Raw genomic sequence first — 144,179 nt, 5'->3', positions numbered from 1 at the left:
CGGATGTTGCAGGAAAGAAGTTTGGTCAGTTTGATTTAATGGAAGTTTATTAGTGGAAGAACAAACAGGCCTTTTGATTCCTCGTTTCCATGTATGGACACTGTGCCACCAAACAGACTGTGTTCTGGAGATGCATGAACATGTCATTATTTGCATCTGTATCTGTTCAGCCAAGAAAATTATCTGTCTCTGTATCTGTATTCAGATAGAAGACCGGAGGTGGGCGTGGTTTATACTGGCGGTCACGTTAAATTGTCAAAATGCTGTATTTTTTAACCCATTATTGATTGCTAACGCAGTTAACCTTTCCTAAGTCCCGCCCCGTTTTGCTTTGTGCTCCACTAACAGGTGAGCAAACATTGTAAAAGTAATGTTGTTATGTTAGCAAATTACTAGCTAACTGGCTAGATAATGTTAACAAAACACTAGTTCAGTAGCTAGCTAATGATTGATGTAGATTAGCTGGTCAGTTAGCAAGCATTTTTGCTAACATTAGCTAACTTAAGATGTGGATACACAGCACTTTGACAAGTCCCAACATCTTTTAACCGTCTCCAAAATTTAGTTTTCTAGACAAGCTTAAAAAATAGCACGTCTAAGTACAAGCACCAGGAATGGAGAATTTGACTGAGGTCCCAACTGTAATTGGACCAGAGTGAAAAGGGGTGGGACTTAGGAAGGGTCAACTGTTATAACTACAAACCATAAAAATGATTTAATATGTAAAGGATAATGTACAGTGAGAAGGTCGTTATTATGAAATAAATCCCCTTTATTACATGATTACATACAAAAAAATTTGGCACACATTTATGTGACGCAAATAATTAATTTTAAAATTATTATGGCCTTATTTCATAATAGTGACCTGCTCACTGTACATTATCCATCTTATTAGATGGTTATGTACCAAAAAAAAAATATTTGACACAAAATATTCATTTTAAAATGATTTTAGTGATTTAACAATGATTTTACTGTTCCTCCAGAGTCTATGAACAGAACTGTTTCCATAGCAACAGCCTGTTCTTCATAACAACGCACTGTTATGCATAGCAATGGTCTACTATAGAGATATAATGGACCTTAGAATGCTGTAACTGACCAATCAGAATCAAGTATTCAACAATCAATATAACTTATTAATTTATTATGAAATATATTCCCATACCCTCTTACTGTACTTTGCACCTCTTTCTCTCTTTTTATTTGAGCTAAACTAAATTTCATAAACTATGTGAAGCTCACCACCACCTCCCCTTTAACTTGAGGATATTGAAAAATCAGAAACTAAGAAAAGAATCTGTTTTGCATTGGAAATAGAAACTCTCCGATAAAGATATACAAGTATATAAAAAATATCCTTCACTTGAAGGGAACAATCTTGGTGCAATAAATCAGATGGAACCTTTTTTTATCTGTGCCGAGGTAATCATGGAGCTGTCGTCTTCAGAATAATAATGAGCGACCTCTGATTGAAGAAAGATACATTTCCATCGCAATATTTGTGCTTTTCTGAATAACATATTCAAGTTTTGGGTGTGTCCCCACCATGTATGTTCCGTTTTAAAAGCAAAAGATGTGTATCTGCTGAGTGAGACTGAAGGTCTGCATAACAGATCAGTGGTTTGGGTGTGAGCAGCTCTGCACAACAAGAGTTACAGGCCTTTTCACATGCAGTCCAGGTTGTAATCTGTACAGGACATTACTTAATTCAATGGAATGTCATGTAACACTTTTACTACTTATTCACTCGACTGCTATGCTAAGTGTTAAAGAATAAGGGGAAGTGGGTGGGAGCTTAAGTATTTCATGTTCTGTAACTTGTTGCTGTGCTGCAGCCAGATTTCTTCTCTATGCATCATCTTTACAGCCAATCAGGTTTAAGCAGTAAAATAATTAAAACAGCCTTTTCCATAGCAGCTTTTTATCCATCAAATCAACATATGCTCAAGCTTATGGATCAGTGGATGTGACACTGCCGTCTGATTCTGTTTGGTTCAGCCCATTTCCATCTAAATGCCTTTCTGCTTAGTAGCCGGGCCTCTCTGCAGATGGGACAGGAACAAGGCAGGAATTATTCTCCCAACAAGAGGCTCTCTCTTTGTTTGGATCAACGCTCTGCAGAATGTAATCAAAATTTACCGGGAGACAAAAACAAAATGCCAAACACTGATCTGGTTCACTGCCATGCGAGCTAAGGACTTAATCTGTGTCACACAATGCAAGGTCCTGACAAAATGTTTATTCCTCTTCCCTCCTGCAAATTACATTAGTGCGTATGAGCCCAAAATATCTGCCGCAGTCATTGTGAATGTGTAATGTAGTGAAATGCCAGGAAATCAGAGCCCACAGTGTGTGTGTGTGTGTGAGAGAGAGAAGGAAAGAGTCAAAGGAAGAGAAAAACAAGATTTCCAGCTCCAGCTCTTTGTAAGTTCAGACGTAGCCTAATTATAACAGAAGTGCTTTCTAAGTGGAACTTTATGCATCATTAAATTGAATAACAATAATTATATTAGCTGACTTAACTTCTGACAAAGTTAATGTTAGCTTGCTTATGTATTACTCCTTTGTATTGAATATTAAAGGAGGTATTGTAATTTTAAAAAAATCCCAAGAATAACAAATTATACCTCAAATTTTACAATTTTGCACTAATAATGACTATGAATGGCCATTAGATAACATCAGTTAGGTCAGCATAATTAGATATTTTCCAGTCATACTTAATTCATGACTATCACTCTGACACACATACATCATGAGGTGATTCAAAAATTTACAAAAATACTGGCACTTTAATACAGCATTTCTCAACTAAAAGCAATGATAAAACTTGTGATGCAACAACAGTTGATTGCTTTTTATTGAACAGCACTGCAGACAGAGGTGGGACCAAGTCATTGCTTTGTAAGTCACAAGTACATCTCAAGTCGCAACTCAAGTCTCAAGTTCATTCACAAGTCCTAAATTTTGAGTGCTGAGTCTTAAACAAGTCATAATGGACTCTTCACTAAAACAAATGCCATTTTAATAAGAGCCTCGACCATTCTTTGTGGAACTTCAAATGTTCAACCAAGTTTGAAGTTGTTGCGTATCTGTTCGTAATTTTTGACCTGGCAGCTTTTTTTTTTTTTTTGGACTACAGTTCTTCATGGTACTCTTCTCTAATTTGATTGGATGCAGGAATCAAGTATGGACTTACAGATAATTTATTAGTGCTAATTTTAGTTGATTCAGGAGATGAATCGATTTGTGGATTCACACTTCTTAAATAACATACCCTTTCATCTTTATGCTTGGCAGAACGTATTTTCAAGTCAAAATACTCAAGTCCAAGCAAAGTCACAAGTTAGTGGTTTTAAAGTCCAAGTCAAGTATTTTTCCTATCAACAAATTTTCAAACAGTATTAACGAAAATCTGTAATATCTTACACTTTACTCTATTTCACTGGTGTAATCTGGTTCAGTAAATCTCAAGTTTTAAACTTGCCGGCAGCGACTAACAACTTGAGAAGGACTTCAAACACTCAAATTTAGAAATGGATTTATGAATCATGAGTGAAACCTCACCCTTGAGCTGTAACTTGTGGAGATATCAGTCGTCATAATGCTGTCACAGTGTTCCATGTTGCTGCAGATGTAACCAAACATCATTCATGAAGCAACTTTCAAGTTTGTCTTCTGTTTCCACCTGAACTGATTTTGATGTATCAGCACTTTAAATGCAGATTATGCATCGGTGTTCAGTGCTTTGGCGCAGCTCATACCAGTTGTCAGTTAATTTCAGTCATTCCAGACATAGTGACTTAAAAAAATATTCATCCCCATCAGTTGTCTGTCAGGGTGTGTTTGTGCAGTTACTGTACCTCGTACCCCCCTCTGCTTGCATCATGTCTGGAAGTAATTAAATTCGTACCTTCATACATTCTGCCATCTGGGCTCTGCATGTCCTTCTCACTTTTTTACCCTCTGAATTAAGAGACTGGTTTGAATCTTTTTTCCATTCTGTGGACTCATATTTATTCTCCAGACACTGGAGGCTTTGTACGTTCAGTGTTTTTTTTTTTTTTCTTTGCCTCATTCTACATTTCTCAGTGAAAATAAGCCACCAGACAAGGTTTCAATCTCTCACCTGGGAATAACTTACTGTAACAAGATTTGCTGCGTTCATGTACAAATAACGCAGCTGCGAAAACATTTATGTCAAATGATGTTGTTAGGTGGTTCATAGTGAGCCATAGTCTTTTCAATGATTTCTTTCATAATGCTAAATCGGTTCACGGGGCTCATTCAGAGAGAAATGTGATCACACAGCAACAGTTGAAGCTCAGTGTCATTGCAGTTGCCAGGTAATGCCGCAAGGTTTGCCAAACCGGTGAGTCAGGCTGTAATAGGTGTTCCTGCTGTTCACATTTAAGCCGAGTCTCCACAGTATGCTCTGCTCATCACTGTCACTCCACGGGTTTAATGGTCTTTCTCTGGCCTGCAGTGGATCCCATTACTTTGGGCAAGGACATGACTTTTCCATTAAGCCGAACGCGCTAAAAGAGTCCACGGAGGCTGATGGAAGGGTCATGGTGAAGCTGCTTCACCAGAGGTTTAGGATGGTTATTTATCCTCTTTGGCCAGGCTCGAGAGACCACAGGAGACACACAGTTTTTGAAAAGGACCCCTCTGAGCTGTCCACCGGCCACCTGACAGATGGGCCTAACAGCAACAGAGACAGTCTCCCCTGCATCCTGGAAAAAAAAAACTGCGCACGGGGCCTGATAACGAGCAGCAACATTTCCCCTCTCACTCTCACCAGCTTCACACTTCCATGCGATGAATAAAAAAAGGTTTCCTCTTTTTAGCTGTGCCCAACAGGAAGGTGTGAATTGCACACGCAGTGACAAGGGGAGCTGCTGGAATTTACCCACGTGTTAAAGGGATAGTTTGGATTATTTGATGTGGGGTTGAATGAGGTACTTATCCTTAGTCAGTGTATTAGGTACAGTAGATGGTGGTCGGTACGCCCCCACTGAGGAGAAGCAGAGGGAGGCACGACCTCTGAAGCGCAGCAATGAACTGCTGTGCACGGGGTCAGCAGCAAAAAGTATTTTAGCCACTTATAAAAGGTCCACCTAAAAAATCAGTATCAGTTGATCAAGTGTTTGCTATATTTAGAATATTTTCACTGCTTTACTTTTCTGTCAGTCAGCCTTCTCTGATGGGAAACCACCCTTACATAAGCCAAACCAACCAAACTCCATAGGCAAAATCAGTCATTTTACCTTGCCAAATTCGAGCTCTACCACTGCCTCAGTCTGTTCGTTTGTTTGTGTCATTCTGTGACTCGTGATTTAAAAGGTTTGTCACACAATTACACAAATAAACTAACAGATCAATGCGGTGGTAGACCAGCAACAGTGTGTGTTATGCAAGGTAAAATTACTGATTTTATCTATGGAGTTTGGTTGGTTTGAAGACAGCGGTATTTGGCTTATATACACAGGGGATTTCCAGCAGTAAAGGCTGTCCGATGGCAAAATAAAGCGGTTAAAATACTATAAATATAGTATACACTTAAACTGCTATAGATTATTTTTAGGTGGACCTTTTTTAGTGGTGAAAACACTGGTGCCCCTCTCTACTTCTTCAAACTGAGGCCGTGCTGACTGCCATCTACTGTAGCTAATACACTAACTATCGATACAACCGAACTTCAAATAACCCAAACTCTTTAAGCCTATTTAATCAAATTTTACAAGGAGCTTTAAAGGCATGAAAAGTTGTTCATGCAGACATATATTTAGGATGAAGTGTCATGGAACTTACCCACAAGCGGTGGGAGCTTTGTAACTCCTTTTATGACTCTCAGTGATTGGTCTGTTTCACCACAATGACTTATTCAATAGTGGTTTGTGCCAGTAAAAGAGATTCAGAAATCCCCAAGTCAAACCCCAGAAAGTCTTAGGAAAGAATTTCCTCTGTAAAAGCTACAGGCAACTTGATCACGGTTGGACGTAAGGGAAAATTTTGACACATTCACGAGAGTTCACATGCGAAGTAACTCTGTGTGTGAACATCAATTTAAAAAAGAGAGCGAGATTCCCGGGTTTTATGGGACTCCGACAAAGAACAGGAATACTGGCGCTCATTGTGGAAGTGGTGGGCAGCCACAGTGTCAAAGTTTTGGCCAAATTACCCTGGGGTTTGGGGTGTGTATGTGAGGGTATGTGTTTTTGGGTGAATTGAAGTTAGGTGGTCCACCGTCTTTCACTTCTTTGAGGAAATAAAATGGCTCAGCATGAGAACATTGTTCGTCATGGTGGTGTCCAGTCCCAAAATCTAATTTGACAGATTTTAGTCATTAGTCAGTCAGTGAGGGCAACCAGTGATGACCAAATAATGAACAACTTTAAACAAGGCAAATCAAAATGCTTGCAGAAGGCATGAAAAAACAAGAAAAGATATAAAAGAAAGACAAGGCCATAAACAAGTAAAATAAAATAAAATGGAAGATATAGAAATAAGGTAAATGTCAGATTTAAAGTAATATGTGGTGATAAAAACTGGAAGCTGCTTCTCCATGTTTGATTTTGACTCTGAAGACTGGAGAGTTCATCAGATCAGAATTTTTGCTCAGACCACTCAGTGTTTTATAAACCAGCAGGAGAGTTTTAAAGTGAATTCTTTGACAAACAGGAAGCCTGTGAAAAGAGCTGAGAACTGGGGTGATGTGATCCTCTTTCCCAGTTTTAGTGAGATTTAGTGGCAGCATTTTCAATCACCTACATCTTTCTTAGTTTTCTAAATCCTGCAGAGACCCAAGTCCTTTAAGTCTTGATATATTCTCCAGGTGATATTACTCTGATTTTATAATTGTTCAGAATTAAACCAAGATGTCCATGTGGCTTGTGATCTTTAAATGTTAGTGACTGAAGCTGAGGTTCATCTTTGCAACCAAGGATAATCATGTCAGTTTTATCTTTCTTTAACTGGAGAAGATTTTGGCATGTCCACCCACTGATTTGTTTGATGCACTTACTCAGTGCTTGTATGGGACCGCAGTCGCCTGGTGATATCATTATATAAATCTGTGTGTCGTCTGCATAATTATGTTAAGGGATTTTGTCGAAGAGAAGTGGCTCAACAATCCTTCGAATATGATTCAAACCAGTTCAGCGCTGTGCCAAGAAGTCAGACCCAGTTTTCCAGTCTGTCTACTGATATTTTGTGGTCGACCGTGTCAAATGCAGATCAAATAATTCTGAGATTGAAACTTTTCCACTGTCTGCGTTCATGTGGAAATCCTGCCTGGAAAACATCGAGACAATTGTTTTGCGCCAAGAAGGCGTTCAGTTGTTGAAAAAATGCCTTTTTCAAAGATTTTACCTAAAAATGGTACGTTCGATGTCGGCCTGTAATGAGTTCTCTGGATGATCCTTTTCTTAAGAGCGGCTTAATAACTGCAGTTTTTGGGGACCTGTGGAAAATAGCCTGAGAGCAGAGAAATGTTTGCAGAATTTCTGATGCCATCTGGTTAAAAGCACTTTTGGAGAAGCCTGTGAGGAGAATATCAAGGTAGCAGAAGGAGGATTTGAAATGTTGCACAATTTCTGCCAAGGTTTTACAGCTCAAGATCAAAGATCAAATTGCATCATGCTGGTTGAATTAGTTTTAAGTGAACACAAAGACAACACAGAGCCCATACCTGATATGAAAGGACTGACAGTTTGTCTTAATTTTGTCTGTGAAGGAATTTATTTATTTATAAAAGTCCAGGTGGTACTGACACAGGGGGATTTGTAAACCTGTTTAGCAAATAGGACACATCCATTATTGTTTTTTTGTGTTTGTTTGTTTTTTGCAAGAAGGGGGACTGCCTTCATTTCTATGTTCAAAATTATGACTATAAAATTTCTCTTTATAGTCTCATTGCCTCTGGGGATTTGTTTTTCACCCCCTGCATTCAGCTTTTTGGCTCCTTTTAAGTTTTTTTTTACCAGCATGTCATTTCTCCATGGTGCTTGTGCTTTTTTCTTTCTAAACTTTCCCAGAACATTTTGAACGTCCCCTTAAAGTGTGCCAAATAATGTCCCCCTACCCTTTTAAGACACAACGCTTCCCCACTAATGACGAGATATTCCATCAATTGCTGTTTTCAGTGTGAGGTGGCAGGAGACGCTGTGACGCACCATCTGACAAAAATTAGCAACTCTAAGAAAAAGGGAACCATTGGAACTGAGCAGCAGGAGAAGAAGAAGATGGTGTTAACTAGCATGAAACCATGGTGCTCAGCTGCAGAGCCGCAGGTCACAGAGCATAAAGCCCAGCCACAGAACAGGGCCGCTCGCGCTAAAGCCCACGGACCTCCACGGCAGCCGAGGCACAGCCAGGATGCACACGCCGCAGCGCCTGGAAGTAGCAGCCGGGTCAGAGAGCGCTCCTGCCCCCAGGCCTCTCAGACAGTGTTTTGGGCCTGGGGATGGGACACACACACACATACACACACACCTGATGTTCACCACACAGGTGACAGGTGATGTTGGTGATGTCACACACATAATATGAAGTGTTAAAAAAGTAAAATTGTGAAGGTGATATTTTGCTTAAAAATGCTGTTTTTTGTCTTAAATGTTGATTTTTTTGGATGAAACAAACCAACATTCAAGAGCTTATAAAAAAGAATCAGTGAAGCTAAAATAAAACTTTTTTTGTGTCTGAAACTAGAAGTTTATATGTTATATTCCATGTTGACATATTCATAAAACTGAATATTCTGTGGGTGTTGAAAAATCAGTGAATTTTATCAGCTAAAAAACGCTGGCGGGGAAAGAGTTAAAGAACATCATGACTGTCCAGGAATGTTCTGGGAACGTTACAAGGTAAGATCTTTTTACACCAGCAGGGACGTTCTCAGAGTGTTCTGGGAATGTACAGTTTCAAGCTTTGATGGTCTTATAAATGTTGCCAGAATGCCTTGAATGTTCCCCGAAAGTCTGCTGCATAACGTCTCTCTATCAGAACTCCACACTGTGACCGGGAACGTTCTCCGCGACGTCCTTTCTCTGGTGCCGATTTGAATGGTGGTGATTTGAAGTGCAGTTTAGTGGCATCCATTAACACCGCATTCAGCTCCTTCATCCCTGATCGCTTCCTGCTAGAGATATCCCTAAGATGGGAGGTGGGGTGAGACTGATGAGGCAAACTTTGGTGACCTTGCTGGCCTTATCAGTCTTTTAGTCATCTTCCTTATTTGCAAGGTTGATGTCACAGAATGAGCTATGACGGGGGTGGTGGCAGATGACATGGCAGTGAATTTAATGACGGCATTAACCAGCACTTCCTTTTTTATCTCTGAGTCCAAAACGGGGTGAGGCAGGGGGAGAAGGGAGGAGGAAATGGAAACTCATTCGTGAGCTGGTTGTTGACACGCTGACGTTGAGACTGTCTGCTCTGTCTGCCGAGGCTGCTGTGTGTCACGGTGTGTCATCGTAGGCCTGGCCGATGAGTGTCGCAGGCTGAAGCACAAATGGTTCATTAGTGCTTTAACTCCAGATCCGCTCGAGTCCGTGAACCTATTGATCTCTCTGTTGACCGTTGGCAGTGGTCCACTAATAAAAACCGGGCTTCAGCTCAATGAAATCATTTAGCACCTCTGACTGCTCTCTGCAAACATTTTCATCCATATATAGAATTGTTTTATTATATTTCTGATCACATCATCTCTTACAACCAGAGTTAAAGTTGATTTGTACCGTTTTTTTTAACTTTAATTTGCGTTTTCTGTCAGCTGGCACTGTTAATAATACTCCCACGTCCAAACTAATCAGTAGTCATCTCCACTCATGTCTCATTGAGATTTATTAATGGTTCAAACCTGTTTTCCAGTTTTAATGCCAGGGTTGACTGTGGTCTGTGTTCATGTCCACCTTTGGTTGTCCTCCAGATGTCCAGCGGGCCACAGTTGGCTGAGCTGAACCCATAAATTCTGCCCTCTGTGAGAGTACAGTCCTGCACTTATCTCTACGTTTAAGCACCAGGATTATCCCAGCAGGTTAGAAATCCCATTCACAGCACATGACTTCACTCCCTCTGTTTCAAGCGGGTGGAAATAGCTGTCCATTTAAATCTTATTGGTTTGAAATCTGATGAAATTTCTCGACAGAAGACACTGATGGAGTGTCACGGGGTTCAGAAGACTTCCCCGGCGCGAATAGCCTTGTCTCGAGTCAATCTTCTGTAACAATTTATGACAGTCTGTGCACTTCATCGATTCTGATGAGCAGGGACGTGTACGGTCGTGCAGTCAAGGACGCAATTCTGTCCGTGGTGTATTAATTTACTGTCTGTGTCGTGTTAATGTTGCAGGTAGCAGGAGGCAGTTCAAAGCAGATAATCGTAGCTCAGAGTTGTCATAAATTATCCTCGCAATGATTTAGTTTTAATGGGAAACCTCTTCAAATGTATTATAGTTTGAGACAAACTTCACAAAAATGGGATGGGTCCTGACGTCTCAGTGATCAGCAAAATCTAATCAGCTCATCTTTGCATCCAAACAGGTATTTGTACCAAATTTTAAGAAATTCCTTCAAGGCCTTCTTGAGATATCACATTCACAAGAACAGACGAATGGGCAGACAACCTGAAAACACAAAGCCTCCAGCCACGGCTGTCGCTGGCACAGAGGCATTAAAAGTAGAAAAAAACGACAGCTCAGTAAAGATCAAGAGCGAAGAACATCTGCACTGTAAGCAGGAAGTGTGTACGCCTGAAGTTCACTCTGCAGGATGTTCTCTTGTTTTTTTTTATTGCAACATTAACATTTAACAAACCACACATAATCAATTTTTAATAGCTTTTAAGTTTGAGATTACGGGCGAAGAAAATTAGATTTGAAAACAGCAGCGACTGCCTGATGAATAAGAGCATACTGGTTCCACTGGGCTTGTTACCCCAAAAAGCTGGACAGACTAATACGTCCCCAGCAGAGGGGGGGGATATATTGAAATGACGGTGATTATCCCTGTTTGTATCTGTTGGCTGATGGTCTATTATTTCATTCCAGATTCTCTATCTGGTTAATCTGATTTATTAGCTGGCTAATCAGCTTTATATGCCTTAGTGTTTTGGGAGGCGATATTGCTGTCGGCTCATGCTGAGAGGACTCGGCTTCTGTGGTGTTCAGTGTCCTCTCTGAACTCCTGTCAGTGCCAGTCACGGTTCAGTGGTCACAGAGGCTCCTGACTGTTTTGATACAGTTTCGTGATTCACTTCATTCTGCACAAGCCAATTTAAGAAGAGGATGACATTTGTAATCTTTTGTTTTCATGATCATTAAAAGTAAATTGTCAGTCTGTCTAGGTGCTTTGACCATTATGAAGTTGGGACTTGGAAATTAGAACTGGGAACAAGTTACGTGCTAACTGTGTGCATTCAGATGCTCACAGGCTAACATGCTAAACATTGCATAAACATTAACATGTAATCATTCAAACAATAGACCATTGACATAAACCACCGCACACTGAACTGAGTTACTGTGATTTTATTAGGAGCAGACGACGTGTTTCGCCCATGGCGTCTTAAGGTTCGCTCGGCAGAATCACATGAACAATATATATACATGGATCACATGACTAATTATCACATTTTTCTTTTTCAACATTTTTCTTTAACATTCTTCAAAAACATTTTTCAAAAAATAATTTTCAATTCATCCAAAGAGCATAATAATTTACACAAAATTAAATAGATCCAAAATGCCTCCCTTCTTAAAAGTTGCTTGATTAGATTACCCCCTCTTGGATTAGGTTGCACTTTTTCAATGCCAACATATTTAAGGGAAGTAGCTGACCTGTAGTTTTTGCATAATCCATGTTCACATTTCTAATGGCAGCCTTATGCTCAGTAACTCGATACGGATTGTTTGTTCCTAATAAAATCACAGTAACTCAGTTCAGTGTGCGATGTTGATGATTTTACCTGAGATGTTCCTTCATTCATGTTTATTAGTATATTTTACCACGCGCCATAAAGCATCACATAAATACACAGGCAATTAAACAACAGCACCAACATAAACATCAACATCATCAGTATAACATGCTAATTTAAACATTTAGCTGAAAACACAGCTGAGCCAGCAGAGGGCTGGCCGCTGAGCTAAGTCTAACAGATGTACTCAAATGACCACGGTACCCAGGAAAACACAGTTACAACTATGGTTTAATCAAGCAGCAGCATCTGGGACCCAACCCTCATGTAGAGCCACATATTAACATGCCCAACTTTACAGCAGAAATAACCATGTTTACAGCCTGGTACAACAAACAGATGTGGTGGCAAATTTCCCCCTTCATGACAACTGCACAGAGGCTGAATTTTTATGTAGGTCATAATTAGGGACACTTTGAGTGACAAGTAGATGCTGTCACAGGCTAACTGCGAGGTTAGGAGCTGCCTAAGCTCCACTCACGCTCCGCCTCTTTGCCTATTTTTGGATTAGCCGAGAGTTAGACGGAGTCAGGCGCTGCCAAGATGGCGATGGCCAGAGGCACCACACTGATCCTCACAATGGCTCTTCAGAAACTTACGGGTGATTTCACGGAGTCCAAGTCCAAGTTTTATACAGTCCGTGGGTTTACAACTTCTGTTTTATTTCAGTTGCTCCAGTCATTATATTTTTATTGGTTGTCATAATGTATTCACCAAATTAATTGCTGAGATCTCAGAGCCTGGAAACATTCCTAAAAAACAGGCCCAACGGCGAAATGAACACAGTCAGACAATCAGAGAAGCACAGAGCTGACAGTTTTACCGTATTACACCAACTCTTTAAAAAAAAAAAAAACGAAAGCATGTACATCACAGGAAAACAGTGAATACACACAACTTTGGCAAGTTTATCCCAGGAGTCAGTCTATAAACTATGTTATCAAATGTTTACACTGGACAGTTGGGGTAAAAATGTTATCATTTATCTGTTCTTTCTCCTCCAAATAAGTTTGACTGTCTTGGGGGTTTGTTTATAACCTGTAAGACTTTCTGACCACTCATGCTTGGATCGATTTTAGTCCTATAAAGTCTCAGCAATTTCTTTGGTCTGCACAATGTTCTTGTTACTGGGGGACTTCTGAAAAGATAAGAGAAGTTGAAATAAAGTGTAGTTTTCCTTTAGTTCAGGAGAGACTCTGGCCTTAAGTCTAAATACAGCTCAAACTCTATATTTTTCACCCCACCGCTAATAGCAAGTCTGTATTTCAGCCTTCCAGCTGTTCTGTTTTCTGGTGTGTAATGAGAGTTACGGTCTCACAGGGTCTGTTGCATGGTGACAGATTTTTATTCTTGTGTTTTTCTTTTCAAATACAGCGAGAGCAAAGACTCCACTGAAGCTCTTCCTCGGTTCTTCTCCATCAACTGTGACTGTTAATGACACATAACTCCTGAAACTGCTCACTTGGGAAACTAAATACCAGATGGGACTGAAAACATTCTTTAATAACCACAGGCGGGTGATTCACTCTGAGAGAACAATGCGGAGGAACATTAACTCTTTGAACTCGGTACACCACCTTTCACTGTGCCCCTGTGAGCTGTGCAACACTCTGGCCAGGTGATTCACATGACTGGAGCTTCACTCTACACTCTGTACTGTCTGTCCGTTTGCACACACAGACACCTTTACCAGAACTGTTAAATCAGCTGCAGGTGTATTCAGCCGGCTGCACCTTACTGACAGCAGACATGTCCTCAGCCGGATGTCTGGAGAAGACGCTGTAGCTCTGACATCATCGTCTCTTCCCATAAATACCAGATCCTCCATCGCGTCCGCTCCTGTACCTGACCCCTGACAGGTACTTAGCGAGGCAGACCAATGTGGAACCAATCCCCACATTATTCACACAGCGTGCAGAGGAAGTGTCCTTTTCAATTCAAAGTGAACTCATTTGTTATTGCGAAGAGGAGGTAACACCTCGGGCCATGCAAGTTGTTTATCTTGAACTCCCTGTGAATGCTGGTTAGGTTTAATCCCATCTGTGCAGCATATGTTTGAGAGCTCTTGCGCTTCACTCTTTACAATGACCAATTAAGAAAACTTGTTTTTTCACCTGATACAATTTGTAATGGAAAACCTATCTGTGCCTCGAGTAAACCCCTCATCCACTACCGTTACCAGCCACCCACCTTGATGATACCACTGTGGCCTTTCCGTGCTTGGAAATGCAGCGTGCTAAATAAAAACAGACACCAGAGGCTCTTTTTTTAGGCATCCCACACAAGCGTGTTTTTAAGCTTTTGCCCCAACTGGCACGACCGAGGGAGAAATATAGTTTATGCAAACTGCTGAATACCCATAACCCCTCTTGTGCAGATGCCATAGCCTGAAGCACTCTTGATTATTGCTCTTCCAGTCAGATGCAGGCATTCCAGACAGCAGCAATGAGTGTGTTGTAAATAGACAGAACATGCTTCGACAGGCTTCCTACATGCTCTTCTATTTTTGTGACAGTTTCTTTCTTTTGCTTCTCTCTCTATTTTGACTTCTTTCTGGGTTTTTCCTACTCCACCCGTTTTATTAGTACTCTTAAAACCACAGATATTCCCTGTGAACCGAGCCAGTTTGGAGTGAAATGAAATGTCCTTTTATAATCAGGCCAAGGCCCGAGCAGTTAGAGGGGGCTGCACACTAAGTGCTGCTTTCCCATGAGCTCTTCGTGCATGACCTAGGCGTTTTTTTTGTTGGAGTTAGAGTCACAGCCGTCACAGCTCTGCGGTTTGTCTGTCTGTGAGAGTCAGATTAATGCAAACAAAGCTTCAGAAGCAGTAAAAGTCACCAGCATAGACTGGCACATAAGTGACAAATTAGATGTACAGTACTTTCAAATGGATGTTTGGCATGTTAAATAGTTTCTGCATGTCTGTCGGTGCATATAAGTCTTTTAATGTGTTTTTATGTCTTTGCATGTAGCGGAATTTGATTGTGTGCGCTCAGGAGCGTGCGTGAACACAATGCATGCCTGTCTGTGTGCGAGTGTGTTTAGTCTACAGGCAGAGGAAAAGGAGCTTGTGGTTTGACAAAGACGAATAGCCGAGTTTGTTCCCCTCCTGTGAACGTGTATCAGCACATGACATCATCACTTCCACTTTCATGCCAGCGGCTGGCTTGTGGTCAAAGTGCTCTGTGCATGCTCAGCCACTAAAATATATAATAAGTGGGATGGATGCATGATTGGAAAACAGAGGGCCTGAGAAAAAGACAGAGCGAGGTCGGGTGCAGTGGGTGATTAGATAGGCGGTATGCCATTGTGACAGGATAGAGCAAGCCGCTGTGGTATTACCAGAGTGTTAACTACATGTGCAACATCAGCGCAAAAATATGCTGAGCAACAGTAACGGCGTCTTTTGTGGAGAGAGAATCATTATATTGAAAATATAACACCCACTTGGAGGGGACAAAGAAAGCCAAGTATAAACTGTGGATGCAAATGCAGTTGGTTAATATAAGTCAGAGCCCAACTTAATGCCAGTAATGTTTATTACAGTTGTGCTTTATTACTTAGAGATTTTATTATTTTGGTTGATTTTCTTTTCTATAAGAAGAGGCAGAGGGATTTGTTCAGTCCTACAATAACTGAAATTTAAAATATATATTTTAGGAGGCTATTTGGAGGCAGGAGAAACATACGTGGATGTTCCTGGCGACTAATTTCTCTGCTCATTAGATGGAAACTTTAGCTAGCTACAAGGAACGCTCATATTGTGTAGATTTTTTTAAGCCCCTGTGGACAAAAGCAGTAGTGTTTCCACAGTGTAACCACAAAATATAACATGAAAAAATAAGATTATCCCAATAATAATTTCCCCCTGCTTCTTTTTAATGCACCACTCACTGTAACTCTGCCAGGGAAAATGTAAACACAGGATCGTTTCATCTCATTTCATGCAGGATCCGACCCCGTGGCAGACATTAAGAACATCCAAAGTCAGATGGTCTTGTTAACGTATGTAGGTCAAACAGAGGCATCAGTAATGAACTGAGACTGTTTCATAACCACTTAAAAACTCCTCGTTGTAGCTTTAAGTAACTCAAACAATTCACCATCTGATTTGTTTGGCTCCTTCCAGGCATCAATCCATCCATTATCTATAACTGCTTATGCTTTGAAGGGGTCGTACGGGGCTGCAGGGTTTCCCAGCTCACACTGGGTGAGAGGCGGGGTACAACATGGACAGGTCACCAGTTCATCACAGGGCTGACAGCTGAGCTCATAGGACTTGGTGTAAATATCCATTTTACTAATCAGCACCTTCTTCATTTCTTGAGTGACAATGGGGAGTAATCACTTCATTAGGGTCTTCACTTAACTGTCCAACTGTCACTGAAACGTCCAATTGGACTATTTATCAACCTTGTAATGAAAAATACTGTTTTCCCACAATACTGTCTGATTTTAGGGATAAAATAAAAATAGAGTAAGACAAACAACCATTCAGGCTTACGTTCACACCTATGGGCAATTTAGAGTCTCCAGTTAACCTGCGTGTCTGGGGACTGTGGGAGGAAGCCGGAGCACCCTGAGAGAACCTACAAAGACACGGGGAGAACATGCAGACTCCACCCAGAAAGGTCCCAGCAGCAGCCGCTGAAAGGCTGGGAAAGCTACCTACCTACTTGTAGTTTGGTGAGATGAGCCCTGAGTGGGGTTTCTTTTTTCCTCCTGGTGTCAAGCATGTGGCACTGGTGGGTGTGACCCGCTCTGGGGACAATGCCAAGTGGGGACTGAGGTGGTGCACCTGTCTAACAGTACTGCAGGCGCCCTAAGGCGAGCTCAGGGACGACAGAAACCTCCCGTGGAGCATAAGGGCAAAAGCTCGATGCAGCAGACACAGAATGTAAACACAACACTATGATATAATCACATTACGTCAATGTGGCTAACTTGGCATGGAGCAGCAATTGCATTAATTAGAAGTCATGTTTTTGGGCAATATTATGCTCCTAGCTCTGATTTTGGTCTCCACCCACTCTGGATGGAAATATTTGACTCTTTAGCAGCTAAATACAGCACCATATTCAGCAGCTTGCCTCTTTGTCTGCAGTTTGTTGCTGGACAGGTAACACAGAGTTTTTCACTGAAAACAGCTGTCAGCAGTGAGAGTGAACAAAAACCAGTAAAGTAGGCTGTAAAACCAAAACAATGAGCGGAAAGACAACCCATTAACCCATTAAGCAAAGTCTTTACAGGGATCTATTGGCAGTGTTTTCGCTACCTTAGAATGAGCTGTTTATATCTAAAGCTTGTCCTCTTCCATGGCGGCCATGTTGCACCATTGTGTTTGTACAGTAGACCAGAATGCACAAACCAGACACTGCCTCTCGATAAGACCATTCACACTTTGCACAAGTTTCACAACCAACGTTGATTCTCCTGCACAATTAGAAGGGGAGAGTGAGACAAGGTGTTCGCAGCCTGCAAGCTCACCACTAGATGTCACTGAATCCTACACACTGGTCCATTTACATGAAAATATTGACTATAGCCACTTTAAATACTAGAAAAATTGTATTGCTAATATCTAAAACCGCTAATATTGCAATCACTAAAATAGATCTGCAGCCTCTCACTGGTTTACACGCTATTCTGTCGTTATTCCCACAATGCACAGCACCTCATAAATGGCATTTAACGCCAGCATGTTCCCAGCAGAGGTAAGATCAACTTGAGGCCTACAGTGAATTTGTTAGTTGGCACTGAAGTCAAGAGGTGTAATTTGTTACTGTCGTTTGAATCTTATCACAGTTCCTGTAGTCCCAGTTCTCCCTGCTTGGGCTCACTAACATTTCCCGCCATATTCCTTTGATTAGAAGCACATCTGACTCCCATTAAAGCTTCCACATGCAGATCCAGGGGCTGGATGGAAAAGTTTTTTTTTTCTTCTTCCCCTCTCTCCTTTTTTTTTTTTTTTTTTTTTTTCATCCAGCCAGAGGCCAACTGGAGCCTTCAGGAAAGAAAGCAGTGTCTGCCTCACAGTGAGAATTTTAGATTTAGGGAATAAAGTGTCGCAGCGACTGTTTTCTCATTAACACTTTGCAATTTTAGTGACACATTCCAGGCTTTTATCACTCAAAAAAGTCACCAACTTACCATCAAATGAGCAACTAAATGTTGCTTTAATGGTTTAACCAACACGAAATACGGGTATGGTTTTGAAGGATTGTTGGATAAATGCTGTCTGCCTTTGGCCACACAATAAAGTCCTCTGCCAAATGTCATCCAAAGCCTGGGAATTATGCTGAAATGGATGACAGTTCAATTGCACTCAAATTTCACAACTTAATTTTCCAACGGTTAAACGGTGAAGGGAAAAGAAAAGCAAAGAAAATAATGATTTTGACAGTAGTGGACATGTGCTGACCAAACATTCAGGCCGTAAAAAAGCAGCCATGGACAAAAAAAGTGCCGCAGCCAAGTGGGACACTGCCTGGCAAGGACAATAGGAAGTGATATGACTAATCCACGGATTCCAGGGAGGAAATGACACACTGTGGAAAGCCTCAGAGGCCTTGAATCCCACAGAACATCGGGCGATGTGAGTCCACCCCTGAAGGAGAGGAAGTTATTTCACAAACTGGGCACATATTCTGATTCCTGTGTAACTGTCCCTCTGGCCAGCCAGCCCGTCACTCTGACAGCAGTACAGTGTGTTATACAAGAGATGAATTCTGATGGACTGGAGGACATGAAGACAAGACATCATGTTGACTCAGATGACAGAACTCTGCACCTCTCTGCTCTGTGTGTTTACTGTGAGCCAATACAATATGAGTTTCTTTTCCTCTATAATGGCTCTATGGCAATGGCCACTGGCCTCAGACTACAACTACTGGATGGATTGCTATGAGATTTTGTGCAGCTATTTGTGGTTCCCAGACAATTTATCCTACACACTGGCACCACCATGTGGTTCACATTTCTGCTTTTAAGCAAAATATTTCCACAACTATTGGATGAACTGTCATTTGTATTTGGTACAAAGATTCACGTTCACTTCAGCATAAATTGTCATAACTTCAGGGTTAACTCTGCAGACAGCTTTTCATAACTCTTCATCTAGTGCCAACATCAGGTCAAAATATAGCTAGCATGTTAGACTGATGCTGCATCCCAGACAACTCGGAAATTGAAAATTTCCAACCACCTATTACAAAAAGAACAATGGAATGCATCTCAAAGTCGGAGTTAGTACTTGTAGACTTGGAGCAAATCCATCTATCCTGACTTTATAAAGAAGCAGCCGTCTGGTGTCACACAACAATGGCAGCACCCATGGGAGCACACGTTTTAAATGATAAACCATCAACTGAAAGGCAGCTTAAAGTATGCATTAATTAAAATAATGCATATTATCGTGTGTTGCCACTGTTCTTAGGTAGCTGTTTATGGTAAACACTGAAAGTCATCTTCTCTGCACAGTTATTAGAGCAAACGTTGAAAATAAATAAAAGTGTGAAAACACTCAGACTTTTGCAGATTACTGATGTATTTCAGTATTTACTGATGTAGCTACAGGAACACAATTAATGAATAATATACTGTATATTATTATCACTAGTTTTCATTACTTAAAGGCTATCTTGTTCCTGTGGATTCCTGTGGCAGAAGCCTCCAGACACATCAGTTTGTCATGGTCATTCATGTTTTTTTTGTTTGTTTTTGTTTGCACCTGGAACTCGGGGTGGCTTATTACCACTTTTTCATGTCCATTCCCGATATTGATAATGCAGCCATGAGTATCTCCCCATATGTCAATCAGATACTGTTTTTTCCTTCTCTTGAATAACTAAGATGTTAATAATACATTTGTCTGGATGCACTTTGCTTAACCTAGTAATGTAAAAACATTGTGCTCAAACTGTAAAACAAATATTCTACTCCCATAAAGTAAGAAATACGTAGCCCATTTACATGATAGGCCACTGAATGGTACTGGACTATCTGATCCAGTAATTTTGGCCAGTATTGGACCAATATTGATACCGAATATCAGATTGGCCCATGCCTACCTGGAACACCTGGAGATTGGAAGTTGAAAATATCAACTGTGAAATTCAAATCTACAACTTTGACTTGAATGTAGCAGAGTTTGAACATTACTCCTGCTAAACATTATCATGTTAGCATTGTTATTGTGAGTATATTAGCATCACTGTGCACAACATATTTTTTTCCCAGGATGGCAAAGGCATGAAAGCATGAGCTGCCGTACTCTGCATCTAACCCTAACAACCCAAACCAACAACGACAACGATAACTAGCCATTCACAGTGACAGAGAGGTGGGGTCATGACTTTGCCATCCTGGGGAGAAAAAGGTCACTGTGCCTAAGTACAGCCTCATATAGCTGCTGTACTTTTTTTTTTTTTTTTTTTTTTTTACTGTTGTTGTTTTAGCAGCCTGGGAAAAGTTGACACACATGTTCACACATGTATTGCACAGATTGATTCCAGTATAAATCAATATATTTAAAATTAAGACCAACACATGACCAATAAAAGTCATTCCCCACCTGAATTGTATTCCTGGCAATGTGGAGAAGGCTGTGAAATATCATGTAGGAAAATAACATTTACAAAAAAGATACAAGATGGAGAATCCAAATAATTTTACAGCCTGAAGGATTTGGACTGCAGTTGGGGATTTGGACTCCCAACCTCACTATTTCTAACTATATACAGTATGTACACATGTGCCTGCACCGCACAACCCTGCCATGAGTCTGTGTTTGTTCCTCATACAAACAGCTAATAAATCCAAACAGAAGTCTTGAAACATTTTGACGTATCTCTGGATTGATCAAAGCGTGGAACACCATATGGGACGTATTACCATTCACGCCCTGTTTCATATTGGCTACTCACCCCTCCATATTACAGCAGATTCATGGCACTGACAGACCAGTTATTTCGGGTCATGCACCCTTGCCACAACAACCCAAGCTTGTTGTAATTTGAGCCAGTCGCCAGAACTTGTGCGCTTTTTGCCAGAAAAAAATCAGTTGTCTGAATCCTTTCAGTGTCTGCCTCCTTTTCTCAATTATAACACTGTAGTAGGCCATAACCAACCGTGGAATCAGCATGTACAAGTTCCTGATAGTGAAACCTTGTCTTTTATGGATAAAGTACATTCCAGATTTATTAAATGGCCTACTCCCTCAAAGGTCAGGGAAATGCATTTTAAAATAATTTGCTCACTATTTATTAACTCTACAGGAGGAGTTTGTTAAAATACAATGACTGAAAATCACCAAAAATTACCACTAAATTCAAATTGGCCAACTTCCTGTTTTGGTTTAGGCTTGTTTGTACATCCGAACATGATACAGGTGCGATGTGCATGACAGACGCTGCAGGGGACGGCTGTATAGAGGACATGACCAAGCCATTTTGCCACAACCATTGTCAAAACTGATACCAGATGTAAATTTTTGCAACAACTGACGCATGTGGCAAGTTTGGTGAGTTTTCAAGTGCATTTAGCTTGTAAAAAATGTGATCAATTTGGCAGAAAATTAAGGAAATTTATTCCTTCCATTACAATAGGGTCCTTGCACTAAGATTGGTACCGCGATAAAATAGGTAGCAGGAAAAATGATTGAACATTTGACGTTATCTTTGCTTCATTATCAATCCTTTTTGTTGATTGGATTTCATTTCTGTGTGCTGAAAATGAAAACAAGATGTCTGATAACATCTGGACACATAATCAATAGTAACATGTTTCTAATGAATGACTTCGACAAAATAATAATGCCGGACTGGTTGCTTGTTTTCATAAGTCCCCGTTTCCTGCATGTCTGGCTCTTTTCTAGGATTAGCTAAGTGTTCGCGAGGTCCAACTAAAACAAAGATGACGTTGGTAGCTTGAGCACTGCCCTAAACCACCATCCGATCTGTATCTGCTGATCTCAGCCTAGATCCTGTCCAGACAATACCCGGCTTCCCCGTGCTGCACCAATCAAAACACATGCCATTATATGGCAGCCGGGTGAGAGGCCTGGAGACGGAAAACAAGGAGAAAGGAGAGGTGACAGAAAGAGAAAAGCAGGGAGGAGGAGGCATAAAGACAGAAATACCAGGCTAAGCTGTTACTGCTGAAAAGCCAAAGTCATCAAATGAAGAGAGGCATTTGTGTAGTCTGTTTCGACCACCCTCTCTGCCTTTGTTTAGTCTTTTGTTTTGTTCTCATACCCATGACTCTGCTGTCTGCACTGCCTCTACTCTCCAGTGCTCTCAAAGAAAACCCCTTCAGTGGGATGGAGAGCAGTCCCCAGTCTCTTGCACTGTGCAGACCAGTGCTCTGATCAACCGGAGGGACTGGGGCTGCCGGTCGGGGGGCAGTGAACTCGGTCCTCCCCTGGTGCTCTGTGTGACAGAGTCTCTAATCCATTTAGGTTGAGTCCTGGCAGAGAATCTGAGGTCTGACAAAGCCCAGCTCTGTCTGTGTGATCCAGCCCACTGAGTTTTAAGCTTTTACAGATGTGTGGAGAAAGTGGGCATGGAGCAGGCCCAGGATGGGATGGCTGACTAACTGGACGCAGGGTGCTAAATCTGCCTTTCAACAACAGCCTGATGAATCCTTCACGTCTGCTTCCCGTCTCTCTGCGGAGTGAGCTCAAAGCTAACTCGGAACTGGGTGCAGCGACTCTGCAGCTTGTTGTTCTCACACTTTGTTTTTTGTACAGATTAAACAAACAAGATAGGCTAAAATGTTAATTACTGAGCTTCAGAAGTGCTAGTAGGCAGACTGTGTTACCTTTAGGCAGAGCCAGGCTGGGTGTTTCCCCCTGTTTCTAGTGTTTATGCTGGGTTAAGTTAAGTGACTGCTGGCTGTAGCTTCATATTTAGCAGAAAAACATGAGTGTGGTATCAATCTTCCCCTCTAACTCATGAAGAAGCATTCTGAAGTTTTACCCAGTAATAGTAGCAATACCACGGTATAGAAGTACAAGGAGAAGTACAGAAGTATCAGCATCAAGATACACTTAAATTACCCAAACTAAAAGAACTCATGCAGAGCGGCCCATTTCAGAATAGTGTCTATTATATTTTGACAACACCATTTCAAAAAAGTTGACATGTTTTATTTGCAAATAAGTTCAACTTGTGTTCAACTGAATAAAGCACAAAGAAAAATCATTTAATGTTCAAACTGATGAGCATTATAGTTTGTTTTTTTTTTAATGTATTTGATGCCTGCAAGGATAGGGTGCGCAAATAGTCCAACAGTTTCAGAAGAATGTTTCTCACCACAAAGCTGCAGGAATTAATTATTTCATCATTTACAATCCATAATATCATCAAAATATTATCCAGAGAAATCTCAACAAAAGCGGCAAGTCTGACAACCAACATTGAACGTCCGTCACCTTTGACCCCTGAAGTGGAACTGCATTAGCTTTAGGGAACCGCTGTCAGTAAACAAAGTTTGTTGCTGCATCTACAAATGCAAGTTAAGACTCTGCCATGCAGAGAGAAAGACAAATATCAACAACATCCAGAAATGCTGCCTCATCAGAAATGCTCTGGATCCACGTTTTAGATTGTTTTCAGGGATGTCGTGATGCCCTCCAGGCAATTAAACTTCAAAAGCCAGAATCTGTGATGGTATGGTGTTGTGTTTGTGCACATGGCATCATGGGTAACTGTCACATCCGTGAAGGCCCCATTAATGCAGAAAGGCGCACACAAATTTTGGAGCGACATCCCTACTTATTTCAGCGAGACAAAGCCAAGATGCATTCTGCACGCGTTACATCAACATGGCTTCATAGGAAAAGAGTTCAGCTATTAGACTCGTGTGACAGCAATCCTGACCCGTCTCCCACTGAAAACTTGTGGTGCATTATGAAGCGCAAAATACCAAAACGGAGACCATGGACTGTTGAGCTCCTGAAGTCTTATATCAAGCAAGAATGAGAAAGAATTATATTTTCAAAACTTCAACAATTATTGTCCTCAGTTCCCAAACACTTACTGAGTGTTTTAAGAGAAAAGGTGATGTAACACAGTAGTAAACACACCCTTCTCCAAACCCAAAATAAACCCCAACAGCTAAGGCCTGGTGGGTATTTCCAGCCCTGATATGGCCGAATTTGAATGCAAGGATATCTGAGCCTTATGTTTTTTGTTGTGTTCGGGGCAGGCAGCCAAGCGTCTTATCAGCCCTGATGTTGTCTCTCTTGGTTTCTGTCCCGATGCTTTCCAGAAGGAGAGGAGGAGGGTCCAGCGAGGAATGTAACTCCTTTTGACTCACATTTCCCTCAAGATCACTCATGTTGATTGTCACAGTGTTGCCGTCGAGCAAACCGCTGGAAAAAAAAAAATCTGGAAAAAAAAATAACATCTCTCCCACCAGACAAGTCATAACAGGCGTTAATGATACAGAGGACATCAAAGCGGACAGGCAAAGTTGACTTTGATGACGGGCAGTACATCTAGATTATGTCATGGCAGCTGAACACAAAAAGATTTATACAACGTGATGTTGAAACAGATGTCAGCAGCGTGTGTTGCCATGTGAATGCCCTTTTGTATCTTTTTCCAGTCAAGAAAATGAGTTACGGGGCCGTCATGGTGAAATCCACATCCAGCTTCTCATCCAAACGCCCCCACCCAAAAAAATATACTCTTTGAATCAGTTTTCTTTTGCTCTGATCAAAGCCAAAATGCAAACTTAGAAAGACATGGCACATCATGAATCTATTAAAAGGTGAATGAATGAAAACACAGCATCCTCTAGTGTGCTTCTGTACAATCAAGCCGATCAGAGATACATGAGTAGAAAATATTTTAATGAAAGCTGCACCCAGTGAGCCAAGATACACACCCACGACAATGGAGTGTTAGTTATATGTGACAGTGTGCAGAGGTGAGCTGAGGTGAAGGATGAATGTATGACAGGTTAAATCGATTTTGGACAGGATAGACGGAGGGTGTGTGGGTTAAAAGCGGGATGACAGACCGTGGGTGTGTGTGCAGAGAGATGGAGTGCATGAGGATGTGGCGGTTGGCTGAAATAAAATAGGTGTGTGTGTGAGGTGTGATGGCAGCACTTTCCCTGTGCCATTTCCTGGCCGCCTCTTTGCCAGCAAGTGTGAATAGGAAAGGACTGTGCTTCTCCACCTTAGCATCCCCTGCAACACCCTCCTCCTCCTCCTCCTCCTCCTCCTCCTCCTCCTCCTCCTCCTCCTCCTCCAGGTCAGACTTCATTTGGGAAAAACAGTAACCACCAGTCATTCCGCCAAACATTTCCTGAGAAACGGTGAAAGGTTTGAATGATGTGCAGGCTGTATTTTCAGACTTTCAGCCGAGTCCGGCGTGTCTCATAACCCTGATGTTTCATGCAGACCATAAATAGTCGAGGAATGAATGTTGAGGAAGTCACTCGCAGAGGAGTGGGAGTTTATCAGAAGTTCAGGAGCAAATAAAAAATCCCAGCTGGATGCTTAAGAGGAAAAACAAATTCAGCTGTCCTTGCTGTTTTGAAGGAATGGTTTTCAGAAATACACCTTTTTGATTTCTTGCTCATAGTTAGATGAGAAGATCGATGACACTTAATTTTGTCCATTCAGTAACATACAGCCAGCAGCTGGTTAGCTTATCTTAGAATATAGACAAGAAACAGCTAGCTTTGTGGCTAGCTTTGTCAAACATGACAAAATCCACCAACCAACAGCCCTAAAGTTCTCTAAGCAACACTTTATATCTGGTATTTTTAATCCAAAGGTTACAGTAACATAGCCCACTGTAAAACTACAACCGGTCGTTTTAAGTGTATTTTTTTTTTTTTTTTTTTTATCTTTGACAAAGTCTATATGCAAAGCTTAAAGAGATAGTTCAACCAAAACTGAAAGTTAAGTCATTATCTGCTCACTCTCATGCCCATTTTGGATTGGGTTTATTTTTTTAGTCTGCAAAACACTGCTGGAGTTTCACAGGTGTTGCATAATCTCCCAAGCAATGGAAGTGAATGGTGACCAGTTTTCAAATGAAAAAAAACAAAACAAAATAAAATGCTTCCATACTGCTCATCTGGTGTGATCCAAGTCTCTTAAAGTCCCCACATGCCAAGTTAACTAAAAGAATGTTACTTACGCCATGTTTTTAGTCTGAATCTTCACTGTAGATTCTTAGCTTGGAGCCACGTTCACAGGTACACTGTCTGAACCGTGTGTGTGTGTGTGTGTGTGTGTGTGTGTGTGTGTGTGTGTGTGTGTGTGTGTGTGTGTGTGTGTGTGTGTTGTGATGGGGTGCAAACGGCATGTCAGGACTTTAGGAGACTGCAGCAGTTCTCCTGTGAAACTCCAGCAGTGTTTTGTGTACTAACAAAACCAAACCCGACCTTCAACCGGCATGAGGGTGGGTAGATAATGACTGAATTTTCATTTTTGGGTGAACAATCCCTTTAATTAAGCAGCTGCTGGTTGAAGCTTCATACTGAACAGACAGAAATAAGGACGGTATTTATCTTCTCATCTAACTCTTGGCAAGAAAAGTGTATTTCTCAAAATGTCAAACTATACCGAACTTTGAAAAATGAAAGTTTCATGGAGGTTATGTGCAGGACTGTTTCCTGTGTTTCATGTGTTCATCACTTTATTGATGCAGTTCATAAAGGTGGGTCTGTTTTTGAACACTTTATATACTGATGGATTGTTTGAGAATTTTGAGAAAGAAAGCCCAAAAATCTCAGATTTCAATCGTCAAAAAGTAACTGAGTGTTTTTCAGAAGAATACTTTGTACTTTTACTATTTTTCCTGTAACTGAGTAATATTTCAATAATATAACAGTACTTGTACTTGAGTACAAATTTTCAGTACTCTTTCCACCACTGGTAAAAAATATTCCCCTCTAAAATGATGTGGACTGCAAATATAAAGTAGCAGAAAACGGAAATAATCAAAAATTGTACTCAAGTAGATTACCTGAATAAATGTACTTAATTACTTTCCACCGCTGTCAACAAGACAGCAAAAAGGGGTATTTCCTTATGTGTCGAACTATTCCTTTAAAAGATTTTGGACATTCCTGAACTAAATGCATGAAATGTGAGCAATCAAGTTGATACAAGACTGCAAACCCACACCAGAGCAACACAACAATGTTATTATTGTCTGTAGAATCAAAGGAAGGATAGGACCATTTCTCCTGGGATCACGTCCAAACCAGCATTCTGCTTCCTAAATCTGAGTCAGTAACCATCGTGTGTGCTTTCCAATGGCATGTCTAATTACTGGCTGCAGCCAGCGTTAACTGACAGTTTGGGTTCTACCATATTTCCCCTCATAAACCTTTAGTAATGTAAGGCAACACCGCACAACCCATTAAAACAAGTGGAGAAAGACTATGTGACAAACACCTCATTTAGCAGAAACTGCACACCCGAAGGTTGCAGAGGTTGAGGAACACATTCCACGAAGAAAATGGGTTCAGTTCAGGTTATTTGACTGCAAAGGGTAAAATCATATACTCAGATTGCAAGATGTTGTAGCTGAAAATAATAAAGCGTTTTCTTTCTCACCAGCGAGGGACGAACGCCAGAGCAGGATTAACAAAAACATTATTGGATCGTAAGAACAGAGAAAAAACATCTCAAAAAGTTGTCATCAGGTAATTATATAAGTGAATGAAAAAATAATGACCTCAAATAACATCTTTGGCAACACAGTGTCATTTGTAAACTTATTGGTATTGATATAAGAGCCATGTAAGTTATGAGAGTATCCCTGGAGACACACCCAAATATAAACAGCCTGAAATACATGCCTGCCGATCTCGCCAGCGGCAGCCATCTGGGCCTATCCAGTTACAGTGCTGAATAAGAAAATGAGAAAATAAATAGCTGGAGGTACGAAGTTCCTGACTGTTGAAAACCACCTTCTCCTGTTCCAGCCCACAGGTGATCAAGCCAGTGTAAAAGCTCGCTAATAAATTCAGTACCACGGTCCCTGAGGTGTCTGGGATTTGGGGGTCTTGATTGAGGGGATGTTTGACCTTCTGGCTGGAGCTCTCTCTGCCTCTGGAGGGCTGTTTTAAAGCGCTAAAAAGTCGCACCTGCCTGCCTGGGTTTCAGTTTCGTGACCCACTTAAAGGCTATGTGCTGGCATACGTGCCCGAAAGGTTTCTCATCTGGCAGCGGACCCACTCTGCTCGACTCCCGGTCTGCCAAACTCACAAGCTTAGCAACTGGAGTTCTTATTTTTACTCCTCTCTAATTAGGGGCTGGGTGGACCAGGAGGAGAGAAAGAAGGAGGGATGGACAAATGGAAAGATGGACATAGGAAGGAAGAAAAGGAGAGGAAAGTGAAGATGCCAATAAAAGCTGTGAATAAAAGGGAGAAAATGAAAATACATGGGGAGAACTGAGGGGTGTAGAAGGAGAAGGAATGCTTTGTTTAGCTTTTCATTAGGTCATGTTATGATAACCCTCAGCATGAAAATATTTATGAACTCAGCGAAGTGAAGAAAAAGGCCCTTAATGTTGGACGTTTGCCGACATAAGCTCCTGCTAACAATGTTGTGCAAGCTACACCAGAAACATGAAGTCATTGCAGTCCTGACGCTTACACCCACATGTTGTTGCACTCATTTAAAGGAATATCTCAACAGCATCACACACTTCCTCCATGTGACTCTAATCTGTGTCAAACGTCACCTCAGAGGTGGTCCCTCTTTCGACGTTCAGTGGATGGAAAATGGGGGGAATGTGTTGCTTTGCTTCAGGGCGAACAAGGTCAAGTACTCAGAGGTCAAACTCATCCATCCTCTGGCAAATGGAAAGATGTCAGGCATGTACTGCTGCTGCACGGCCTGGAGTGCGGTGTCAGTGTTAGGATTTGAACATGGGGGAAATTTTCTGGCACTCCACTCTGATCATCCTATTCCTACTACTACTGTCCACACGCTGCTAGTTTCTACATTAAAGAAACGGTTTATTGCTTATGCCTTTCCTGAAAAAAGAGGCAGCTGGGGAGGGACTTTTCGTGGACATTAACTGGCATTTAAGGAAGGAAGGAGAGTGGTTACTTTAGCTGACTCTTTCTGGACTGAGAGCTCCCAGTGAACACAGCTGGTCCAGGACCAAAACAGCCCCCCCCCCCAAGACCAATGGAAAGCATTTTAAGCACAGGTTGCAGTACCAAGGTGGTTTTCTTGTCAGGTTTGGCTTGCAGCGCTTCAGGGCTGAGTCACAGCTGACCAGGCTAATGGCAGTTAACTAACTTACTTCAGCGACAAGTAAAGCTTTTTTTTTTTTTTCCATCTCTGCATCAGGAGACCATGTAAACAAGCTCTGAGCATGTTTGTCCCAGTGACCGTCCATGTTCACTGGGAGGCTGAGTTTCGGTGCTTCTGTGCGGTGTAGTCAGCTCTCAGACAGCACGATGAGTCATCACCAGTTTCAAACCATCTTCTAGGGAAAGACGAATTCTGAAATACCACTAAAAATTCTAAAGAATGTCTTTTTTTATTAATCATGGTTGGGTCAGATACTGGAGTACAGGTGATCTGTTCTGCCCTACAAACTTTCCAGAGTGCAGGCCTGAAAAAAATGACTTTAAAGTTTTCTTGTTGAGCCAAAGTAGTTTCAGGCATATAATTGGATACGTGGTACTTTTATAGCTTTATGTCAGTTCATTCTTTCAACATATTAATCCTGACCTCAGATTTGACCTTTGACCCTTATTTGGAAGTTCCTGTATTTTGCCTTTGCAGAGTTCACCAAAAAATATTGAGTCATACCAATGCAAAAGGCAGTAACTTCCATTTTATCTGATCAGTTTAGCTTTAAAAAGCAATATAATGATAAATACATATATATAATCAAATTCTTAATGTGATAATGATGTCAACTGATGTCGCACCTTTTACGTTTTGTTATTTTTTGCATCATTGTTATATTATGGTATGCTTATGACGTTCCAAGTAATTTTTAAAATCAGCATCAAAACTTTTCTGATAAAATATGACACTGATTGATTAATTTTAATGCAATACATTTTCACATCTGAGGTCAGAGTCATTGTAGTGGTGAGTCTGAGATTTATGACTCTGTGTTTTCTCTCTTATTTGAATATTTTTCTACATTGATATAGTGTTATATATAGTAGTATAATGCACATAACTAATTTTTGACAAAATATTAAGTTACTGCCTTTCTCCTTTGTAGGGCAGTATAATGCAATACACAGAAGATAAATAAACTAAAACACTGAGTTTGACTTCATGACTTCATCACGTTCACTTGGCAGATTCATCAGCCTGGCTCACATCAGTTTTCCCTCCCTGATATACAAAAATTCATGTGGCATATTTTGAAAAAGCATGACTTTGACCTACGTTGCATTTCCTCCCATTTAGTGAGATACTTGGACAAACTTTTGGCCTTTTTGGCAGGTACATCCAGCTCACATTCATCCATCCTTGCAGTCTTACTCTTCTTCTCCTTTTGGATGGTGCAATCTGATGACTTATACAAATATGAGAGATTTACAGTCAAATATTTGAAGAGGAGGACAGCAGGAGGGAAAAATATGGAGAATCCCTGGAAAAACAGGAGGATATGTCTGTAGCTGTGGGTAAGCTGCTGTATACAGTTAGCACAGACTTTCCATTTCGTATTAGCCCTGCTAATGCTGATATTTTTTTGTAGCATCTTGTTTGACACAAATGATAGTTCACAGCTGCAGACACACATGGAAAAAAGATGCATGTAAATTCAAACGTGCAGCTGATGAAGTGGGATCCTGTGAGGAGTCCCTGTTGCTGAGTCTCCACCATTATCAGAGGATGTTACACAGGAAAGGAGTGACAGATGCTTCAGATTGGTCCCAGACTCAAACTATTCCCCTGCTTTGAAGACATATTTTCTTCCCTGAGGATCCCTCTCTCCCTCCCTGTCCTCCATCTTCATTATTCATCTTCAATTTCTTTGACCTTCCTCCACCACTGCCACCAGGACGAGCACAGTCAGACATATTGAATGAAATACAGATTTTTATTAAGTTGTTGCTGTCGGTGGTAGTTTTGAAAACTGGATTTTGTTTTCCCAATTAAGTGATTAATTGCAAGATGTATTATATAAGCAGTGGTTTTCAAACTGGGGTCCGTGGACCAACAGGGGTCCTTGAGTAGGTTGTAGGAGGTCCCCAGCAAAGGACACTTTAACTTTTTCAAAACATTTTTTGGAAGTTGGAACAACATGTAAAGAAATAGGCTTGTGTTGTGATTCATTGCAGTTTATAGGGATCTATAAATGACTATGAAGACTTTTTTTTTTTATCTTCAAACCTAAAAAATACTTGCAGAAAAGATCATATCTAGAGCCAGTGTTTGGTTTGTCCATTTTGAGCTACTGTAGAAACATGGCAGTGCAACATGGCAGCTGGCATAGAACAGCTCATTCTAAGGTAACAAAGACACAATGAACCTCATATAAGAGCATTTTCCTGTTCTTAACTTAAATTTCTTTTATTTTTTTCAAATGAAGGACTCGTACGAACATGCTATGTCAGATCCAAGAGACACTCGTAACTTTAGATACATGTGTAAATTATCAACCTGTGCATATTTGACTGCACATGCATGAGAATTTGCATAATTAATGCCCCAATAATATCATATGTGGCTGCGCTTCCTACTTTATATGTCAGGAAGTGTTCATTCATGAAAGCTGCATCAAAGAGTAAGAAGAAGAACTTTACAAGTTTAGAGTTTGACGTGTTGGTTTTAGAGATCCATGAAGGAAAATCTGTCTTCTTATAGCATCAGCAGTGGAATTAAAAGACCTGCTAAAGCGAAGAAATGGGAAAGTGAGCGCTGTTAATGCCATGTTACCTGAAGGTCGGACTGTCACTGAAATAAAGAAGAAATGTCTCAATATGAAAATGACTTCAGGGAAAGAAAAACGACTCTCAACAGTAAGGGGCGATTGATGACTGCAGCAAGAGGAGAGGGTTAAGGTGAAGTTTTCATTACAGAGAAAGAGAACAGAATAAATGAGGAGGTTCGCCTGGACAGAGACTTCATAAACCTGCAGGTGAAAATAGCGGCCAATACACCTGACAGCAGGTAATAATAGATCATTGAATACAGAATGAGAGGTTTCATTTGTAGATTTACAATTATTATAATTTGAAATGTAGTCAAACTGCAAACTACAAAAAATGAAGATTACAAAATGTCTTCAAAGTAATGAAATATAGAGTCATTAGTGAAAAACTCTGGTCTGGATAAGAGCAGACTGACTGCACATGACTCTACGACAGGTCTGGACCACACAGAAATTGTGTTTGTACCTGAAAGAAAATTCAAAATATGAGAAAACTGGCACTCGTACACACCACTTAAGAACAGATGTGTTCACACCAGTGGTTTTTGCATGAAGCCCAGTGAATCTTAATTTCGGGAGTTTACACTCTAATGAAAACATACTTATACATTCACTGTTTTCTGCCAATAAATTATAAAACTATTAGGTCATTATAAAAAATAAAAACTTGTCCTTCAAGACAACATCCTCTTGAATTCAGTCTCTGAGGTTTAATGTGCATCTATCGTGGAGGTCCTTGACATCGATTCTCTTTCTTGTCTCCAATCTTTCTCTTACACTCTCTCCCACCAAGTCTTGTCAAAACTAAATCATTAAATTACACACAACAGATGTGAAAATCCAGTGAGGCCTATCTTCCAACAGCGAGGGTGGTGGTGGGGGGTTTGGGGGGGGGCGTCTAAGATAAAGTCCTCATGGCTCACAAGTGAAATCCTCCCCCACCAAAGTCAGCGGATTGGCAACAAGATTATCTTTCCCTCGTAGGCAGGAAATCAGATCTGTGAGCCCCATCAACAGGAAATTAAAGAGAACAACATGGTTTAGACAGACCCCGGTCTGCTCAGCTCCTCCCAGCAGCAGCTTCAACCGGTGACACGGCCTGGCAGTGAATATAGAGGACGTCCTGACAGCGAGACACTCCTCAGTCCAGTGTCTGCAGATAAACAGCGGCCAGGGCCCTCAGACAGCAGACATCCTCGTGTAAATAATAAATGCTTGGAAATTTCTGCTTCAAACACTGGTGACTGTAGCCTCCGTCCTCTTGTCAGGCTCATCAAGGTTCATTTCATTCACATCTCTGTTTCTGCTTTTGAAAAGGCTCAGTTCATAAAGCCTCTTTAATTTTATATGAGCTCAAAATAGAATGATTTTACCTGACCAGAAAACAATCTGTCCTAGAGAGCAAGCCTGCAGTATTCAGTAATCCTAAATACTCAATCTAACATCTTTACACTTATAAAAGTTTTATGTCTGTTACCTCGCAAGCGACACTGCTTTTCTCATCTTGCAACCTTTTAACTTAAAAACATACGAAAAAACAGAGCAAAAACAACAACGGGCACTTAACTTCAAGAAGAGTTAGAGTTTTTGGCAGGGTGGAAGTAACTCATTACAAATACTCAAGTTACTGTAGTTAAGTAGTTCTTTGGGGTACTCGTATTTTTATGAGTAGATTTTCAAGTCTGTGCTTTTACTTGTACTTAAGTATGCATAAGACTATGTAATCTACTTAGTTACTTTTAAAATCCTAGTTGAGCACTGAGTACAATTTGTATTAAAATCCAAACATTTCATTTGCATTTTTGGAACCAATATAGTGACCTGATCACAAACAATTAAATGAAAAACATAACGTATGGACAAAAAAACTCCAGAATAGCAAATAGCGAGAGTAAAAGGAAGAACTTAAAACAGTTTGGAGTTTGACGTGTTGGTTTCAGAGATCCATGAAAGAAAATCAGTCATTTTAACAGCGTCAGCAGTGGAATTAAAAGACCTGCTAAAGAAAAGAAACGGAAATATGAGTGCCGTTAATGCCGTGTTACCTGAGGGTCGGCCTGCCACTGAATGAAAATGACTTCAGAGAAATTACACCGCCTCGCCGCAGTAAGGGGTGATTGATGACTGCAGGGAGGAGGGGGTCGAGGGGAAGTTTTCATCAATGGAGACAGAAGACAGAATAAGTGAGGATGTTCACATGGAGGCCCACTGACTTAGGAACAGTTAAGATAGGATCTACAAGTTAGGAAGTTTCTGTAAACATCTGCAGAGTTAAACATTCAAAAAGTTAAGTTAGATTTGAGTGAACTTAAATGTAAAGAAAAGTATTTGGATTTCTGCCTCACAAACACTCTCTGAATACAATTAGCCGTCTCTGATCACACAAAATATGTGTCATCATGATCTCATTAAACGTCCTTTGTTTTATTGTTTCAGCCGGGATGGCAGAGCGCAATCTGTCTTAAATTCCTCGGGCATGACTGAAATTCGTAACCGAGCCCTCTGTTCTCTGCCGACAGTCCCTGTGGGATCCTGAGTCTGACTTTGTTTCCACAGCTGAGCTTCAGATATCTATAAAAACTGATTTACAGATGATGTTCTCATTCATTCGCTGGGAACAGGTTTAGAGTTCGTAATGCACAGGTGGAAATTAAGATCACTCCGGGCATAAAGATAATCAATACTGAATCAAAATACAAACCCCCTGCACCTGTAGCTGCATCAGCTGCTAGATAATTTATTGTGCAGGGAAATCAATGAAACCTCAGACTTTAAATTCGCCTCAGACCAGAAATTCAGATCTGCCCACTCCACCGTGTCGACTGGAGGGAGTGAAACTAGTTGACAGTTCTTTCTGATACAAAACCAGATCTAGTCTCTAAGAATTATACTATATGCTGTATGTAATAAAATATGAAAAGATGCTATATGAAAATACAGTAATAGTAAGTTTGGTCTTCCATGATTATGGCTGGGTTTGTACAATGTCACTGTGGACAAGGAGTCGGCCTTTTATGTCAGAACTGGGAAAACAATATATTCCATGATAATGAACAAGAAAAATATTAAATATATAGTTTGAATTATGAGGGAGCTTAAGGGGAGCTCGGCTCCCCTGAGAAAGAGATGAGCTCCCCTGAAAGTTTACTTTGAGACATTTAGAGGGACCTTTAAAAATGTTTTAATGTTACACATTATATTTTCTTTTCTTATATTTTCTTTTTTCACTTTTCCTTAAACAGCACAGGAACTCTCCAAAAGTTTACCGTCTGATGTGTGATTCTTGAAGGGGTGTGAATGAGAGGCACACCCCTCATTATTTCATTGCTCTGATTACTGTTTGATTTCGAAACAGTTGCCTTATGTTGTTGTTATGTAGCTTCTATTAAATGTTAATGACAGTATTAACTGTCTGTGGTAGTAACAGGAGGATGCTTTGTTGCAGGCGACGCTGCTGCACACGTCCATGTATGCATGTGCTGTAAAATAAGGCTCCCCCGAAAGCCACTTAGTAATTTGAACACTGATTAAATACCAGGGATAATAGTTGCTTAAAAGGTGTTATAAAAAATGATTTGTTTACACTAAGAAGGGAACTGGATCCACAAGCGCAGGCAGGAAGAAACAAGGTATCATCAGTGAAAGGTTGATGTTAACTTCTCACAGTCATTAATCTCTGTACATAAAAGTTTGCCCAACAGTAAATTAACAGTTGTGTAGATTGATGTATTAGTAAAACCTTAACCTCAGACAGCTGGCATACTGGCTTGCAATAAATTAACAAAACACAAACCAACATAAAAAAAAAAAACAGCTATGATTAAAGGAGCACCTACTGATAATGTTCCAAGGGCATTTGGAGAGCGGATGAAAGACGCCTGTCAGTATCTGCTTGATCTTGGATCTGACAAATGGTGGATGTAACAATGTTAAACTGCAACTGCCATAAAACCGTGCCAGTGGAGGCTGCTGCTGTAACAGAACATGCAACTGAAACTAACTGCTGGTGGCAAAATACACTGTACATGTCACTAAAATACTGTTTTCCAGCAGTGGATCTTGACCTTTTTGGCCTGTGACCTACTTGTGACCTCTCATCACAGGTTATACAGCTTAGTATACTCATGGGATGTAAGTGGTGAAATTTTTCCCTCTCACATGCGTCTCATTTGACGGATTGTTAAAAAGGCCTGAAGGCATCCGATATTCCACAAGGAAAAAAAAGCAACAAATAGGGAAAAGTTAGAAAAAAATAAACTATTTGAGTGACATGACTTTTCTTCATTCCTTTAATCAGCGCTGTATAGAAACTTCCTAACTTGCAGGTCCTATTTTAACTGTTTGGTAACCATAGTAACAAGGGTAATTAAGGGTAATTACCTGATTTAAAACAAACAAACAAACAAACAAACAAAAAAAAACACTGCAAAGTTCTTATCCTAACTAACGGCAGGAAATATGTATTAACTTCCCAAACTCGTAAATAACTTCATGATAACTGTTAAGCTGTCTCAATTCTCACTTTTCAACCTGTAGTAGTAGCTAACTAACTTGCTAACGGTAGCTAATGGTAGCATTCGTTAACAGTAGGTCAAGCTAATGGTGGTGTTGGCTAAGGCTAGGCTAAGTGTGGCCTAAGAAGTGGCCTAAAAATCCAAACACTTCTCTTTAGGTTGTCACTTGAAGCCAACTGTGTTGAATTTAAGTCCCAATCGTTGTTTTGTTCCTTTTTTTTTTTTGTATGTTTCAATGAATAAAATCAACAACTGCAAAGTAGCTTAGCCCGGCAAGATGAGAGTAGTTGTGTCAGTTGCTAGGTAACAGGCATAAAAGTTGCTAAGCTTGTTAGATTGAGTTTTTAGGATTTCCTAAACTGAGATAAGATAGGATGCAGTAAAATAACAGGATTGCTAAAGTTATTTAGGATTTGCTTCTTCTCGAATTGGGAAAAATACAGTGTGGGACTTCCTACCTTCAGACTTAAGATAAGAAGTTTCTATAACATGGCTCTGAGTTATCCTGACATCCGTCGGAGGGAAGCCCTGGTTGTGAATGCAAACTTTGAATGAGGCCACGATCATCTGAGTAAAAACACACTGTATCATGATATAAGGCTGTACAGTCTGTTGCTGTCTACTCCCACTACAGTGGACTCAAAGTTCCATCTGCAGGGGATTTTTATTGTCCTCTAGCTTTTTAAGGGTCTCCTCCGCCAGCAAAATGTGCCACTGATAGAGTCTACAGCAAATCCCCATCTACAGTTTGACATTTCATATTCCTGCACTGTAAATCCAATGAAGCTCTCATTGATTCCCTACATTGATTTAACTTAGCCTCTCCTGGGTGAAATACAGCACTGCTCAGTGATGGGAACTGTGTGTGTGTGTGTGTGTGTGTGTGTGTGTGTGTCTGTATACTGGATGTGAATCTACAGTATTTGTGGTGTGGTGCTGGGTCATGTTGGGCTGGGCCTCTGTGGGTTTGGCCTCATGCCCTGGGACGGCGGCAGAGCAGAAACCAGCCGCCCCTGTCCTCCCCATCTATCCACACGTTCTCAGCTGCCAGCATACGATCAGCAAGATCTAATGGGGCTTAGCTGCTCAAGGAGCCTCTGGCTGTACCATCCACAGTGAGACAACAATAGTGCTTCTATTACACGTGTTGCCCTAATTGAAATCCTTTATTTATTGAACCTGCATTATTGCTGGCGTGTGGCTGAATTTCTTTAGGGCATGTAATTCATTTCGGCAATTAATGAACCTTGTTTGGGTGGTTACTTTGTAGGCCACAGAGGATTATCTTGTGCTAGGCATCATTGAATTAAGATCTTAATGTGGCAGGTGCAGAGATGCATGACTTGTTTCTATAAATGTCAGGAGAACTCAAGCTCTGTTCTGTATGCTGATATGAGCAAGTAAATGAGTGTCATTGGTGTTCCAGGGAGAAATATCCTGTGACTGGAATTACTGCATGTTATCTGTGCAAAGAGACCCAAAGCCCTCTGGAAAGTTCATGCCTAAGTGTGACTGTGGCACAAAGCTCAGGCTCAAGTTCACCATCAAGGTGTCAACACAACTCAGCGCTCGTGTCTGCAGCCTTTTTTGCCAGCGGTTGAGCAAACGTGGTACCTCATTCAGTGTAACTACACTGGTCCAATTAAATAATGCCCATGCATCATACAGATGTCTTTTGTACAAAGAGGGCATAAAAAACAAGGTTTGAAATATAAATTTCTTAATCATTTTAAAGTCTCTCAACAGTTGTCCAGTATTAGACAGGCCCAACAAACATGCTAATATCTGATGATAGACAGGTCCCAACAAGTTAGCATGACAGAAGATGCATTGAATTGTACATGCAAAGACTTTTAAACAAATATTACACACAGATATGAAACAAATAAAAGTACAAAATAACAATTTTGCACCTGCACCTCTTGGACCATGCAGAATATCATTATTTTGAAGCCATGTGTATTTCCTCTGAAGCCATACTGGCTCTCTCTGCAGCTGTATTGCTTCTCCCATAATGCAACAGGTGTGCCCCTGACTAAACTCTGGTCATGTGACTTGTTAAACTCTACGTCAAAATAAATCACTGGGATCATAAAAATGTCCTTGAAAGTTAAAAGAATAAGTTTGCAAAGGGAAAATTGCATGACCAATTCACAGAATACAGTACAGAGTAGCATACAGGCAAAAAATGGGGCTACACAAAATGCCAAACTATTCCTTTAAAGGACCAGTGTGTTGGATTTAAGCGGATCTATTTGCAGAATATGGCAGAAATTACTCTGGTCTTTCCATTTAGTGCTAAGATGCCGAGCAAACAGCAGACTTTCAGCCCTCCAGTGGCTTCCGTTGTTCCCCTGAGGCCTCTCTCTCTGGCACTGGCCTTCGCTCGGGGTGCTGACACACTCGTACCCTCACACACGTAATGCAGCCAGTAAGCAATTGAGCAAATAATAAATGAAAGCACAGAGCAGAGGCCCGCAGTCTGAGCCTCTGACAGGGGGCTCAGAGGGGGTGTCGAGGGTCAGCTGCTTTCTCAGAGCGATCTTTTTCAACCAGGCGTCCAAAGTCAACATTCCAACTAACCTACAGCCATCAGAACGCAGACTGAGAATGAAAGCGAGAGGAAATGGAGGGTGATGGAGAGAAAATGACAAAAAGAGTATCATGGAAAAATAGAGGGGTTTTTTTTTCTCCTGCCGAAAATCTAAGGTTTCACAGGTTTGGCTCTCAGCTTTCGACGCTCACATACCTACAGTTATTCATCTGAGCAGACACCATCAATTACCTCTAATTAACCAGATGATGGTCTGGTGAGCAGAAAATGAAGGAGGCGATTAATCACTCAGAGCACCTCCAGGCCCACCGCTCCACCTAAGAAAGCGAGATGTAAACGAAAAGTGCTCGGGGGTCTTTTATGGTTCCTCTCCTCCTCACGCCCCAGAATCAGGGCATGTCCAAACTATTCTGGTCCACGAGCAGGACAAGATAGAGAGGATTATATCTGCAATATGTGTCCACCTGACAGATCTAATGAATAAAAAACACCTCATACATGTGGAGTACGCACTGTACTGTAGATCCATGAGAGTCAGTGGTTTCTCAAGTACTGTACTTGAATACAAATTTGAAGTACCTGCACTTTACTTTAGTATTTTCAATTTCACACTTTATACTTGCTCTCCACAACATTTCAGAGAGAAATATTGTACTTATGGTCCATTACATTTACCTGACAGTCACTAGTTACTTCACCAATTAAGATTTTTCATGCATTAAGATGAAGAACTTTTAAAATATGATCTAAAAAATACTAAACAGTTTATAAAATTTGAACTTCAACTTTGAAATGAGTAATCAATTACTTGATTAGCCAGTTATCAAAAAAAAATAAAATAATAATGAGCCTGTTTTGAAAATATATAAAATGTAAGGAGTAAAAATAAAAATTAGATATAGCAAGCACAAAAACTGGAAAGAAGGTGAAACAGCTGACTTTGACCAAAGGAAAAATTCCCAGCCTGTCTACCAGCATGTCTAAAACTCACTAATTAACACGTTATATCTTGTTTTTCTAATCCATAAATTAAGCTGTTTTGAGTGTTTCAGTGAAGCTAAACTAATTGACTGTTCGATCTTTTGACAAATCAGCAAACTTACCAGAATGTAACAACTTATGAAGATCTACTGTATGTCTAGGTTTAAATGCAAAATTCAGACAATCACTAACGCCTAATTATTTAATAAATTAATGCAAATTATTCAGTAATTGTCTTGATAATATAATAATTGGATGCACAATGCCAAAAATATCATTTTTCATTTCATGTTCCTCATCTTACAGCACAATAAAGAGAAGAAGTTTCAGGTTTTGACTGTTGGTTTAACAAAACATGATGTATGAAGTTGTCATTTTCAGCTCTGGGTGATCCATATTTAAATTTAACCATTTGTCTCACATGCCCTAGGCAAAACAGCCAAAGGAAAAAAAAAAATAGCCCCACCCTTTTTCTCTGTGCTTCAATGACACTTGAGCAAGCTCGGTACCACATTCAACTTTGTCCTTTCCTGTTTCCTGTACTTAGATGTGACGTGTTCGGCTCATCTTTCTTGAAAAGAAACCTCAAATTTTGAAGAACAAAACACCAACTAACTAATCTACATCAATCATTAGCATGCTAGTTAGCTCAGGCTTTGCTGACATCAGGTAGCTCGTTAACATTTTGCAAAAATTAGCTGACTTAAGATGTGACCTTGTATGTCTCTTTTACAGGTAAAGGAGAAAATTTGCTCAACTGTTATAGGAGCACAGAGCAAAAAAGGGGCGGGACTTAGGAAGGGTCAGTTACAAAATACTACTGAGCATGCATGAGCAATAAGCCATAATATTGGATATACAGTACACACTAAAATAGGGTAATTTTCTATATTGGGTTACTTTTGATGCTTTAAGTACATTTTCCTGATTATACTAGTACTTTTACTTAAGTAAAAAATATGAACACTTCTTCCACCACTGATAAAAAAGAGAAAAAAAAACACGATAGTCAAGCTGCTGTCTTTTATTAGACGGAGGGAATTTACTGCCTCTGTTGAGGTGCAGCTTTCCTGCTCTTTTACTTGCTTGTGTCATGCTTCTCCTTGTGGGTGAGTTAGTGAGCGGTTTGGGCGATGACGTAATTGCGGAAAGGTCCTGGGTGCAGTCAAACTTGTAATTCAGTGAGGAATTTTTCATCTGGTCAAGGCTGGCCGGGTCTGTCTTTATAAATAAAGATGTTAGTCTTCAAAAGAGGAAAAACAGAAGAGGAGGAGGAAACTAGAGACATGAAAGTCTTTTGCTAAACCACTTACTCACTCTACACTGCTGGAACACCCTGATATTAATTTCTAATCCCCCAAAACACGGTCACAGGTCAAATTTCTGTGCTGTTTACAGAATGAGGTTCTACAAATAAGAACATGCTGATGCCGATCATGAAATAATTCGAGTCGTGATCCAGGAAAATATTATCCTGACCAGAAGAATCCAAAATTTGTCTTCCAGACGGTGTTTTTGGGCATCATTCAAGGTCTGCTCATGAGTCACTTATAAGATTTCTGCATAAATCTCTCCTGCCATATGCAATCCTGTCATTTTCAATCACTGTTCTCTCTGTTTATTTCAATTAAATTATGGCCATGACTATACAAGTTTAGCACAGGAAGTGTTTTTTCAATAAAATCCTGGTCCCAGGCGGCCTTGGGGAGTAACAGATTACATGTAACACGATTATGTAATTAGAATACAAAAAAAGGTGTTCAAGAAGTAGTACATTACAGATACATTTAGCAAGATTACAATTTTAAATCACATTTTAAATGAATAATTATATACTGATGTGCACAGAGTAAACACATCGCAACACTTCACACAACAGCATGCAACCAGTTTATTATTATGGTGAAAAAATGCTTCAGTGGGTAGACATTTCAACACACAGAACAACCGCTAACATTAGCTATTCAGATCAACCGCTAATGTTAGCCACACAGACCAGCCACTAATATTAGCTACACAGACCAAGCACTAATGTTAGCTACAGTGAGCAATCTTTAATGTTAGCTGTTAATGTTAGCAACACAGGCCAATTGCTAACATTAGCTACACAGACCAACCACTAAAGTTAGCAATACAGACATATAACATTAGCTTCATAAAACAACCACTAATGTTAGCCACACAGACCAACTGCTAATCTTTGCTACACATTCCAACTGCTAACATTAGCTACACAGACCAACCACTAATGTTAGCTACCCAAAATAAGTGCTAATGTTAGCTACACTGAGCAATCTCCAGTGTTAGCTGCTAATGCTAGCAACACAGACCAAGTGCTAGCATTAGCTGCACAGTCCAACTGCTAATGGTAGCCACACAGACCAAACACTAATGTTAGCTGCCCAGACCAAGCGCTAACATCACCTACACTGAGCAATCACTAATGTTAGCTGCTAATGCTAGCAACACAGACCAAGCAGCAACAGTAGCTACACAGACCAAAACTGACCAACTGCTAACGATAGCTACACAGACCAACCACTAATGTTTGCAACACCAAACAGCCGCTAACTTTAGCTTCACTGACCAATTGCTAATGTTAGCTGCACAGAAGTCCAGTTAGCTGATTAACCTGTTAATTCTACTGGTGGTAACAGGCGGGTGTGTGGGTAAAAACAGAAACCCCAGAATAAGGTTCTGTCAGTTTACTTTAAGTGTGAATAGCTACTAAACAAACTATAGGAAGAAATAGATGAACAAATGAATAAATTAACCAACAACGAACATAAACATTATCTGGCTAAACATTTTCACTTTATTTTGTACTAAGGTAATCCAAAAATATAACAAATTACATTATTTAACTATTGTCATACTTGTATTAGTTTACTGACTACATTTACTAACAGGTAATTAGTAATGGCATGGGAATATATTTTTAAAGTAACTGTCCCACGCCTGATCCCAGCAGGAAAACAACCTCCGGTCCTGCTGGGCTCTGAAAGACAGCTACTGCTATCATCATCTGTGCTTGGAGTGGGAGTCTGGGCTGTTTCAGTGGCACGGACTCGCTCCATGTGTGCTTTATTACCTCATCTTCAGCGGTGATTTATGGCTCTGACACAGGCCACTCTTCTGAACTGTTTATATCTGCTGAAGATAAAAGAAAATCATGGCTTTATTACCCTTACCAAGTGGGTCTGTTTACACAGCAGACGGGGCCTCATTGGACAGCTGCAGCAGGCCTGCAGCATCACACATATCTGATCTGCCTTTTCAGAGGCAATAAACTGTTCCCCATGTGTGCAGAGCATCGCCGAACGGGGCCGATATGTGTTAAATACAAAACGGTATCTGTTGGAACACCAGTTCCATTAGTCGACTCCTACTGTTGACAAGCAGACATTTTATCCTCATGACTCACATCCTGGAAAGAAAAGCATCCATCTTTGCCTGGATTATTATTAAAACGTTTCTGTCTGGATCGGGGTGCCTGTTACCTCCTCAGTCAAACTCTACTGTAATCACACGTGCTGTTTCAGCTTGTAAGGTCATTCAAGATCATACTAAAGAACTCATGTCCCTGTATGCTCTTTAATGTCTTTACAGAGCTCTGTCCTGCACAGCTGCTACCTGATAACTGTTTGCCTGCAGCGCCACCCTGTGGTGACACTGAATACAGCCACAATTCATGACAGTACTTTGGTAAAAGCAGTGGTGGAAGGAGTACTGAAAATCTTTACTCAAGCACAAGTACTGTTAAAGTGCTAACATATTACTCAGTTACAAGTAAAACTACTGGTGTTAGAAGATACTTAAGTAAAAATACAGAATATTTACCACAAAAAAGAGTATTAGTTATTTTTAACCATTGATGTCACAGTCACCCCTTCAAGATAAGGGTTGCAAAGTTTGTGCATTTTCACCCAGGGGTGAAAGTAACTACTTACAACTTAACTTTAAGACAGATGAGTTTGAGGTTTTGGCAGAGGTGGAAGTAAGTGATCACAAATACTTAAATTACTCTAATTAATTGTTTGTTTGTTTGTTTGTCACTTGTACTTTTATTAGTAGATTTTCAAGTCTGTACTTTTACTCGTACGGATTACAAGGTGTAATCTTGAATTACACTGCAAACTTTTTGTCTGCGTTTTAGTACCCAGTCAGGTGATCCGATTGCAAACGAGCCAATGAAAAACAGGACATACAGATGAAGAACAAAGCAACAACACACAAGGATGTTAATGATTAATGATTAATCAATTAATTCCCGTTAAGAATTCAATCAATTCAAAATTTATTCGTGGATATTTAATCAGTGGTCGTGACAGTAATTTCACCTCATCTGACATTGTTTTTTCTGGCGGAGCCGTTTGTTGAATAAGGAAAATTAAACTTAGACTTAAAATGAGGAAAAACGACAAATAAAAAATTGAACTTGTACTTGAGTACAGAATTTCAATACTTTTTCCACCACTGCTTTTAACTGCTTAACAGTTCACCCCAAAATCAAAAATATGCATGTTTCTTCTTACCTGTAGTGCCATTTATCCATCTAGATCAGGCCTACTCAGTTACTTTTTTAGAAGGGCCAGATATGAAAAAAGTAAAGTACCATTTCTTATGTCTGGCCTATAAAGTTATCCATGTATCAAGAAGAGAGGATTAATATCATTAAACCAGCTTTTACTCAGTCATGTTTGACAGAAAACACATGAACAGAGAATTCAATCACAGCTGACATCGGTTGAGTTACCACCTGGTGAGAGTAAACAGTGTGAAAAACAGTCAGAGCACAGTGGTAACCCAACAGACAATGACCTGTAAAGTAAGAATTTAAATGTGTAAAACAGTGCACTTCTCCACTTTAACAGTTTACACAACTGGGAAAAGAATTAAAGATTTATGTACAAAAGTACAGGAAAAACAAAGCACCGTTGTAATCCTGGATTAGAAGCAGCTTGTAGTTTTTCTCTCTTAAATTCCCTCTGATTAAACAGCCTGAGTTAAAACTTAGTAAAATAAAATGTGTCCCAGTGCTTAAAGGGATAGTTCACCCGTAAAATTCAGTCATTATCTACTCAACCTCACGCCAGTTTAAGGTCAGGTTTATTTTTTTAGTCAACAAAACTCTGCTGGAAAAAAAATCTCCCAAAAAGTGGAAGTAAATGGTGACCAGTCCTCAACCAGAATAAAAGTAATACAATAAAAACAAAATGCCTCTATATTGCTCATCTGGTGTAATCGAAGTCGCCTTTAGCCCCAACATGCCAAACTGACTAAAGAATGTTATTTACACCATGTTTTTAGCCTGAATCTTCACTGTAGATCCTCAGCTTGGAGACATGTTCATGTGCACATGCACACCGTGTGCATTTTATGCCAGACAAACATTTTATGTTTTTATTCTGTTGTTTTTTACATTTGAAAACTGGTCACCATTCACTTACATTGTTTGGGAGATTCTGCAACTCTGTTTTCCTGCAAAACTCCAGCAGAGTTTTATGGACTAACAAAATAAACCCAAAACTCAATCGACATGAGGGAAAGTAGATAATGACAGAATTTTGGGTGAACTATCCCTTTAACAACAGACATAATCAATGAATGAGCTCATTAGCCCACTAACAAAATGATGATCTTCTAATAAGCAATGTAAACCCCCATAAACTTACAATATTAGGCGACTATTTAGGTAAACTTATACCACATTTATAAAAGATCAAGGATGTGCTCCCAGCCTGATTATTTTGTCCTCTAGGAGTCTAGAGTCTATTTTTTTTCTCTCCATTTTTTTCAGACCTAATTTTAGTCTTTAGTTTAGTCTTAGCTAACCATAAGGAGGAAATACATTTTTTGAACTTGGAGTTAACTGTTCCTTTCGGTATTGTCAGTCCCAGACAGAAAAACAGTCAGTCAGTGTGTTACAGTATCACATTAGTTTATTAGGCGGTACAGAGGATTAACTGTTCGTTGGAAGGCTCTGTTGTACTAACACACATGAAACCAAACATGACAGCAGCTTTACGATACACACCGACACACGAGTCAGTGGATTCTACAAACCAAAACATTTTTAAATCAGAAAAAAAGAAAGAATTATAGTGTCTCAATACATTTAAATGATGAACACTTTAATTGTAATGTACAGAGCTTCTCATACATCCTCTCCGTGTCGCCAAAGAAGGTTTGACTTCAGTTCAGACAATAGTAAAATGATGGGCAGGTGAGATCATCACCTTCAACCCCGGAGGAACCTTTTCTGATAAGAGAACAGTGCAGGATCAGTAACTGTGATGACATTGTCTAAACGTGTGCGATATTTATTCACCATAGCTGAAAGCATGCGAGTTAATACGATACTACTGTCTGCGAGAAAAGGATGTCGACAAGGATACGTAAGCTAAAAGCGCAGAGGGGTGTGCTGCACAGGTGGGAGTAGTTCAGATTGTTCTCAGTTATGATTTCTGATTCTGCTCATAGCGACTTGACTTATTGTCTACTGTTTCAATGTTGTATTAATGTGTAACCACTTAGTCTCATCTTTAAACATAAACTGCTTATTTCCACATACATTAAAGACCAATATTTCACAAAAAAATCCACATTGTTTTGTCGTTTTTAAGGCAAAACATACTTCAAGTGTGGAGACAGAGGCTGGGAGGTTATAGTTGCTCTGCTGTTTAATACTGTATGTACAATCATGATCAATCCAAACAAAACTTAACAATTTTAAAAGTAATTAATTACCTGTATATAAGGTTCTGTTTTAAATAACCTCACACTAAAAGTGCTTTTTACAGATAAAAGTATAGTGTTCAAGCTGAGGATGATGATGATGGTGAATTACAATATATCATCATGTTTTTACCGCTGCATTTAGCAATATTAAAACCAACAAAAAATGATGCAGTCAAGCTGAACTTGATGAGGAGTGTTAGGTAGTCTGGTTATCCATGGTTTCATATAGTTTTATAAATCAGGATATCATGCAATCACTGTGTGTTCTGCAACATATCTAATGGTGAAACTGAAGCCAACACGAAATAAATATTTCCTAAATATCAATGAGCAGAATCAGAAATCATTGGTAAATTAAATTAATCCCACAGTTTACAGAAATTAGTTCAAAGAACCCAACACTAGGACTGTTTCTGATGGTGAACGGGAGCATTCATGTTCAGGGAGCGAGCGGTCCCAGCCTCAGCTCCACGTGGTGCGTGAGCCAAATGGCCTCGGCGGTGGTTTCGGCTCCCTCCTCGGTCGGCCTGATGGGAGCCGCGAGGTTGCGGAAGTCGTGTCGGATCTTGAAAGACACCATGACGTCAGCGTCCTCTTCTTTCTGAGGGATCACTTTGATGAAGAAACCAATCTTGTTGGATTTCCTGAAGGCAACAACACTGCGGGAAAAGACAGAGGGATCAGGTTAAGAGTTACCTCACACTATTAATTCTCTCTGTGTGTATAAGTGTGTGTGTGTGTGTGTGTGTGTGTGTGTGTGTGTGTGTGTGTGTGTGTGTGTGTGTGTGTGTGTTAACTTACTCTGGGTCATCCTGGAAGTCTTGAGGTTCAGCCAGTTCATCATACTCAGCAGCAGCATCCTTCCCTGCCAACACCAGCTCTTTGGTGGGAACTATAACCTAAAGTAAATAAACACAGTTCAACGTTCAGTGACTTTCATACCACCAGATGAGTCAACACAGATTTTAAATGTCACATTACTTTTGTTTTTAAGCACGTTAATGTCAATTTATGCATTGGAAACAAGATCATAAAATTCCCCATGACACAAAAACTTGTTTTTATCGTTTCTTCACTCGGATTCAACACAAGGAGGCTCTTTAACATTTATCTGCTGAAGGTGAATGTTTCTCTGTGCTCACCTCAAATTTAATCTAAGTTTAAGGTCTGCATGTATCAGAAATTTGGTTTATGTAATGAGATTTTGCTGGTCTGCTCTGTTCACACGTTTACTGTGTGTCTGTCTGTCCTGGGAGATTTATTTGATTGGTTAAAAGGTTTTTTGGAGGGAAGTCACCTGAAACAGGCTTCTAAGAACAGAGAGTGTTGTTCTCTGAACTGATTTAAAAACTCAGGTCACACACACTGAAAATAGACGGGTCGATGAAGTACAGACATCTTGTGTTGAGTACTTAACCTTCTGAAGTGAACAATATTTGAATATCCAAAGAAGATTTTTTTTTCCAATTAGGGAGAAAAAGTACATCTTATTTACTAAAGAAACAGGGTGAATTGATTTTTTTGTGAAACACAAATTATTGTTCCAGGAGGACTATTTTCATGTCTTAAACTTTCTTGTCTTAAACGTCTGGATGGAAAATGGTTTGTGAAAAAAGAAAAAGAAGATAATGGCTACTGTGGATTTTGTTTATACAACACATTTATCTTGCTGAAACCACCACTTGTGCCTCTTTGCGGTGGTGCTGCTCCTCACAGACCCCAAAATACAACTGATTTATGTTTGCATCACTCCAGTAACAAGCTGGTTTTATTTGTGTCACATGTGAGGGACAGAAAGGATCTGCATCACATTAACGTCTAAAATGAATGTACCGTAAAGTCACCAGCAAGCTGACATCACGTTCAGATGAAACGTATAGTATCAACTGTATGTACGAGGTGAGCAAAGCCATCCTTGGAAAGAGCTGGTGGATGAAATCAACCGAGCACGGCTCTGTGTGGCTCTCGCTGGCCTGCAGGTGTTTGAATATCAGATCAAGCAGAATGACGGGACTGCACACTCCGTTTGGTCTTAATGTGAATGGAAATGGGTCATGAAGATGCTCTTGTTTTGGCCAGGAGCTCTTCCTTACTCAGCCCGGCCCATGACTTCATCACTAAAGAGGCCAAGACAAACAGCCTGTAGTCACCGAGAGCCTCGCAGCGGCGGCTGGCGACAGGCAGCTCGGCAGACCATTTACCGCAGGACCGCGGCACTCTTAGCTGCGCGTGTGACAGCTGACAGATGGAGGTAAAAATGGGACACAACTGCTCTGCATATGAGATAATGACATGGCAACATATTCCATAAGGAAGAGGCAGGATGAAGGAGCTGAACTCCCTGGAGCTGCTGGGCAAGATTGGAGGATTAATATGCATAATATTTAAGAACAGGCAGGTGGTAAACAACTGCCACAATCTGTGACTGTGCTCATTTCTTACATTCTGTATTTAAGACACGGTGACTCCTTCCAGCAGTTTGAGCTCCATTCATTGATGTTTTGATACCATTGGGGCAGAAGAATAAGATGATTGGCACACGGCCCTGTTTTTATTTAATAAACAACTGTGAATCCAGCAGCGAACATCAAGCAAAATGATCATCCCGCAAAAGTTCACTAGTTTCTCAGCTCAATCAGTCTTCTGTAACTCCAGACAGAAATATCTGGGCTTTTAGATTTGAAGACTTCAGCTGAAGCTGAGTGAGGTTTGTCATGAAAGAACCTCCCAACCCTTTCAGAGTTAATATATTCTTTGCATTAAATCAAATAAATATGACTTATTTTAGCCTCAAGTCTCATTTAAGCAAAGACAAACAGACCAAGAAAAGGCAGGATTTACACAATTACTGTTTAAATCACGTAGTGTCAGTGTTTGGCCGTACTTGGGACAGTAATCAATACTTTTGCAATGACAACTACTTCAGTCATTCTCAACCAGTGGTGAGCCTCAGGGCTCCATCTACTGGGCTGCAGTGGTATTAAAAATGTCAACTTAAAATGCATCATTTCAGTGACCAGTTATTAAGGATGGGTATCATTAGGATTTTATCAATACCGGTACCACTCATATCAATACTACTTTCCATAATTTGATGTGAAAAATAAACACATGTTGTTGTGGTCATCTGCTGAGCAAAGGAGGAGCTGGTCATTAAAATTAGAACAGCTGGCCTGGTCCACCTTAAAGCTCACTCCACCTTAAGAGAGCCTGGGTCTAAGTTGTTACTAATTTTGGAGCTAAGCCCCTTCAGCAACGTGGCTCGTGTCTTAAGGAGTTGAAGCATTTATTCACCAACAAACCACCCAAACTGTTCATGTTCTAACATCACACACACACGTTCTCTCTGTTAGAATGAATTAATGTCACATAAATAACAGCAGCATCGTTTGTCCAACAGCTTATCAATATTTCAGCACTGGCTCTCCATACCATCCCTGTTCAGTTACGTTTCAACATCACCACGCCATGACACATCATCAGGTAGAGAAAAACGTGCTAACATGCCACTGTTAGCTAGCTAACGTTCCCTTTGATGCAGTGACACAAAATGGATGGGGTTTTGAAAAGAAAAAGTGATGTGGGAGACAAAGCCCCGAAGCCTCTGATGAGAAACTATGATCCTTAATACACTGAATTATTTAGTTAAAAGGTGTGTTTCAACTTTTTCTAAGACAACTGGGCTGTCATCTTCTCATATGCATGGTCTGAAGCAGTTCTAAATTTGTTCGTAGAGTAAGATATTTATCGTTATGTTTTTTTTTTCCTCATATAATTGGGAAGGTAGTCACCAGAATTTGTTTTTTAATCAGATGTGGCCCTTCAGTTACAAAAGTTAAATACCTTTGCAGTGCTGTTGATGTCATCAGGATCTTCCTCCTCGCAGGCGGCCAACGTGACGTGGGTGATGTTCTCCACCGGGTTGGTCAGGGTCAGCAGCACTTGGCTCTCCTACATAAACAGGAACAAGAAAAAAGACAAAAGTTCAACACAAATTATCTTTAAAAGGTGGTTGAGTTCACTTAAATAGCGATGCTGTGCAGTTAATGACTTTAGGACTCAGCATTCTTGTTGAGGATTAGGTTTTACAATTAAGTTGAATACTTGGTTTTATAAGCAAGTTACAGATTCCACTTGAGGCGAAAAAGGAACAAAAATGTTTTAAAAAATGAACAGCATGAATAAAACATGAAGAAAACATGTAAGAGATATACTGAACATGGCGGAAACAGTGCACACACTGACCTTCATGTACCGGAGATTTGGAATGGACATGATTCTCACTTCGGGGATGTAACTCCTGTAGGAGGAAGGTGGGCAGAAGAACAATCAATACACAGAAACACTCACAGTATTCACACAGTGTTCAACAACAGTCATTAAAAGCTGAGAGTTCATGATGATACTGAAAAAAATCATTTACAAACCACAAAATCCTGAAAACACAGTAAACAGAAGCTATCGGGTTTATTTTCCGAGACGCCGTATTAGATCGTGTATAATCTTTGGTTATTTTCCATTTTAAAAATGACAAAAATCTGTTGACGATTAAGCGACTTTCACATGAATAATTTCCTGAACATGCGCTTGTAATTGCACTAGGCTAAAATTAAACTTTGGGATCTTAATCTAATTAAACGACATCAGGCTGCAGGCTGATTTATATTTTTCATTAATTAAAATAAGATCAGCATCATCATGAAAACACATGTTTAGGCCAGAATCTGATGACTGATACTCACACAGCCACAAGCTGAATTTTAAACTTGATTGAAGTGGGATTAAACTCTGGCTTGCTCAAGTTGTGCTCACATTTCTGAAAGAGGAAATTAAGACAAAAAAATATTATCTAAATGTGCATCTACATAAAGACAACAGCCTTGAATTGAAAGGGAGGAGAGTGAAACCATGAAGTGGTACCGACCCTGCAGCGCAGTGAGCGCTTCATCAGGAGGTGTTTGTGTCTGGGGTGGAGCTGAGACGCCCCTGCAGGCTGAAAGTCAGGCTGCAGCAGTCGCTGGCGCAGCGTGGTCACTGAGAGGACAGCAAAAACTCAGATTCGACACCACCTCAATTATTAGACAGACAAAAATGAACAGTAATATTCAATGAGTTCTAAACAAACTCTCACCCTCCGGTAAGCTGATGGGCCGGGTGTAACAATCCTCGGGTAGGGGCTCCACTTCATCAAGGGCCTGCGCAGGCTCGATGGTGATCTCCTTCTGGTCCTCACCCTCTTTAAGGCTGAAGAAGTTACACAAATACTGCAATCAACAATCTGCTGTTTCTCTTGTAATGATGATATTTAATATAAGGTGAGAGCTGGCTACACTGTAAAGCATAGAGAGATTTTCTAACGTTCACACGTCGACACAGGCCACATACACATCACAACAAATTTTTAAGTGGTTTGGCAAGTTTTAGCATCAACTACAAATAATACACGGATATCTTATGTAATACAAGTTTATACTGTTATTGTTTCGACCATAGTAAGCACCGTCTGTCCTTAAGCTGAGAAAACAGGGTGATACTTAATTTCTTGGTCGCTGTAGTGAACCTCAGTGTAGACTAGGGAAACAGTATAAATGAAACAGAAGGGATCATGCGATGTGCATAACAATGGAAGGTCTGTTCAAGTCAGACATTGCAAGGAAAGTAATTTGAATGGGTCATAAAGTAAAAGTAAAACACTAGAAACAATAGGGCCTCTGAAGAGAAGTTGTTTTTCTTGCAGGAATATCAGAAAAAGTTGCTAATTTGCTGATAGCTGTGAATCAATAGAAGGTCAAATGCTAAGTCTGTGTGCAGACTGCAGGCAAAAGTTATTGTTGGTTGTTTTTTAAATTAATCTAATTTTTTGCAGTGCAGCCTCAGTCTGAACAGTCACTCTGGATCAACATTTATCACAATTCTGCACTGCCAGGAGTCACTCAGTGAGTATAAATACAAAAGATGGCTGTGATGGAGGGAGTCAGTGGAGGGACAGTGAGGGGTTAGACCTCATATGAATTTGGGGTGACACTTCTGTACAAACAAAACTTGGGGGGCAGTATTGTAACCAGTCTGTTTAAAAGCATATTGAGACAAACGGCTCAACAGGTCCACAGAAGAATGTGGCTGCAGTGTCAGAGAAAAGTTAAGAGCCTTAAAGCCAATTTTAAAGACGCTAAAGGCTCAAACCAACAAAGTGGTCACTGTCTGATCACCACCATGTCTACAGTGAGCTTACTTACTTTACAGAGTTTTACTGAACTTATTTCCATACAACAGCATGATGCATGTGATGTCTTTGTTACTGGTCTTTTGCACAGGCAGCCCTGTGACCCATTCATAGTGACAAGTGATATTGACCCCATTTAAAAAATAACTTCAACAGCCAAACAAACAAACAAACAAACAAAAACAAAAAAGCAATCTGAGCCATAAATATAAATGTTCTGTGATGTATGAGACTGTACATAGAAATACAACTGACAAACTTCAACACAGCTGTCTCTAGCCAGTAGCGGAGGATCCACTGGCAAATGAAAAAACTGCAATAAAACTCAGCAAAGAGCTGCTTTGCTGAATAACAGACAATTACCAGAACATCTTGAATTACTACTGAGCATTTTCAAACCATAAAGTCTTCAGGCTTTAGAACTTAGTGTGGGTGCCTTCAAGGACAGTTTGATAAACAAGATTTTAGACTTGGCTACTGAACGGAGACCTTTTGAAACAAGAGATAACCAAATTTACACAATTATTTTCATGGTGTCCTACCCTGATTTACATTTGTCTCTTGCATCTTGACAGGATAATTTGTCAATACAGTGCCTTTTGTCAGCCAATTATTCACTTTCAGATGTTAAGCAGGGTCCTTGAATCCATCCCGGTGGTGAAATTCAAAAAAATGGTCCTCCATATTAGTACAACGTGACGATGTAACTTAGAGGGAAAAAAAAAAAACAGCTCACTGTGATGGATTAGATACGAATCTCAAGCCAAGTTTCAAGGCTCTGCAAATTGATTTTCATGGCACACTGAGATTAATGAAACAATGGCTGCTGGAAGGTAAGAGATCAATTTATCTAAGTCATCAATAATATGTATGTACACAGTGTGTACTTACTGAGTGTAAACATGGAACACCAGGGGAGTTATCCTTTACATTTACACAAGTTTTACAAGGAAAAAAATATTCCACATATGGAGTCAAAAGCAGGAGCCCAATATATGACAAAAGCTCACTCACGAAAGGCCAGCCAGGGTTGATATGGGAGCTCCAGACCTCTGCCTCTGCAGTCTGGTTCCAAGGCCATATTTTTCCTGAGTGAATTTAGGGGGAAAAAAAAACAGGATCAGGCGTTTTGCCAACTGGAAATTACGGAGGACTCAAGGAGCAATTTATGAAATGATCTAATCTACAACCATTTTTCTACATGACTAATACTCGACAGCTAAGATAACTTTTAAAAACATAAAAATGGAAAGAAATGGTACTTGACATTTAAATAAACAATAAATAAGCCAAAAACAATCTCATTGGTCTTCTGATAAAAGACACTAACAGGAGCCTTTCTACTAAGGATAGAGGGAGAGAAGGTTCAGGACTTATTATTATTATTAGTATGAAACACATTTTATACTGGTTAGACAAACTCAAACAAAGTCTTCCACTTCTTCTCTCCCTCTAATCAACATAAAGGCTCCGATTGTGTGTAACTCAATCTCATTTACCCAAGGAGACATTCATGTGATCTGTGAGGTCACTCAGTACCAGATTAGACAGAAACAGAGATAAAGAGAAGACAGCGCTACTGTAAAAATGACACTACCCAAGTTGTGAAAAATACAACTCACCACCACATGAATAGTGTGTTGCTGGGGGGTAAAAACCAAAATATCAGAGTGCATAAGCAAAGAAAACAAAGAGAGAACAAAGAACCAGGTGAAACCCAAGCGATTTAGCAAACATTAGTGGCATTTGGTGACATGCAACAGCAAAAGAAATGCATCAGTGATGGAAAACAACCGCAGGACATCACAGTGTTTAAAAATGGTTCCAATACAGAATAAGAAAGTCTGGTTTGCATTGTTAATTATTGTAAAAGCAGAATGCAGGAGGTGTAAACAAGCTCAAGAAGCATGAAGACCATGCCCACACCAGGCGACTAAATCTGAAAACGTAGATTTTCTCAGTTTGCAGACAGACTAAGCTGTTCTTGTTTTCAAACGTCAATGTGGATGGAGAACTTCTGTAAAGCAACCTGAGAACATTTCTAATGTTTTCACATGTAAACAGCATTTTCATATTTATCCGCCCAAGTACAGACATGGTGTCAATCTTGCACCCCAAACAAACGCTAAAGGTGTTGCTGTTAAAAAGTGTTTTAATAATTTAATATCCTCAATGGCACATACTTTGAGATGCCTTTGTTAATACTATTGAATATCAGGTAGACACTCTGTATTAAAATAACCTCTTAAATGCAATTAGCAAGACAACAGCTGTTTGACATTTAAAAAGGTTAAAGGAGAAGTTATGAAATTTTTTGAAAAAGCTGAACAGGGCCCAGAGGGAGCAGAATACCGAGAATGCCAGAGGCATGCACTGCCGTCTCCTGGCCAGCTTCTTCCGGTCTCTCTCCTGCTTCTCTCTGTGTGCCAGCTGCTGGTAATACTCGATCAGCTTGTTGATCTGTAGGGAACAAAAAAAAACCATCCAGGGACAAGTCATTAAAGCGTCATATATTTTTAAATACAAGAGTGAAGAAGAATTGAGTGAGGGTAACCCAAGCCCACCAGCAACACAGTACACAGTATATTTACATCAATGTACATTAATGTAACAAAGTAAAACTTGTGCCTTCCCTCAAAATAATTTGTTGACAGACTTTTAATTAACTTGTTAAAAGTGTAGAATAACAAGTATAACAATTACTGAAAGAAACACTTAAAATTATTTAGTGCAATAACTGCGGATGTAAAAATAAAACAGAAAAATTCAAGATACTTTGCTTTAGCAGCCACTCAAATTGTGGAAAAATTAAAAGGGAGCATTATGATTTGTTGTTTGTGGGACATTTGGGACCTCAGCAACTAAACACGCACTCAGTTTGCTTTTGCCTCTGGCCAGATGTGTGCTGGGATCAGTTATTCAGAAACAAGTGATGCATGATCAGGAAACATGTGAGCAACTCGAGAGAATTTACATGACCACAGGGGGGAAACTCACCCGCTGAGTATGAGGGTTCTCTGGCTCTTGCCATCCACCGCTTGCTGCAGTGAACAAAACAAATACAATGAGGCTGTTTTTCATGAGCTTAACTAATGAGCCACTGTAGACCTACAGCATGACTTTGAAACATTATGGTGTTCTGTTGCTTTATACTGCTATTTAAAGTTAAAGTCATGGAGATACTGTCAACATGACCACATCATTGTGTCTTTATTATATCGGCACCCACCAACTGATTTGTCAGCCATTCCCACATCCCTGGAGGTCCAGCGACAGAAGCCGCAGGCCAGGTAGTAGGCCTTCTTCATGGCCGTCTTAGTAGGGTCATCAGGCAGAGGGGCTGGGATGTTGGTGGCCCGGGTGGACAGAGTGTGCATGCAACACGGGCAGTCGAAACAATTCGCACATCTACAGTAGAACACAGATCATCAAGAATGAATGAACGGTGTGAAACAAAGTGGAAACTTTTCAGCCACCAACAACTTCCAAGTGGTAATGCTGTTGCATCGCTGTGGCAAAGACAACAGGTGGTGGGTCACAATCTGTTCCCCTTACTTTACTCTGCTGCACCTAACCATACCCTGACCCTCAACCACAGAGGGCACCACCGCGGGAAACACTGTCTTACGAGGGAACGCACTTTGACACAGGTATTGAGTTACCTATACTCAGAGCCAAGCTCTGTGAAGAAGTGATCAACACCACTTTGGAAATCAGAGAGAAGAAAAAAGATTTTTCATATATAGAATTTAAAATAGGCAGAAGTTATTGTAATGATGTGCTCTGCATTGTAATAACATAGTTTAGAGAAATGTTATTGCTTTGCACCAACAGGGAGTAACGTGAGAGGAACAAGAATGAATCTTTTGATTAATTTAGTCTCTAATGCAGATACAATTTCCAGGGAAATATCCCAATGACAGACAGATTCCTCATAGCAAAAGCGAGGTGGATGGTGTCATTATTCTACAGTCATTACACTGTGCAGTCTACAGTTAACTTCATAATGATATGTCAAAGCAAAGTTGTCTATTGCCACTTTAATGACATAAAAAAAAGGGTCTCATTAAACAAATATTAAATACGGAGAACATACAGACACAAAGTCAGCAGTGACCTCCATGTGTGCTGCACAGATGTGAATCATTCTCAATACATCTGCACATCAAGTCTCACCTGTTCTTTTTAAGCTTCGCCTCTGCTGATGGCATGTTCTCCAGACAGCTTGGACAGTAGTGGGAGTCCACCTGATCACCAAAAACAAAGGCAAAAGAGACTGACGATTATTTTCAATGTCGACTGTTATGTTGATTATTTTCTCCATTAATCAGTTAATTTATTGATTGGCCTACCTCATCTTATTTCAGAAAATGGTGTAAAATGTTGATCAGTGTTTTCCATAATTGAACTATTTGACTGTTGGATTAATCGATACAGTCAGAAATCAGTCAAACTGTGCATTCCCAACTTCAAAGTTTATTTTAAACTGGCTTCCTACTTGTTGGATTATCGCTGTTTTGATCTTGTTTTTCATTAACTGCTGGCCTCTGACAGTTACCAAACATAATTTCGTTTGTTTGGCTACAATGATAAGTGAGGTGTCTTATGTATTTGTATAACTTATATAAATATACGCGGAATCACGGAAGGTTGTTAGCTTTTATTTTGGCAGTGTGGTACAATGACTAAGACAGGAACTTAATGCGTTTTTCATTAGGCAAGATTGTTGTTTGTTCGTATGATTATTCGTAATTACATGTTTAAAAGAAAAATAAATGACCAGTTATTTGAAGTTGCAGAAATCTAAGTCAGTCTGGGTGTGGTGTCCACAACACTGAGCCACGTAACAAGCTAGATTTTGACCGTTAAAACGTTAGCTGGGGTGGACTAACGTTGTAAATAAACAGTTTTCACTTTCCGGATATGGTGCTCATATCGTTTATATGTGAGCTAAAAGGATAATCTAACGTCAAACTCAAATAATAGCACGAAATAGCTAGCTTGTCGGCTCATTTGTGCTGTGCTTGGCAAAACGCTAACTCCAGCGGAAGTTAAACTTCTGTTTTCAGCCAATCAGATGAGGAGAATGCAACGCGGAAACTTGATTGACAGGCGACTTAGCCATACAGTGCGCGAGGTGTTTGGATTAATCCCGCCTACATGTCAAAGCTACTAGCAAGCCGGCTAACAACAAAGTAGCTAACAGCTAGCTTGTGGAAACCAGACGATAGTAAGGGAAAACGTTCACGTACCTCGTGAGACACACATTCTAGAGATCGTAGCTCACTACAGTAGCGACAGAAATACAGCTGTGATAAAGGGGCTCTGATCTTCTTCTCTCCACGAACCAGATAGACGACTCTATCTGGCTGCAGAAGGGACGCCATCTCTGAGCAGAGCGGCCGAGTCCGAGGGCTCACTGACTGCACCGCTACTATTGATGTCACCGCTAATTGTCTGGCCTGTGAAGGAACACAATGTGCTCAATGTCGACCTCCTGTGGTGAACAATCAAACTGCCAGCCACAGACCCACAGATACAAGAATTACTGACTGTACTTAGTGGACACATGACCAGAGACCAAGGGGTCAGGGGGGAAATATCACTGGAGACAGTCTGTGTTGATTTGAATTTAGAAGTTTTGTATATTTTAACTGACCACGGGTATTAAACAATGCACAGCGTTCACAGAGCAGGGTGTGAGTTGGGTTTTATTTGAGTTCCAGAACAAATGGGCGTGGATGAGAATGAGACAGCAGATTACTTGGCTAAGAACGTGGCTCACAAAGAAATGATAGAGACTGACGTGCAGTATTAGAATACACTGAAATCTTAGACAAATCAGTAGAAGAAATGCAGTGTAGTAAATGGGAAACAGAGAAAAGGGGTAGGTCCTTTTTTGCAGTGCAGAACACAGAGGAAAAAGCAAAAAGCACTTTTACCTGCAATAGGAAAGGTTCAGTTAGTGAATTTGAGGTGAGCGAGACTCTCATTAAATTGACTTTTTTTTTTTACAAACAGATCCAGTTTTGGAAAATTATATTTACCCATAATTTTTCTCCCCATGCGTCAACTTAATGGAATAATAGGGTCATTTTAATTAACAGGAAGTCAATATTTAGGAGTGAGTGGCATGAGAAGGGCATTTCGTTCACCTATGATTTATTGGACTGTAACAGTAACCTTCTGGATTTTTTGGCCTTTGTGAATAAATTCAGATTATATTGTTCTGATATGGAGTATAATAAAATTTGTAAAGCAATCCCATTACCATTGATTGATTTTATCCACAGCTCATTATATTAAATCTTTATCTATCTCTCTCATTTTCAAAGCCCTTGTTCTTCTTTTATTTAATTTTATTTATTTAATTGTTGCATTGTATTTTATATGTGTTTAAACACCTTATTGTATGTATACATACACATTTATGTATGTTAATTTTGTTGATTAAAAAAAGGAAAGATTCAGTTGTCATAACCAGGTTGAGCCTTGGGCACTGTGAGCTGAGAAGTGGTTCTGGTTCTGATAGGGAAACAGTCTGATGCCACATGTGGGTGTGGAGGCACAGAGACTGTCAGACACATCCTCATCCAATGTGAGAATTATTCTCTCCAAAACAGGAAGTTGTTCAGAGACCTGGGAGCAGCTGGAGAAACTGTTTTTACTCTGAACACTTTGCTCAACCTGGACTAAAGTGAAGAAACTGTTGGAATATTACTTTAAAAAACGAACAGTAGAGGACAGTAAACCGCCATTGAAGCGTCTAGTCTGCCGAATTTAAAGCGGAAGAAGAAGAATTGTCGTATCGCGATAGTTCATGTGAACTGGATTCAAAACTGTGGCGGTTTGACGAGCAACTGTGATTGAAGGTAACAAACTGTTTATTTGTTACTCTCCTTGTTGCATTGTGTTTATTTTACAGAAATTGTCGACAACATTTCAGTAAATGTTGTCTCGAGTTAGTGAGTCGCTCGTCTCATTGAAATTTCTTCAGTTAACGGTGTTTTGTCTGATGAAAACAAGTTGGGAAAGTAACGTTATAAGCAGCTACATTAGCTAGCTAAGCTAACCTAACTGGTGGATACAGGTGTGAGCTGGCAAACTACCTTACACGTATTTCATGAAAAATAACGTTAACCTGTTGTGTGAAGCCGATTTCACATGTAAATCAAACAGCTGGTGACGACTTGTGTGTGGTTTTTCGTTGTTGAAACGCAGGTTTGACCTACTAACGTTGGGAGATGTGTTGCCAGATTGGTGCATAAAAACCGCCCAGATGTTATATATATAGTACATTAAACAATGAAATAAGATACAATAAACTTTATTGATCCAGTACAGGGACGTTTACATGTGACACCATCTCAAAAAGTACAGACAGGAAAAGGAGGAAGTGATACATGGAAACAGATAAAATAAAAATATGACAATTAAAAAAACATAAAATATTACATTTAACCAACTATACAGACTGTAGACACTACATCTTTCATATATACAGATACATGGAGCTGTATGGACATGTGCACAGATATGTGGATATATATGGATGAAAATTGAGCACATGTTGTTATATACATGGTGTGTAGCATTATATTAATTGCATTGCATTATATTATTAACACTGCCGTTAGGGCTCCAGATTAACAATATTTTCATTATTGAATAATCTGTCGATTATTTTCCATTAATCGACTGATCACTTGTTTGATCTGTAAAATGTCAGTAAATGGTGGAAAATGCTGATCACTGTTTTCCAAAGCCCAAGTTCACATCCTCAAATGCCTTCTGTCCAAAACACAAAGATTCAGTTTACGGTCATAAGAGGGCTAATGAAATCAGAAAATACTCACATTGTATTAAAAAATAACTCAAAATAATTACTGGATTATCAAAATAGTTGACAATTAATTTAATAATCAATTAATAATGATTTCATTGTTGCAGCTCTAATTGCCTTGTAAAGGATAACTGCACAGAGAAACAGACTCGATTGCACAAAATACAGCAGCAAAAAGTTAAGTGATGATTTACAGTTTGAAGTTAAAGTTCACAGAAGATGATTTAACAGTGAAAAATGTAAATATATATCATGTGTTGCACAAGGTAGTTGCACATAAGAAATGTGAAGGACAAACAGTATGTGTATATAAGGATATAGTATGCAATATAGTAATGTAATATGTATTAACATTAAATACAATATCAACCTGAGACTGAGAAATGTGCACATAAGCTGTATGTTGTAAGTAATGAGTGATATGACAGAAACACAAACAATGCTTTCTTTCCAGATGGCGGCAGAAGAGCAGATTGAGCGGCTGAAGAGCCAGCTGAGGGAGAAGGAGGAGCAGGTCCATCAGGCTGCCCAAGCTGGCCTGGATCTCCTCAACCAGCAGATGGAACTGCAGAACAGACTGGAGGAGCAGAGAGTGGAGATGACCAACGCACTCGAGGTGTGACACTGCACTGCAGGGGGTCAGCTGACCCAAATCACATTTAAAAACACACATTTTCTCTGGGAACTGTGTCAAACTCCTACACCTGTTTCTGTGTGATGTGTTCATCAAAGGTTCTCGAGCAAGACAAGTACTCCCTGCAGAAGGAAGTGGAATTAAAGACTCGTATGCTGGAGTCCCTGCAGTCAGACTACGACTGTGTGAAGAATCAGCAGAGACAGCAACTTCAGGAGCGACAAGAACATCTGGAGAGGAGCCACAGCACAGCACTCAGTGAGCTCAACAACAAGGTACAACCACCTGTGGTCTACTCTTGTCTGGTACCCCTTAAAATCATATCAAGGCAATTTATCAGATACAATAGCAGTTTATATGGATGCTGGACATCCTTGTAGTGTTTTCAAGGTTTGAAAATTGTTTGGAAATGCTTGAAATTGTGAATGCATTACTTTCAGAACAGCTGAAATCAGAGAATTTGGACTTTTTTTTTCTTAAAAAAATGCTCACATGGACTAATCAATTATCAAAATAGTTGTCACTTCATTTAATGAGAGATTAATAACTGATTAATTGATAAATTGTTGCAGCTCTGATAGGATACTTTTACTTTCAGTCAGGTGTTTTCATTTCTTTTTTCTCCTTTTTGTAGAATTCTGTCATAAAACATTTTTGGTTGTTTATAGCACAGTAACATCTGTTTGAAACATTTTGAGCACACATGTCATTTACCACAGCTGTAAGGTGCTGGGAAAGCTTGAAAATGCACCCTGAAAATCCTGGAAAAGTGCCTGAATTTGACTTCAGAAAAGGTTGTGATGTATCTGCCTGTACTTGTTCACAGATGCTAAGGTTGCAGTCGTCTCTGGAGGAATCTCAGCTTAATGAAAAACAGCTGAAACACAAACTGGAGGTTCAAACTGAGACTCTGAATAATAAGATGGAGGAGCTTCGAGCTCTGAACGAACACACACAGAGCTCCATGACATCTGAGATGATGGAGGTGCAGATGAAAATCATGGATTTGGAGAACATTAAGGTGAGGGAGAGGAGCCAAGCTGATCTGTTTATTTCTCTTTTGTACAGGAACTGTTATGCAGTAAGAATGTCATCTTGATATGGGATCTTAATCTTTGTGTAATCTGTTTATTTGTCTCCACCTGCTGTGTCCTTACCTTCCTCCATCAGCTGGAGTTTTATTAATGAGTCAGGTGACTGATTTCTGTCTGCCAGGTGGAGCTGGAGCAGACGCTGCAGGAGTTTCAGTACAGAGAGCAGCAGCTGGAGCTGACTAATAGCAGCCTGCAGCGTCAGCTGGAGCAGATCACAGAAGAGAAAGAGGATCGAGAGAAGGAGGCTGTTTCCTGGTTTAATGCATTAGAGGTCAACACACCACCATTCAGTTTCTCAGTTAATTCTGTGTTTTTGCAGTTGGATTTATAGTAACAGTTTACCTTTGATGATTTTTGGTTTAGGCACCTTGAAAGTGCTTGTATTTTCCTCTTAACAAGCTGTATGAACCCTGTGTTTATCTGTGTATACTCATGTTGTATGTCTTTGTGTCTCTCCACAGAAATCTCGTGAGGCAAACCGGGACCTTCAGATCCAGTTGGACCAGGTTCTGCAGAAGGCCCAGGATCCCAACAGCAGAGGAAACTCCCTGTTTGCTGAGGTAAAAACCAAACCTACAGGAAATTGTCTATGCTGAAGTAGAAACTAAATTAATTAAACTAAACACATGTTAAACTGTTCCAAGTCTCAGAATCTCCAATCTGATAATAATTCAAACCCTAACTTCATCATGCACCTAAACATTTGGCATATATGATAAACTGGAGTTTAATTGTGTGGATTTGTTTTGTTGTTGTGCAGTTGGAGGATAAGCGTGCTGAGATGGAGAGACAGCTCATCAGTATGAAGGTCCAGTATCAGTCCCTGCAGAAACAGTACGCCTTCAGCAAGCAGCAGATGCAGCGCATGAAGGTACCGTGTGCTGTGGATCAGCTCTGAATGTGCACTGTTCTTTGTCTGTCTGTAACTTGACTGACAGTGCGGATGTGTTGTGCAGGTCCAGATCGCCACTCTGATGCAGCTCCAGGGTTCCAGGGCTGATCCTGCTCAGCTGGAGAGGCTTCAGTCCATGCTGACAGAGAAGAACGGAGAGATCCAAAATCTGATGACAAAGGTGCAGAGACTGGAGAAAGTGGAGGTGAGCGCTGAGCAGCTACAAGTTTCACACATCAACAGTAAAAACACTGCTGCTAGAAGACAAAAAAGAAGTGAATGGAGTGAAAATCGGGTGGACAGATGCTGTACAAGACAATTAATTGTGTGTGTTTGTGTGTGTAGATGATGATGAAGTCTCAGCCAGTTAATCCTGGTTCAGCAGAAGGTGGTCAAGGCCAAGATGAAACGTACTACACTGACCTGCTCAAAATGAAGCTCAACAACGCTGCGTGAGTCGAAGCCCCTCATCATGTGTCATAAGTCATGTTGACAGTGCTGTACCTTACTGAATTAAATGGTTTGTTGTTGTTTTTTCTATGACTGATCTGCAGGGTGGCCACAGGTAATTAAAAAGTCTTCAGTTCACATTAACTAATGAAAGGTCTTAAAAAAATTTAAACAATACGAAATTTGGTTTTGGTAGGACAGCTGTTATGATGAGTATATTCACAGACAAATATCTTTCACACTAAGAACTACAACTATTTGTTCATTAACTCAACCAGTTGTTGTCATTTTACCTTACTTACTCAACTGAAAATATATGTTTTTACTCAGAAGAACAGGCCTATAGTTTTTTATTTACCAAGCAGATCCTCATAAAACACTTCATTCAGACTAAGACTGTGAAGACATCAGATTTTCATGACATTCTTATCATGACTGAAAGAAATCAAGATAATATTGACAAACTGGTATGTTAAGATGCACTGGATTATTTAACAGTGTGCGTTATGTCAGTATTTAATTTTTGCTGTCTGTCGGACTAGCCAGTAGTGGTGGGCAGTTTCATAACGCTTATAAGCAACAATTAACTGTCATTGTGCCTGAATAAAATATTGATAAACAGTTTAACTGATGATGCCAACTAGTGAGAGTGGTGATGTTTTAATATATAGGTGACTATTCCCACACATAACCAGCAAAAACCACTTGAAGATTGTTCTATAGCCTCATATAATGTGATACTTCTGTTGTTAGTGTTAGGTGTAGCTTTCAAACTGTGGTGTTGGATTTCTGGCTAACAAGAAATATATAGAAAATTCAGTTCACAAATGCAACCGTGTAATTTAGTAAAGATGGGGTACTGATGGGGTACACAAACACTTCCAGCTCAAAGCAGTGTATGTAGCATTCACATTCAATTTGTCTTCATCGATATGCATGCGGCTCTTTGGTTGAGTGAGTTTGTTTGTGTGTGTGATCAGTAAGGATGCAGAGCGTCTAGGAGACGAGCTTTCCCTGCAGAGGATGAAATCTTTAGCAGAGAGTCAGAGGGCTTTGGAGCTGGAGAGGAAACTCTTCTCATCTGAACGGATGCTCAAACAGGTAACAGACTCCTCTCGCTGCCATTGTTTCTTCCATCATAAATACTGTCAGACAGGCTGTCGAGCAAATGTGTCGCACACTGATTCCTGATGTAATGTGACAAAACACAACAACTTGAAAATGGTAACTCGGGGTTGGTAACATTGGAGAAACAAAGTAAGTTATATTTTAAATGCATATCAGTGAAAACAGGTGCTGGAAATCCTTGAAAACGTTTGAATTTTAATTTAGTGTTCTTATGGTTTGAAAAGTGTTTGGATTTTGGATGAAGAGCTTGAAACTTTTGACAGTTTTAAATAACTCAGTCATTAATCAATCATCAGTTGAGTTGGTGATTAATTTAATAATCAATTAATCATTCAGCTCTTCTATGTCTTCTATGTCATAACCTGATATTTCTCTTCCCTGTTACAGGCTCAGAGTGACAAGATCAAACTACAGCTACGAGTTGAGGAGCTCCAACACAAATATGAACCAAAAGGTAACCAGAATAATACCCATAATACCCAATGCCATGTTTGCACATTGATCATGTGTCTGGTGTTCTGGATAAAAGTCTGAGGACGTGTCAACATGGATGCAGCAGGTAAATTGTCACCACATGACTGTAACACCGCTGCCTCTTGCATCATTTTTTAATCTCCAGAGGTCAAAAAGCATCTGCTTCAAAAGAGAAAGAAAGAGAAGCTTCCTGTCGACATCACACCGTCCTCTGAGGAGGCTGTGCCGGACAAGGGCGAGCAGATTGTTGCTGTGGAGATGGACATCGGAAAAACTAAGACAGCAGCCCCCGAGGCAGACGCCTCTCCTCCAGCCGAGGCAGTGAGCTCCACACAAGCTGTCTGCGTCAAAGGTCAGTGACACAGGATCAAACTGACTGATCAAAACTCAGTCCAGTTACCAGAAGTGGCAAAAGTCCACACGTTATTTACTTAAGTAGAAGTACAGATAGATCAGCTCATCATCAAGCCTCTGCAGACGCCTGACAACAACCTGATCATTTGAATCAGGTGTGTTGGAGCAGAGAAACATCTAAAACATGCAGGGCAGTGAGCTCTGAGGACCAGGGTTGGGGAACACTGCTCTGAATGACTTTTCTACTGACTGTTTTTGTGCAAAGCTAACCTGACCATTTCGAGTCTGTTTCATCTTATGTCTTTTACATTGTTTTCGTCTTGTTACGTCGTACTTGTCTTCTGACATCGTCTTTGTCTAGCTGTCTTGTTATGTTGTTTTTGTCCTTTTACATCATTTGTCTTGTTATGTCTTTTTGTCTTGTTACCCGTTTTTTGTGTTGTTACAGTATTTTCGTTGTTACACCGTCTTCATCTTATAATGTCTTTTAGTTGGTTACATCTTTTACATTGTTTTTGTCTTGTTTCGTCTTTTCTGTAATTTTTCTTCTTGTTACATCATTTTTAGTCTTATTACATCTTTTTCCACTTGTTACTTTGTTTTTACCTTGTTAGATTGTTTTTGTCTTACTACGTACTTTATGTAGTTTTCTTCTTGTTACATCATTTTTAGCCTTGGTACGTCTTTCTCGCCTTGTTATATCTTTTATGTTGTTTTTTGTCTTGTTATGTTTTCCTAATGTTTCGTCTTTTCCATAGTTTTCCATCTCATTGTATCTGTCGCGCGTGAAATGCATTGATGGACAAGGAATCATCTTTCCATTGTGTTCAGTCTCGGTGTAGAGAAGGCAGTGTGCAATAATGCAAAAATAAATAAATAAATAAATAAAATATATAAATATATATAATATAAAATAATTGCAGTCAAATTAATTAAAACTAAAGTAATGACACTAATATGTGTGTTCAAATGTAAAAGGTATGAGTTGCAAAGTACAGATACCTGAAAAATCTACTTAAGTATTTGTTCTTAGTTACTTCCCACCTCTCCCAGTTTCATGAGATACAAAATCAACACAAGTCCTCATTATGTGTTGTAGATCCAGAACCTGAGCCTCGGCCTGCAAAGTGTGTGAAGATCAGTGGAGATGAGCCTGTCGTGATTCCAAACCTCAGGTCAGTACGTCCCTGTGGAAAAAAAAAGTGTGCTGTGTGAGAAGCAACAGAAATACAACATGTAAACTGATACTTGGTGTAAAAATACCTTACATGTAGCCTAAAAGTGGATAAACGAGCGATATGTTGAAGTGATAATGAGTGACTGTATGTTTGTGATCATGCCTCAGCTCTCCTGTGACTGACCGTAAAGAGGGGAACCAGGAGGAGAACCAGCAGCAGAACAAGAGAGAGGAGAGAAGAAAGAAGAGAACAGTGGAGGTGATCCATGTCAGCTCCAGCAGCACCATGGAGAACGAGTGTGCTCAGCAGTAGGACTCATGTTTATATATGTACTGTATGTATGCTGCTATAACATGTGATAGGCTTTGAAAATAAATTTTTAATTCAAGTAATTCAGTTTTTGCAAATTACCTCTACTTTTTTTCCACTAACTTTCACTATATGTTCTATGGTGTCAATATATTTAAATGTTACAGTATTAAAACATTTTGTGACAGACAGTGTTCTGTGTTCAATTGATTAATCTGTTTACTTCAGTTCTGTTTATTTTTTCAATAATATATTTATCATAGATGTTTATCATGATCATGGGCAACTTAATACAGAAGTAATGTGGAGTATTAGCAGAGGTGGCTAAAGTCCACAGTATTTGTACTTAGTTACTTATCACCTCTGAGTATTAAAAAAACATTTCTACTTTATTTTCAAAAGGCATTTATCTTTTCTAATGCCTGGTTTACTGAAAGTTCAAATTTACTCTCAACATTATGACAAAATACAAATAATAACTAATGTTTTCCTCCTTATCCTTGGCTTTAACAATCTTTTGCACTAAAGAGCTGGATGGAAGTTTATATTGTCTTATCGACAGATACAGTAGTTAAATATATAGTTAAATATATGATATATTCTTTAGTTTGTCTTGTTCACACTCCACACCAGCTGGTGGCAGTAATGTTCAGTGTAGTTGTTTGCCAACCACTATATGACGTAGAAGAAGAAGATGATAATTCACGTGGACCAATGAGAGTTGAGTGAAAAGTGATGCAAGTCTTCAGATGTATGCGGGAACCGTCCGGTGTTTGCGTGTATTAAACCTGGAGAAGACACAGGAGACAGGCTGGACATCTGTCCGCGTCCCATCTTCATCATCACTGAAACAGGTGAGCCGCTGTTAACACAACATTGTGACGTTGTTTGTTCACCTGATGAGCTGCAAACATCGTATCTATGCTAGCTGTGTCGTTAGGTAGAAAACAGGACAGGTGAACAGCACCTGCCTTACTGATGTCCAGTCAGAGACTCTGCTCACTGTCACAGCTGTCACACCAAACTCCGTTCAGAATCTGGACTCTTTTAAATCCGTACTGTCAGCTACTTACCTGGTGGTCATGTGTTTTCATGTTGTACAGTTTGTCAACGGGAGCAAATACCGACAGAGTCAGTAAAATAAACGTAACAAAAACACTAACAGATAAAGTTTATGTCGTCCTAAAGTACCTTTTATTATAAAGAATAAGGCGACATTAAAACGTCATATTTATGAATGGAGTTTGGTCAGAGAGTTGGTTGATTTTCCAGATTGAGCAGGTAGACTCAGGTCTGATCAGTTTGTAAGTCAGGCTTTAAGATGCTGATGTACATTAATCATGTTGATATTTGGGGATTTTAATGCTGTGGTATGTTTTTAATGTACACTGTGTGAATACTTCATGGATTCATTCTATGCTTTAAAAAAATCGTTAATGGTTATATGTCATATTTTGTTCATAGAATTTTATATATATTACTATTATTATTATTATTATTATAATTATTATTTTAAATATATCGCCCCTATCTTTTATATATATTATTTATTTATATATAGTATTATTATTTTATTTGTCATCGTAAAGATTTCTATTTATTTATCATTATAATGATTTATTGTTTAAATATTTTGTTCCTAAATGTTCCCTGAATTTTGCAAAAGCAGTTTGAGTTTAAATGTTCTATATCAGGTGTTCCCAAACTTGAGGATGCCACGTTAGAAATCTGAAAATCTTCCCTAGGCCACTCAAAACTTTAATCACAACTCTGATCAATACATGACTAATTCTTCCATTGACGAGGTATAAGATATTGATGTGTGTTAATGTGACAGGTCACCAAATGCAGCGCAACACCTGGGTCAGATTAATGTAGTTTAAATCCCATGGTGTTGTTTGATTAGTTCTGAGTACTTAATAAAAAAAATGAATCATAAATATTTTATGGTTATTTCAAACTTTTGAAATTGAAATGTAAAAACGTTTTATTTCTTTATCTGCACCTGTGGGCTGCAGCCTAAACATGTAGAATCACCTGTGCTGTATAAATAAAACTACCACTGTCTCTGTCCTGTTTGTGTTTCAGTCACCATGAGGCTGACATCCAGCTGTGCCAGAGGAGCCTCACTCAGCTGCTTCACCTTGACTTTGCTGTTGCTGCTGCTCTGCTGTCATATAACCAGCATTCTGGGCCAAAAGGTGATTTATATCGGTTCTGATTTGCTCATGTCATACGTTATCAATAAACTTTGCTGTTAAGGAGTGAGGCAATACCAGGTGTCATGAATGAAAAGGCACTGCTCCATTGATTCGTATGTGTTTGCTGTTAAAGCAGACAGTCTAAAGGACAAGTAACCAGCCATCCTGTACAGCCAGACGTCCTCTCATCCAGCTCACACAGGTCTGAAATAAAAGCCCTATAAAAAAAAGTTGAGATACTAAGAATTTTTTGGGGCCACGGTGAGCTTAACATAATGGAGGTGTGGTTACGCTGGAGTTAGTAACAGGCCATAACAGTCACATGTTGGAATTAATTGAAGATGAAAATAATAGTTAGTTGCAGCCCTACTGCTGACTCTGTCCACAGCTGTACGTAGCCTCGCACAACCCACTTCAAAAAATTTGAACTGGTCCTTTATAATTAAAACTTTGAACAGAAAGTTGATTTTCTTGGTGTGTGTGTGTGTGTGTGTGTGCAGTCTGCTTTAACTGTGGTGGAGGATCCAGAGGGTGGAGAAGGAGTTGGTGGTGATGAAGACGAGGATGTGACGGTTGATGAAGATGAAGGAGATTTAGAGGTGGTCCAACCTACTGATAAGTGGCAAACACTCAAACCAGGTAACACAACAGATGTGCAGGTTTGTCATAGTAAAAAAAGCTGGTTCTGTTTATAGACAGTTGTGTGCGTGTGTGTGTGTGTGTGTGTGTGTGTGCGCATGTGCGTGTGCGTGTACGTGTGTGTGTGTGTGTGCTCGTGCCTGTGTGTGCGTGCAGGCCAGTCGGTTCCGTCAGGTTCCCATGTGAGGCTGAATCTGCAGACGGGTCAGAGGGAGGTCCGTATGGGGGAGGAGCATCTTAAATATTGGACACAGGAACACAGGTGGGTCCAGACTGTCCAAACATATATGGGTGTTTTTAATAACACAGCTTTTTCTATCTGTTTGTGGACTTTATCCACACACAAACAGTGAAGATATTTAAAAACTTAATTTTTTTAAAAAAGTTGTCAGTGTTGTCATGTAGACGGGGAAACCAGCGTTTTAGGGTTGTAACCTCCATGGTTACCCTGTTTGTTTACATGAGGGACTGTTTTGTGGAGGACGATGAATGGCGAGAAAACTTTTGAATGATTGGCCTGATTGGCCTCAGCGAAAGATTACGTCCTCATGTGGAAGGAGCTGCAACAAAATGAACCTGAAGTGAGGAATTTTGTTGTCAATTTTTACCAAACATAATGAAGGTATATGAAGAAAGACACCAACAGACGTTGATTTTGTTTTGTTTTTTTAATTAAAACAGCATTATCTGGGAAAATACCGTGAATTGCAGTCACGTTTCTCTGCCTCAGTATTACAGTCTGCTTCTTGTTTATAACAGGACACCCATGTTTCATGAAATATGTGTTTTCATGTGTGTGGTCGGAGATCGTTTTGGTTTTAAAATGCTGGACTAGGCCTTAAACAAGTTTGTTTCACTTGTTTAACACAGTCTGTGGATCTTCAGATCAGCTGTATGAATCTGTGTCTGCAGGGAGGAAGAAGAGACCCGGTCCTCCTTCAGTCCTGATGAGCTGAAAAAGGCCATGAAGAAGATAAAGGAGGACATGAACTCTGTGAGCAGAGACTCAGAGCAGCAGGTAACAACACAGAGATGAATATAAAATACTAACCTGCTAGTAGTGAGGTGCATTGTGGTCCTCGCTGGACATGTTAGTGAGGACTACTGTTGTTAAACCTACTGAAGCTGGTCGACTGAACACTAATCGAAAACTCACGTAGTAAAATTGAGTCATTCTTATTTAAGCTCATGTTAAATCTAAACACTGTGTGTGTCCTCTGCTCTCGGTGTGTGTAGGACTCTGTGGCCTCCAAGTTTCGTCCCCTGGAGGAGTTAAAGAAAGACATGGCTCAGATGGATCTGCTCGTGGAGACGGACGTTCAGGTACATCAGTCTGTAGTCTGAGTGACGATGTCCAGAAAGACCCACTGATCGTGACAAGTGATGAATGAACAGATAAAAACTTCTCAGCTGAGTTGGTGTCATGAGGTACATCCCAAGTCAAAATATTTATGAAAAGTTTTTTTTAGGAAGGTTTAATAAAACTAGAATGTGTTTCCCAAAGTCCAAGACGACGTCCTCCAGTGTCTTGTTTTGTCCACAGCTCAAGGATATTCAGTTTACTGTCAGAGAGGAGTAAAGAAACCAGAAAATATTTACTTTTAAGTGGCTGAAATCAGAGAATTGTGACGTTTGCCCTCTAAAAAAAGGATGGTGTGTGTGTGTGTGTGTGTGTGTGTAGATAATGAGGCGGCTGTTGGATCAGATGAACAGCAGCAACACAACCACAGAGCAGAGGCTGAGCATCCTGCTGGAGCTGGAGTACCTGGTGCATCAGGTGACACACACACACATCCATTCATGCACATTCAAACACACACACACACACACACACACACACACACACACACACACACACACACACACACACACGTCTACTCTGTGAACTAACAGATGTGTTACAACTTTACCTGTATGTGTGTGTGTGTGTGTGTGTGTGTGTGTGTGTGTGTGTGTGTGTCAGGTGGATAACGCTCAGAGCCTGTGTTCAATGGGGGGTCTGCAGCTCGTTCTGCAGGGTCTGAACAGCTCTGACTTCAGATTACAGGAGAGCTCCGCCTTCGTCCTGGGATCTGCTGTGGCCAGGTACACACACACACACACACACACACACACACACACACACACACACACACACACCAACATGTTCATTTATTTACACATCCGATAGGTACGGATGGATCTCACTGGTACTTTGTTGTCCCTAAATTAAATACGATATTTAAAAAAAATAAATTCAGAAGAGTATTAGAACTGAATATTTTTATAACTAACAATAATTAGAGGAGCAACAGTAACATTTACAACATCAAAGTCACTGAGTGATGCTTACAAATAAAGAAGAAGAGAGATATCTGTCAGTATCATTCATCCTGTCCTCTGTCCTCCTCCCTCTGATGCGCCAAAACATCCCAGTAGTGGGGTAGGTTGTAACAGTGGAACTCCTTGTATTTAATATTCATTTACTGTGATTGTGTAGTAGAAATCCAGTGGAATTAATTTGATGGAGACAAATATTGAGTTATTGATGCTCAGTGTTACTACCATCTCAGGTCTTCAGTTAATTAAAGGCATGAAGCCGTGACTTCTAAGGATTAGAAGGTTCTAGCTAGAGATAGAACCTTATAATTACAACGGGACGATTTGTGTAACATCAGCCAGCGTTCAAACAGTTGTGCTTGTGTCCTGCAGTAACCCTGTGGTTCAGGTGAAGGCCGTGGAGAGCGGAGCTCTGCAGACTCTCTTAACTGTCTTGGCCACGACACAACCAATACAAGTCAAAAAGAAGGTAACATACTCACATGACAATTAACACGTGCCAAACGTGACAAACACGTACAGTTCACCTGTAAAGTTCTGTGACTGTCCTCCTGTCAGGTTCTGTTTGCGGTGGCCTCCCTCTTACGTCACTTCCCCTACGCACAGCGTCACTTCCTGTCACATGGCGGGCTGCAGGTCCTCTCAGAGCTGTTCAGGGCAGATGGAGGCGGAGTTCTGCGGACGCGCATCGTCACCATGTTGTATGATATGATCAGTGAGAAGGTACAACTAACAAACTGTGCGTAAAGTTTACGTAGGAGCTAAAATCTCACCCAGGCTGATTTTTCTAGTCATGAGGAATTAATTCCGTTTTCTGCCACAGACTGTCGGGGTTCTACTGGCTTCTGTTGAGGATGTGACTTCCTAGATAATCTTGTAAAAAAAAGGCTTTTAGTTGTTTATTTTAGTTGTGGTGTTGAGATGAGTGAAACTCAAAGGAACAAAGAAATATGAACACATGACTCCTGTGTTCACCAGCTTACACTGGCTGGTTGTTTTATTCCCTGCTGATCTGAGCATTTGACTGATCTCTCCTGCTCCACCAGGAGCTGATCTCTCAGGCAGGTCTGGACTCGGTGCAGGACGCCTCCCATGAGGAGCGGGTGCGTCAGTACTCGAAGGTGTCCCTGCAGGGGGAGCTGCTGGAGAAGGGCTGGTGCAGTCTGGTCCCACAGCTGCTGGAGTCCACTGAGCACGACTACAGAGAGAAGGTGGACTGACTGTCGTATGTTGGAGATGAATCGAAAAACTGGCGAACCAGATTAATATTGTGTATGAAATGAACTTGTATTTATTTTCTCTTTCAGGCTCTGAGGGCTTTGTTGGCGATGGCTCCCGTGTGTGTGGAGCAGTACCGCTCAGACGACTCTTTGCTGGGCTCTCTGCTGTCTCTTAGACACCAGTACCAGGAGATGGTCCAGTCAGAAATGATTCTCGGAGAGGAGAGCGGCTACTTTTCAGAGATCGTAGACCTTATAGATGCTCTTCATGTCAAAATAAAATGACAAGAAGATTGTATAGAGAGACATTTTATGTGCCTGCAGAGAGAAGCATACAGACTTAGACTGTTAAGATGGAACAACCGCTCTTCAAGCGCATCAGCAACCACAGACGGACAAACTGCTTGAGTAAGAGTGAACTGCATGCAGGTCAAGGAGAAGGGATGCGCCTTTGACACAAATGTTGGACTGACCCAGAAGATGATGGATCTGTAGGTTGGTCAGTATGAACCTGACCAACTGAGATTTCATTTGTGGCCTTATTAGGGTTCGGAGAGGGGTGGAGATTGGAACAGAGATAATTTTTAGGGCTGTTGTGTGGATTTTGTTTGTTAAATCTAATTTAAGAATAAATATATTATTTTATAATGATGGTGTTATGTATGGTGTGTGTATTTCGGAGAAAATGGGTTTGGGGATAAAGCAATGAACAAATAACTGGAAATATATGGACAAATAACAAAATATAAACAAATAATTCTAAGTGTTTTCATATATTTTCACATTTTTATTCATTTATGTCTGTATATATTTTATTTCTATTTTTGCATATAACTTATAGCTACTGTTTAAAAAAATGCTTTTCCTTATCGGTTCTGCAAGAAATACATAGATATTTATTTCTAAAAACAAACATACAATACACAGAAATAAATGAAGAAAAAATGAAAATAAATGAAAATGTTTATAGTAATTCCTTTATATTTTGTCATGTTTCCATTTTTAGTTCTTCTTTTATTTATTTATTTATTTATACTAATAACTAATTCTTTAGCATATTTATTCTTTTTTATGGCACTCTCATGACTCCATGAACACGCACAGTAGTCCTTATCGATGCTTTTATTCTGAAAAGTCGAACCGGTAGAACAAGCCGCTAACGGAAGTAAAGGTGTTACTAAATGTAAGGATGATATCTATGTAAGGATGTTAATATTGAAACGGGACAAAGCAGCCGTAAATTTATTAACTTTTGTCATGAATGGACCTCGATTTACTTCGGTCACCTTCAGTTAACAGCCGGATGATTTACTGAGTTTCAGTATTTTATAAAGCTCCCTGCTGGCCGGTGAGTAGTTAAAGAGACAGGCTGTGTTTACGTTTGTTAGCATGTAGCAGCTAGCTAGCAGAGTGCTAAACTAGCCTTTAAATTAAATTCTAACACAATCTGAACTGAACTGAACGTAACGCACTGCCTAGAAAAGAGACTAGATAGGATTTGTATAATATTTAATAATATTCCCTTTCAAATTTATATGTAAATTTTGTAGCTAGCTATATATTATTTTTACTGTTTCAGAATTAGAGTGGTGTTATGTATGCTGTTTAAGCATCAGTTTTAACTGTTTTTAACAGAGATGGAAGATGTGCTCAGATCATTTTACTTAAGTAAAAAACAAACAAACAATAAAGCCCACAATATAAAAATACTCCGTTATAAGTAAAACTCCTGTATTTAAAGTTTTAAGTACACAAGTATTTTTAACTAAATGTACTTAACACATATCTAAAGTAAATGTAATTATTCTAGGAAAACTGTCTCTTGTGACTGACACATTTTATTATACATTGTTATATATTTTTAAAATTATTTTTGGCATACATTAGGGCTGCAACTAATGATTAGTTTCATAGTCAATTAATCAGTCAATTATTTTCTCAATTAACTGGATAATATGCTTGTATATTAAATTCCTAGAATTGAAGATGATGTCCTCAAATGCCTAGTTTTGTCCACAACTCAAAAATACTCACTTTATTTTCAGAGATAAGTAAAGAAACCAGAAACCATCAAGTAAAATAAAAATAATAAAATAAGATAACTAATCATGTAATGTCACATCAGTTTTGTCCCACCTGAGGGGTCAGGACCTCTTCATAGGGTCACCATATAAATCTGAGGGGCTGTCATATGGTTAATCGGAAAAGACACAAGTAAAAGCAATTTTTGCTATACAAGTCTGTTTTCATTGTTTAGACTTTTCTCTGATATTTGTTTGTTTTTTGTGAAATATTTAATAATTTGATCTTTTTGGGCCTCAAACAGCCATCTAATGAATCTATGCAAAGACTTTAGAGGGAAAATGTCTCTTTGATGGAACTTAAAACAATTCACAGACATCTGAAGCATGAAAAGGGGTCAACAGTGATTGTTAACAAGAACTCACATGCCAAAATTATTAGAAACTATAATACAGTGCAGTAAACATAGTTACAAAATGTACTTAGTTGTGGATGTTCATATGTATTTGTCTCATGTCTTGTGGTATGGTTAGCAGGAAAACTCCACTCCAGGTGAAACACTTTTTATGTCCCTGTGTGTTCTCAGGTGTGTTGATGAACAGCGATGGAACTGTCTCAGAGGGACAGGCTGTCAGAGCTGGTGGAGGAGCTGACCACATCAGGACAGCCACAGCTCAACCAGGACAAGTTGAAGGAAATCAAGAAGATCTGCAAGTATGTCACTAACTGAAGGCAACATGCCTCCAAAGAGATAATATAAATGATAACAGGGCTCTCACTGGTGCTGGAAATCCTTGAAAACCCTGCTTGGATGTGCTTTTGGATGAAGTGCCTGAAACTGCTTGAAATAGTAATTGCATTTCTTTCACAGTAGCTGAAATCAGAGAATTAGGACCTTTTTTGTCTTAAAAAATTGCTCAGAACAATTAATCGATTATTTAATCCTGTCACAAATTTGTCACTTGAAAAATAGGTGCAAACGTGGAGCACACAGATGTACGTTGTACATTGTTTTCTCCATAAAATCTCAGAAGATTATGAAAAATAATGATAAGTGTTTTCCAAAGACCAAAATGACGTCCTCAAATGTCTTGTTTTGTCCACAAGCCAAAGATATTCAGTTTGCTGTCAGAGAGGAGTAAAGAAAACAGAAAATATTCACATTTAAGAAACTGAAAGCAGAGAATTTGAACTTTTTTTCTTAAAGGGTTAATCAAAATAATTCTCTAATTTATACTTTTGGTTGTTTATAGCACAGTAAACTTGAAAATGCTGGAAAAGTGCTTGAATTTAACTTCAGAAAAGGTGAAAAAAAACCCTGCAATAATATATGAAAAATTCAGACATGGTTATATAGAATTGACACTAATACCTCTTCACTCGATGTCTGTCATTCCTTTCAGAGTGTCTAATGACTGTGTAGACCACGTGTATCACTCGGTGATGTCACAGCTCAACCAGGACCACGCTGAGATCCGACTGTCTGCCTTCCAGATCGCCAGTGAGCTCTTCTCCAGATCACATCACTTCAGGACGCTGCTGGTGGACAACTTCCAGGTAGACATGTAGATCATTGCAAGTGTTTCTTTTATACCATGTAACACTTCAGCACACTGCAGTGATTGGTCAGAGAAAGAGAGCATCGTTTCATTTTGTTTCCATGCCAGTGTAACTTTTAAAAGTTTAAAACAACTTGAGATGAACCATCTCAGGAGTCGTGAGTGAAAAACACCTCTATATCTTCAAGTATGTCCTGTCTTTTTTCTCCTTGTCTCTCCTGCAGGAGTTCTTGGAGTTGACAGTAGAGACGGACTTAGAGCAGCCCCTCCCCCCTCCTAAAGAAGTAGCCAGGAAACTGAGGTCGCTGGCCATCCAGACTGTCCAATCATGGCAGGCCTCTTTTGGGACGGCTTATAAGAAGTTAGCTCTGGGCTACCACTTCCTCAAACAGGTTAAGAAGGTGAGAGGGATAGGAAACCAGGACGGTGCATTTTTACTTCTGTTGTTCCATGAAAATCTGAGGATCAGTACCCAAACACTTCAAAATCAACTCAACTGATGAATTGTTCAGAGTCACCTTGATGTAAAGGGCTGTTGAAGAAGCTGAAATCAGACAATTTTGACTTTTTTTCTTATAAAATTACTCACATGACCAGTTGCTTATCAAAATACCCAGCTGTAAGTGATGTGACGTGTCATGTTGTCAGGTGGACTTCCAGGACGCTGAAGCCAGGACTGTAGCAGAGAGGAGGAGGGAGGAGGAGAGACAGAGGAAAATGGAGAGGATTTACAAGGAGAGAGTGGAGGCAGCTTCCAAAGATATGGAGGGTAAAGAAACATCACGTCATACTGCCAGAGACACTTTAAATAAAATATGACCCATAAAGAGATCTGACACCAAAACTTGCTGCTAGTCTTTTTTTTTAACTCCGTATTATTTCTTTGTCAGAGTCGTACCAGGATATTGAGGCAACACTGACCGAGATGGAATCCTGTATGAAGCTGCTTTTCCCTGAGTTTGACTTTACAGATGTTCAGACGACCAATAGCAGCCCTGCAAACTCCCAACCAGCCAATGAAAGTCCACCAGTCGATGAGCAGCCCTGCTGCAGCAAAGACCTGATGGATGACAGGAGAGATGGATTAATACAAGAGATGGAGGAGGGCAGGGAAGAAAGGAGAAGCAGTGGGGAGGAAAAGAGAGGAAAAGAAGACAAAGGAATGACAGAGGAGAAAAAAGAGAAGGAAAAGAAGGAGAGGGAAAGGAATGAGCTGGAGGAGGAGAAGGGGACGGAGGTGGAAGATGGGGAAGAGAAGAAGGGAGAGATGGAGGGAGATGATGAAGAAGATGAAGAGGGAAGCAGTGAAGAAGAAGAAGAAGAGGAGGAGGAGGAGGATGATGAAGGCTCATTTATTCGAAACTCCGGGCTCATCTCTCACTCCTACAGTCTGAACCTGAACCTCAGTCCTGGTGAGTAAAACTCAAATACATGTGTAGAGTTTTTTAAGTGCAGCTACACATTATGAATCTGCTAGTGCTTTTTCAACTGTGGGCATTTTTCACAAAATTGTTAAAAATCAACTGTGAATTTTAATTTTAAGCATCAGAGTCTGTAAAATATATAAAGATTTATACATCATTGTAAAGATTGAAATGTTAAAAAATAGGGGATTTCATGATTTTCTGTACTCAATGGAAAATTTAGACAATCTAAAATTTACTTGCGTTCATTCACACAAAATAAAAATATCTTGATTTTTATGACAGATATTTAATTCTAACCTGTAAATTGCCTCTACTGAAGTGTTAAAATAGTGTTTGTTAATAAGAAAATGCTGTTTTTCTTTGTCTTCTCTCGCTCTTGCAGGTCTTCATATTAAGGAGACAGAGGACAATGAGGCAGTGGTTTCCACGGTGATTGACCTCCTCAGACTGATAAAAACCAAACACCTACCAGCTGTGCAGGGCTGGGTTCAGGTCGGTACGAACACACAGATATGTAGACATATAATCAATGATCACATTAAAGCATGTGGATAGAAATTAGCCCACAAGATGACAGAACAACCTTCCAGGTACAAATGCCGCCATGATATCACTATCACTTTCTTCTACAAAGAAATGGTTTGATACTAACAAACTCTGTTTTTCTTTCTCTCTTATTTCTCGTTGGAAAGGAAGCCTCAGGTCTGTCCAGCTATCTCAGTAACAGGTGTGTGTCTGTGTGTGTATATGTAGGTGTTCACCAAGTCGGGTGCTGACCAGCAGCTGTTGAGGAGAGCTCTGGATCTGAAAAGATCTTTAGAAGCTGCCCTGCAGAAACACGAGGAGCTTCACATTGACTACAAGAGCAGAGTCCGCAAAGTGGTGAGTTACATACGCCGTTACATTCTGACTCGTAGTTGAGCTGATTCATGTTATGTCACCTCATTGTTCACGCTGCGTTTCCACAAGGTTTGGGGGGAAAAATTCAATTCTAAGATGCATCGTGATGTGGACGTGGAAGATTCTGAATAGATTCATAAAAGTCAAAAATTGATTTTCTAAATGCATACACCAGGACAGTCTGCAGAACGCATGCAGGCTGGATTTATCTCATAAGACCACTGATTGGTCAGAGAAGTCACCAGAGTTTCATTTTCTGTGCACTAATGGAGGATTTCCGGGACTCTCCTGTTTGTTTCAGCAGTCTCTTGTCTCGCTGCCTTCAGCCTTTTCTAAAAATAAGTGTGTCTCCTTGCTGGGACAAACAGCCATCCCTTCGACATCCTCCATTGTTCCTGTTGTTGTGTGTATGTGTCGCATTGGAGATGTTAAAAAAGAAATTGAGAAAAGTATCTGGAGTCAAGTCGAGTAGAGCCGAGTTGTACCATGCAGTGGAAACATGGCTTGACACGTGACAGATGGAGAATAACGTTCCCGCTCGTATTCTTTTGGAAAATGGAAGAATGTGTGAACATGTAGGACAGCGGCACCTCAGAGTGGAGGACACATTTGCCAATATAGAAATTAAAAAATGGGAACACTTTATAAATTGTGAAACAAGTTGATGAGGGTAAAACCACTCGTTGAATCCCTCTGCTGGCGGCGGGGTGCAAAATTGAGGCTTTTGTCCTTCTGCCAAATTGCTGGTGAATGTTCAAGTTTCACCAGCCACCTGATGGAGTACCTTTGTTTTTTTGGGTGGTGAGTGCAACAAATCTACTAGTCGCTTGTGTATTCTGCAGCATTTTGCAGGTGCTAACTTTGCTCCCATGCTGACTGCCAAAAACAACTGAGTGGTTATATGTGAAATAACAGAATTAGACTGAGCTCATTCTTGTATTAGATACAGCCTGCAGTCAGTACAGCACAGGTCCAGCAGGTGGCAGCATCCAATCACAAATAAAGTAGGACAGAGACATCACCACACCACACAGCAGTACAGATGTTCTATTTACAGAGGAGTGATTTAGTTAGAGAGAGCAGCTACAGAGGTCTGATGTTCTGATAAGTAACTCCCTCTCTATTTGATTCCATCAGTCAGGATAAAACAAGTCTGAGTTACTACAGAAACACTGACACGCAGCACCACATCAGCTGACTTCTTATCCTCCTCGAAGTTCCCATCTCCTGTGGCCACTGTTAGTGGAGCAGTGATTTTTAAACCAGAATACATATTGCAATAGATGAAATTACTATTTAAACTTGTGCTTTGTATTTGGGGAGAGAAGTTTCTTTTTTTATTGAAGTTCCATATAAGCAAACATTTCTTGTTTTTTAAGAGTTCTGACAGCTGCTGAAGAGGGCGAAACTATTTGAAATTGTACTTGCATTATTTCCACAATAGCTAAAATCAGAGAATTTGGACATTTTTTTTTAAATAAAAAAATGACTCACAATGATTCCTCAATTAATTTATCCTGTCACAATCTTGTCACTTGAAAAATAGGTCCAAACATGATGAGCATACTGACGTACATAGTCACTTTTTTCTTTTAAAAAATGGCTCAAATGACTAATCAATTATCAAACTAGTTACCATTAGTAGGTTTCGGTGTTTGTCATTGAATTTTTTTTTTCTGTCCTGTAGGTGTGATTAACTTGCAACGCTGTCTTGTATAAAGATAAATTACCTTGATATGCCTTCAAGTATGCTTTAGCATTTCATAGCAGCTCAAAAACGGTATATGAGAAGACAATCAACAAGACAAAAAAATCAACTGTAAAGGAAAATAAGGATAAAAATCTGTTGCTCTCCAAAGAGCCTTCAAGAAAGGGGGTCAATGAGAAATCTACATTAGCACCGTTCACACCATCTAGTGGCCATTGAAAGAACTGCAGCTTCAGATTATTGTCAGCACTGAGCTGTGGTGTTTCCTGCTCGAGTGGAACCAGTCAGGTTTTCTTTTGACTGTGGTCAGCTCGAGGACAAGCTAGCTAACACTGAAGTCCACTCTTCTTCTTGCAGAAATAGTTACAAAAGAAGCAATTCCTCTTTATTTGTCTACTTTAGATATATAAGAATCATAATGTTAACAAGTTAAATGACCAAACCCCATTGAAGTGGGACCGTATTGTTGTTATTGTGTATCAGTTTTTTCCTCTTTTCTTCTTTAAACGTCTCTGTTCATCCCTGCATTTCCTCTGTGCTCCCAGAGGAAAGTATCATATTAGAGACAGAGAGAGGGAGGATGGAAATATTAATAGTAAAGACATTTGGGAGAGGTGAGATAGCGAGGCACAGCTATAATGCATAATGCATCAGAGACAGAGGCAAGAAATTGGGGAGCAAGGGGGAGGATGTACCCATTCATTCACTTCACTACCACTAATGTGCCCCATGGCTTGACAGCTGATATGTCTATCTGGCTGCCTCTGTATCTAGCTTAGCATCGTCATTCTGCTGTTGTTTGAGCCGGCCCAAAATGGAGGCACAATCTAACAGGACCGGTCTTGTCATAAAGCTTGTCATTTGGAAAACCCTCCACTCTGACTAATTGCTTATTTGAGAGGGTTTAAATGGTGCTGGAATGTTTTAGAGATGGAGTAACTGCAGTGCTGGGAGACAGAAAAAGACAAAGATGAAGAAACTCCAGGAGCAATGGACAGCAGGCTGCAGTCTCAGCTTTTAAAGGACCAATGACTGCAAACTGCTGTATGCGTTTGAAAAAAAGAAGAGGCATAAAAGTTGTAGCGTGTGAATCCATCTTTAGCTGAACAGAGCGGCAGAGTGACAGTGACAGAGCGCCGGGCGTCTCGCTCTGCCTGGTTATCACTGTCAGGGACCAGTCTGCTGCACCAGCAGGCCCAGCACTGCGATAACCACACAACTTACAGCCCCTTTATCATAATTAGCTTTTCCTTTTTAGCCTTAAAAGGCCTTCCATTACTGGGTCCTTCTCTATCGGGCTGCTGACACACCACACGATTGGTTTCTCTCTCAACGGGCCTCTCAATATAGTCTCTCCCATAACGGGGGAGCCGGAGAGAGAGAAGAGGAGTGTTATAGAGGCAGATAGAGAGGCGTTTTATTGAATGAGAGAAGAAGACAGAGGGAGGGTTGAGTGAAGAAGCATCTACATGAAATTGGAAAACTAATGAAAATAGAAATGCTTTGTTTTTTATGGCTTACTATTAAGGCCACATTTACATGACAATTGTATTGCTAAAAAAGGGAAAAGCCTTAAAGAAGTTCTGCATTCAGACAACAGTGTTGTGAAGATGATGCTTGTGCACACAGATCCACAAAAATGTTTGAAAAGGTGCAGTACGCATGCCAGGCCAGTAGTTGGCAGTGTAACTTAGCAGTGACACACCACAGATACAAACACCATGCACCTGCGCACAAATGGTTTCTTGTACAGAGCAGTGAGTACAAACAATCAAGAAGATCATGGTGATTGCAGGCTGGAATGCAGGTCTCAGCTGATCACAGTAGTGGTGCAGCAAAACTACATTTTAATAAAAATGAGTTAATATACTCAATTGAGTCAGCAGCACAAACATAACTCAGTAGTCCTCCTGCTCACACATGGTTATTTGACTGAAAATGTAATATGCATGCATGTGATGTCACCATTTTCACAGAAACCGCATATTGCCAGTGTACACGGTGATGCTAAGGGTGGCGTTTTCAAAAGATTACACTCTGGAACCTAGATTCAGGCCCCCAAAATGCTGTTGTCATGTGAAGAAATGGAAAGAAACTGTGCTTAATGTGGATCATTTTAATGTCTGCAGCGATACTTGGATCATGCGTCTTTTCTTTCCAGGTCAGTGTTCACTGTTTGCACAGCTGACCTGTAGACCTGTGGGTGCTGCTGAGCTGTAGTACGCTGCAGCTTTGTTCATAGTCCTCCTTCTCTAACTCTACGACTGTTCCTCAGTTCAAATGTCAAGATCAGCAGGTTTAATCACCTCCACTTTCCATGCTGTACATCAGTGTGGTGGAGGGCAACGGTATTCCCATTTGTTTGATTCATTCTTCTTCCTGTCTGTGATGACGGGCCCTTTTGAGTGTAGATGTTCAGAGAGGCTGTAGATACTCCTACCTTCAGATGTGGTCAGACACTCATTTGTTAGTACTTGATAAAACAGTTCTGCATCACAAGACAGCTTTTCTGTAATAACACTTGTCACGGTGTCAGGAAACAGGCAGCTTTCACTTTCAGCTTTTTCATTTTTACTGAAGTAGTGAATGTGTTTGAAGGGAGTAAGAGCTATGACCAGGACAATCCCATATGCATCCGTTGAGTGCTGCTAACTGAAAACATGGGCTTGTGTTTAGGAAAGGATAAGACATGCAGACTTATTTGAACATATCTGTTTTTAAGAGTGTATTCAGTCACTCTTGGCTCCATTCATACAGGCCCAGGCCTTGTTTACTGCTGATAACCCATCTTATCACAGCACAATGGATGTGGCCGCCTGTTTCTCACTGGAGATAAACAAAGAAAGACTATTCCTCTATTTCTCTCCTCCAACTCTCCCTCCTTTTCATTTGTACATTGATTCTCTGAATGTGTCTCCCTCTGTACACAAGTAATATGTTTTTCTCTTGCTCTCTTTGCCTCCATTTCTCTCTCATTATGCATTATGTTCATAGGGAGTCTTGACGTTTATGTTTATTGCAGCTCAGAAATTTAGTTAATCAGTTATTTAACTGTAACTGTCTGTCTGTCTGTTTGTCCTTTGCATATCTCGATCATCCGATCTCAGGGCATCCAGTGCTGAATTTGGTGCAACTTGGACATGTGACCAATTAAGTATTAATAAATTTAGAATAAACAGGCTAACATCATTCTGTAGAACTTTAATTGGACCTAAAAAGGTGAGCCCAACAAGGCCCAGGGCAGGCACTTTCAAAAAACATTTGTCAGGTGATTGGACGAACTGTCTGTGTATCACGTCAATTCTGTAAGTTTTTGTAAAGAAACTTTACGCATAATAGGCACTCTTCGGTTCCATGAACGCTTTTCACTGTTGTCACACTTAAAGTCATGCCACTAGCTGCCTGTAGTCCCTCCTGATTGGCTGCACCACTTTTGATACAGACACAAACTGATAACTTGAAGCTTGGCAAGATGGATTCTTGCGTAATCTTGCGAATCTAGCTGCCTCGCAAGGGAAATAGGGCTGTGTATATACATATATGTATATATATATATATATGTATATATATATATATATATATATATATATATTATATATATATATATATATATATATATATATATATATATATATATATATATATATATATATATATATATATATATACATATATATATATATATATATCAATATTAAGGTATAAGCTCAAAAATATGGTTAATATTTGATTTTGTCTATATCACACACACACACACATATATATATATATATGTATATCTTTAAAAACTTTATTTATTCAGGTTAGGCTGCAGGAACTCTGTGATCACATTCACACCTGGAAGCTGCGCACTACAACCACAGTCATATGGCTGCAACTACCGATTATTTTCATGATTAATCAATTAGTTGTTTAGTGTATAAAATGTTAAAAAAAATGAAAGTGATGCTTCAAATTGCTTCTTTTGTCCAACCAACAGTCGACATTGAGATTTTAAAAATGAGACACCGTATGTTAGAAGTGGATGGAATCAAAATCCAGTGCTGTTTCTTCCATTGGAGTCAAATTTAGTAAATGATTGCGGACACAGTCTGGTTCCATCAGGGCTCTCTGATAATGTGAAAGGAGATCGTTTCCAAATTGGAACTGATGGATCCACTGGGACTGACATGGTGTGAGTGTGTGTGTGTGGGGGGGGGATTGATTTGGTGGTTATCATTGAGATCTCTGGACCAGTCTCCTATCGCCAACCACAGGGCCAAACTGGGCTACTGGGCTGCTCAAACCCCCTGGGGTCTTCGAGGGGCTCGTACACCTTCTCGGGACATTCCAGGTGTCCTCGCAGAGCTTTCAGAGGTCCCCCAGCAAAATGAAGAATAGCAGTGTGTAATTTCACTTTGGCAGTAGGCGAGGGTGTATAATAATGACTGTTTTGATCACAGATTGAGACAGGCTGGGAGGGGGAACTGAACTAGACAGTTGAGAATAAGCTCGTTGACAGGGAAAGGTTTGGGATGCTCGGGGCTGGCTAATAGACCTGCCAGGCTAGGTTAGTGAAATAAAGATGTCACCCTATACATCATATAAGCTGACTGCTCCCCAGAGACAAAGGGTGCGTCTATGCGTGCGTGTTTGGGGGTGTTGGGGGTGGAGGAGTATAATGGGGTAAAGCAGCGGAGAAGAAGAAGCCATGGAGAGAGAAAACGAGGGGAGTGGAAAGCTTTTTTCTCATTAGCGGTGGATCCCATGGGATCCTCTCTAGGTAGTAATGAATAGGAGTGCAAGGTGGTAATAGAGATGTGGGATGTTGTGGCAAATCAAGCTCTGAACAGGTCAGACTCCACTGGAAGCTTTAGGCCTAATTAGTTTGTAAATATGTTGAAATCAATCAGTGGCACTAGACTTCAGTCCCTTCAACAGAACAGAGAATAGAATGAGAATAACTTACTGTAACAGTGAGAATTAAGAAAACAGAGGCACAAAACTGCATTTTGAGGGGATTTTGATTTTTTTACTCTTCAATTATGCTGGAAAAATATATTTTAGAAGCTCAAACTCTTGGCTACTAAACTTTGTAATGTGCCAATTCCTGAGCTATTTAAATGTAGTATTTGTAATGTTTTACAGAAATCTCTTAATGCTGATCAAAATACACATTTTAAAACCATAATTCTACCACATGACAGTTTAAGAAGAGAGCTGTAAGAATTAAAATGCAAAAGTACTGAAGTGCTAAAGTGTAGGTGCAAGTTATTGCATGTTTCTCTTATTGCACTAAAGTTTAACTTAAAATGTTCCTGCATTTAAGACGGCTGATTACCCTGGATTTTTTTTTTAAACTAGCACTGACCTAGGTTTCTGTACCAAAACACTTTTTCCTCACCAGAATTAAATATTTTTTGTTTAAATTTGTGATTTTATAGGCTCAAAACCATAGTGTCAACCTCGAGACAGATCTGCAAGCTAATGTTTCACTTTGCCCTGATAGAAACGTCTGGCCTCCCTCTTGTTCAGACAGATTTCCACCTGTCCTAGATCTGGTCCGTCCAATCACAACCATTTATCTTCATGGGACAGTTTTGATACAATGACTATACAGCGGAGCACAACCTTATTGGACAAAACCGTACAAATAGTTCATTTTCTTTTCTAGATCTGGATGCAAAAAGGGTTTCATGCAGGTATTGACACAAATATGACACAAATCGTGCTTGGGGTAGCAAAGAGGCTGAGTCCATAGTCCCCAGTCTTCAGTTACACCTTTACCTCTCATATCTGTGTTAGAGAGAGAGAGCGAGAGAGAGAGAGAGAGAGTGTGTGTTTAATTTATGTGTAATATTCTCAGGAAGATGACTGTGTTTATAAATGCATTTGTGTATAATGTGTTCATTAAGCTAACTGTTTCTCACTTGCTCTCTCTTAAGGAAAATGTCTTGTGATAATGGCGGCATTAGAGACGCTCAGTATTCCCAAAAGACATTTTCCATTTCAGCCTTAAATGTAGAATGAAATAATCTTGCGTGTGTGTGTGTGTGTGTGTGTGTGTGTGTGTGTGTGTGTGTGTGTGTGTTTAGCCAGGTGGAGAGCTATATTAACTTGTCAGGGAGACAATGGAGACATCTCTTCAGGCTTTTTCACCTCCTTGTGTTCTTCTCTCCTCTCCTCCGGTCTCTGTTCTCTTTTCTCCTCCTCCTCCTCCTCCGTGTGGGTGTGTGTGATGGTTAACCTGCCCCCTCCCCTCTCTGCCATACACCTGACTTATGGCTGTGCAGTAATAATTTGCCAGACCTTGGCAGGCTGAGTGTACATTAGCATATAAATAGCAGATGCACTGAGTGCCCATCACAGTCGACTACATTTAATTTTTGGTTTATAAGATTGAATGGGTTTTTAAACGCAGCGCCATCAAACTTGCCAAGAGACAAATGAAGTCAGGGGAGCAGTTGTCCGAGGCGGCGCCCTCACATCATTTTTATAAAGGATAAGAGTCTTATTTAAGAGAGAGGAGGAGGGGGGAGGAGAGGGGGGTAGATGCTTTAGAGCTGAATAAGCAAGACACCTGTGGAAGCAGCAACACACTTAAGTTTCTAATCCTGCTCAGACTGATTGATTTCTTTATTCAGGTGTCAATCTTTCTCCCTGCTCAAGATACTTTATATGACTCACGGTATTACATTTGGTGAAGGGAGGATTAGGACTTGTTTAGCACTCAAAACGTAAAGTTTTAAACTTGAGACTTGTCAGACTTGACTTGGTACCTGCCTGTGCAAAGACTTGAGAGTGTTGCTGTGACTCAATTCACGTACTTCCTGTTTTGGGTGCATAAGTGCGTTCGCATTTACAGCAAAACGAAGTGCACTGCGAAATGTACTCAAAATGGCCAAAAAGTTGAGTGTGAAACTTTGGACAATTTTTGCACCCAACAGTCACCGTCTTGCCTATATATAGGAAGAGGCGGGGCTACCAAACTTCTGAACATGGTGGCCCAGGTGGCCGAGGAAACGGCCGCAGTGAACACTGGGTTGTACAGATAAAAGTCGTGCATGTATTTTTATCAAGAAGTACCACTATACTGTACCACTATAAGCCACCAACACATTAATTCATTAACTTTGTCAAGATTTGGTAGTGAAAATCAAATATAATTCAACATATTGGGGCGTTTTCAGCCAGCCTGTCACCCACAGAGTGTGTGGCATATTTTAAATCTCTCGAGAAACAGAAGACAAACGAAAGCAAATAAAATTAAAAAGACCTTCTTGTTGAATGAAGGGAAATTTAACACAAATGAATAAACAAGCCGGTAGATGCTTTGGTAGCTTCAGGAAGAAGAAGAAGAAGAAGATACTGCGATTGGCATTTCCGGTAAGGGCACATCAGCTGTCCTCAATTTGAGACAGAACAGAGAGGCAGAACCCTGTCGAAATTCATGTACTACACAAGTGAGTACATAGTGTGCAAAATGTTCTACATGATCATGTATAACTGAAGTATCTGAATTGAGACACAGCCTTACTTGTGACTTGCAAGTCAATGACTTGGTCTCACCTCTGCATAAGAGCAATGGGCCTTTTTGGTATTCTTATCCTAAAACTCTTTTTCTGCGTACGAGGTTTCTAAGTCACATTTCCAAAAACTCTCTTAACTGCCCAAACTAGTCGTAAATAGTTATAAATCGCTTGTTTCAGCCTGATGAATAATCTGTTCATTAGAGTTTGTGGGCAGCAACTTTAAGCCCTGATATTGAAAATCATAACACATTCAGCAGAGTCAGTATGTTGGTAGTAGAGGACCCAAAACAGTAAGAATATATTAATGGTACAGTTGCCAGCCTGTCTCAACCTGTCCAGGGAGTGAGTCTTTAATCTAAGGCAGAGTGTTTTTCATGATTTGGACTGAATCAGCAACATTTTCTCTCCATTACAACTGCTTTCTATCAGTGAAAACACATGCAGTCCTGTCGTCTCTCTCACTGTGGCGCTTTTTCTCACTGTGCCGTACAACACAACTTTTGATGGATGAGATCTCGATCACAAGATGCGTCATACAAACCTGTTCATGTGAAGCGTATTGTCGTCTCTACCCAGGATGGCGTCACTTTGTTTCTACAGTGGTGCTCAAACAACTAATCATCTGGTCGATAAACAGAAAATTTATCACCAATTATGGTAATTGTGTGATAGTTTTAAAGTGTTATCAAGAAATTTGCTGGTTCCAGCCTCTCAAACGTCAGGTCTGCTGCATTTTTAAGTGAAAAATGCAACTAATGACTAAACTGAACTGAAGAACAGTAGTGGGCATTTTTCACTATTTTATCACATTTCATAGACAAAAGTTGGGTTTGACATTAGTCTTGGCCATATTTGCCAAACCTCCTGAGGAGCAAGACTCCTTTTTTTTATTACTCTCTCTCTGTGTTTCCTCCCAGGATCACAGTTCTCATGTATTTCTCCCAGTTTCAGGCAATCACATCTTTTTTTTCCTATTCACTATCACAGCCCATTTCTGGCACTGAACAGTGTATATAATCCCTACAACTATAGGTCTAGTAGTAGGTCTACTGTTTCCGCCTGTGCAACACAGCTACATCGAACCAGACTAAGAAAAATTCACATTTCTTAAGGAAAGTTTTAAAGCAAAGGGGCGTGCATTTTATAAAAGCTACAGTACCGGTTTTCTTTTAGGGTCATTTTTAGACCAGAGGTGCGACTTATTCCCTGAGAATTAAAAGTAAAATTGCAAGTATTTAACAGAAAGAAAGCTGCTGCAGTGTGCTCCAGTCACTTCATTCTTTAAAAGTCACCAAAAAGCAGGTAGCAAAGTGTATGAAACAAGTTTTTTTAATTTTCAAAATCCTTCTTATTTCTGAGGCTCTAGGTTGCAAAGTACAACCATGGCTCGATGGCCCTTGACCACAAAAAGTTACTCCGTGGCCACCAAATATTCTGTGCAAGTGGCCCCCTGTGGCCGCCAAGTTTTATTGCCATATGGTGTGCAGTGTTACAGTTCCACAAACATGCCGATTGCTTTGCAACTTTTAGTTAAACATTCTCTGAAAACAGCGAAAAGTACTCGAGCCATAGCTGGCTAACAAGCGATATGTCGGGGCTACAGACATTTGGTTTTACTAAGGCTACTCAAACTGCTAAAACAAACCTTACAGAAGAAAAAAGAGCGAGTAGTAGCAGGAGTATAAGTAGCTGGAATATGACACGTCTAAGGACACGGTGTCATGCAAGTTTCCTCAACTAGTTTAGAAGTCTTGTTCATTTCTCATCAGAAACAGTATTTTCAGGCAACACTGCATAACAATTCATGGGAAAAGTGGACAACACAAGGCTGTTTTAAGTCGCGTTAAACTGCCTTTTGTGTTCAGGCTAACAAACTGAGGGCCTTTGTGGTGCGTGTTGCCAGTGCTTAAAAATATTAGCACCTATCCCTGCATAAATATTAATTGCTTAGTCAGAAAAATAATCAACAATGAAAATGAAATGCTTGTTAGTTGCAGCCTCGTCCCACCACCGTTTCCAGTGATTTTTGTTAAAGATGGCTGTCACTGCACCTCACATCCACGCTGGATTGTTGTCCCAGTATTGCTCTTACTTTAGCAACCACTTCCATTTGATTGCTGAAGAACTAGTAATTTTTCTTTCTTCCCTATTTTCCCTTTAGGAAGCTGCTTTATTTTATCTTTGAGTAAACATTGCCATTACAGTAACACATAGCCCTGCTTTACTTAAACAACTTTTTTATTTATTCTGCTCTGTTCAGGAACTATTTTTATTTCTATCTGGGCCTGTTTTTAATGTTAAAGTTACCAATATTTGTTTTGTCTTTTTCCTATTACAATGACACATGGCCCTGCTTTACTTAAACCATCACTTCTAATTTGTCTGGTAAATCTTGAGTTTCAGTTAGAGGAGCAGTTTTTATCTCCTGTGGGGAACTCTGTGCTGCTGCGTGATTTTCTCCCCGTGTGTGTCGCGCAGAATAAACCAAAGCTCTGTTAAAATGCAAAGCAGCCCCCCATGCAGCCATGTGGGGGAATAGAGGCCATATTTTAGCCGCGCTCCCCGTCAGCAAAATGTTTCTGGGGGAAAGCTAATTCTACTGTGAGACTTACAGCTCTGCCAGGCCGGCCGACAGCACTCGATGCTATCACGATTAAATTAAGGTGAATTAGAGACAAAGAGGCAGAAAGAGGGGGAAAAGGGATGATGTTAGGGCAAGACTTTCCTCCAGCTGGGTGATCACTTCTTAGTCTTAGGTCATTGATCAGAGCAGAATAAACCAGCCGGGATTAAAGTAGACAAGCACAAAACCTATAGAGACTATATCTGTGTGTGTGTGTGTTGGTGTGTGTACGTGTGCTGTGTGTGAATCCATTGTACTGTGAGGATGAATAAGAGTGGAAGTGGAGTGGAGTAATGGAGAAAGTTTGCTTTGGTGTTTAAAATGTTACACTTCTGTTTAACAGCGTTCTCTCAGCTTTTCTTCAGGAAATAAATAAGATCAAGTCTCAGTATCTCACACTTGAGTTTCGCTCCGTGCAAACCTCCTTTCTTAGATTAAAAGGATCATTTGCAGTAATAACAGCTCTGTTTTTATCAGAGTCAGGGGAATTTTACCTTACTGCCTTTTACTTTCTGCAGCGTTACATTTCACACTGATAGAAGTCACTTAATTTTTACCAGGTAAAGGTGGAATTCACTTTTTTATGTTGTGATAACTTGAGTGTCCGTCAGAATACTGGCTGAGGCCTTTCTTTGTGGAATTGGCATATTTTAGGCCATTGTAGTGATGCAATAGTAAGCTCTGTCACCTAAGAGCAAGAAGATTTCAAAAATTCTTCTTCAGTTCTTGCAGGAGTCTAAGGACGGGTGATGAAGTAAGATGAACTGGAAAGTAAAGGCCCTGAGGACAGCAGGGTGAACAGCAGTGGCCTCAGTTTTTCATTTTAAATTCTAATTACCAGGTCTGTGCATCTGTTTCTTACTTACTAACTACCCAACCAAGTCAGCAGAGCCACAACTAATGAAAGTAAAGCCAAAACAACTGCAGTATAGGTCATAAACCTCACCCCCTCCATGTTAAAATAAAGGCAGATGTCAAATAAATTTTGCCCAAACATAGTTTGTGTCACATTAGGTAGTTCTTATTAGGCTGATGTTTGTTCAAGTTTTCGTTTTTCACAACAGTTCTCACCGTCAGCAAACAGTTGGCAACAGTGGCGAGGAAAGGACCCTCACTGACAGGATAAATGGTTATATGAAACGGATGGATGGAAGCATTGGCTGTAAGTGTTGTATATGGTAAACAGGATCATCATCAGGGCTGGTTGGTGCTACCTGACCAGTAAGTCAGTTACAAACGAACCTTCAGCGACTCTCAGTCCAAATCAGCCCAGCAGCTCCCTTCAGCTCACTTCAGTTCCAACAACCCGACACAGAGGAAGAAAAAAAATACCATCCTGTCACTGTCCTCTGGCTCTTGGGGCTCAAACATGTCTGGACATGTCCAATAAAGCTGCTAGACAGAGCGTCCACGTTTCAGGTTGTTTTCAGATCGTAGTGGTGTTTGACACTGAGACAGTGGAGCAGACACTCTTTAGACCTAATTTTATATACGTAGTAATTTTCTAATCATTGAAATGTGGCTGGGTGGTTAATATGTTTATGTGGTGTGATAAACTCATAACACACATTTGTTGCTTTACAGTACCTTTAAATATCCAAGTAAGCAGTGACTTAGATATCTTACAAACACCTTTGTGTCAGTGTAAGAGGACAAATATTTTTCCACGATGTGTTTAAATTTCATATTCCACTTCACCCATTGCTGTCGTCTTTTTGTTTGTTCAACATCGACTCTTGCGTTCATATTTCATAAACGAGACCTGGTTTCTCTCCCTCGTCGACCACCCACCATGTCTCGGCCTCTGTGGCGGCATTAATGAGAACTAATTATGCTTTAATTGTTTAGTTGCTGGCTAACTGAATAGTGAGGATTGTAATATGAGGTGTTTTAATTGGTCTGCTGGATCATGAGGAGTGTTCAGGGTTGTGACATGGTTAACTGACTCTGTCCCATGGTTCAGTTGTGTGTGAGCGCGTGGGTGTGTTTTAGTAATCATCTAAGGACTCATCATTTGTAAACTAATTCTAACATTCTAATGGGCTTTATCAGCAGTAACACAGCAGCCTTTCTATCGCTCTCTCACACACACACACGCGCACACACATACAGGTATTACACACTAATGAAAAAGAGGCCTTTGGGAATAAGAGGTTAGTTTAACGTGAGATTTTACTGCTCCTCATAACACTAATCACTGTGATTATTATGCTGCTAGACTGGAGTGTGTGTCTGTGTCCTCAGCTGTTAAAGGCATAGCAGCCGCCACACACACACACACACACACACACATTTGTGTTATGGAAATGACCCCTGTGTGTATAGGAGTGTTGTGTTCTGCATTGTAGCCCAGCCAATGGCTAACAACCTCACCAGGAAATTAAAAACCATAAATTCTGCTTAGCACTGATAGCACCTCATCACACACACACACAGCCACAGACACACACAATCATTGGCATCCCTTTCCCAAAGCCAAAGAGATCTCTCAACCCTGAGAAGAAGAGTAAAGGAATGACGGAGAAACTCTACATAACGGTTCACCATTTCAACATGTGTGGTAGAATAGTTTTTGTTTTATTTTACAAAATGGATATTATGTCGGAAACATTTGGGGGCTGCAACTAACAATTACTTTCATTGTCGATTAATCTGCCGATCATTTTCTTGATTAATTAATTCTAGCACAACCTCGTCAGTTGAAAAATAGGTACATGTTTGGAGTCATTTCTGTAACTATTATTTTCATCATCGTGAAAGATCATTTTCTCCATTAATCAGTTAGTTCTTAGTTCTTTCTTTCCATTTCACCATCTTCTGACATTTCATGAACCAAACAGCTAATCGATAATTTGAGAAAATATTTGAGCGGTTCATCGATGATGAAAATAACAGTTAGCTGCGGCCCTAAAGGCTAAACAGTTTCACCATATTTTATATCAAATTACAAGGTACATTACTTTACTTGAATTATATTACTGACTGCAGTTTTTAACAGGTAATTAGTAACTGAAACACTGACTTCACTTTTCAGACCCAGACACTCGTTCCACGATTTAATGTACAGTCTGTGGTCTTCAGATAAGACTTGAACCACTTCAGAACTGTATCTGAGATATTCAAGATTTCTGATATAATCTTGCGAGGAATCTTCCAAGCCGTTTTACACAGTTAGAGGCACAAATCCAGAGCTCTGCTACTTGGACGGAGCCTGATGTTTCCTGACAAAGTAGTCGGTTTTGGCTCGAGCTTGGGCTGTTTTTGCTCTGTAGATTCTGCTGTACCTGCACATAGAAGGATCACAACTGTGTACTTTAACTACCCATCCTTATTAATCCAGCAAATATTGTGAAAAGGTGACATTATAAGCTCAACATAAAGAGTAATGAATTAGGTTCCTGTATGATACAATACCTGCCTCTAAACATGCATTGTATCCTGTAAATGAGGGAGGATTTGCTTTTTGTATACAGTACAGTATATTATGGCTGTTCCCAGAGCAACAGGCTTATCCTGTCTCCATCTCTTTCAGCTCCTCTCTCACACACACAGAACTCTGGTAACTAGCTCACTGTACTCTTCTTTCTTATCTGTCCATCACGCTGCCACGCTGCTTTGCCCTCTGGTTAATATCCTTTACACAAACACACATGGATTCGCACGTCTGTGGTCTCACCAGAGTGAGGACCGCTAAGCTTCAACTTGCAGTGGGTAAAGGAGGAAAAAGATTAGTTAAACTTGCCACCCACTTCCTAGCTTTTTCTTGACTTTTCAACTGCATGTCCAGGTCTTCATTAGTGGCTGGAGTTTGCTCTGTCTTTGAAATGTGGTTGAAAACTCGCACAAGTCAAATATTTGCTTTATTTTGTCAAAGTATGTGCTTGACAATTAATTGTCATTGCACACAACACAAAATTCTTTAGAAATTTGCACAGAAAGATAAAATGTTATTGTTGTATATCTCTGACTGATTTACATAGAACTAATATTTTTCTAATCTTGATATTAACAAAAGCTTAACATGACCTACTCTTCCTCAGATGAAGGATTCTCCAGACGGAGAGGATGACGACGATGACGACGACGATTTCGACGAGGTTCCAGAGAAGGAGGGTTATGAGCCGCACATTCCAGAGCATCTACGAGCCGAGTATGGTGAGTTCAACCTCACACGCACAGCGCACGTGTGCACCTCAGATCTTACAGGCACGTGCATAAATAGTGAGGTTAAGCTACAAAAGAAGACCTGCTGCTGCCATAATCTCATAAGATTCGCACACACACTCTGCAAACAAACACACAGGCAGCGACACACTTCAAAGAAGCAGCTGGGAGCGTGCAGGTAAAAATGCTTCTTAAAAGGGTTTATTTATACAACCGTGGTTAAAAATGTGTGTGTGTGTGTGTGTGAGAGAGAGAGAGAGAGAAAGAGAGAGGCAGAGTTTTTATGTTTTGTTTAGTTTCTTTCAAAGAAATCTAAAAAAATATTGCAGCCAGTAATCAGACTGGACTGAGCCCTTATTTTCACTTCATTTACATCCCTGTGAAATGCTGCATTTTGAGTTGGAACTGACGTCTTTCTTATCTTCTGTCAACCCCTGACCCTCCTCAATAGCTACAGTATTTAAATATATAAGATAAGATAAACCTTTATTAGTGCTACAGTGGGGAAACCACAGTGTTACAGCAACAAGTGGAAACAAAAATAGAGGAAATCATAAAAAAAATATGAATAATCAGTATAAACAGCAATATGAACAAGAGGAGGTACACAAAATAGGAACAATATAAATAAGACAAAACTGCACATAGAGAATATCGATATTGCATGGCTGAAATGAGATGAAATACACCTTAGTGAAATGTTGATATTACTTAGTTTTAAATTACACGAGTGAATGAAAAATTGTCAGTTTTGGTTTGTTTTAGGGCTGCAACTAATGATTATTGCCATTGTTGATTAATCTGTTGATTATTTTCTCGATTAGTGGATTATTAATCTTGTCGCAATCTTGTCAAAAAATAGGTCCAAACATGCTCTGTGGAGCTCATGGGTGTACGTTGTGCATTAACGCGCTAAAAGAGCGGCATTTGTTGAACATGATCATGTGTTTGGCGAACGGTGAGCTAAACGAATCAGTTAATAATAAATGAACATGAACATCAGACACACCTTAGAGAGATAACGGTGCTCAAATCATCAGCAAACCTGTTTTTATCATGAAGCCTCATGTTTCTCTGTAATTCTGTGGTGTATCAGTGAAGTGTATGAACTCCACTGCAGGCTGGAGTCTGTTAACAGAGAGAAACACGCAGCTGGATCCACGTCATACACTCATCTCCAAACATCTGTATCTATGGAAGCACATTTCAGACATTATGATGTAAAAAAAGATCCTGTAAGTCATTATAATGAGAAACTTTAATGTCTTGCGATCTCGTGAGTTAGTTCATTGTAATCTCTGTGAACTGAACTTTGAGCCTTTAGCTCTTTTTAAAGTGTGAACTTGCACAACACAGTCACGTGAGCGATTGTTAATGTAAAAAATATTGATTCGTGATGCTTTAAAAACCTGAAGCAGCTGTTTCCGACCAGCTGCAAAGTAATTTCGGTGTATGCAGAGGAATGACATAAATGCTTATTGAGCCTTATCAGCTCACAATGAGTGAGTTAGTGGTCTTGCCCGGGCTCACATGTTTGGTTCTGACTGTTAAGTATGTGGTTTTGTCTGATTTGGAATGCAGCACAGCCCTGTAATGGAGACAGATAGTTTCTTTTCCACTTGCATTTTCCCTGTGTATCTTTGATGGATATAGTCCTGTCAACACATCCATTTAGCTTCACACTCACACTCGTCACCAGCTACATATGAATGGCTGTTATTGTATTGTTCCTTCTTGCACTGTGGTTGCAAATGTTCAGGTCATTAAGCAACGGCCTGCTCATCTTATTGCTATGTCAGCTACATAACAACATGTTTTTTCTAAATATTAGATGGTATTTGAATGCTGCTAATATCCTTATCAGCAGCTGTGTGCGAGCTCCAGGCAACAGTAAACTCTCACGGCGCTGCTCTGTCAGCCATATTCACGCTTCTCACCATCACTCATATAGATTCATATGTGTGTTTATGTGCGTGTCTGTGTTTATGTGTCTGCGTTATTGACACCAGTGCAGAACATGTTGTAGACAGTGCTGTTATTGCTAGGTCAGCCATGTTGTCGTGGCTGTGAGGTGGACCTTTGACCCCTGGGCGAGCGCTCCTCCACCAGCCTTCTGAGTCATTACATTCACACTGAGCCTCTTCTTTACCTGCGAGCCCGTCCCTCTCCACTCCCACCTCCCTCCATTACTAATCAATTAGACGTTAAAGTAATTAGATTGTATCTGATGTGCCCAAAACAGCTGTGTGTGTGTCTGTGTGTGTGTGTCAGGGTGATTAGTGGGCTAGGTAATGATCTACAGGGGCCATACCAAATTAACAATGCAACCTCTTTAATGAGCCCCTATTAGCCCTGCACCCAGATTTTACCACCCACCCACCCACCCACAGACACACACACACACACACACACACACACACACACACACACACACACACACACACACACACACATAAACACACGAACATGCACACACCAGCCTGCCATCTTACTTGAATATAAAGAAATATAAAGAAACCTGAGGTGCACCAACAAAGTTCTAATCAAACTTTAGTGATGTAAACCAAAATTTAATACTTTAATCAATATGGAGATGTTTGCTTACCCAAATTAAAATAATAAAATAGTTACCTTTTAGCTGCTCTGCGTTCCTTAACAATATGTCGTATTGTTTGGCAGCTATCTTACAAGTTAACAAAACATTACATTGTTCGATTGCAAACTAAAGAATAAAAAAAACAACAACAACAAACATTTTGGCCCACTATTTACATTGTTTGCTAGCTAGCTAAAAAGTTAGTCTAGTTAGCCTACTCATGAGAAAATTATTTTGCTCAAACATCTGAAAAATGCAGCTATTTTAAAAGTTAAACCTTCTCAAGGGTAACGCTGAAGTTAATACTGGATCACAGTTTAAATTGAGTTTAAAGTTTTGGTCCAACAGAATTAAATTAAATTTAATTTAGGTTTAGAGTAAAAACTAAACCGAGGTTTAAAGAGAGTTTTAAATTGATTCTTCCTTAATTTTAAGCTAATTTAAGAGGAAACTGCTTACAAACAAGGTCTGCGGATTATCTTGAGTAACAGGTCCGAATTTCTGGAAACTTACTGTTGAGTTTTTCTGTTTTTTTTTATTTTGGTTTTTGGCATTTCGAGCAACACAAGCTGAGTGCCATTTAGTCCCATTACATTAGAGAGAAGGCAGACGTCTTGATGAACGATATCTCCAAAACTCACTCCAAAGCAGTTTAGATAAATAGCAACACAGGCTATTTTTTGGGGTGAACTGTCCCTTTAAATAGTGAAAGTATGTTGATCTCTCCGATTGAGCTTCATACGAAATTAGGCTGCTTTATCATGTTTCCGGCAAATTAGTTGATAACATCAAACTGATGTGGTTATTTTATCTGAGTATAATAAATTAGCAGTATCAAGGAATCATTAGGATTTCAGAAGGTTTGAATGAGTCTTTGAGGTTTGGTATTTTTCTGTAGTCTTCGGTCTGTGTCATTGTTCCTCTTCCTATCACATCCATTCTTCTCCTCTCTTTCACTTTTTCTGATTACAATAGTCTTTCTATTGCTTTCTGTCTTCCTCTGACTCTTTTCATCTCAGCCACTGGATCACATTTATCATTTCTTCTCTTTCTTCTCGTCTAGTTTCTCCCGGCGTTCATTCATTCAGAGAAGGCCTGGCTCTGCTCTCTCTTCTCCTCCTTCTGTTTCCTCCCTTTCCTCTCTATCTCTTCCTCTCTTTTCTCTTTCTTCTCCTCTGTCCTGTTCCGTCATTCTGATTATCAGTTCTCTTATCCCTCTCTCTGCTGTCAGGACACTATCTCTCTCTTTCTCAAATTAACATTTTAATTACAGGCCCTGCTTAACCCGAGAAAATCAATACCTCTTTCCGCCTTTCCTCTCCCGCTTTCTCTCTCGCTCTCTTACCCTCAAACCCCCTTAACCCCCTTTTTCTCTCTCTTTCTCTAACAACCCCCCTCTCACACACACACACACACACACACACACACACACACACACACACACACACACAACTATACACATTTCCTCCCATTGATCTGTGCGTCTTAACATCCACAACATCCAGACAAACCTCTGCCATTTGGCGGTTTGAAAAGAGCAGATTGAGTCGGTATTTCACCTCCCGACAGAGAGAGAAGGAGGGATCGGAGAGGGAGGAGAGGGTGAGGGGAGGCAGAGTGAGGCCTCACTCTGTGCTAAAATGTCTGTGACTGCATCATGTGTGACGAACATTTCACCATCTTAAACCTTTTAGATATCCAACCATGGATATATAAAATATATAAAAAGACTCAAAATGATTAATCAGTTATCAAAATAGTTAGTGATTAATTTATTAGTCGATTAATAATGGATTTATCGATTATCGATTTATCGTTGCAGCTCTACTGTGTTACAGCTTGTTGCATTGACCTTAAGAGACCAAAACCACCCTTATGATTTTGTTGACCTAGAGGTAAATGTATGAAAAAACAAATTAAAAATTGGCTAAGAATTCAGTTTTATTTTTACTGAAATTTTACACAGTTACACAGAAGTTGTCCTAAGAAACTGTTTGGAAAAGGGCAGGCACTCTAAAAAAAAAACACTTGGCAGGTGATTGGATGAATCATTTGTCCATCATGTCTGACACCAAATACTCTTCTTTCAATGAAGAAATACTCTGCAGATCTGATATACCTGATGCTATCACAGTATCTACGCTAACATCTTCAGTAGCCGCCATCGTTTGTTTGAGATGAGTCGTTTCCATGGACGCTTCTTGCTTGAAACACCCGTAGCTTCCTGTAGTCCCTCCTAGGGCGCCGAGTTGCTACACCGCATTTGCTGCAGAGACAAACGGATAACTTGAAGCCTGGCAAGATGGATTCTTGCGTTATCGTGTCTCACAAGGTAAAAGTGAATGACCGTCTGACCATGAACTGCAGGAAAGCCTTTGTAAGTTTGTCAAGCTGGTGCCAACAGATCTCTCATACAGACCAATTTCTTACTTTATTTCAGAACAAGGCTTCTAAGAGACGAGTGTTTTTCCTCATTTGTTTCTTCTTATTCATTTTTTTACTTCCACTAAAGTACAGAAGCTGGCATTTAACTTGTTTTGTAATGAAGGTAGCAGAGAAAATATGTAAATAGGTGGTCCTCCTGTTCAAAGAGAGGAGTCTCTCTGTGCAGGGAAGATCATTTGTGGTGTTCTGCTGCAGTGACTGAATCTATGAGGCGTCCAGGTCAGCTCTAATAATGTGAGGGATCAGTATGTCGGCAGCTCTCAGCTTACTGCTCCCCTCTGATCTCACCTGCAGTGTGTGTGTGCGCTCAAGTCCTCTTCAATCCTCAGAGAGCCTTGTTGACCCACTGTATGACCACACACACACACACACACACACACACACACACACACACACACACATAGACACACCCCAAAACACAGAAATATCATGTATAATTCCATTATTACACGCACATTACAATGTAATATACACTAACAAAACAAAAATGATAAAAGATCATGGTGACTGACGATGCTCAGGCAAATATTTACTGCAGGATTCTTGAGGGTTAGATTACAGGGCTCCAAACTAACTTCCCAAAAGTCACAAGGTTGGGCACGAACATCGTTCCAAAGCAGTTACACTGACGAGGCTGCCTGCAGATGTGTCTGCACACATTTTTTTTTATTTATCAGCCTTGTGAGTGCAGGCATCGGCTGATGCAGAGTGTCTCAAAATGCAACATAATCGATGTGATTAAAGTTGATCAAAGGACTGGTATCATTTCTGATACCTTTATAGGGGAAAGAGTCACCTTCTCCATGAGGCTTCAGGAAAATACATTTGAGGAAATGTGGTAGAAGTGGAAAATGCCTTTGTTTTGTATAAAATTGTTTCTACAATCTTTATATGTATACGCATGTGCATGGGCGTGTATGTATATGTATCTTATGTATGCATACATACATGTATGTATGTACACGTATACTTTATTAAAATGTTATTTTTTTATTATCTCAAATGGAGAAACAGCTCATGTTCTATTTTTGTGTTTTATAATTAGACTCAACTGTAAAATGCTGGAAAGCTGTTTCACTCTGTAAAGTTATCCAGCCAAAAATATCTGTGCAAACTGCTGTTAATAAGTGATTCCAAATGAAGGAGAAAAAATGGAAAATATAAATAAATAGCCATCCAATCAATTCTGTCCATGACTACCTGAGACGAGGAGTCATGAATGAGAGACTGAAGAAAAGCAGAGCAACAGCCAGCAAAGTGCAAATATCAAATAAAATGAGCAAAATATAGTTCTAAATTAATAAAGTCCACCTCCAGCAGCTGCAGCAGTAACATGCTGCACACTGATGCTTCACTATTAATAATCTAACACAAGTTCTCACGTGTGTTTTTGTGACAATATGTAGTTTGTAGAGCAGATAGACCCGTCTGGGACTCCTCCTGGTAAAAGATCTTCTAATGCTTGACCCCCTGTCATTCATCAGTCATGTAGTGTGCAAACTACCATGTCAGGAAGTGGTGTAATGTGAACAGTACAGTGATCTGATGACTGACAGAGTCATGTAGTGTGACCAAAGCTTAAAGCATTCAGTATGATGTTAACTTCCTCTTGTCTCTGTCTCTGTCTTCAGGTTTGGATCCGTCTCCCTCCACCTCAACAGCACCAATCCCCAAAAAACCTCCTGCTAAAAGACCTGCAGCTCCTCCTCCTCCGCCCTCCTCTTCCTCCTCTTCTGTAGTTAGGCGGCTAAAACGACTTGCAGAGGAGGAGCAGGATCCAACGAGCGCAGCTGCCACACTGCGCCTCCTCAGACAGAACATCCCTCTGCCTGCAGAACCCAGGTATAGAAACAGACGAGTGCTATCACTTTCCCTCTAGCCTCAACTCTCACCTTCCTTCACCATCCGACCTCGTCTCTCATGTTCACCTCCTCCTGTTAGCTCATCATCAGCCTCAGGTCACTTCACCTCTCATATCTGTCCTTCCCTCCTCTCATTACACCCCAAACATCAGAAATGTACACTCAGTTTATTGTTTGTAACTGTTAGGATTTAAAGGAGACATATTGTGCTCTTTTTGGGTTCATATTTTTCGGGATTTAATTAGTTTGCAGGCTTTAATGTTCATAAAACACATTATTTTTCTTATACTGGCCATTTCTGTAGTTCCTTTATTCCCCCTCTGTCTAAAACACTTCATTTTTAGTTCCTGTCCTCACTCGAGAAAAGCCCAGACCATGCTGATTTTGCGTAATACAGAAAAGAAGCAAAACAAAAGAAAAAAAAAGGTTCTCTATTAAAAAATCCCCAAATGTTTGGGTGACCTACATTTTAAAACTCAACTGTAACCCCACAGATCAATTGTATTCAACACGAACACTGCTTTTGCACTGGATCGGTCCAGTAAATTCAGTCCAGTCGCATTTTCAAACCACAACACAGAATCAGATCCATAAAATCTCTCAAAATGCACAAAATCAGCCAGATGATTCATTAATTTAACGCATCTAGCTATGAAAAAAACAGAACTTGTGGTTGGCTTGTCAGAACTGCGGTTATTATGTTATTAAGCCCTAGCATGGATTTATAAGATGTGTTTGTAAAAGTAGACAAATTAAGTTTAATTCCAAGATGCTTGTATTTTAAACTTGTTTCAGGAGTTTCTCTCCTGAGGAAAAAGTTAATTCTGAATGTTAATATAAAAACACAAGTACGTGGCATAATGATGCTGTGAGTCTGTGATATATATATCATACAAATCTCTACAGCATCGTTAGAGACAAGACATGTTGCCAAAACTACACTGGCCTCTAAGAGCGGGCACTAATACAGGCCCCGAGGGTCGATACCCTAATGACTGGAATAATTAGATCAATCTTAATGCCCCCAGAGACTGTGGATGTTCAGCCGCAGTCAGTTCATACATTTTCATTTTTTAGTAATTTGAAAAGTTACGTTACAGATTAGAGTTTTCCTCCTGCCCACACAGAGCAGTGCTGCTGTCTGAGGAAAAGCTCATGTGTTTTCAAGTGACCCTTCAAATGTCTGTTGTCTTATGTTTCTTTCATGTATATTGTATTTTATTATGCACACACGGCTTCCTCTGATGAGTGCTGTCCAGGTTCTCCAGAGGCTTCTTTTAAATGAGACAGCTGAACACAAACTATAAGTTGAGTTGAGTTTGTTACATGAAGCTGCTGGTTGAACTCTTCCTCCACACGTCTTCTCTCCTGCAGCACGTCCTCAGGTCCCAGTTCATCCCAGTCCACTTCAGACAAGAAGGCCGTTGATGTTCCTGTGGTTCCGTTTGGTTTGGATCTGTACTACTGGGGCCAGGAGCAGCCCAACGCCGGCAAGATCGTCAAGTAATACATCACAAACACACACACAAGCAGTGTTAAGCAACGTAATGTATTTCATATTACTAGTTATTACTTTTATTTAAAATTACTTTCACCAAATCAAGTTCCCAGCTGATGCCCAATCAAAAGGCTGAATAAATATATTTATCTACATTTTGTCAACCTTGGCAGAGAACAGTGTGCTGCTCTCTGCTCCAGTTTTGCCTGAAATGCTGGACTGTGCGTTGATAATGTGGTGCTTGACATAGTAACTATGACTTATAGTACTTCATTATTGCTAAAAGTATATAAGTTAGGGTTCTAACAGGTGCTGGAAATCCTTGAAAACACTTGAATTTTAATGTGGTATTTCCATGTTTGAAAAGGGTTTGAATTTTGGATGAAGTCCTTGAAACTGCTTGAAATTGCAGTTGCATTACTTTCTCAATAGCTGAAGTCAGAGAATTTGGACTTTTTTCATAAAAAATCACTGAAAAATATGAATCAATGAATTAATCCTGTCACAGTCTTGTCATTTGAAAAAATAGGTCAAAACATGTGGAGCATACAGACGTACGTCCACAAGTTTGGACCTAATATTTAAGTCTTGCCTGTAACCATTATTTTCGTTTTCGATCATTTTCTTTATTAATCGATTAGCTGTTTGGTCCATAAAATGTCAGAAAATGGTGATAAGTGTCGATCAGTGTTTTTTCCACAGCTCAAAGATACTCAGTTTATTGAGAGGAGTAAATAAACCAGAAAATATTCACATTTAAGAAGCTGAAATCAGAGAATTTCGCCATTTTTTTCTTAAAAAATTACTCACACTGATTAATCAATTATCAGAATAGTCGGTGATTAATTTAATGATCAATTAATAACCAATTAATTGTTGCAGTTCTAATAGTTTGTTATGCAGTGGATGTTCAATCAGATATATGTTGTTTTATAACAATTTCTGAATTACTTTCTACATTTGATTCCAAATCGGAACAAAACTGCCTTCAGATGTGGGTTTCTGAACTTGAGTGTTTTGGTCCTCATGTAGGAGGACGTCTCAGCATCAGTTCTGGGTTCACGCTGAGGCGGAGGAGGAGGTGGAGAACAAGGAGCTCCTGGCAGAGAGCAGGAGCAGGTACATCTCCTTCCCCGGGAACTTCACCCCTGTCAGCCATTACTGCAGAGCTCCACTGGGCAACGGGAGCCTGTGTCAGAGACAGGACCGCCACAAGGTAACAGGACACAGTCATTCTGGAGACATGTCTGTCTCTGTCTGTGTCTCAAACTGTTAGTGTGTGTTTGTCCTCCAGTGTCCTTTCCATGGCCGCATCATTCCCCGAGACCAGGAGGGTCGACCCCTCAGGGAGGAGGACCGACTGAGAGAGGAGCAGGAGGAGAGGAGGAAGAGGGAGGAGCAGCCTGGTGAGGACTGACACACACACACACACACACACACACACACACACACACACACACACACACACACACACACACACACACACACTGACCATTCCTGAACTCTCCAAAATGTAGCAAAAATATTTCTCAGTCCATTCCTGTATTTTTAAATCCAGGCCATATTTTTTACACTTTAGTGTCTACAGGGATCCTCCAGCTTTTCAAGTCAAATTCGGGCACCTTTCCAGCATTTCCAAGCTTTTCCAGCACCTTACAGCTGTGGAAAATGGCATTTATATAATATACATCCCCTTAAACTTTGTTTGGAGATCTCATCCACATTTGTTTGCTCAGCTTGAGGAAGACTGTAAAACGTGGTTCCACACAGAGGAGAAAAGCTAAGTAAGTGGACTTTGAGTCAATTTTTGGTGTTAAAGAAGCTCCACTGTTACTAACAACTCGTGAATCCTCCTCCAGTATCTGTGCTCCGGTGGTTTTGGTGGTTTTTGCTGGTAGTTAGCTTTGATAGCTTATCTTAGATTAGCTTTGATGACATGTGTTCCTTTTCATAAATGAAGGATAATGTCCAATGTTGTCCATCACAGCTCAGTGTGTTGCCCCCGTCACTGGACTCAATGGACAGAACCAACAATAAACAGTTTGTAAAGGAAAATAACAGTCTGTCCTGCACATTATCATTGTCTGATAGTGTGTGTGAGAGAGTCACCCAGTCTGCAGGATGTCCACCAGCTGCCTGCAGTGTCTTGTTAACCACCGGCTCCTGTGTGTGTGTGTGTGTGTGTGTGTATATGTGTGTCTAGCCATGGCATGCAGTCCAGTGGGTTGTGAAATAGCATCTTTTGTTACCAACTACACTATCGATCCACGAGTCAATCTCACACCTAAACACACACACACACACACACACACGCACACACACACACACACACACACACACACACACACACACACACATCAATCTCACAGTAGGGGGGGCAGTGGCCTGAATGACTTGATGGACCATTGGCCTCAGCTCCTGCTACCTATTGAGTCACACACTGACACACACACACACACACACACACACACACACACACACACACACACACACACACACACACACACACGTGTGTATACAGCAAGGTTAAACAGGCAGTGAGGGACAGTGTAAAGGTCAGCTGAGACCAGGTCTCATAGAGACACACGTAAACCCTGTGTGGTCAAACTTAAAGGGATAGTTCACCCAAAAATGAAAACTCAGTCATTATCTACTCACCCTGGTGATTCTGGTGAATTGAACAGCACCGGCAGTGTCAGTGGGTGGGAAGCTGGTGAGGGATCTGCTCAGTGTCGCTGCTGGAGTCATAGTTCAGCAGGGTGGGGTGGCGGTGGGGGGGGTAAGCATGTCTCTTTATGAAGCAGATGAAGCTGCTCACTGACAGATGAAAATAAGCAGGTGGTGATCCATCAAAGGACGCAGCCTTCATAAGACCTTCATAAAGCTTAAAGCTTACATCAAGAAGAAAGTGACTCTTATACGTTCAAAGAAGAGGGGGGAAATGACGGAGCTCAAACTAAGCCACCCACTTAAAGGGATAGTTCACCCAAAAATGAAAATACAATCATTATCTACTCACCCTTATGCAGATTGAAGGGTCATGGTTGGTTTTTTAGTCCACAAAATACTTCACAGGAAAACAGTGTTGCAGAATCTCCAGTTTTCAAATGTAAAAAAAAAACAACAGAATAAAAACATAAAATGCCTCCGTACTGCTTGTCATGTATTTAGCCTGAATCTTCACTGTAGATCTTTATCTTGGAGCCACGTTCACGTGCACATGCATGCTGTCTGAACTGTGTGTGTGTGTTGTGCAAACAGCATGTCGGGACTTTAGGAGACTTGGATTACTCCAGACATTTTCCTTTTTCAGGTGAACAATCCCTTTAACATTGTTATAAAAATTCCTACTGTGATTATTTTGTCAGAAATTGCATTTGCAATATGTGATGTGATTAGTGGAAATGATCAGTTCTGCATTACAATTTTCATGTTCATTGGAAAAAAATTGAGGTCTGCACCAAACAAGCATGTTTTCTTTCATCTGGAGAACAAATCTTTCCTCTTTCAAAAAGTTGTGATTTGCTTGTGCTTCTTCGTTTTGGATATTGCACTTGGCCATATTGGGATTTTATTGCAATTTTGATTAATCGTGCAGCCTTTGAGAGAATGTTAAACACTGCTGTACTCTTTAAACCCAAACACCAGCAGTGCAGTACAGGCTACTGTCCATCATCAGTACTACTTCTGTCTTGACTTCTTCTCTGTAATAGCATGTCTTCATCTGTGGTACTAAAGCTGTCAAATGGACAACGAGGCTCTCGGAGGTAGAAAATACCTGGACCTCTTCAATCGAAGGATATTCTCCTCCATTTTTGTTGTTGTGATTCAGCTTCACATCAATCTGATCTTAACTGGTGTTTAAAAGTCTTCAAAGAGTCCGAATCAAGCACACAGACAGACAGTAATACCAAACTCAAGAGTCTGAGCAGCTGACTGACAGACAGGGATGAGAGGCATTGATGCTCCGCTTCATTCTCTCTCTCTCTCTCTCTCTCTCTCTCTCTCTCTCTCTCTCTCTCTCTCTCTCTCTCTCTCTCTCTCACACACACACACACTCACACACACACACACACACACACACACACACACACACACACACACACACACACGTCCAGGGTCCCTGTGCTTAGTGGTGCGTAGCTGAGAGACGTCTGAACAAACCAAAGACCCCAGATGCCTCAGTGGATGTGTGTGTGTGGCCTGGCCCCTGCCCTGACACACACACACACATACACACACACACACACACACACACACACACACACACACACACACACACACACACACACACACACACACACACACACAGACCCCAGCTGGAAGGACTAAGAGGTGTTGACAGAGAAAAGAGCCCTGCTGCAACACTGATTAAATTCAGAAGACTGTCTCTCTCTCTCTCTCTCTCTCTCTCTCTCTCTCCATCGTCTTTTCTTTATTTTTCCTTCCTTTTCATTTCTTTTCTCTCATCTCTTATTTTCTGCTCTTTATTTCTCATTTAATTTCGCCGTCAAACTCCTCTCAGACCACAACAACAAAGTAGTAGAGGACACACACACACACACACACACACACACACACACACACACACCCAAACACACCATGTAAATGCAGCTGCTCCTCTTTTAGCAGTAATGATTCTCTTAAATACACCAGCTGCTTTTCAATTACTGCTCTTCTGCCCGTGTGTGTGTGTGTGTGTGTGTGTGTGTGTGTGTGTGTGTGTGTGTAATGAGGGAGAGTTGAAGGTCCAGTCAGACCCGGGGTCAGACCGACTGATTAATAACCCCCCTCACACACACACACACACCCTGCACACACACACACGCAGGGCTGGGGTCAGTGTTTTGACAGAGTGGAGAGGCCGACTTCAATCCCATCACAATCACAGTGTAATTACTTTGCATTACTGCAGGTTTATCTCTAATTCCAGCGCAGTACGTCATTAACTCCAAGTGTCTCTTCGTTTAGACCGTCATTACTCTGCATTACAGCCGCCTTTTACTTTATCACCCAGAATTATGACATTACACTTTTCATTAACACCAGAATTGGATCCAAATGAGGCTGTACGACACCCTGTTTACTACTTATGCTCTGTAAAACTGCGCAGTGTGAACTCATTTATGTTATCAGCTGTAATTACTTCATTACGCTTTTCATTAACGTGACTTTTTGCTCAAGTTTCTGTCTGTAATTGTAGCTGTGAGAGAAGGAAGCTGTTTGACTTAATGACATACAGATAATGTAATCTGTCTGCTGTTTGACTGAAGCATCACTGACTTTGGTTCTAGAGAGAAGTCTGTACTTTTTTAACACATTCAGTCCAAACTGAGATTATTTTAAATAGTATCATGCAAACTGTTCACTCTGTCACCTATTTTAGTTTTAGTCTGAGTAATTTTTGCAAAATCCTATTAGTTTTACGAGTGAATAAAAGTGAATACACTTTACTTTTATTTTTGTTGTGCATTTTTACAGCTGTTACCATCTTTAATGTTGTGAGCAGCTGAAACAGAAAAACATTAATGCAATAATATTCCTTTAGTGCGTGTTTAAAGGAAAATTACATGGTTGAAGAGTCTTGGTTAATCCTGCACTCATTCCTACTGACAGCCTGTAAACATGGAAGATTATCAGCTAAAATCAGTGTGAATAGAACGAAGCATCACATCACTTTAACCGTGTTTCCATGTAATTGTCAAGAAAATTTGCAAACTAGACACATTTCCATCAACTGGTTTGGCTAACCAAACACCACTGAGTAAGAAATTGGTGGCACAGACTACATTAATAAACAGAGGAGAAGAAGAAGAGGCTGCAAACCGGAAACCAAGCTCGAAGAAGAACCAGAGGAACCAAGAGGAAGAACCAGTGAGGAACGAGTGAAGAAGGAAAAGAACCACTGAGAGGGAGGAAGAAGAACCAGAGGAAGAGGGAGACTCAGTGAAGAAGAACCAGTGAAAAAGAGTAAAAAGAACCACTGAAGAAGAAGAAAAAGAACCAGTGAAGAAGATGAAGAACCAGCGAAGAAGAGGAAGAAATCGGTGAAGAGGAAGAAGCACTGAAGAAGAAAGAACCAGGGAAGAAAAGGAAGAACCGGAGAATAAGAAAAACTTAACTTTTTTTTTTTTTCTTTGTGTTACAGACTGGCGTGATGCAGATCTGATGCGAGACATCGAGGCGGCGACAGGTGAAGACCTGGGCTCTGACAGGGTGGGGAAAAAAGGGAAAAAAGGAAAGAAGAAGAAATACCCCAACCTCAGTGACCTGAAGCAGAGCGCCAACACGTCCCGCTCCAGGCTGGAGAAGAAAGTCTTCAACAAGTACGTCTCTTTTCTGCACTAACACACTTACCTGCAAGATAATCAGACTTTTACTCCAAGCTTAAAAACACTGGATCCTACAATTCCCATAATGCACCTCAGTAGCATCTTTGATTAGACCTTCCCTGACTGTTTAATACCCTCATCTTTCAAAAGTCGTAAGCATATTGCTACGTCTTGTTGCATCATTTTTGTCTTGTTATGTTGTTTTTGTCTTGTTTTGTGTTTTACATCATTTTCATCTTGTTATGTTTTGTTATGTCACATTTGTCTTGTTACACCTTTTGGATGTCTTTCATCTTGTTACATTTTTTACGCCATTTTTGTCTGGTTATGTTTTGTGACGTTGTTTATGTCATTTTCGTCTTGTTATGTCTTGTTACGTTCTATGCTTCTTTTTACATCTTTTACGTCATTTTCATCTTGTTACACGTTTAGCATGACTTTCGCCTTGTTGCATATTTTTACATTGTTTTCATCTTACCTCTTATTCCCCGTCTTCCTGTCCTGTCTCTGTCCCGTCCCTCCAGGACCACCATGCGCAGAGTAGCTCAGGTGATGAGTAACGCCGACCGAAGAAAACACGACAAGTTCTCCAACCAGTTCAACTACGCCCTCAACTGACCTCCAGCCAGCTCAGGATGCCTTCAGGTGAAATGAGACGGACAGCAGAATAAACTTTGAAACGCTGAAAGAAATCAAGATTTTAATTTATTGCCATGCACAGACAGTATATGAAGAGATGGACATGAATGAATATTTAAAAACACTATGATTTTACTTGTATTTGATAGGAAACTTATTTAAAATGTGGTCATAATTCAAATGTACGTACATCCTCCTGCCTTTATACTCCTCTATATGTGCAGCTTCTGACACACTTGATAAATAACAGTCAGGTAACCAGAGACTAAAAATGTCTTTTCTTTTATCGTAATATTGCCTTTCTATCAGCCAAAAACAGTTTTCATCATGAATAAGTGACTGAATTTTTACTTTATTTTCATGAATTTTCTACTTGAATTTATTGTTAATGTTTGTATTTGTTATGGGTTTTTTGGGGAATTAAAGTCGTGTTCTGAATGAACACGACGAGGAAGATTTGTAGCAGAAGTAAACGGTAAATCTTTGCTCAGCCTGCTGTGTCTTTGTCTTTGTCCTGTCCTCCACATTAATAAGCTTAATTCAGGGTTAATTCAGCCCTCAGACCTGCAGTCAATACTGACTGTGAGAAAGTTTGGACAGGAAACTACTGAAGAAATAACTGAGGATGAATGTGATCAGTAGAGAATCAGCTCCATCTTAATTTGGGAAATATCTATTTATTCAGATCATCAGAATGGATATTAAACTTTGAAGGAAGTGAATATGATGTCCTGTTAGCTGTGTAATATACTGATTAAACTGATACTGCACTGAATTAGCACCAGACAAATGTTGATGAAATTTGCAGGTGGCTGATAGAAAAATAAACGAAGGTAATCTGTTGCAACCACAGCTCTTTTTTTGCTAATTAGCAAATGTTAGCATAATGTCATGTTCAAAGATCATACCTGCTAAACATCAACTGGCTATGGTTATCATGAGCATATTAGCATGCTAATGTTAGCATTTAGCCTCAAACCACCTCCGAGTCGTGACGTGTTTACTGATATTTTCAGAAATGCTGTACGTCATAGGAGTTCATTTTTCAGTGGATGGTAAGTTACTTTATTTTAGTAAAAATTAGGCTGCTAATTTAATAATAGCTTTGGTGATATAGAGTTTGCTTTGTAGCTTTATAGTATGTCTAAAGAAAATTTTCCCTTCGCCCTGGTGGCTACTATGCTGACATTTCACAACATCAGACAATTTAAAAAATGTGTTAAAAGCCTTCAAAATCTGAAACTTATCATTTTTGTTTTAAAATCAGTTTCTTGTGAAAATGTCCCAGGTTTCCAAGAACTCCATCAAGTGTCATGTTTACAAACATTAGAGGGCGCGTACACATTCAGGGAGCAAAGCGATTTTGGTTGCTGGTATAAAGATTAAAATCAACAGTTTTCATCAACTAACATTTTGCATAGGTTTGTAAATCTTTGTTGCCTCAATCATAAAATGCCATTTCAGAGTTGTTTCTGTTTGTCTTTCTTATCATATTAATATATTATGTAAAATATTTGCTAACAATAGTTGACCATCAGTATAGTCATCAGGTCTCTGAGTAAAATCATCCCACTAAGTTTGTTATTCAAATAAATGTTTTGCCAAAAGGATCCACATTACAAAACTTTATTGCTTGCTGACATTTCCTGTTAATTTTGTTTAACTTACCTGTTTTTTGTTGGTTATTGCACCTGTTTATCCTCCTTATTAACCAAGTCAGGACCGTGGTCGTAATGTTATAATTAAGTATAATTAACTAAGTAAAAATCTTCATGACGATGTTACCTTATGGCCAGCAAAATTTGAAGAAAATGTGAAACTACTGTGAACATCCTGTACAAGACGTGAGTGACAGCTAGCTGGGTCTGTGACAGTGACGAAATGGACGTTAGAAAGTAACTTGGAACTTGGAACACACGAACCCCAAAATCAAGAGAGAACGACTGAGAGAACGACTGAGAGAGAGCTCAAACACACGTTTCCAGGCTGTGGAACAACTCCATCTCCTACGGTGTCCGCCTGGGTCATATCTAGAAGGAAAACATTAATTTGCAAAACTCTTGCGAGGTCATGGTTCATGGGGTTCCCTTCTAGACACGACTGTTCTTGTACCTGCCAGCGTTTCAATGGAGGGAGAGGAAGAGCGAGACCCCTACACACACACACGAAGACAAAAACCTCTGAGTTTAGAATTTCCAGTGTCTCTAACCTGCATGTTGTTGGTCTGTGGGAACAAACGGACACAGACATGAGGGTCCACAGCTGAACCCGGGACGTCCCTGCTGTTGAGGAGACAGTCCATCAGACTGTCCCCTCAGAATGAGTTGACAGGGAAGGAGTTCAGTGTTTAATTGTCATTATTTTAATATCAAAGGACGATATCATGTTGAGCTGAGGATTCAGTACATTCAAGGATTTTATGGAAACTGTCAAGAAATTCAATAAATAACAGAAATGAAAACAATCACAGTTGGAGTTACACGGTACTGACGATAGATCAAGCCATTCCTTAAGTCATAAATAAACATTCAATATTCATACAGACTTTTTTTTAAAACAAAGAAATCAACTATTAGTCTATTACGTCATTTAAAACAGCATTCGGGAGCTAGAACATAGATTTATGTACAGTTTCTGGTAGATATTCACATTCTATCAAAATAATCCGCTCAAATTAAAGCCTTGAAATGTTGGTAGTAAAAAGGAGAGCAGAGCTGAACACTGGCAGTCTGTCTGTTCTCTCACACACTCAAACACTTGAGTCTCTCCGGGCTCACAGTGTGTGTCTGTCAGTTGTGTGTGTGTGTTTCTACAGGTGTGTGCTGTAGAAGGCGGGTGCAGCGTAGCTCTGTGTCCCCAGCATGAAGGGCGACAGGACGTGGCTGGCGGTGAGGAAAGGCAGCTGGACCAAGCTGCCGGCGGGAGGGTGGTGGTGGCCAGCGTAGCCAGCGTGCATGGCCAGGTGCCCGCTGATGGGAGGGGACGGGCTGAGGGGGCTGAGGCTGCCCAGGCCTCCTCCCGCTCCTCCTGCTCCGCCCGCTCCTCCGGTGCCTCCTGCCCCGGTGGGGGCGGAGGTGTCGGCCCCGGGGTTCTGTTTCTTCCACTTGGTCCGCCGATTCTGGAACCAGATCTTGACCTGGGTCTCGGTGAGGGACAGGGACAGGGCCAGGTTGAGCCGCTCGCACACCGACAGGTAGCGCGTGGACTTGAACTTGTTCTCCAGCGCCACCAGCTGCTCGTAGGTGAAGGCAGTCCGGGCTCTGCGGGGCTTCCCCGACTTGGAGTCCGAGCCAGAGCGCTTCCTCTTGGGTTTGCCCTGTTGGCCCTGGCCCCCATTGGTCTGGACGTTGGTGATCTGGCCCGCGGGGCCTCCTCCGGGGCTCGTGGTGTCTCTGCCGGGGTCCTGGTGGCTGTGCTGGCCCAGGTCTCTGTCTCCGTTACTGGGCAGAGCCGAGCTGCTCTCCTCGCTGCTGTAGGGCCCGTCAGGAGCCTCTGAGTCCGGGGTCCCCGATCTGTGGTAGTCGTCCTCATCTGGACTCCTGTACACGAAGCCTTCCTCTGGAAACACACACAACAAACACAGTGTCAACGTAACATCCAGCACACCATCACAATCTTACTGAATACACCTCTAAAGGTCTGATGGTTCTTGAACAGCATCACTCCACCAGGCACAGCTGTGTCGCGTTATGACTGCACAACGACAGCTGGAGCAGATCGCTGCCATTACACACAATGATAGTGATTCCACCAGCAGTGCATCCTAGACGCAGCTCTACGCTACGCTTCAACTACACACCGAGTCTGTTTTTGACAGATGACACATCGAAGTACACAGAGCAGATTGAGCTGGCAGGAAGTCAGACGCAGAAAGAATCCAGTCAATTTTCAAAATAAAAGACCCCGGTGCAGACTTGTGATCATAAAGACAGACAGAAAAGAAACTATTTAACTACGTAGTCCACTCATCCATGGTAGAACCACAAAAAGCAAGGAAAGAGGAACAAATCAACAAAATCTGACTGAGTAAACATAATCAGGTGGGAAAAAACGCTCCGCTGCAGAAACGCCTCTGAAACACTGCTGGTGGGACCTGCAGTCACATGGAGGACGGATCAAAACTGTGGTGCAGACGTACTGTGCCCAGTGGAATCAAGCAGTAATGTCCACAAATTCTGTCCTTTAGAAAAATATTCAACTAACTACTTAAAGTCAGGGTTGTTCTGATACTAATACCTGCCTCACAATCAGTGATTTCCCCTTACATAATGCTAACATGAAGGAAGGTCTAATTCAGGAATTAGTGCACAATTAGTTGACTATACAACTAAACGTCACCACCCTCCCTAATCGGCACCAGAAATACTAGTCGATTAAACTATTGATCAATATTTTATTCATGTACAATGCCAGTTAATTGGTGCCTCTAAGATGTTATGCAGCCACTCGCCACTAGAAGGAGCTGCAGCTCCGTCAGACAGCAGCTCCTCAGATCAAAGACCCAATGGCCTGACCACAGATGACAGCTCGTAAAAACCAGCATGGTCTGTTACTGTTTTGATCTAGCAAATGAAAATAATAAGAATAAAATGGGATATAATCACTTGACTGGAGCAACATGTGACCACATTCAGCACAGATGTGGACATTAACCTGCAAGCAGAGCAGCAGCTGCTGCTGCTAGCACTGCTAACGTTAGCCACACTGTGTGTCAGGCTGTCAGCTCTGGTGAACAATGCTGTTTACCTGCAGACTCTGTGATCCTGTTCAGTCTGAAATGTTGAGTTAGCGAGTTGTTGTCATGTTTTGTAGGTTAACGTGCAATTTTTGTACTGCACGGCACTAAGTCTCATACATTTCAGCAGCATTTAAAATACGATTCAAATGGCTCTTAATACATGCAGCGTTTTCTTTTGATATTGTTTAACAATTTTACCTGCTCTCCGACTGTTTTCTTACTGTTAGGCGAGTCGCCTAATCTAAATTAAAATATGCATTTAATCGACAGAGAAATTAGTCGCAGGAACATCTTTAGTTTGTTCAGGTTTGGACCAAAAGAGAAAAGCAAACTTTTAGGAAGACAAGATCATGGCAGTGGTAGAGGAGATTGAAGCCTGGCAACATGGATTATGCAGTGGGCTGCACAGCTGGCAAACAAACAAACATGTCGCTCTGGACTGCATCACAATTAATTCCTCACACCTTTAACTGATAATCCTTGTCACATTGTTCATAAAGCTGATGCAAAGTTCACCAAATGCTTCACCAACCCGACATAACTAGCAGGAAAAGTTTAGTCAGGCAAGTTTAGACTTTGCTTAGAGATAAGATCACTTCCACGTCAAAGCAAGGTTTTATAAATAAATACTTATACATGCTGTTCATGAGTCATACTTTAGATCCCCCCGTCCCAGCAGCGTCTCGTAATCATTTTTTTTTTTTTAGGATGGTGAAGTAGGAGTGTGCCTTATTGCATGTTCACAATATATTACTATAATTTTTGATTTTTGATGATAAAAAAATGGCAAAACTATGACTTGTTGACAGGATGACGTCACACTTTTACAAGCAACAACAACAACAAGTGTGGCTGAAAGCAAATGTGACACTGCCACCAACTCCTCAGTGGAGGAGTTAGTTCCAAAAAGGAGAGCGACTTCAGCAGTGTGGTCACAAAAGATCAGATGTACAATGAAGCCCAGTAAAATGTAAGAAAAGCAACAAGACTGTAACAAAAAAAAAAAGTTTGTGACACAACAAAATAATTTCACCACCTCAAGCAGAAGAACCTAGTTGAGTACAAGGAGAGCAAAAAATCTGTTGTGAGATCGAAACTAGAAATATTTATCAATATTTTGTCATATCATCAATAACATTGTTATCTCCAAACATCCTGAAATATTGTTAAATTATTACTTTAGTCGCAAATCACCCATAATCTTTGGTGAAGTCATGTTCTGTGGCATTCATTCTCTGCGTGTATTTGGTCGTGTTTTATAAAAGGTTTAACCTGAGTCAGGCACTACAGCATTCATATCGCATCCATACAATGTTATTACAATACAGCTGTTGAAAAATAGCAATAATAAAGATATATGCGGTTTTATTTTACACACTGGTAGCAGATCAGGAGTTGGTATCAGCTGATATGCAAAATTTAGCGGGAAGGAAAAAATTGTCAGAGCATCTCTACTTGAAATGACATTAGTGCGAAACAAACACACCCTGAAGAGGAAATAATAAGACAGACAGAATTAAATCTATCTTTGATATTAAAAAAATACAAATTAATCTGATTGACAAGAGCTGTGACACACAAAGTTAAACTGTGGATCATTTTTTGTCCATGCATGTCCTGTTTCCTGTTATAGTTCTCACAATACCTGAATTTTAAACTTCAATAAAATACTAGAATAAAAAAAAAAACAACAACTCACATGGCCAAAAGGAAAAAAGTCAGAGACTTTTCTTAAAAAATTTAAAATAAATTAACAACCTGCGCACGGTGCTGCTACAGACAAAATCACTGGACACTGTCTGGTTTTGCATGCAGGACAATAAAGACTGAAGTGAGGTCCTGAATGAGAACTTCGATCATTTATTTAATAGCTTTGGTATTTTTTAAACTAATTAACAGATATTGTATATATCGTTTTAAACATGTTTTAAACAGGTAACAAAAAAGTATTGATACTTTTGCAGGGGCATGTCTAGAGGAGGGGCGCTGGCCACCCCCCAGATATCTAATTGGCCACTGCAAGTGCCGGCATATTATCCTCAAGTATGATTGGTTATCTGTCCAGTGAGAGGCGGGACCTTGGAACCAACTATTGGTGAGTATATTTTTTTTGTTTGTTTGTTTTTGAGCATATTTTCTTTTGTTTGTATCCTACTTTTATTGTTTTTTTACTCTGTTAATTTAGCCTTTTTTAATAAATTAATAAATTACTGAAATAATAAATCATGAAAAGAAGAGTGTTTTTCATGATTGAGTTTGGAGGATGAGTTTAGGCGTCTCACAGCCTGAGGACAGAAGTACGATGGAGGTTCAATTTCCTTTTCAGGACTTACAGAATAAAGTACAGAAGCTTCATATTATATTTGTAGGGTGTCGCTCTGTTGTGCTGTGATCAGTCGGACCATTTAGCTTTGAAATATACATTTCACAGGTAATGTTTGAAATTAAAGTAGATATCAGAAATGGTTCATTAATGTGTGCATGTGTGTACATGCATGTCCTCGCTTCATGCCACCGCTGCATAAGTCAGAAACATCTGGAAACACCTCTGTACTTTTGTCAACATTGATACATATAATTTGTGGTTGTTTACTTCAACACAACCAACACAAATATGCACCGCGTCAGCGTAACATCATCTGAAATAATATTTTATCCACAACTCAAAGAAATCAGAGAACTTGTCTTAAAAATACTCACATGATTAATCAGTTATCACAATAGTTGTTGATTAATTTATTAATTAATAACAATTAATTTATTAATTGTTGCAGCTCTAATAGGATACCAGGTGTGCTTCCAGACAGGTGTCATGTTTAGAAAGATGAAACTTTGTTTTCCTTTAATTTGTCTCCCTTCTGTAGAATTTTGTAACAAAGCATTATTTTGCTTGTTTATAGTACAGCAACATCTGACTGAAACTTTTTGAGTGTGTATATGTATTTAAATGTCATTTACCACAGCTGTAAGTTGCTGGAAAAACTGCACCTTGAAAATGCTGGAAAAGTGCTTGAATTTGACTTCAGAGAAGGTGAAGGAACCCTGACGATATATAAAAATAATAAAATAAAACATGCTTGAAATGTGAACAACAATCAGGCATAATAAAAACCACTGAGGCCTGCACTCCCTTAATGTCTAATTAGATCATTTAAATGCAAATCATTCAAACTTTCAGAAGAGTTTCAGAGGAACTAATCACTCAATTAGTCAAAGTGCTCAGCGAAAATATCTTTCTCTATGAGCTGTTATCAGACAAACGTTTGGAGATCGGCCAGTTGGAAAGAGAATCGTGTAATTATGAGGAGGAGGAGGGACCTAAAATAACATTTTATTGAGCACCAGGGCCGCATGAACCCACTAGAGGGCCCCAGGGCTAAAATGAACCCCCCACTCTGTCTCCATCGGCAGCTGGAATACCCTCCTCTCCAGATGTGTTGTGTCGTGTTGTGCTGTAATAACATCCACCACTCATCCACTGAGAATATAAAGTTGTTCAAACCAGACTTTGACAGAGAGCCATAAAGGACAGAACATAATGACTCAAAATTCAAACCTTCAATTCAGTTTATATTCTACTTTGGTAGATTAAAAAAAAAAAAAAAAAAAAATTTACTGACAATAAAAATTAAATTACAACAAACTAACTCTGTGACTTTATGAAGTTAAAACAAAGCAGAATTAACAACAAAAAATAAATTTTAACTTAAATTTATTTCAAATATAACATGCTGATATTACAGTTGCAGTACAAGTGCAACATTAAATGTATAATAAACATTTTTTTTCATTATATCTGTGACTTTTAATGAGTCAGTTTATGTCTCTAAAAAAAATATTCCTGCTCTCTGCTGAAAATCCACTGTGAGCATGTGTCGGCTACTTTATGACTGCAGTAAAACAGAAATAAATTCATAAAAGTATGAAAACCTTCTGGTGTATTAGGCCAACTGACACACTAGAAAAACCCCTGAATTTAACTTTTATTTATTTGTTTATTTATTATGCATTTATTTATTTAACTTATTTACTCAGGCAAATATTTTTCCTCAAGGGAAAATTTTAGCTTTTATTAGTAATTAGTGCTGATATTAAAGTGGAAATGTTTGTCCAGTGTTTGATACATTAAAAATTAAAATCTTACATATTATTTGAATGATACTTGTTTATTCTGTAGTTTACATTAATGTGTAATTGGTTCACAGTCCTTCAGTGGAAGAAAAGAAAAGAACCCCCACAAAACTGTTTTACTGTGGAGGCCAAATGTGCTGTTAATTAATGAATTTATTGGTATAGCCTCGTTAATAGCAGCATAAGTCAGTTAGCTGATTAGTCAATTAGTCGATCTAAAGACAATTAGTTGGCAAGTATTTTGATAATTGTTAAACATTTTGGTCATTTTTCAAGAAAAAAAATATCAAACATTTGTAAGAATTTGCTGCTTTTCTTTGTCCTGGACAGTAAATGAAGAGTCTGAGTTTTGGGCTGTTGGTTTGACAAAATAATTAATTTGAAGATTGAGAAATTGTGATGAGCACTTTTCACAATTTTTGGACATTTTACTGAATAAACGATTACTTTATTAATTATTAAAATAATTGTCTTTATTATTATTTGCATTATTGGCCCTTGGTAATGGTAATTAGAATATTTTAAACAGACGTACCAGCGGATAATGAAATAATTCAAATGAATTTTAGTTTTGTAAAATTAGTATTTTAACATTTGGTTTAAAATATACCACAAGTGTATTTATATCTGATGTAGTCACAGTTACAGTCTGACTGAATTACATTACATTTTAAAAAATACAAATAAACTCAGTATGTGTTTGATAAGATTGAGGTTATTTGTGAAGGTCAGAAAGTCTTACTTGTGCTAATACTGGAATTATCAATATAATATAATAACAGGATATGCTACAGCTTTATTTTGAACAATGGTGTGGAGATGAATAAACAAATGTTAAAGAAACATTTAGTGGATTATTTTTTCTTAATGTATGTCAATATTCTCTGCTCAGTACAGTTTTTATTAGTTAAATATTAAAAAAGTCAACTTAAAAGGTAGACTGAATTTTTTGGCATTTTATTTTTGTGGGCCTACTGAAGTGCTGCAGTATGTTATTAGATGTCAGAGAAGCAGCTAAATTAGATGTAGAAATTTAAGAAAAAAGAAAAAAACACATAGAAAGGAAATAGGAAACAGAAACAGAAAAATAAAAAGAAAGAAAAAGAGGAAAGGTGAGGTCTAACCACGGGTTATGATTTAACAGTAACCTGTAATATCAAAGACAGGAAACGGAGCTGATTGGAGCTAATAGGTTTGAATGGAGGCTCAGTCACACACACAGTGCAGACTTCTGCTTGAAACAGATATTCACCAATCAATAATACCGATCACACATATAAGCACACACGCACGAACTGTGGCCAATTACGTCGTACGATTTTGTTTCTTTTTTAACTGTGCTTCAATGAAAGACGATGTGTTTTTCTCTTTTCTTCGACAGAGAGCGAAATGTCGGTAACGAACATTTTAGATTTCTGTCAGAAACTCACAGCTTCTCTTTGTCATTTTCAAATTCTGATGTTTAGAAAAAACTTTATTTGGGTTTTGAACGCAGCCGCTCCAGTTGGGCCTGTCGCTGTGTGTCGGCCTTTTAAAATCCTTATTTTTGGGGTCTTAAAAACGACTTCCTGTCTGACACGTTATTTAGACATTTAGACTTGTTCCTGTAAATAGACACATCCACACAGAGGACAGAAAAAGTTCCTAAACTCGTCATTTTGTGAAATCAGACGGTCATTCATGTAAAAATTGTTTTTTGAAATAAAATAAATTCAACAAAAGTCTGCATTAAAGATAAAAAAAAAATCATAGATATCGAATAAAAAAGAAATAACGGAAATAAATCCAAATAATTTTCACTGAATTTAGTGTGGGAGGTTAAACACTGCCTCTAAATTATGAAATAAAAATTATCATTAGAGAGATGGGTATTTAGTGAAACGAAAACGATTTAAGGCTGAGTAACAGCAGTGAGATAAACAGACGTTTAAAGACGTTTCTACAGAGAGAAAAAAAACGGGTGCACGAGAGGGCTGACTGGCGGGAAAATAAACAAAATGAAAACAAACAAATTGCCCCGGGTTTAAAGGTTAATTCCGTGCAAACTCCGTGTAGACTTACTGCTCTGGTATTCGTCAGCACCGTAGCAGCCTTTGCTGGGCTCGAGGCTGGGCTCGCGCTCCGCCGCTCCTCCTCCTCCTCCTCTCCGGTTCTCCGCTCCGTACGCGCTCAGCTCGCGCTCGCCTCGGTGGCTCGCGTGCTGCTGCTGCTGGAGTCTCCGGCTGCTCGTGAACTTGTTCGGGTCCAGAATGTCCAGCACGGAGAAAGAGGTGGTCCGGTGCCCGGTTGGGCCCTGGAAAAGAACGCAGGGGAATTATTCATCACAGCAGGACATTTTTTTCATCAGGCTATTTTATTTTTTTATTATTATTGTTTTAGAGTTAATTTTCGTTTGAGCTTCTTATATTTTTTTTTCTTCGGCCTGGAAATTTTGATACCCTGTTAAGTTCATTGTTACAGTTTATAGTTTCTTTTTTTTACGGTTTTCACTCGTGTAATTCATTATAAAAAATATATGCCAATGTCTTATTATAAATTAATATGAATTAGAACACTTACAACAGTGATTTCAATTTAATAATAATAATGATAATAATAATAATAATTCATATCTTACAGTTGGTAAAATACAGCAATTATACTAGTCTTCATATCTGTAACTTGTGTTAAAGAAGGCTATTGGACCAGGAACCAGACTATCACATGAAGGCAGACAAACAGCAGTGTGAAGAACACACTTCACAGCCAATAAAACGGACTGTAAACTGTATTCATAAAGCAAACACCCACAACATGAACACAAATCAACTAGATTTCCTATATCCAATATGTAGCGGTCAATAGGCTATCAGAAGGAAAACGAATCAATCCCACTTTTATTTTTACAGGTCAAGTGTTTAAAAAAAAGCAGACAAAAGGGTAGTAAACCTTATTTTTTTTTAAATTATTTCCCTGACTGTAAAATAAATGAGCATTTTTAACGAAAGTATTAATTTATGATTTCCATAAAATCCCCAATACTCGTATAACTTGCACCAGTTTGACCCTGTTTTCGTGTACCGTGTTTACTATATGATACAGATATGTACACTGAATTTATATCCTTAAGATTTATGTCAAGCCAAAAAGGTGAGCAACTGTATTAAGGAGATAAAACGTGGCGCAGTCAGTGGCTCAGAGTGGCTTCCCCCCTGCACTACATCCTGATTAGGATCATTCATTTATTAATGAGGCCAGTCTGGAGCATGTCGACATGAATAATCCCACATTAATAATATTATAATTCTCTCTGGAAATAATCCGAGGGAGCAGGCGGGTAGCACCAAGGGGCCTATTAACAGCTGATGATAAGAATAATCACACAATACCACGATCAGAGCTGTGATTAAAAGGAATAATCCTTTATTTAAGATAGTTCATAATAAATCCGTGTTGTAATCCACGGCGATGGAATTTAATCTGTTTCGAGGCTTTCAAAACTTGTGATTTCCGGTTTACAATTTTACGTTTTGATTTTTTTAATTTATTTTTTTAATTTAACTTAATGGAATTTTCGTTTAGCTCAGAATTATTCAATTTAAGGGAAGTAGAAAGACTACGTTGTTTTCATGCTGTAATACATATTAAATGACATAATTGAGAAATGCTAAAATTCGCATGTTTTCATTCCTTTTTTAAACGATTGGAGCGCAATAAAATGGAGAAAGAAGTCAATTTCCCTCTGAGCGTTTATGGAAACGCATTTATCCAGTTTATTTTTATTGTTCCCATCACATTACCGCAGCAAATTGGCTGTTAATTTTACTGCTGTATCTTAATTAAGGCCTCATCTGCCTGCTCAGATCGGACAGCCCAAACACGATAACACAGGCCGTTTGACACGACAAAACGAGACTACCATTAAAAACGCAACAAAAACAAAAGAAAACAAAAGAAAAATATCCTACATATGGCTGCACACGCACACTTTAAATTTAATTCAGTTTTTATCAGTGACCGTTAATTTTCGGCGGTTAATTTTCGCACTCTGGTGACTCTGTAATGTTTACTTCCTACTTTTCGTGTCAACTCTGCCTACCGAAATCGAAGTGTTTTCACGTATTTCTATCGCCGTTTGTTGTGTCATGTCCAGTGAGTTATCTGTTTTTATTTACACCCCATGTTTCTTCACGGTATCATTATATCTGCTGCTACATCTACACACTTCCTCCAGAGGAACTCCGTGAACTTTGGTGGCTTGTATCTACCTGCTGTGGCGGGGCTAACACCGGGTTCGTCGGCGGAGGTTCTGAGTGGTTCTCCCCAACCTGCGCATCTCTTCCTCCGGCCACCGCGTTCGAGAAGAGCCGCTTCTCCCCGGCGGCACCTCCGTCGAGCATGTCTCCGCTGTCTGGGCCCACCACGGTTTGGACCCCTTCCCCGCCGGGAGCCGGTACCGCTCTGTCCCGACTCATCGCCACGGGCTGGGCTGCGTCCGCCACCACGGGCCCCGCCACCACGGCTCTGTCCCGGCTTATCACGGTCTGGACCCCGTCCGCTCCGGGCCCCGGTACCGCTCTGTCCCGGTTCATCGCTTTACTCTCAATTTCCCATAAATTAGGATAAGAATCCGGATTAAAATGCAGGAACGGTGAAAAATGAAGACCAAGCCGGTTTAAAGGGACTGTCTGATGTTCATGTCAAAATATAAACTTCACACCACAGGCCGGTTCATGAGTCCCGTCAGCATCCAGTCTGATGTGATGTTTTCAGCCCGGTAAAGTTTTCCATAAAGAGTCTGGAGGGCTTTAACTGGACTACAGCTCGTGGTCCCGTTCAAACTTTAAACTTCTTCTTCTTCTTCTCTTCTTCTTCCCTCCGGCTCTTCTTTTCCCGTCATCCCTCCGCATCCACCGCGGCAACACAACGTCTCCGCTGATCTAACGTGTGTCTGTCTTGTCCGCCGCCGTTATCCCGTGTTGGCACGCACACATAAACAGCACGGCGTCCCGACCTCCAGCCTCGCGCGCTCTGTCTGGTCACCGGTGTGTGCGCGCGCTCTGCAAGCCTGACGGGAGTTGGAGGCGGGACGGACGCACGCGGATCTGTCTCTGTGTCTCTCTCTCCCCATTAGTTAAGTGAAGCCCCCTCTCTCCTCCCTCTCTCGCGCTCGCCCTCTCTCTCTTCAGCTCGTGCAGCTCTCAACACCTTTTTTGGATTTTAGCCGGCCCCTCGAGGACCCACTATCATATACTCACATATGTCCACGCGCAGGCGTGTGTGTGTGTGTGTGTGTGTGTGTGTGTGAATGTGTCCGTCTCCCTCCTTATTTATGCATTCCTATTCAACTCTCCGGGTTGTAATTGGCTACAAATTAATCCCACTTCCACTAATAGTCTATTATCTCGGGCCGCGCGCGCAGAGCGTTGCCGTGCGGCCAGTTCGCTATCCGAGCACGAGGAGAAACAGACAGAGAAGAGGGAAGCGCGCGCTGGCTTTTCTCACTTTAGCTCTTCACTTTCTCTCGCAGCCCTTTGATGTTACTTTGTTTACATCTAGAAGTGTAGGCTAATAGACCCTTCGCACGGCAGCCATTTTGAAATGAGTAAAGACAGGTGATACCAATGATACTGTTAAAGTTTGGTTCCATTCAGGTCACACAGAGTCAGGGTGCTGCTATTATACATGTTGGCCCACTGAAAAGACTCTGCTACACTAAATGGAACAGGACCTTAATCAGTGTTATTGGAAACACCAGTCTTTACCTCATATTTCATATCAATATGACTGCTGTGAATAAAGTAACTGCTTTGTAGGTAAGTAAATTAAATATTAGCATAGATGTACACTGTAAAAAATGAACTAATTGTTTTAACTTTAAAAGGTTCGTGTCTGTCCCACCTAAAAATTTTAAGTTAACTGAATTTGAAAAGACAAGCTGGTGTTATTTTATTATGATTCAAATCAAATTAAAATCTCTCTCTCTCTTGTAATTTAATATATATAATGTCTTCTTGTTTTTTTAATCTGTACTGTGAGTCTGTAATAAAGTTTAAATTGAACTGAACTGAATTAATTCAGTTGTACTTTAAAAAATATGTTCAGTGAGTTTAAAATATTAAGTCGAACAAACAACTGTTCAGTCTTACTGACAAATTAATTTGTTCAACCACTGGCACAAAGACGGAGAAACATATCGAGTTTTGTTTTCTTAAAACAAAAAAAAAAAGAAGGGTTTCAGGAGATTTTAAACTCTCACACAGTGCATGCTGGGAAGTCTATCAATATGCTGATCGTGTTTCTTTAGAAACTTAATTTAATGAGTTGATTGACATACATTCATTCAACTGATCTTTTCAAGTCAAAAGACTTCAAGTTAAAAGAAGTCTGAAGTGTTCTTAAGATGAATACCAAAAATTTTAAGTTAAATCACACTGAATAAATAAAATGTGTATATTTACGTTAAGTTAATGAGAAAAAGATTAGTTGATTCCACTAAATTCCTGTGTGATTTTTACAGTGTAGTGGTACAGGTAGGTCACAGCAGTTACTACAGTCTATTATAAGTTATGATTGCTAGAATTAATGTTAACTAGTGTTCAGCAGAGTTACAGTGGCTCGTGTGTTGCAAGGTTAACTGGCGTGCGCTGTAATTGATGTGTAGCTGATGTGTAATGTGTCGCCTCGCTCTAGCTTTACTTGTGCATCCATATGAAAGCAGCTCTTATCTTTAATGCAGATTCCAGGGCAGGGCCTCTCCTCAAAACTCAATTACGGCCTGAATAAAGCCGGTAATGTCCCCGCTGCAGTGAAATATTGATTCCTAATCCTTGGCAGTCATTACTATGCCAGAAAATAATAGACCACAGAATTGGATTTTGATTTAACACACGACGTGTTTATTCAAATGCTAGGGACTTAATATTCCGTTGACTCTCATTTTCAGCCACAGAGGAGAGGGGAATAGTGATGGAGGCTCTGACGCCACACACACTTTTTATATTGTTGTGGAAGAAATTTAAAAAAGAAAGAGGTGATGGGACATCTTTCCTGTCCTCCTCCCCGGGCCCTAATACACAAGGTCAGCTCCATGTAATTGCCTTGCTCAATGATCCTTAGGAGGAAGAAATTAAAAGTTGAGCAAAATAATGGCTGAAACAATGAGACATGATTAGCCAATCAGAGAGCTGAACCCATTACGGGAGCCTTTTGATCTACTTCCTGCTTCCGCCCGGAGGCTTTATGGCTTTATTTTAAAACAGTCAATATATTAACTATATTAAATATCACAGCAGCTTATTCACCTTGGGAAATATTAGCATTTTAACTATGGTGGAGGAAAACTATAAAGCACTGCCAACACACACTGCTACAGGAACAACGAACGGAGAAGTGGTAGGAGAAGTCAGCCAAGTGAGTATGGAAGAACATTAATGACTAATATTATGTTTTTTTATCTGCAGAGTTAGTTGAAGTGGTCACGCAGCCTCCTCTGGATTTCACTGTGAGTAAATTAATCCCAGGTTTATGTCAAATTAAAGATGTATAAGTATTAGTGTAAATTTAAACATAAATCTAACCCTACAGCATAATGAAATAATGACATGCACGGTTTGTCTTTTGGCAATTTAGTTTAATTTAAGAGTTTAGTATAATAAAATTTGTAGATGTTGAACTATTATCTTTAGAAATAAAGAAACTACAATAATAGTAATATAACTAGAGGTGTTGTGATACCATTTTTTTGCATTCCCGATACCGATACAATACCAGTATGTTGTAAAAACTATATATTATTTTTATTTAACAGCCGTATACTCATGTTAAAAGAAACTGGTGTATACAGGTCGCTGCTTGTAAGTTTTACAGGCAAACAGGTTATCAGATCAGTGCATAGACTTTCATAATTGCAGATTAGGCAGAATCAGAGGCATTTGTGATACTTATACTGGAATCAGAACAGCCCTAAATATAAGAATAATAAGCAATAATGTAATAATGAGGATAAACACACATTATTAAATAATAATAATAATAATGAAAATAACAAAAACATTAAAAGGAAGAGTAAAGGCACCGTACACTAACTAAAAAACTGCAGTATTGCTGAATTTCCATTACTGTGAGAGTGCATGTGTGCATGTGTGTGTGCATGTGGATGGGATTACTGAATCATAATTATTATTTAACAGCTGTATGCTCCTAAATCTGTATGAAAAACAATTGGCATATACAGGACGCTGCAGGGAAGTTGCAGGGTCCAGTTTTTATTTGATAATAAATTAGGAGGTATTGGATCAGTGCATAGACTTCTGTAATTGCCGATACCGATGCCTGTATTTTAGGGCTGTATCGTAGGCGTTCCAGATACTGGTATTGGTAGCAGAACATCCCTATAGAATAATAACAATAAGAATAATAAGGTGAATGTCAGCAATAATGTAATAATAATGATTAACAAATACTATTAAATACTGCAATTATATTAAAACTACCCAAAACATTAAAAAGACCAGTAAAGGGACAGTACAGTATATAAAAAACTGCAGCACTGTTAAAATTCCATAATCTAATTGTGTGAAAGTGTGTGTGCATATATGTGTGTGTGTGTGTGTGTGTGTGTGTGTGTGTGTGTGTGTGTGTGTGTGTGTGTGTGTGGAGGACGTTACTGAATCATAATTAATAATTATCATAAAGTGAAGATCTGAAAAATGTTCTCACTTAGCAGCCCTTTCTGCCTCATTTTATTGTTGTTATGAGGACGCTAGCTCCTCACAGTGAGTCACTCCATAACACACACACACACACACACACACACACACACACACACACACACACACACACACACACACACACACACACACAGCGACACTCCCGGTTCCCACAGTGTGTGCCAGCAGACGCTGTGGGAACACTCCCAAGTCTCTCACCAGTCAGCATGCATGTGTGTAAGTGTGTGTGCCCATGTGAGTTTTGCGTCTATAATTATTCTAATGAAGGTTAACGAGCTCTGCTCAGCCTCCTCTTTATTAAATTAATCTCAGCCAGTAATGAATCATAATTACTATAATTAGCAGCTTGAGCTGCCTGATCTCACACTGGTGGCTGGTCAGAGCGAGGTGATGATACCGAGGCTTTCATCAGACCTACAACCTTCATCTCCACAGCCCCTCTGCTGCCCCCACCGCCTCCGCCTCCTCCAGTTTGAACACACACACACACACACACACACACACACACACACACACACACACACACACACACACCAAAGCAACAGTATGAGACTTTTACAGGATGATAACCGTCTCAGAAAATATCATGGTATCACGGTATGATGGTATCACGTACACAGTACTAACCTGTTTTTACACTGGTGGTCATAGTTGATATCAGCCTCACTTCTCTTTGCTTCTGACATTTCCTCTGCTGTTTGTTTGTGAATATAAGCATAAGCTGACGGGTCGAGGACAAAAGGAGTTTTAGTTTAGTTTATTGTGACCATTCAGCATTATCACAGGCTCATAAAAGCAGCTGTCATTAAAACACACATTTTCTGGAAAAACTCTGTCTTAAAATAACAGTAGAATATACAGAATATATTTTTTATTTAATAATCCAAATATTGTAGAATTTAATACCGTTACACCCAAAACATTAAAAAGAACAGTCAGTTTTCATACCGTGAAACCAGCCTTGTCCACACTGGACATTTATTCAAATGGTATCTTATTGTTGAGTTTCTTCTGATACGATACATTTTACATTATTAATAACAGGTTTGCGTTCCTATCTTATTGTTGTTATTAGTATTTCCTGCATAATTCTTCCTGTTATAGGTATTCCATGATGCATTCCTGTAACTTACAAATCATATAAGCAACATTTCAATATGTGCATCATTTTTGGGATGTACTATATTGTATTTTTTTTCCACGTATTTGCAGAGAACATCAAGTCTCTCCTGTAGTGGAGTTTATTATTATTATTATTATTATGCCTCCACTTATTCTGCTGACCCACTGCCAGAGGTAAAGATAAAGTATGATGCTTTTCAAAATGTTTATATTCACTGGGAAAAATAAGAAAACTGCTGCTGACAGTTTTGTTCTTCACTAATTCATCGTAATGATTGGGACGATGGCTCTTAAAATGGACAATTAAATCTGTAGTGTGACCAACGCTGAGCAATCACTGCAAATATCAACTTTGCCAGACATACTCATGTTGCATGGACTTAATTAAAGCATCATTTTATTTCCAGGCTTGGATTACATTACTGACTACATTTTTAACAGGTAATTAGTAACTGTATTCAGATACATTTTTGAAGTAACTCTCCCAACCCTGTCACATCGGCAGAAATGTTTATTTTGAGCTGACATGATATTTAAATTTAAAGCTGGCAACATGCTGATTTTATCATGCATCCCCACTTTACTGTGTTTTTGTGAAACATACAAATATTTGCATGCAGAAATAAAATGAAACCAAAATCTTTGTCGCTCAAATTCCAAAATGCTCAGTATTGCAAAATGATAAACTAAGGTAAAGGCAGAATCAGTGGGATTTGTCTGAGCTGTTCGTAAATGCGCCAGAGCGTCCCAGGACATCAGATACCAACGTTTTGGGCTGGTGAAACATCCTGAATACAGTAAAATAATGAGAAAAAAGAAAAGTAAATACAGGAGGACATCAAGGTCTCTGCAGATACGACCACCATCACATTTGTAGTGGGTCATAAGTGCTGATTGAAAGGAATTTAATGAGTTTAATGAGTCTATACATCTTTTTTTTTTTTTTTTTTTTATTTAAAGGAAATTGTTGCACATTATGCCTTTAGCTATAAAACAGAAGTGCAGTTTCACAATCTGAATGTTGTCTCTGAAGCCTGTCAAAGTTTGACAAGAAATACTGACAAGAAACACTGAGTACAGATATAAAATTTGAAATGTAAAAATACTGAATGCTGACACAAAATGTCTGCTATCAATAAACCTGATATCTGCACAAAACTACTGGCTCTCAAAACAGCATATCAGTATAACCCCATTTATTATTATTAAACATACAGTTCAAATTATTTTCCCGTCATTGTCCCCCTCCTTTTTTCATCCGTCTCTCTGCTTCTTCCATCCCTCCTGTTTTTCTATTTTGTGTCTTTTCAAGGTTCTATATTTTAGATTAGCCCTCCTCCTCTTCCCCATTACAGGAGTAATAGCCCCCCATCCTCCACTCACACACACTTGACCCACACACACACTAACACACACACACGCGCACACACACACATACCCACAGTTAGACACTCAGATAGCATCTGACCTGAAGAATTAATTAAATATGATAGCTGATTAAAAATAGCATAACTAATAGTGTAATATCTCAAGCTGTCGTCTTTAATAGTCAACATTGTGTGTGTGTGTCTTATCTGCTGCAGACAGACGCTCTCACTATTGATTCCTGTTCATTTCAGTTGTCAGGCAGACCACTCAGCTCATCTGGAATCATTAAACTCTACTGTCTGCCTGTCTCTGTCTCCCTCTGTGTCTCTCTGCCTGTCTTTCTCTCTGTCTCTGTCTCTGTCTTACCTCATATCCATCCATATTTTACTCATTTCAGTTCCAGCACTTTTTTTTAATTCAAAAGACTGTTTCAGTGTAGCAGCACTGCAAACAGGAAATGTGACAATATTAACATGATGATGAGCAGAGGCTGGATACTTTACTCACATATTTATTTTTCTGACAACTTTTTACCTTTACTCCCTACATATGAACACAAATATCTGTTTTCAAAACAAGCTTGTTACGTAACTTTTCATGCATTTGAGGAATTATAGACCTAAATGCATTTCATGCACAACAGATGTAACAAGAAAAAAAGACATAGCAAAATGAAGAAGACATAAAAGATGAAAAACAACATAAAAGATATAATAACTAAAAAAAAAAAAATATCAAGACTGAAAACCACGTAACAAGACGATGAAACGGGATGAAAAACACCAAAAAATGGCAGAAACGCTGGAAAAAGATGAAAAAGACATAACGAGACTAAAAATTACATAACAAGATGAAAAAGATGTAAGAAGACAAAAAACAACAAAAATGATGCAAACTATGGGACAAGAAAAAAAGACCTAAGATGCAAAATAAAGTGTCAAGAGAAAAAAGAAATAAGTTGAGAAAGGCGTAACAAGATGAAGAACAAAAACGTACGTAAACGATGGAACGAGACAAAAAAACATGAAATAATACGAAAAATGACATGAAAGTCAAAATACGTAACAAGATGTAAAAGATATAACAAGTTGAGAAACATCATAAAAGATGTAAAAAGACAAAAAAGATGTAATAAGATGAAAGAAAGAAATGAAAGAAAAACAACATAAAATATGTAATAAAACAAAAAACATTGCAAAAGATGTAACAAGACAAAAAAGATGTAACAAAAAAAGATAGAAAAGACACAAGACAAAAAACAACCTAAAAGACGTAACAAGACGAAAAAAGTCATAAACTACATGAAACAACACAAAAAATGTAATGAGACAACAAACAACGTAAAAGACGTAACAAGAATAAAAAGACCCAACAGGATGAAAAATAATGTAAAGGATTCAACAAGACAAAAGAGACGTAACAAAACGACAAAAAAGACAAATAAAAGATGGCCACTTTTATACTTTTGTAGTATTATTTTTTTGTAGTCTGTACTTTTTAACTTTTACTTCGAGTAAAAAAATTGAATCAGTACTTTACTTTGTCCAGATGATTTTTTTCTAACACAAATATCTGTACTGTGAGACATATCAGATTTGTTTACGCACACGTTCATTGTTGTTTGGGTCTGCCCCAAATGGATGGATGGATGGATGGATGGATGGATGGATGGATGGATGGATGGATGGATAGATGGATGGATGGATGGATGGATTTGGGATGACAGACAGGTGACTTCACCTTTGCCTCCCCACCTGACTGGAGGTCATTTTGGTGATCTCTGTGGTAACCCTGAGGTTAGACTGAGGTAATGGGGCCAGATGAGTTTTTATTGGTGGAAGTCACAGCTCAGTGGTCACTGTGTGTGTGTGTATGTGTGTGTGTGTGTGTGTATGTGTGTGTGTGTGTGTGTGTGTGTGTGTGTTCTCAAGCAACATTCTCACTCACTGAAACAAACACACTTCAGTGAACGAGACATCAGAAAACCTGCACTTGTCTCTGTGATGCTCCAGTTGGTATAAATATCATCTGGAAAAGAAATACACCGATTCACACAGTGAACTGTGGGTAAGACTTTATTTGAAGGGGTGTGCATAAGACTGTCATTACATTATGACATCTGTCATGAACATGCAGGAGTCTATGAATGTTTATAACCTTTGTCATTAAATGTAATTAGGTCAGTTGTTATTTTTAATGCAAAATTGACATTGTTTGAGATGTGTTTGTTATGACGACAAGACATTAACCAAGACAACATAACCTGCCAATGTCTTGACTTGTGAAAAAAAGTAACCAGTGACCTAATCCAAGTATCACAATGTTAGTAATGTAACTTAGTTACTTTCTGTTTTTTTTTGGATCACTTCAATATAACATATGGTGAAGTTTCTGAGCCTAACAAAATCTTCACTGGAGGTTTATTAGTTGTCCAGCTATAGAGGTATGTGCATTATATTTATGTTAGCGGTTTGCCTCTGTATCTAATGTTACTGGTCGCTCTATGTAGCTAACATTAGCAGTTACTCTATGTAGCTAACATTAGCAGTTACTCTATGTAGCTAACTTTAGCCGCTGTCCTGTGTAGCTAATGTTAGCAGTTGCTCTGTGTAGCTTCAATCTGATTATGACTTTTTTTTCTGTAACTATAATCCTGTTACAGGTAATCTGTTACTCCCCAAGCCTGTTATCCAGTATACAGATCTTTGGTGGAAACCGGGTACTGGGTTGATTCAGGTGCTGAAGATAAGGATACATATTCACAGCTAAATACCCTCGATTCCTCTGCTCAAACAAGCCATAGATCGTAAAAATTCTAAGACTGGTTGGCAACATGACTGTTTTTAATATTTCAGTTCGAGGCCTGTGTGTGGTTCTGGTTGATCTAACAAACAACGACAGTCAAACTGCTGACCAGGCACTGCGTTCATACACACAGATGACCAGCAGATCAATATTTATGAGCGATCATGCTCCTGACAAAGCAGAAAATTATAGCGGCCAATCAGTGCAGTCTAAAGCTTAGAAATGCCATTTTATTGTCTGCTAATTGATTAATCGATTAATCATTCATCAGCTCCTCCAGTGTTGCTATACACTGCTTCCAGGAAAACAACACTGGCTTTTATCTGTTTGCATAAAGTAAAAAAACACTGGTGGCATGAAACTGAAGCTGCAGTTCAGCTCTGTGTTGCAGTGGCACGTAAGAAATTCAGCTTAGAGATTTTCCAATATTCTTCTTTCCTTTTCAGTACAATACTTACTTACTTATTTACTTACTTTTCATGCATTTTGTCTGTGAAGTAAACCGACGTAGTCCGGTGTATTTAGGAGTTTTGGATGTGGTAACGATCAGGTGACCTTCGTCCTCATAGTCAGGTGACCATTGTTGCCATGGATGCAGTTTGGTTAGGTTTAGGCAACAAAACTACTTGGTTAGGTTTAAGAAAAAATCGTGGTTTAGGTTTCAATAAGTACATGTACATGACGATTTAAAGCACATGGTTCAAAGTGCAGTGTGTGAGGGTTTTAATTTATTCAAGGCGTTTCCAATAATCCAACAGTTTAAGAACAACACAAAACTGCAGGAACTCAGAGATTTCACCATCTACAATCCATAATATCATTAAAAGATTTAGAGAATCCAGAGGAATCTCTGCAGGTAAGGGGCAAGGCTGAAAACCAACACTGAATGCCCGTCTGTGAAGGCACCATTAAGGCTGAGGTACATACAGGTTTTGGAGCGACACATGCTGCCATCCAGATGCCGTCTTTTTCAGAGACGTCCCTGCTTATTTCATTGAGATGATACCAAGACACATCTTGCACATGTTCCAGCAGTGTGGCTTTGTGGTAAAACGGTTCAGGTACTTGACTGGAAAACGTGTGGTGCATAATGAAGCACGAAATACAACAACAGAAACCCCGGACTGTTGAGCACCCTAAGTCGTATATGAAGCAAGAATGAGAAACAATTTCACTTTCAAAACTTTTTGGCAATTAGTGTCCTCAGTTCCAAAACGCTGACTGAGTGTTGTTAAAATAAAAGGTGATGCGTCACAGTGGTAAACATGATCCTGTCACAACTTTTCTAGAAGACGTTGCAGGCATCAAAATCAGAATAAGTGTATATTTCCAAACAACAATAAAGTTTATCAGTTTGAACATCCTGTATGCAACTGAATCTAAGTTGAAAAGTTTTTGCAAATCACTGCATTCTGTTTTTTCTAGTTGAGGTTGTATATATTAACGTATATATTTCAGCATCCAAGAAGTCAGGTTAAGTTATGTTTAGTTTTTGTCTTGTGTCTATGTTGTCTCGTGGCTTCCTGTTTTATTTTGACACCTAACTCTCCTCTCGTTTCAGGTAACTTGCTCCTTCCCCCTTGTGTGATCCCACCGGTCTGATTGTCTGCCCTGCCCTGATTGTTTCCACCTGTTTCCTATTACCTCATGTGTGTGGGTATATAGTCTGTGTTTCCCCTTGTCCTGTGCCAGTTCGTCTTGTCTTGCGTGCCAGAGAACCCATGCCTGTTTGCACCACAATCCTTGTCAATTCAGGTTTTGTGTTCTTTGATACTTTGTTTTGCCTTAGACTTGCCTTATGTTATTTTGATACTTTGTCTTGTTATTTTTCTCAGCCATAGTTATTTTCCTCGAAAGAGTGATTTTGATTTCTTCTGTGTTCATAGTATTTTTTCCTCATCAGAGTTTTTTGTTAGTTTGAGATGTTCCTCGATTGAGTGATTTTCCTTTGATACTTTGATATTAAAAGATTGTATATTTGAACCTTGTCTCTAGAGTCGTGCATTTGGGTTCAGTCCTAGTTCGGTTGTGACAGTATCAGTCCAATAATGTATTAATCTCATTTCATTCATTGAATATGTATGCTCAATATCATGCTGGTTTGATATGTCACTTATTCATTTTTTGCCTTTGACTGTTTGATTCCATACAGAGTTAATATCTGAACTTTCTGTGTGTTTCATCCGTCACCAGCTCAACAGGAACAGTCAGCATCCTCCAGGGAAGCTGTCAGAGATCCACCTGCTGGAGGAAACAAGCATCAACAAAGATGGTAAAAATGTTCCCTTTAAATATAAAAAAATAAACAAATTTGCATTTGATTGAAAGTCATTTGTGCTCGTGTCCTTCAGACACTTGCAAACAGTGGAGTGTTTAGTAAAACACTGGGACAGGTAGTAACCATGTGTTTATTAGATGTCTGCGTCTGCACCAGGCATCAGACTAAACTGTAAAATCCACTGTATACTCAGTCGTACTGCAATGAAATGCAACATAAAATGACCATGAAAATGGATTTTGGCAAAAATGTTAATACAGTGCAGCAGCAGAAGAGCCACGGCCGGCGTCCAGCTTTAAAAAGCTGAAATCACTTTAAGGTCTTTGTGGGTCTTCAGGGCTAAAATGGTTAAACATAACACCTTATTCTCAGAGTGGCTCTTTCACACAGTAGCAATGATATCTCCGCTGCACAGTCCTTCACTGTGAACGTGTGTGTGTGTGTGTGTGTGTGTGTGCGTGTCAGTGATTGGTTTCTGTTTTATGGACTGGCTAGCAGAGTGCTAGTAATCCGTAGAAATAAATCTGCTTTATTTGACCTTAGTGTTAACTCCAATAAAACACACTTTACTGCTGGGAGGACACACACACACACACACACACACACACACACACACACAGACCGTGGCCAGCTATCAGGTCATAGCTGGCCACTTGACAACATTTATAAGGACACAGAGAGGGAAACCTTCTCTCCAGCAGAGTCCACTCACATTCCTTCAACTAATGAAACTGTGAGCTGTTCTGCTGTAGCCGCACGTTATGGACACGAGCACCAGGGAAGATAAGCGCACACTCTTTACACACCCGCTGAGACTCTACCACCTTTTCAGGATGACACATTTCTCTGTGTTTAACATTTATTGTTGCAAATAGTTATATGCATCCTGTTACTTCATTGTAACTTTGTTGTCTCGTGCTGCTCTGATCATCACTGGGCTTTTTAAACTTACATCCCCTTCAGTCTTGTTCGACTGAGCTGCACTGAGTTCCACACGAAATGACATTTGCATCAGCCGGGGCTGCAGTGTTGTGCAACTCAAAAAGAGCTTGCTCAAAGTTCAGTTCACAGAGATTAAAATGAACTAGTTCACGTTCATTTATTCTGTTTTATTTTTAATCTGATATAGAACTTCATCCTACCAGAGACACTGGAGTCGACATAATAACGTTATACTAAATGGTGCGCAATATTAAAATGAAAAAATACTTTTAAATCAATTCATATAATTAAAATCCTAGAATAGTAGCTAAAAACTTAAGTATCATTATTAGATAGTACAGCAATAATGTGATTACTCCGAGGTTTACTTTCATTTAAGACACAGTTGGTTAATATACTTAGAATTTCTCAGCTGCCCACAACCACTGTAACAATTGCCCCCACCGTGGGTGCAATGGTCACACCCTGATTTGAGTTTAATATTAGTCTTTTGAGAAAGTGTTTCATTATTATGAGATATTTTAGACATTTGCAGCTTATATTAGAGCACATAAAGACAAAGTTTACTCCACTCACCATGTCTGCTCTTGTTTTATGTTTTTGAAAAACTACAAAAAAGATGTCAGTGTCCAGACACATGAAACACCGAGTATCGCAGATATCAGAGACTCCTGCACATGCAAAGCTTGACAGACCCGCAGCGCCCTAGTTACGGTTGCTAAGCTATAATTGGACAGTTGCTATTCACAGGAGGGGCTTAGCAAAGGGTCAGTTGCACCAAGAAACTTTAAAATGCAAATTGCAAAAAATCCTAATTATTGGATAATGTTCCTTTAAAGATTATATTCTCCACATCCATGTTCAAACACTGCCTCATGTGAATAAAGCAACTTTCAGGAGAATTCAGTAGATTGCTTACATGTTCTTTACATAACAGGTCTTATAGTAATTAGTACTTTAAAATATATGACCAAATGTAGTCTTCATAGAAAACACTACTAAGTTCCATTTCTTTCTGCCCATTTCATGTCCCTATTGTCATCAGCTATCTTGTTCCTGTCACATCCAATCATGGTGGAAGAGAGACTTCCACTCCTCATAATTAGGACAAGATGTTCCAATCTGAAGATCTCAAGCTCAGATAATTAAGTCAGATTCTCTGACAATTATAACACCAAGCTACACCAGCTCCATGCACAGTTAGAAAAGAGCTATCATTGCCTCATCGTACAGAATAATTACTTTATTATCAGCAAACAACTCACGGGATTCAAGTAGAAAATTAAAATTTGGATGAAGTTCCAGCTCTTAAAGTCTAATTAAATAACAGTGTGATGAGCTGAATAGCAAAGAAAATGGATCAAAACAAACCTTTGATGATTTTATCTGTTACCTTCCTTAAACTGTGGGATAAATTAATGTAAGGGCTGCACAAGATGAAGTTCAATGCACACTTTGTATAGATCAACATAATTCTATCTAGACCAGTAGTAATCAGCATCAGCGGGGCAGGAAGGTTTCAGCACTGCCGCTCTGGAAAGGCTGCTGTCCGTGGTGCTGAACTGCTGATATGCAGTGACTAACACTGAGCTCTACGAAAACAAACTGGTGTAAATGGTCTAATACAGTGGTTCCCAGCCTTTCTTGTTCTGTCCCAACAGAGCAGGCTTATAAACAGTGGTGGGCTCAGGCTGTCTGAGGGACAGGGGCACAAAGAAATAAAGAAAAAGGGCACTGACTGTACGTGGTGGGGCACAAACACAGTGAAAGTCATGATGCATTTATGGTGAATCAGCTCAAATCTCTTGGTTAAAACTGTTTTATTATGTGGCTTAAAGTACAACAACTATTTCAACTACTTCTGTTATAAAAACACACAGGGAACTATTAACTATTTACCTGTTTAGAGATAAGTAGAGCACAAGTAATTTTCAAGGTGAGCATTTATACCACTGCTCTGCATTTTCTCCACAGAAAGGAACCCCAGAGAGATCAGGTTTTCTCTATTGGAAGGGCGCCCGAAAAGGTAATTCATCACATTTTTTCCACTGGATATCACCCTAGAGGACATTATATCATGTTTTATCCACTGGAGAGGGACCCTAATTGTCACTTCATCCCATTTTATCCACTTCAAAACGACACACTGCAGACCCCAGTTTAAGAGCCAGTAGTTTAATACATATACTGTATATGAATCATGTCAAGTATTAAATGATAAATAAGTCTAGAAATAAACTTAAAAGTGACCTAAAATTTGCTTTGAAAATTCAAGAAATTGAGGATCCATCATGACAAAATAGGTCTGACAAAAAACTTTTCAGTGTCAAACAATGTGCAATGAGCAGAGTTAATGGGAACATGAGTCAGTTTTTCTCAGCTGTTGAAAAGTTAACTCAGATGAAAGGCTGAGGATTGGGGATTTGAAAAGAGACAAACTGTTCGCACCCATTAAAGCAGGAATCAGTCGGTCTGCTGCCACTGGAGGTGAATGAGAGAGTAAACCTGCTGAAACCAAATAAAACACAGAGAATTGTGTTTAAGAACAGACGAAAACTAGACACATCACTTTCTCTTAAGCCATTGAATTAAGCTGATAGCCATCGCTATTGTTACAGACTGAACAAGGAACTAAGTAACTCCCCCAATACACACACACAAAACACACACACACACACAGTTTGCTTCTTGTCTTTCTACCAGCACAAACCTACATCCTGCATCTCTGTTCTGCTGCAGTAAACTGAAAGATACATCAATCATAATCATACACATAACGTTTTTTATCTGGCTTAAATGCCTTTAAAGAAAAAGGTAACAAATAGAAAGAAAAAAAAGAAAAGTTTTTGTCAGATGTAGCATCACAGCGTCCCCTATTACCTTGAAGCAAAAACAGCAATTGCCAGAATATCTTATCATTGGTGGGGAAGCGTTGTGACTAAAATTATGAGATACCTCGTCAATGGCAGGGAAAGAGTTAATAAGATATAAACGGTAATGTTAAATACATGTTGGTTGTAATTTTAGCTCCCTGTCAAAGCTAGCTTTGTTTTGTTGCCCTTGGTTTTGACAAATTAGCACAAGCAACAGTTAACGGCTTCATGGTAATGAACTGAACATCAGAATAATCACTTTCACATCTGTCCATGACTATTAAGTGATACTGGTACCCTTCCAGTGGATGAGTACAACCATATCCAGTTGTAAAGAAATCTCACGTCAGACTGTGATTACTCCTTTTTGAAGGCAATGACTCCTGCTACTTCATGTTGCTGTCCACTGTCTAAGTATTGCCGACACTCTATTTTACACAGTATTTTACAAATTAGAGTTTGAATTTGAGGAACGTAGGCACTGATACACAAAAATGAACCAATTCTTTGAAAGAAAAGAAGCTATGATAGTGGGTGTGGTGCGCAAGTAACCTAATCAGTGTATGCGTGTGTAACACCGTGTGGCATCAGTAACACAGACTACAACACTAGCTTAGTCTCCAGCTAACAGCTAGTTCTATGAGAAGTCACCATGCCACCACCATCCAGCTCCACCTTGACAAAGATGTGTGGCTGAACTTCACTGTGCCACTTCCTGGTGAGACCAGTGCTTTTCTCAGGTATATACACTGGGACACTGGTCAAAGCCCTGCTCCAGGTACCAAACAGGCAAAGAAAAGAAAACTGAAAGAGTACAATGAAAGGATTAGGAAAATGGGAAGTAAATGATAAAATAATTCTGTACTCTGCAATAATATGAAATTGCATTTCTGACGTTTACACTTCAGGACAAAGAAGATGTCCTAACTTTGCTGTCTTTTCCTCATTTTATTATCACTGGGAGGACATTACAAGAACACATATGTGTACACACTCACACACACATGCACAGCTGTCAAGTATAACATCAGAGCTCCAGGCAGAGAAATGTGACATGTGTGCAGCAGCAGAAAAAAAGCAAATAAAGCAAATAGTGTTATCAGTAATTTAACAGCAGGCTGATATGGCCTATTGATCTGTCCACTGGAATCTTTTATCTCCACAACACAATGTATCCACTCTGCTGTTTATGACCCCCCCACCAACACCACCACCAGCAGCAGCAGCACCACCAGACGCACATAGTAAAACACAAACCATGCATCTCGCAAACACACTACAGAGACACACTGACCACAATACAAACGCACAAACAAATATGAACGAAACCAAAAGAGCAAATTCTACTCAGAGTCAACAGAGTTGATCATTTCAATTCAGCATAATCTCTTTCTAATACTTAAATTCTTACAAAAAATGTATTTAAATAAAAATTTACTTTATAAACAATAATTGCATATAATTGTGCAAAACTGCACACCATGCAAGTGACACAGCTTCCTAACTGAAAACGAGCAAACAAACTTGAGTGGATGAAGAGCAAAAGACATCCATATATAATACGAGCAATGATGCAGCAGTGCCTCTTATTACTCCTTCTGTAGATGAGTATGTTCAGTGTCTTAGTGTCTTATTCAGTGTAACTTATTCTGCCTTGGTACTGTATTCCCTGTATGGCCTTGACCACAAGACCACATAATGTAATGTAAGGTAAAGTAATGTAATCTAATGGAACGGAAGATACTTATTTTAACCCAAATCATGATAACCAACAGGGAATACAGTACTGAGGTGATTTATGGAGTCTCCTGATGGACACACTGACAACTTTACTTGTTGCTAAAATAATTGACTGCTAAGTGCTGGTCACTGTAGTGCTATAGGCTTCGTAGCTCAGTTAGCTGGGCACAAAGCTCACCCAGCTAACAGCACTGCAGTCAGCAACACTTAAACTCCATAAATCACCTTGGTACTGTATTCACTGTATGACCTCGACCACAAGAGGAAGAACAGATTCCAGTAACTCCAAAAAAATGTTCAGAGGTGTGTGAACCGAACTGAGGCTTTGCAGTTGCTGGAGGGCACTGAGTGATGGAAAGTAATGTGACCTGTAATGTAACTGATTACTTCTGTTGAGTGATTAGTAATGTCATATAATTACTTTTTCTATGACATTTTTTATCCTACGCTGCAACGTCTTGGACACTAGTCCTGTCTACTGCTTGTCATCATACCTGAGACACACACACACACACACACACACACACACACACACACACACACACACACACACACACACACACACACACACACCTCGCTCCTCTCCATATTCTATCTGCTCTATTCGTCCATTCTATCCATCATAGAATTAAACGACAAGCACTGTAGTTAAAATGCCCAATAAATCCATGTTCATCAAGCACTGTGCAGCAATTACATCTCCTTTATGGCAGCCCCGTTGCCAGCGGCAGCCGCAAACCTTTTGTTAATTAAGATCATCCCATTAAGACACTAATTAACAATTAGCATAAACATAATTAGTGAATGCTGACATTTGGCGTGCTCCATTGTTAAAATAATTTCTAGAAATTGCCCTCAGAGAGGTTTTTGTCAGAGGGGGATAATGGCAGCACTTTGTCACACACACAACCACCCACACACACACACACACACACACACACACACACACACACACACACACACACACACACACACACACACACAGCAAGCTGGCTTGCTAATTGTCATGGTGTGTGTGTGTGTGTTTGTGTAAGAGAGGGTGAGAGAGGAGGCAAAAGAGAGAGAGGGATGTGGAAGATGGTGACAGGTAGCCAACTCTGAGCAGGTTCACCTGTCGAACTGAAAAAAGAGTTTTCTGTCAATGATTCTTGTCTTTCTAACAGCTCTCCTTGTTTCCTCTGTTCCTTCCTTGATACCTTTCCCTCTTCCTACCTTCATCTCCTCTCTCTCTTTATCTCTCTCTCTCTCTCTCTCTCTCTCTCTCTCTCTCTCTCTCTCCATTCATCACCTCCTAATCAACTCATAATACAACAATATAATGAAATCAACACTCATTAGAACTATAAATCTCTTATCATCCAATTTATCTGTTGCAGTGTTCCATTATGTCATTATTATCTTTTTAGTGTAGAAGACCAAGGTATTTTTATTTTATTTATTCCATATTTATTTATTATATTTAACTTTATATACTAGAGGTGCAGGTATTTTACAACAAGTTACAAGGTTCTATGCCCCAGATTCACACAATATAATGGATATTAAACTCTAAATATGATGTTTGTCCAATGGGAATTTGATCACACTGTAAAAGTCACTGGACGGAATTGTTTTAATAATTTTTTAATTAAAGAAAAGTAAATTTCTCGATTTCAGCTTCTTAAATGTGAATATTTTCTGGTTCCTTTACTCCTATCTGACAGTAAACTGAATATTTTTTTAAGTCGTGGACGAAACAAGGCATTTGAGGACGTCATCTTGGACTGATCAACATTCTTCACCATCAACTAATCAATTAATGGAGAAAAACGTCAATAGATTGATCAATAATGAAAATAATCATTATAGGAAAGACTCCCAACCCTGCCCATGTGAACCTAAGAGTCAAAGTTGACTGTTTAACAAAGTCGACCACATGTTTAAAGGTGAAATATGTAACACCCTAGTGTTCAAAAATGGGTACTGCATTTTAAATTCAAAATACAGTAGATTGTTGTCCCCCAGCCTCTTCTTCCCCAGACTTGAAACTCACACAGGTTGCCTGCAGGTTACAGGGACACTGACCTGTGAGTAGACTCCAGGAAGTAGTATGAACAGAACTGATAGGTATCTGTGGGGTCCACGTGGAAGTATAATAGAGCCCTGAACGTACACGAGTGCAAGATGAGTCTTACACTTTAAGCTGATCGTCGTTTTTTTTTTTATAACATTGTCAATTGTCTGTTATCCTGAACAAAAAAGCCCACTGCTGTGAAGTAACACACTCATTTGTTCTAGACATTCAAGAGATCACTAAGAGCTGTTTTAGTGTGTTTTTTCTTCTTCTAATGATTCCAAAGCCGAATGAAAAACATCACTTCCTGTGCACCACGCCGGTGTTTTCACAGAAAGAGCCATTCAAACATGACTCCACAGCTGCCAGAGGCTTCCTCCACTAAAATAATTCATTTTTATTCATTTGGTGACGCAAAATGGTGCGAATGAGAGTAAAGCCCTCGTCTAAACAGCAGCCAGCACCGACTAAAGCCTTCAGACAGAAAACCAGCTGAGTGATAC

At 39.8% G+C, this 144,179-nt stretch overlaps 5 protein-coding genes across 6 annotated transcripts; 3 read left to right on the top strand and 2 right to left on the bottom strand.

Annotated features, from left to right (window-relative positions):
- Positions 1 to 45,854: 45,854 nt before the first annotated feature.
- On the bottom strand, positions 45,855 to 58,339 carry dctn4 (dynactin 4). 2 transcript variants are annotated; one of them, XM_084718603.1, is made up of 14 exons: positions 58,147 to 58,339; positions 57,071 to 57,141; positions 56,124 to 56,302; positions 55,892 to 55,935; positions 55,247 to 55,354; positions 54,517 to 54,537; positions 53,909 to 53,982; positions 51,803 to 51,915; positions 51,596 to 51,705; positions 51,414 to 51,487; positions 50,917 to 50,971; positions 50,515 to 50,622; positions 47,473 to 47,570; positions 45,855 to 47,330 (listed from the first exon to the last, which is right to left on the bottom strand). In XM_084718603.1, exons 1-14 carry the CDS (start codon positions 58,279 to 58,281, stop codon positions 47,111 to 47,113), a joined length of 1,410 nt encoding a protein of 469 aa, XP_084574729.1. In that variant the 5' UTR covers positions 58,282 to 58,339; the 3' UTR covers positions 45,855 to 47,110. The 2 variants fall into 2 exon arrangements, with proteins under 2 accessions (XP_084574729.1, XP_084574730.1); XM_084718604.1 differs by lacking the exon at positions 54,517 to 54,537.
- A 1,229-nt stretch (positions 58,340 to 59,568) lies between these two features.
- On the top strand, positions 59,569 to 67,441 carry spdl1 (spindle apparatus coiled-coil protein 1). The gene is made up of 14 exons (XM_084718332.1): positions 59,569 to 59,766; positions 61,192 to 61,353; positions 61,470 to 61,646; positions 62,198 to 62,392; positions 62,587 to 62,736; positions 62,927 to 63,025; positions 63,226 to 63,336; positions 63,422 to 63,562; positions 63,703 to 63,809; positions 64,788 to 64,908; positions 65,323 to 65,389; positions 65,555 to 65,761; positions 66,863 to 66,938; positions 67,109 to 67,441. Exons 2-14 carry the CDS (start codon positions 61,192 to 61,194, stop codon positions 67,251 to 67,253), a joined length of 1,758 nt encoding a protein of 585 aa, XP_084574458.1. The 5' UTR covers positions 59,569 to 59,766; the 3' UTR covers positions 67,254 to 67,441.
- A 541-nt stretch (positions 67,442 to 67,982) lies between these two features.
- sil1 (SIL1 nucleotide exchange factor) lies at positions 67,983 to 74,277 on the top strand. The gene is made up of 12 exons (XM_084718602.1): positions 67,983 to 68,104; positions 69,339 to 69,451; positions 69,952 to 70,090; positions 70,247 to 70,352; positions 71,003 to 71,108; positions 71,327 to 71,413; positions 71,772 to 71,867; positions 72,054 to 72,175; positions 72,782 to 72,878; positions 72,968 to 73,132; positions 73,456 to 73,620; positions 73,717 to 74,277. Exons 2-12 carry the CDS (start codon positions 69,344 to 69,346, stop codon positions 73,912 to 73,914), a joined length of 1,389 nt encoding a protein of 462 aa, XP_084574728.1. The 5' UTR covers positions 67,983 to 68,104; positions 69,339 to 69,343; the 3' UTR covers positions 73,915 to 74,277.
- Positions 74,278 to 74,799: 522 nt separating this feature from the next.
- Positions 74,800 to 111,400, top strand: uvssa (UV-stimulated scaffold protein A). The gene is made up of 15 exons (XM_084718601.1): positions 74,800 to 74,977; positions 76,238 to 76,365; positions 77,055 to 77,208; positions 77,435 to 77,611; positions 77,859 to 77,979; positions 78,101 to 78,622; positions 79,020 to 79,129; positions 79,391 to 79,519; positions 95,420 to 95,534; positions 102,216 to 102,426; positions 103,821 to 103,949; positions 104,977 to 105,160; positions 105,239 to 105,350; positions 110,093 to 110,270; positions 110,801 to 111,400. Exons 2-15 carry the CDS (start codon positions 76,256 to 76,258, stop codon positions 110,892 to 110,894), a joined length of 2,346 nt encoding a protein of 781 aa, XP_084574727.1. The 5' UTR covers positions 74,800 to 74,977; positions 76,238 to 76,255; the 3' UTR covers positions 110,895 to 111,400.
- Positions 111,401 to 113,254: 1,854 nt separating this feature from the next.
- On the bottom strand, positions 113,255 to 125,208 carry nkx1-2b (NK1 homeobox 2b). Its single transcript, XM_084718600.1, has 3 exons — positions 124,032 to 125,208; positions 121,846 to 122,077; positions 113,255 to 114,473 (listed from the first exon to the last, which is right to left on the bottom strand). Exons 1-3 carry the CDS (start codon positions 124,353 to 124,355, stop codon positions 113,725 to 113,727), a joined length of 1,305 nt encoding a protein of 434 aa, XP_084574726.1. The 5' UTR covers positions 124,356 to 125,208; the 3' UTR covers positions 113,255 to 113,724.
- Between the last annotated feature and the right edge of the window lie 18,971 nt (positions 125,209 to 144,179).

The sequence above is a fragment of the Lutjanus erythropterus genome, chromosome 5 (assembly GCF_056507025.1).
Source record: "Lutjanus erythropterus isolate fLutEry1 chromosome 5, fLutEry1.hap2, whole genome shotgun sequence".
NCBI classification, from domain to species: domain Eukaryota; kingdom Metazoa; phylum Chordata; class Actinopteri; order Lutjaniformes; family Lutjanidae; genus Lutjanus; species Lutjanus erythropterus.
Note: the sequence above shows the minus strand (reverse complement) of the source record. Positions and strands in the feature narration are given on the sequence as shown.

Coding starts and splice junctions, on each gene's coding strand:
- dctn4 (XM_084718603.1), bottom strand. CDS start 58,281: ATGGCGTCCCTTCTGCAGCCAGATAGAGTCGTCTATCTGGTTCGTGGA. Junction 55,355..55,891: donor AGAACCCTCATACTCAGCGG/GTGAGTTTCCCC, acceptor TGTTCCCTACAG/ATCAACAAGCTGATCGAGTA. Junction 50,972..51,413: donor AAAATTCAGCTTGTGGCTGT/GTGAGTATCAGT, acceptor TTCCTCCTACAG/GAGTTACATCCCCGAAGTGA.
- spdl1 (XM_084718332.1), top strand. CDS start 61,192: ATGGCGGCAGAAGAGCAGATTGAGCGGCTGAAGAGCCAGCTGAGGGAG. Junction 62,737..62,926: donor CCTGGTTTAATGCATTAGAG/GTCAACACACCA, acceptor GTCTCTCCACAG/AAATCTCGTGAGGCAAACCG. Junction 64,909..65,322: donor CTGAACGGATGCTCAAACAG/GTAACAGACTCC, acceptor TCCCTGTTACAG/GCTCAGAGTGACAAGATCAA.
- sil1 (XM_084718602.1), top strand. CDS start 69,344: ATGAGGCTGACATCCAGCTGTGCCAGAGGAGCCTCACTCAGCTGCTTC. Junction 71,414..71,771: donor TCGTGGAGACGGACGTTCAG/GTACATCAGTCT, acceptor GTGTGTGTGTAG/ATAATGAGGCGGCTGTTGGA. Junction 73,133..73,455: donor ATGATATGATCAGTGAGAAG/GTACAACTAACA, acceptor CTGCTCCACCAG/GAGCTGATCTCTCAGGCAGG.
- uvssa (XM_084718601.1), top strand. CDS start 76,256: ATGGAACTGTCTCAGAGGGACAGGCTGTCAGAGCTGGTGGAGGAGCTG. Junction 105,161..105,238: donor AGAGACAGGACCGCCACAAG/GTAACAGGACAC, acceptor TTTGTCCTCCAG/TGTCCTTTCCATGGCCGCAT. Junction 105,351..110,092: donor GAAGAGGGAGGAGCAGCCTG/GTGAGGACTGAC, acceptor TTTGTGTTACAG/ACTGGCGTGATGCAGATCTG.
- nkx1-2b (XM_084718600.1), bottom strand. CDS start 124,355: ATGAACCGGGACAGAGCGGTACCGGGGCCCGGAGCGGACGGGGTCCAG. Junction 122,078..124,031: donor TGTTAGCCCCGCCACAGCAG/GTAGATACAAGC, acceptor GTTCTTTTCCAG/GGCCCAACCGGGCACCGGAC. Junction 114,474..121,845: donor TGCTGACGAATACCAGAGCA/GTAAGTCTACAC, acceptor GTGTGTTTCCAG/AGGAAGGCTTCGTGTACAGG.